This window comes from Lates calcarifer, linkage group LG23 (genome assembly GCF_001640805.2).
Source record: "Lates calcarifer isolate ASB-BC8 linkage group LG23, TLL_Latcal_v3, whole genome shotgun sequence".
NCBI classification, from domain to species: Eukaryota; Metazoa; Chordata; class Actinopteri; family Centropomidae; genus Lates; species Lates calcarifer.
The window spans coordinates 2,096,862-2,241,040 of NC_066855.1; the positions used below are offsets into that span (position 1 = coordinate 2,096,862).

At 40.3% G+C, this 144,179-nt stretch overlaps 7 protein-coding genes across 11 annotated transcripts in view; 4 read left to right on the top strand and 3 right to left on the bottom strand.

The window, feature by feature from the left end:
* The window catches only part of LOC108902060 (zinc transporter ZIP11), a 115,811-nt gene extending 85,557 nt beyond the window's left edge, over window positions 1-30,254 (bottom strand). For 2 of the 3 annotated variants that reach the window (XM_018703778.2, XM_018703772.2), the window contains exons 1-4: window positions 30,109-30,254; window positions 28,587-28,704; window positions 27,722-27,760; window positions 12,713-12,871 (exon numbers count right to left, since the gene is read on the bottom strand). In XM_018703778.2, coding sequence (XP_018559294.1) covers window positions 12,713-12,871; window positions 27,722-27,760; window positions 28,587-28,694 — 306 coding nt within the window. In that variant the 5' untranslated portion in view covers window positions 28,695-28,704; window positions 30,109-30,254. Of the gene's footprint in view, window positions 1-12,712; window positions 12,872-27,721; window positions 27,761-28,586; window positions 28,705-29,056; window positions 29,078-30,108 lie in introns of those variants that run through there. The other variant, XM_051066206.1, reaches the window with a different exon arrangement.
* A 5,201-nt stretch (window positions 30,255-35,455) lies between these two features.
* On the top strand, window positions 35,456-38,748 carry LOC108902078 (somatostatin receptor type 2). The gene is given in 2 exon segments (XM_018703799.2): window positions 35,456-36,545; window positions 36,547-38,748. Coding segments are annotated over 2 exon segments (1,020 nt in total). The 5' UTR covers window positions 35,456-36,101; the 3' UTR covers window positions 37,123-38,748.
* Window positions 38,749-51,769: 13,021 nt separating this feature from the next.
* On the top strand, window positions 51,770-63,850 carry sstr2a (somatostatin receptor 2a). Of its 2 annotated transcripts, none has more exons than XM_018703818.2 (5): window positions 51,770-52,325; window positions 55,697-55,806; window positions 55,961-56,392; window positions 57,138-57,463; window positions 58,110-63,850. In XM_018703818.2, the coding sequence occupies exons 3-5, from the start codon at window positions 56,005-56,007 to the stop codon at window positions 58,539-58,541; spliced, it is 1,146 nt and encodes a 381-aa protein (XP_018559334.1). In that variant the 5' UTR covers window positions 51,770-52,325; window positions 55,697-55,806; window positions 55,961-56,004; the 3' UTR covers window positions 58,542-63,850. The 2 variants fall into 2 exon arrangements, with proteins under 2 accessions (XP_018559334.1, XP_018559327.1); XM_018703811.2 differs by lacking the exon at window positions 51,770-52,325 and adding an exon at window positions 52,455-52,918.
* A 7,504-nt stretch (window positions 63,851-71,354) lies between these two features.
* On the top strand, window positions 71,355-76,146 carry LOC108902130 (tumor necrosis factor receptor superfamily member 13B). The gene is made up of 5 exons (XM_018703876.2): window positions 71,355-71,482; window positions 72,591-72,725; window positions 73,171-73,287; window positions 73,876-74,256; window positions 74,339-76,146. The coding sequence occupies exons 2-5, from the start codon at window positions 72,611-72,613 to the stop codon at window positions 74,599-74,601; spliced, it is 876 nt and encodes a 291-aa protein (XP_018559392.1). The 5' UTR covers window positions 71,355-71,482; window positions 72,591-72,610; the 3' UTR covers window positions 74,602-76,146.
* A 2-nt stretch (window positions 76,147-76,148) lies between these two features.
* usp22 (ubiquitin specific peptidase 22) lies at window positions 76,149-96,405 on the bottom strand. Its single transcript, XM_051066204.1, has 13 exons — window positions 95,697-96,405; window positions 91,640-91,772; window positions 87,578-87,691; window positions 85,365-85,466; window positions 84,000-84,166; window positions 83,755-83,902; window positions 82,589-82,691; window positions 80,179-80,337; window positions 79,267-79,393; window positions 79,052-79,143; window positions 78,667-78,729; window positions 78,175-78,324; window positions 76,149-78,063 (listed from the first exon to the last, which is right to left on the bottom strand). The coding sequence occupies exons 1-13, from the start codon at window positions 95,814-95,816 to the stop codon at window positions 78,021-78,023; spliced, it is 1,521 nt and encodes a 506-aa protein (XP_050922161.1). The 5' UTR covers window positions 95,817-96,405; the 3' UTR covers window positions 76,149-78,020.
* Window positions 96,406-96,490: 85 nt separating this feature from the next.
* On the bottom strand, window positions 96,491-106,885 carry cops3 (COP9 signalosome subunit 3). Its single transcript, XM_018703867.2, has 12 exons — window positions 106,695-106,885; window positions 105,590-105,719; window positions 104,496-104,608; window positions 103,825-103,874; window positions 101,749-101,841; window positions 101,270-101,449; window positions 100,931-101,071; window positions 99,810-99,983; window positions 98,583-98,669; window positions 97,952-98,065; window positions 97,777-97,857; window positions 96,491-97,340 (listed from the first exon to the last, which is right to left on the bottom strand). The coding sequence occupies exons 1-12, from the start codon at window positions 106,747-106,749 to the stop codon at window positions 97,287-97,289; spliced, it is 1,272 nt and encodes a 423-aa protein (XP_018559383.1). The 5' UTR covers window positions 106,750-106,885; the 3' UTR covers window positions 96,491-97,286.
* Window positions 106,799-113,755, top strand: LOC108902141 (5'(3')-deoxyribonucleotidase, mitochondrial). 2 transcript variants are annotated; one of them, XM_051066208.1, is made up of 6 exons: window positions 106,799-106,934; window positions 108,497-108,659; window positions 109,057-109,157; window positions 110,443-110,503; window positions 110,668-110,782; window positions 111,727-113,755. In XM_051066208.1, exons 2-6 carry the CDS (start codon window positions 108,516-108,518, stop codon window positions 111,864-111,866), a joined length of 561 nt encoding a protein of 186 aa, XP_050922165.1. In that variant the 5' UTR covers window positions 106,799-106,934; window positions 108,497-108,515; the 3' UTR covers window positions 111,867-113,755. The 2 variants fall into 2 exon arrangements, with proteins under 2 accessions (XP_050922165.1, XP_018559399.1); XM_018703883.2 differs by lacking the exon at window positions 106,799-106,934 and having other exon boundaries at window positions 107,524-108,659.
* The last annotated feature ends 30,424 nt before the right edge of the window (window positions 113,756-144,179 follow it).

The following is a 144,179-nucleotide window of genomic DNA, read 5'->3' on the forward strand; positions in this document are numbered from 1 at the left end:
GAAGAGTTGAATAAATCATAAAAATGATGACATCACATCACAGGCTGCAGTTTTCTTACTGGTTGGCTTGTTGATGAAATTACATTTGAGGTTACTAGGATAATTACAGAATGTTCTCTTATTTAAATGCTACATGCAGTGCAGTGCAGAAGGTGAAAGGAAAGAAATAAGAAGAGGTGGATGTAGGGATAGAATAAGACCAGAATAGAAACATCGGAGAGGAAGTGAAAGAGGTGACCTACCTGATCGATAGAGACATGGCAGGAAGGAATAACGCACACAGTCAAGAGACACACGTACACACACATAATGAATGGATTAGCGCTTCATGACTAGGCAGGTAGTCAATGCGTGACTGTACAATACCCTAGGTGATATTTTAATCAGACAGTCTCTTGTCAGTCGCAGGTTTTGCAGAGAGTTGCCAAATCCGAATTCCCCTGACAGTGGCAGCAGGGCATTACGACTTAAAAAGCCTATTTTTTCTTTTTCAACACAGACTCAACTCTTAAATCTTAATTTAAGCAGCTTTACACAAAAAAGGTTTTAGTGTTTTAGTGATTATGTAGCTGCTATTTCTTCCAATCTCCCTGTTGATCCAGTCTAATAGCGACCCCAACTGCCACAGTAGTTCACAGTAGTAGTGCATCTGTCTGCACTTGGATCTTGTCTGCCATCCCTGGTGGATTTTGAACAGATGTATGCGCTGTGTGCAGGAAGTTAGCGTAAAAACAAATTAGCTAACATTTTAACAGTATATGTAGCTAACATTGGTAGCATATTAGCTGTGTAACACACAGAGTGCATGCATAGTGGTTCATACATCTTTGAAGAAAATATTTCAATACAGGCACAACTGTCTTTCTCAAGGACACTTTAGAATGTACACAGAAGGAGGTGGGTATTAAACTGCTAACCCTGAACTGTACTGTACTGTAGCCTCGAGCAACAAAAAAAATCTCTGGTACCACCAGAGTGCAAAAGTGACGACACAAGGCATCTTCCTTTCCTCTAAACAGACTCTAAACAGCATATCAGAGGAGACATGTTGAGTCACAGCTCCTTGGGTTAGTCTGGAATGACTGAAAAACTGATGTCTACATTTTGTCCTTAGGAGCAAAAACACATTCTGTCCTTGGGACTGTGGAGGCAGGCAACAACATATTCCTGCTATTGAGAGATGATAACAACAATCAGTGGCAGTCAATGTTCCTGGTGGACAAGTATTCAAAATTATACTCCTTCAAATCTCTGTTTTCTGATGCTGTAAAATGCCTCTGAGGAACATTCAGCGTCCCTGCGTCTCCTTTTAACTCAAACTACTGATGAGATAGCATATCAGTGTTTCACCAGCATCATTCATTAAACATAGACACACAGAAAGGGGAGCACTACAGCCCAGCCAGACGCCTCAGATAAGGAAGACATGACTTATTCACAGGCCAACATAAATCACCATAGCCAACTAGACGGAGCAGAGAGAGACAACCTGTACTCATTAAATGGTCACTGTGCTCCGCGATGCACCACACGGGAAGCCGGGTGACCAGTGACGTATGAAAGGTGCTGCGGAGAGTAATGACGGTTCAGAGATGCAATTATGCTGGCTCCCTTTTTAAAAAGGCAGGTGGAAGAATGAGTCAAAGAGCATGAGGCAGAGAAACTTTGCTGAATGAAACTGGATGCACACAGAAAAGATGAAAGCCTCCACGGCCAATCAAAAGAATAAATATATGGCCTACAAAAGACTGAAAATAAAGGAATAAATAATTTAAAAAATGAGCAGAGAGTAAATAAAGGGCTTTAAAAGTGTTTTGATGCTGGTGTTTACATGTGTGCACATATGCTTCATTTGTAAAAGCCTTGCACATCGAGTGATTAATTGGATTATTAGTGGTAACAGGTTTGTGACAGGTGCACTCAGAGCTTTTCAATTGGAGCCATTCTTCTTGGTTAGAAAGTGTCCACATGAATTAATGTGACTAATGGAATAACACAAATGTGTACGTGTGTGAGCACCTGTGCACCTGTTTCTGTAAATAACAAAGACATTTAAAGTTCTATGAAAGCAGACAAATGCCAGGACAGAAGGAAGTCGTCCAGTTTAAATGACAAAACACACCGTTTGTAACTGCCCTCCAGAACGACATGTTTAAGTGTTTCTTAAGGTGATATCCCTATCAATAGGACAGTATTATTTGACAGTGTTATTTTGTAGTGAGAAGCATTACAAAATAAAATGGGGAATGTTGGTTCCTGGTTCATTAAAGGCGGTTATTTGAAAGTTGTTCATGCTGCCAAATGTGGTTTCTTGCTCCGTGTCAGCAAGCAAAACTTATTTCACGAACATGACAATGAGTTCAGGAAACTTCAGCGGCTTTCCCCAGTCACCAGATCTGATTACAACAGAACACCTTTGGGATGTGGTAGAACTGGAAATTGGCAGCATGAACATGCAGCCGACAAATCAGCAGAAATGATGTGATCGTGTCAAGATGGACCAGAATTTCAAAAGAATTTCTCCAACATCCTGTATAATCCATGCCAAAAGAAAGCCCTTCTCAGTATTAGTATGGTGTTCCAGATAAAGGTGTGTTTTTGTATATTTTATGAAATAAACTGATGCTGTCACTTTTCTGGGGAGGACAGTCGCAAATATCCCACAGGCAGAATCCACTGACATATTCAACCAAGTGCCACACAAAGAAAAAAGATGAAAGAAATAGGAAACAGGAAAGCCATTTGCTTCTGCATCAAGCAGAGTTTACTTTATTTGTTGTTGAAAGGACATCAATCAAACCTGTGCCAAGCCAACTGCGCCCAATTGTTTTTATTCTCTTTTTTTATCGGGTTATATAAACCTGCTGCATAGCTTTGACTGTCTGAATCTCCCCACAGGTGCTGGGATAGGTTATGTGAGGTTCAGTCTGTAGAGGGTGGCACTAATGGTGCATTATTTTAATTTCAATACAGTGAAAATACTATAAGACCGTATGGAGAACACATGCCACATTATCAAAGCATGATTTGGTCTAATAGTAAGTCAGACCATCCAGCCGTCTAGCTACCCGCAGTGTCTCTAAACACCCGTATCTATCATGGTGTAAGAGTCTGAGTATCAGGCTTTTGACTGTCTAATGGGAGACAGGAGAGCTCCCTGCAGTCTGTAAGGGAGAGAGCATGTATGTCAAAAATCCAGAAAGTGATTGTGGATCACTCCCTTCAGGCCTCAAGGTCATCAGACTTGTTGGGAATAACTTCTTCAGTGTCTTTATAAGTTTGTCTTGAAGTTAATCTGCTTCTGAGGTTTTTATGGTCCACCAGTTTTCTCTAAAGTCTAAATTCCAATTTCAAGCGTTGCTCCCACCCAGAATGACATTCGCCTTATTGGGAAGATCTGAATTTAGGCATTGGCGTGGTCATTCATCCAAGAACAGAGTGTCTCTAAAACAGTCAGGCAGAAAGAAGCAGTAAAGGACAGAAAGAGAGGGAACAAACAGGATTGCCTCTTAAATCTTGATGATTTAAATAACAAGTCAAGAAGCAATCGAATCAACTCACTGTTAACTGAGATATGACTCTTTATCTTTTCATGGCTCTGACTATGTGGAAATCTGATGTTTCATCACAGATGATGAACAAAGACATAAAATCTTGAGTGTTACAGGTAAAACAGGAGTAGGCTGTTAGAGGAGTAAAATGAAAAAAATACTTGCAAAAAAGACAAAACTTCAAAACTTAAGTTAGAAAGCCATTTACAAACTGGCAATGCAGAGTTGCAAAGACATAAGGCCTTAATGAGAATCCACTATTGTTGGAGCTGAACTTATCCTTGAGGCTAAAAGTCAGGCTATCTTGGCCCAAGTCTACAGTTGCTATGACTTTTCAGTGCAGGTTTTTTTTTTTTTTTTTTTTACAAAATCTGAATTCTTGAAGGTCCCAAGGACAATAAGAGCGGTGACTCATAAACCAAGTTCACAACTTCTGTTTTTTCCTTCCAAAAGACTGTTTGGTGCAGTATTTAATCATGCTCTGCGAGGTATTCTAACACCCAGCACAAACTGATATTTCCTCAAAGAAAGGAAACAGCCGTGAAATGAGCTGAGCAATAAACACATCTGAACAGGAAAAAAAAAACTATCAAGACTCAAATTTGTCAGCCAATCACTATCAATCAAAGCTCAGTGAATTGTTACCAGGTTGGAGCGTTAAAAAACAGCAGGCCTTGAATTTAAAATCTCCCAACAGCCATGTGCGTGCTTCATTATGCAGTGACACAATAAAGCATGGTAAACAAGCAGAAGGCTGATTTCCATTATATCTCATTATGTATGCAAAATAATGTAATGAAGTCAGCTAAGGTCTTTTGTGTGGAGGTGATCCGAAGGCGCACTGCTCTGTCACAAGACGAACAGGACCAGGACCCTGAGAAGGAACTTGTTTGACAGCAGACGTGGGAGGGAAGCAACATGGGAAGGTAACAAGGCCATGTCTATTCTACACAAACTAAGAGGAGTTTGTTTGTGTTCATTAAAGATGGCTTCCCAGCTGGCTATAATGTCTGTGACACTTCTTCCAGACAGACATGAGCCTCAATGAGAACATTTAAAACACTAACCAATTATGAAATAAGACGACATCACACAAAAGATACGTCTTATAGATTATCTCCGGGGAATTACAGACGTGTTCATGCTATAAGATAAGAAAATAATGGTCCATCACACACTACACAATACAGTATCATGACAGAGGAAACAGCACACACATCTCTCTCTCACTTGTTATGAACAGGGTAGGAACCTGGCAGGTAAACAAGACTCTCACTTTGAATTCTAACTCTGAAGTGAAGCATCATCATCAGAGGATCCCTCCGGGCCTGTTATTGGTCGAAAAAGGGCTAGACTACAAATATGACTCAAGAGTCGTGCTGACAGCTCCATCTGAGAGTGAAGAGAGGCAAGTATCCTGATGTTAGAGAGGCTGGAAACTGGAGATAATGGCCCAACAGGGTATTACCTGCATTCATAAGAAATCGAAAGGTTTTCATTTCTTTCGCAGATGATTCTTAAGTGAGGGGGTCTCGCAAGTATCAACAAGGCATTCGCACATCCACAGTCGTCACACTTGTCACATGTCACATGCAGGGTAGTCCCTGCATATTACAATGTTCTCTGCTGCATTTAAAGTTGACGCGAGTCAAGCAGACCCCAGAGTACTGTCTGCTGACATATATGGGGCAACATTATGGTTTTGAAGTGACAGTGAACATTTCTGTATCAAACCATACCACAATCTATCTCAAAATTTAATCAAGATATGTAAACGTGTGAGAATAATGGAAACTGTAATATTGCAAACCATTGTCTCTAGTGCTTTGTATTGCCACCATCTAACCCAACCACCTTCTTGCAACTCTGCTGTCATTGTAGCACCTCATTCATTCAACATACATTACATTGAAAAAATATGCTAAAGGGGACGCCAAGTGGTTCTGACCAAGTGTATGTGACAAGCTGGGAGTGAGTTGTCGAACAAGAATATTGACACTGATTAAACTCCTGGTCCACCCTGAATTCTGACATTCCTGTAGCGATGGAAATGAGCTACGATTAAAGTATAAAGGTTAGACAGTTTACCTCAGTTAGGGAAACATATTGTTGCCTTTATTTTGTGTCCTCTTATTATGAATTCAATCAGTCAACGCTAACTAACAGTAAAGGAGAAGAGTAAAGGTTGCAGAGTTTAAAGAGACTGCTCAAAACAAACTTTGTATTTTACAGTTTGAGTGTCCCAGTTACAGTGTCCCAACTGCCTTTCATCCTGGGTAACCATGACTAAACAGTCATTCACTCCAGTAAGACAGCTATATACCAGACACAGCAAACACTGAAGATGTCATGTGTTTGCTGTCATTGTTACTGCTGTCCACTTGGCTAACGGCCCCCTGTACACTGTGCACGGGAAAAGCCAGATCTGGTGATATACTGTATACCATGATGCAGAGCTCCTATCCCAGGCTGCCAACACTTCCTTTGCCCCTGGATCACTGTTGTTATGGTGATGGAGACTGTGGTGAGGCACAGAGGATAATAAGGTGAGAGAGTAGCAATGCATTTCATTCAAATGTGCAGATACATCAGAGTCTCCGCAAATATCTGCAAACATTGTATCTTCACACATATTATCTGAGAAGCATGAGTGAGAATTTGAAAAGAAAAAGTGAAGATGGAACAGGATTTCTCTGCCTCTCTGCAGTTACTCTACTTGCTCTTTCTACCATCTATTTCACTCAATCTATTCTGCCAAGGCACAGTACTCTTGCTTCTTGAAACCACTTAATCTTGCAACAGCTTGGCCCCTTATTATCCGACCTCTTTCTGACTTCAACCAAGGAACAAATGAAAGACAGAAACTGGGATGGAGAATTAAATGTAGGACTGACAAGCCTCTCTGATTTACATTCAGTCTTTTTCTGCACACTGCCCTGTATATGTTTACTATCATTTCTGACACTATAAATGCATTATTTATAGCAGAGAAAATGCACAAGGAGATTTGATGTTTCAGAGCAAAATGTCCAAAATCCATAAAAGCAGATATGCTGAGGACAGATTGTATGGTACACTGTTCCAACTCCATCTCATTTGATCCAATACTAAGACCAGTTATTCAGCAGTTACTACAATTGTTCCTGCTAAGCTACATCCTCAGATAACACCAAATGTTATATTCAAGACTTCTGTTTGTCTTTCACATTATTGTTTAGTTTTTATTCATTGACAGAAAATGTAATAAATATTGTCATAGTTCTCATTTTCAGTGGTTACTTTTTATTTAGTTTTAGTCTTGTTTTGGCTGTGAAAAATACGTTGTCAACAATGTTTTTTGTTATAGTTTTCTCGTTGACAAATCTAGCATTGCCTTAGTGGGAAGGGTAGAAGTCAGAGATGTGTGGGAAGACAGAGGGGACCAGCGTGGTGATAAAATGTCTTATTGGAACCACTCTACAATGTTTTGGCTACCTGGTTTTCATTACTGAGCTTGAAGGGTCTCTTTTCCCCATCCTGCTCTGTCTCCCTCTCTCTCTCATCCTCCCATGTTACACTCTGTTACCTTATCACCACCATCCCTCTCTCCCTGTCAACCCCATCCCACCCTTCCTCCATCGTTCTTTTCATTCAGCTGCTGTATTTGTTGAGGAGCCAGTAAAAGTGGCACCAGCAGCTGTCCAAACACTGATGGCCCCCCGCTGTGTGTGTGTGTGTGTGTGTGGAAGACCCCCCTGTGTTCCCAGTAGATTTCGTGCGAGCCATTGTCAGAGCCCAACGTTTCCACTGCTGTCACCATGGCAGCCAGGAAAAAAAAGAGCAGGCGAAGAAGGAGGAAGATGGAATAGAGGTGGAACATGTGGAGAAATTAAAAGATACAAGGTCTACAGGGAGCTGAGGAGGAACCACAACATGAGGGGATGCAGATGGAAGTGGAAAAGAGTGGTGATGCTGAAAAATGAAAAACAATATAAAACATATATTTCCACACTTTTTGGCAGAACCACAGAGACTCTGCAGATCTTTACTAATGCTGCTGGAAGGCAAGGTTGGCACTCAAGTTCTAAAACAAACCTTGTCATGGAAACTTAAGGTACAGTACGCTGAGATATTGGCATCTGAAGACCTGTTTGTTTGTTTTCTTTCTAGTAATGCTTGAACATATGAGGGAGCACAACTGCTCATAACTAATAGATATTTAGTCCTTGATACCTGGCCACATGCAAGAACCATTTGTGCCAATTAACTGATGTGCAAGTAATTAATTCCAATTAATTTCTTATGTACCAAGGGAATAGATGAGTGTTCTAGGCCTGTTGTACAAGGCACCTGCAAGAGGACTGGAGTGACTTCAGAATCAAAATTCATTTTAGATATGTTTGAATATGTTTATGAATCCAGCTGAAATAAAATGAAACCTAAATAAATGTATTAGAAAATTAATACTGTGGTCACCACACCAGGCATCATGCACTGCCAATTTACTGAAAATACTTTTTTTTTTTTTTAATTGGCACACTTCACTTCTCTCATCCATCTCCATGGCGGTCTTGTTCTGACTTCCTACCATCCATGCCAAACCATATTAATATTAAAAGCTAATTCTATAACTGATAGTGTTAAATATGTTGTGTTTTCATCTGCTGATTTCTGGGGGCAGAACTTTCTGAGTTGGGACCTGCCCACAAGCAGGCAGCCTTACATACTGATTTGGAGGGATTCAATTATGCAAATTATCAAATCTCTCTGACACGATACACGAATAAATGTTACTACACTGACAAAAGCAGGTAGCATCCAACACTGTATCTGACACTGGTTTTAACATCTTCATTTCCTGTCTATCTCCTCCATGGCTTTCAAAGAAAGGCATAAACAGTGCTTGCTATGTAATACTTTGTATGCATTTCTTCACTATATCATTTTTTTATTTTAGACGACTTGACCCCACTATTGAACAAATTGCAACAGATTGCTGTCCTGCTGTAAGTTCCTTTGACCAGCATGTGCCCCTATAGAGAAGGCTTTCAGCCTTGAGAAATCAAACCCATTTTAACAAATTGTCTGGAAAGTCTAAATACTTCAAGAAAGCCTTGTTTACCCATCGCTACTGATACAGATCTCGTTCTGAGCAAGTTCATGTTCATCCTCTGTGCCTCAGACTGCTAACAGAGTCTAGTTACTGAACTGCTGCATGGGTGGTTTTAGGCCAGGAGGGTCAGCCGCACAATTAGCCCCTGCTGAGTTGAGAGGAGAGGCGGGAAATGACTGCAGTAAGTCCTAGCGGCTACCAGTAAGGCTAAGCAGACTCTGAATGCAGCTGTGAGTGAGTGTGTAATCATTGTCTCAGAGCAGAAAGTGCCTCTTTATTGGTCTAACACCAGATAAATGTTTCATCATAATCTCTTTAGTGACAAATATTTCTTTGCAGCTGTGTCAGTGCTCTACAGTGGAGCAAGCTTAAAACGAATGAAGTGGCTTAAAAAACACCACAGCAACACATGGTGACAAGACTAAGTTCTGGCTTGTAACTGTAACACACGCCAACAGCAAGCTAATAACTGGGGAGTCAGAATGAAAAGCATCAACCATTTCAGGGCCACAAACAAGTCCCAGAGATCACAGAATATTTGCACGTGCACATGTAATGTAGTACACTGAGGGTGGGATCACAAAGCTACTATCATTATGTTTTTATCTCACAAAATATTCTGTATTCAGATTTACACCAGAGGATAGCAGGGCAGGGCTTACTTCCTAATAAAAACCGTATAGAGTGCTTCATTTTCTGTGTTAAATTGCTGTTTAATTTATTTTATGACACCCTGCAAACCAGTATTATTGTTCATCTACTGAGCAAAATCCTGGACTTTATACTCCTCAATCATCCAGTGGGATCCCACAACACAAAACTAAATCAGGTGAAATGTACTGATACCTGGATTGTGCTTTTACAATCATTTTTAAAGCCGCAGCTAATGACAGCTAGGTCTCCTGGGAAAGGGGGTATGAGTGTTGTAAGACCCGATTCACCCAACGACCCCAGCCACTTTGATGGATATGGAGACTCTGCCACCACTGTGACAATTTCTGATAATTGTAAATTGTAAAAAAAAAACCTGAGAACATATAGATATGACTTCTGAGTGTTATGTTTGTTGCTAAAAAAATATACATGCACACACAACATGCATGGCATAATTAGCTCTAACACAGTGTATTACTACAATGTTCACATCTCTCAATGTGAATTAGAGCAGAAAGGTAACTACACCAGCAATCTCTTCTTACGCTTTAAAAGTTGTGGTTGACTAACAGATTAGTCGACTGCAGATGTGTGTTTATACGAATATGTGTCATCTTGTATGAGTGTGCATGACGGTGATGTGTCAGCCACTCCTTCATATGTAATTCGTGTCATTGCTGCTGTCCTGACGTGACTGTGGGAGCTTAAGGCAACAGCTGTTCTCTGCTGCTGCGGCCGTCGTGGCTGCATCACATTTCTGTCTGCATCCATCCCGTCTCTCCCCATCCCTGTTCTGTTAAACTCGGGTCAGAGGATGGGCTAAGAGGTGTTTGGCTTTAATCATCTGACATTGTTGACGTGGAGGATGGAGAAGAAGAAATACTGAATCTCCCACTGTTGAGTTCAGTTTTTTGTTAATTCAAGGTTTGTGCATCTCTTTAAATACTCACATTTAACAAACCTCGGTTCTCTCTCATTTACCTGCCAAAGAGTCATCAAACACAATGCATTACACATCAAGCAGGGCTGCACAAATAACTGTGCTAAAACAATAGTGACCTTGCTTCATTTCTCAAAGTGAACTGAAGCATAAGCGACACTAATTGTAGATCACTTAAATCGAGGTAAAGTACAACACAGGGTCAAATGAAACACTCACGGTACTGATAGTATCAAACTGTAAATGATGGGTTTTGAAGACTCTAAAAAGTGTTTTCTTGACTCATCATTCACTCAACAGCTGGGACCACCTCCTCTCTGGTACTAGTGTGCTTCAGAAGTACTAACTGCTAATGCTTGTTTTACTCTTTACCATCCCATATTGATAAAAGAACACACACACACACACACACAGGATGATAGCGGGGGAAAGAGAGCCAACTGGTCATTTGTCGAGACTAGAGACTTAAGAGGCAAGACAGAGATAAGTCAGAGTCAAAACACCACATAGTCCAAGATAAGTCTGGTGAAAAAGAAAAAACACACACACTCAGGGACTGGACTTGAGACTGAGACCATACTCGAGCACAGCCCTGGCTGGTCTACACACTAAGCAGCCGTATAAAGCTGATAAGATACAAACTTTGTTTAAAAGCTGTTATCTCTTTGATAAATTGACTAATTCCTTTTTTTAGACTGTCAATCTGACAGTCAAAAGCAAGGAACCATAATTCACTAAGACAGCTTTTGTAATAGTTTTGGGTAATAATTTTGTTTCTTGATTCCCTAATATTTCCCTTGAAATGTAATTTCTGAGGAAGTCTCCTAAAAAGGAGCATGTAATTACACTAATCACAGCCAAAAAAAAAAAAAAAAACTGACAAAAAGAACAGACTTTGAAAGGAACCTCTAATTTGATTTTCTAAGGAAATGGAATGGAGGTCAGGATGATGGCTCAATTGATCCAAATTATTCAGCAGTTCTTTTACGTCTATTTAAAACAAATTATAAGCTTGATATTGATCTTTTCCATCTTCGTCCATATTAGTTAGAAATGCATGAACACACAGACTGTTACTGTAATAAACTGTTCGGTTACTAATGGACTGTGACACTAAAACGTTACTTTGTTTTATTAATGTCCAATTCAGTTTGCTTTAAGTAAAACCGACCACCTAATAGGGCAGCATTCTGCCCTATCTTAAATTAATTTGACTCTTAAGAATTAAAAATAGCTAACCTACCAACTGAGTGTGACTTCATTCATTTAGTGTCAACGCATTTTTATTTTTTAAATAATACAGACACCAAATACTGCTTTGTCTCCATCTGGTGGATTTAAAATCGCCACTGTCCCGGGTTTAGGATGACCCTTCACTCCACAGTCAAACTGAACATGAGTGCGTTCAGGGGATTTAGAATTGAAAAAGTGAGCATGCTCTTGCAGGTTCAAATCCTCCGTCACGCTCAGGATTCTGTACTCGCTCACAAACCTAATTTTGCTCTTGCGAATCCATGCTCGTTCGTTCTCAAATGTTGACTAGCAGACTGAGTACTGCTCAGATTTCTTCCAGCCAGAAAGAAACAGCAAAAAAGCCTAACATTAACAAAGGCTATACAGACTGGATGTATTCAGATGATTCTTACTGGCAAGTGCAGCAGCAAACTCCTTACCGATTAATCCTCCAAGACAACATTTGGCCCAGACTAATTTCCTGTCTCTTGTTTTCTATTCATCAACCACTAGTTGCTCTCAGCGGCAATTATGCCATTATCTAAGCCACACAAAAGACTGTTGCAAGCAAAGTTGAACAAAGGACAACCTTTTTCAGTAACGCAATAACACTCAATCACCTCGGGTAAGACTGTGCCCTCAACATGACTGCTGCAAAATCAGTTTGTTCCATTTTGTCAATTTTCTGCTATTGTGCCATAAATGTAAGCATGTACAAAATCTAATAAATATTCAAGACTCCAGTTACAAGAAGCATACACACACAGCCTTGACATTTTACCTCCTTCACATTGTTTTCCTTATAAGCTTATATTCCTGCAGAGAAATGAATGCAGGTTTGTCTTTTCACTCTGGGTCTTATTATTCCTGTCCACTACAGTGTCTCACAGGTAGAGGCTTCTGTCTTTGTCTATATGCCTTTCTAGAGCTTTGAGTACCAACACAATGGATCTACCTTGTCTGTGTTGCTGAGTGTTTCTCTACACAGACACACCATTAACACTGATTACTGTATGCGAGTCACAGAGTCCTCTTTTTCTCTGAACAATATCACTTGCATCTAATCATTCATCAGCTGATTTCTCTGGTGTGTGATCATGTGCTAACTTTTTGGAGAGCTGACCTGGAAACAGTAATAAGATGGTTGAGACAGGTCTTCAATATTCAAGGTGTTCAGACACTACCACTTGTCTTCACTTGTTATCTTCTGTACAGTATATACTGTGAGTGTGAGGTTCTTACCAGTAGGGGCATGGCCAGGTCAGCAAAATAAACAAAGGCTGCCCCAAGTGTGAATCCCACAGCCACAGGCACAAAAGCAAATGACCCGTATTTCCCAGAATCCTCTGCCATGGCAATCGCCGGCGCAAGTAACGACCAATAGGAAGCAGCCAACATTACCTGAAAGAGACAAGAGTAAGGAGAAGGAGGGAATGAAAAAAAAAAACTTGTGCTGAATTGTTGTGCAGTCCAAATAAGAAAGACCAGGCTGTTATGGTTAAAGGTATGACAATGTAATGTGTCATCATTCATTATCATTGTGGACAAGACAACGTTTATTGTAAACAAATCACTCTAAAAATAAAAATAAAAACTCATTTATTTTGTCTTTTCACTTCCTGTCTATACTGGAAGTGGGAATGTGTCATGTTGTGGAGACAGATACTTGCTGCTCGTGATAAATTTGCTCCGACATTTCAGCAAATTATCTGATGAGTTTTATAATTTAATGTACAGCATAAGCTGGAAATATGAGACTTTCTATTACAGCAGTCATGATTGGATTAGTCAAACTGATTGGACCTAAAAACCTCTGTGAATTAGCCTCATATTTAGTTTTTTATTGGCAATAATCATTAATGTTTGCTGCTCTTAAGAGGCTAAAGGCTTTTGAAGTTTCTCATGTTTGTGTGCCTGTGTCCATGTTTTATATGCAATGTCTGCGTCCAGCATATTCAACATCATAGATAAACTGCCCACCACTTCAAAGCGTAGTCTGTTGTTATGATGGGGTGGCTGGGTGGGTGGTGTGAATCTCAGCTACACGTATGCACACAGAGTATATGGAGCCTCTGATGTTTATCAGTGAAAAGTTTCAGCATGCTAATTTTTATTCTGTTTGTGTTCTCACAAATCCTCTCATGCTGCTTCCTGACAAAGTATCAGCACTGGAAATGTGTTCAGCTCTGCCAATCAAGAGTAATAGAGGCATATTGTTAGGCTGCAGTCAGCTCCAGCACTCAACTGTAATGTACCCCTAGCATCAAATCTAGTCAGCTTTGTCAATCACACAGAAGGAGTAAGTTGATTGGAACTCATTTAGTATGGCTCAAAATGAAACTGCGAGCTGAAAACTTGTGAAATATAGTAAACTCTGCAGTTTTACTCCTGACAGCAATAAATACTGATCATGATTGCAGAGGATGAATGATCCTACCCTTGCTTCCCAAAATAATCTCATCCTGTTTTCCAATTACCGCATAAACTGTCTTGATGCCCCCAAAAATCCCTTTTTTGCTTTTTGCCAGAGTGTGGACCACGTTCATGTTCACAGTCAAAACAATCCACACTTACTTTTACAGCTTACATGATGCGAATCTCACATATTCTGAGCATATCTGCTTTCAAACTTAATCCCCTGTTCCCTTGTTGAGAAGAGAAGTAGACGCAGAAAGATAGGTTCAAAAGACACACTGTGTGGAATACAGGTTTTATTCTTTTGTATTTATTTGGCATCTTTATGTTTCCACTGGCAACAAAAGTAGGGCAAATTGATCAAAGAGAAACCAGGACAAAACTCAACTAGAAACTGAATTTAGCTAAGAATCTAGGGATTGGCAATATGGCCTTTAAATAATATTACAAGGTATTCATAACAATATTTATGAGAACTACAGAACCACAGTCAGTGTTTGGTTTATCTGTACGAAAAGACATAAAAAGAGTAGCAACACTTTCCTTTACAATACTTCTCTGATCATAGTCATTGATGCACAGTCTGACTGATCAGACCACAACCACTGGACCTTCAGCCCAATGTTGACCATACTGGGTAAAACATCAAACTAACTTCACCCTGGTGTTTGACTTCTGCAGCTCTCCTCTGCACAAACCCCCAACATCTCTGCAGATCTACAGTATATAGAGAAGGTCTGTTATGGTTAAGCAGTCGTTTGCAGTGGTTTACAGTGAGGCCATTAAACACACCTCCAAATACATGCTGTTAATTAGGCTGATTGGATGCTCCAGCTGTCTGTCTTTTTTAGTATAAAAGCACTTGAATCTGTAACACCTGTGCCTCTTCATTGAGTGTGTGTACTGAACTGAGTAGTACAGAGTGAATATCCAGGCTTTAGCTCCACCCAATCATTATGTCAACTGCTTTTTCTAATTGGCAAGACTTTTACCAGAGAGGAGAGAAATTGGCAATGAAACGGATTACTGTGGCCTTCGATTTGAACCAACTCTTAACATATTCTTCAAAGCACAGAGCTGGGCTTAATGGAAGCACTGGTTAGGCATAATTATGCAACTTATAGTAGAAGAAGCAGCCTAATTATGGAGCTGGTTTCCACTTCATTCTGTTCCACTTCACTTATTTTCCAATTATAGCAGGTAGTTTCATCCAAGCGCTATGGTTGGTCAGTTACAGCAACTGGTTCCAACCATGCTGATGATGCCCACCAATACTAGTACGTTTTAGTTGCTATTAATGTTGGTTTGCTAAACTGGAAACATGTTAGAAATTTCTCACTCACTTTCTTAACTTGGCCTCAAACCTAACCACACCAGCTCTCTGTACCAGACAAGGGTGCAATTTTGTATCTCGAGAACATCATGCACTTCTGTGCCAACTGAGTCAAGATTAGCAGTTTTATATTACTGCTGTTACTGCTGTCAAGCCTCAACATGTACTGTATACAAAACAGACACATAATGTGCAAATGTGATTTTGAAGGTGTGGAATAGAAATGTAGGAATTCAATTTTAGGTCCAGTGGTCTCCTAAGGAAATAAATAACCAATTAAATTTTAGGATTACCACTACTATCATTAAGAAATGGGCCAAATAAAACTGGTGGTTTTGGATGACAATACAATATTTACAATATGGTATCTTGGACAACAGAATACAATGCAGCACAAACAACTACAAAACAGATTTTCACTTTTAAAGTAACAGTAGCACGCTTTCAGACCTACTGATTTGTAAACTACTGATCAGTCCTTCTGCTGCTCTTAGAGTAAAATGAATGGTTTGGGCTGATACAATATGTTTAAAAAAAAAGGACCATTATGTTTCATCAAACAAACATGTGAGGCTGCAATATATATTCAAAGCAGCAATAGGCAATTTCACATGTTGGCAGAGGCAGAACAGTTTGAAATACTATAATTCACTTAACTTCACACAGAACAAGCAAATCAATTTAGCTGACCTTTGATAACAGGGGGCATGGAAAGACGAGGACTTCAGTTTTACTGAGCCTAACTTTCTCTGAACATTACAGGCTGCCATTCAAAAGACAACTTTGTAGGTATGGATAAAGATGATGATATCATCTGGAGATAAGTAAAATATAATCTTCTTTTATCCATCTCCGTCCCTTTCCTATGACTTTATTACCAATATTCTCTCCTCATCTTTTCTTCCATTCCACTGTCGGCAAAGTGATTCTGATCTTTCTTCCTTTCTGGTTCCTATTTCTTATTTGCATTTCCAGCAGCCAAACCCCAGGTCCATTCCACAGTCTCCAGTCTCACTCATTAAGCCTGTCTCAAGGCTACTGAAACACCTGCCTCACACTGATGCCAGCACCCAATTACTACTCTGTTATCTCAATCAGGGCCACATTCTAAGCCTTTTACAACTAGTTTTAGATGGAGATATGGGGCAGTCTGTCCCAGAATTACTCCTGTTATCATATGAACATGTGAACAAAGCAGGGATTCATCTGCATATGCATGCATTAGCATAAGCATTTAGGAGATGGGTCAATTAATCCTCCACTTGGTTCAGGCTGAAATATCTCAACAACTATTGGACCCATTTCTGTTAAATTTGGTACATAGATTCTTGGTCCAAAGATGATGTATCCCACTTCGTTAATTTTTGTTTTTTAGTAAAAAATCAACAGATTGCCACGAGATATCGTAAAGATATCCATGGTCCCCAGTCCTGTTAACTGTGATGACTTTTATTCGAGTGCCACCAGAAGATTTACATTTTTACTTACCCAGTGAGACATTTCAATATTTATCAGATGGATTGGCACAAAATTTTGAGTAGACATTCATGTTTGTCACAGGATGAATTAGATTAGCAAACTCAAGTTAGCATTTAGAGGGTTGTTGACAGAGGTGCTAGTGTGGCTGCAGACTCTGTCTTGTTCATGAATGAATAACAACTCTGTCACGCAAATGGAAAAAACGAATGGAAAAGTCACTGAACTGAAACAGAGCACCAAACAAACTGAACTGAAATTGAATTGAATTAGCAAACTATTTATTTTGCAGTTAATTGAATATTCTACTGGTGTGCTTGATCAGATCTGCCTAGGTGTCCCAGAGGATTTTTGTGGTGAATTTGAACTGTGTAAGTGCGGCGATTCTATTAGGTCTGTGTGTGTAACTCCACTTTATGGCTAAGACTAAGAGATAAGATAAAGAGTAATTTTCAAAGATACCTTACCAACCTTACCAGTCATCTGATAATTTGCATTTCCAAAAAATGTCAAAATGCACTTTGAAATGTGGCTTGTTTTTTTGTTTTTTTTGTTGTTGTTTTTTTACTAGCAGTTCTTTATTAATTTCTATTGTTTAGAGATTCTGGTTAATAACAACATTACACTGGGACTGTATATAATAAAGCACACTTAGAATTCCTGCTGATAATTAAATAATCAGTTGGACTTTTTTCCAGTGTACAGTCTATCCTTAATTGCAACAGACATTAATCATTTTCCCATTTTTATCAACCTTGTTTAAGATAAACATGAAAATCAACATTACAAATATGTAGCTTGCTCAAACTAGTCTCTAGAGTATTATAAAATAGCCTCATCACTGAGAACTCTCCTCTAGACACCATGGGGTGCCCTGGTCTTAAAATGCTTGAGGGAAATCAGCCGGATGCCTGTTGCAGCATAATCAATCCTGCAATCAGTGATTACCCCACTGAGTTTGAAGGTTCCATGTGACCAATGAACATCAATGTTAGAAACAACATTGAGTCATTTAATGATTTCATAACATGCATTGTTTTCCATACAGTGGCTTGTGTTATATCCAAGTTCATGGTTCCGAGTTTATACACGGATATTACAAGAAGGCTAATATACTGTATATGACACCTTATGGGGAAATATAAACTGATGGTGAGGATCGTGCTGATGAGTTCTACCCCCCTGCTGTATAAAGCAGAAATAAAGAGCGAGCTGTAGTCTTTTCTGAGGGTGATTTGTGGTCTTTTGAATGCTTGAGTTCCTCTAGTTTCAAAAACAACTGCATGATTTTTTCACCAGCAGTGGTTAGCAGCTTTATCATCTAGTCACAGCCTGTGGGCACATCAAGAAATAAGCCAGATAGAGACAGTATGATTGATTACCATGATAAGACAGCCTTAAACAATGTGATTACTGCCCTACACAGAAAGCCTACTTAACAAACTGAGCATTAACTGGCTGGCAAAGTACTTGGCATGTGAGGGAAATATGCCCTTCATTATTAGAGCAAGACAGACAATATCACACATGTTTTCATTCCACTATCCATACGTTTCTGTCCTTACCCCACCAGCTTTCCAGACATAGATCACACTAAATTGAGCCTCAAGGGGGTTCAGCTAATATTTTTCTCTCACCATGTGTATGTTCCCAATTTTGCTAAACCTCTCTAACGGCCTGTATTCCCTTATCAGTGCAAAATCTCCCACTAAGGAGAAGATGCCTCCATTCTCCCTCGAGGATCAATTCATCTTCCCTCCTGACATCTCCTCTATTCCATCCATCCTGCTTCTGCCTATCCAGTAGCTAATAACATTCAAAGCCGTCCACTTACTCCCACTTCATCTCTCTCTTTCCAACTTAATCGATCTCATTCCTTGACTCCTGTGTCTATCTCTCCATCCCTCACAATCTCTCACCTAATCTTTCTCATTGAGCACTTCAACCATCATTGAATTTAACCAAAGTCCTCAATAGTCCACAATCTGTCATTTCTATGTAGGTCTCTCTCAGCTGTCAAAGGAAAATTGCACAGCACTGGTTAGTTTTATATTTGGCTGGAGGGAAGCAAATCCTGCAGATAGCAGATAAGTTGTAAAAAATACAGCCATAAGTCTGACTATTTCATTCCAGATAATGAAACAGTACAAGTATTCAGAGATTCCCTCAACTGTGTTTTCATAGAGCGGCAGGAAAGTAATCATAAAGAATTTTCAACATGACACCAAACTGAAATCCAGATCCAATAATGAATCAAATAAAATCACAAAAACAGCAGAGAGGATAACGGCAGAGAGTCTACAGCCATGCTAGCAGGCTTTTATATAGTTTTGTATAGACATGGTGCTCCAAGTGACTGCGATCACTGCTGAATACTCGGGTGCTGCCCGACACTGTGTGTTAATTAGCATTATATCCTGTCCTAACCAAACTAATAAAGTGAAAACACAACTGAGCAGTGTTGCCAGATGACAGTGACAGTTTCCTCTACTTTTATTCAGCATCAATATTAAGGAATTGTGTAAAAGTGAGGGGACATGAATACGTATAGCAAATTTCATGGCAATCCATCCAAACACTCCAAAATCAATCCATCCAAAGTCAGTAGGGTTCATCCTCTGAGGGCCATGAATGCAGATGAAATATCATACAATCCATCCGGCAGTTGAGATATTTTAGTCTGGACCAAAGCGGTGGACCAACAGACCAACCAGATATTACCTTCCCTAGAGCTTAACCACTGTCATGTCCAAACACACATTCATGCATATTTTTACAGAAGTCACTCCCAATGTCACATTAGAATCAATCAATCTTGATTAGACAATAAGTGCTGTATTGATCAGGTCAAAGGTTTCATCTGCTTTCAAACAACTACATAAATATTGAAAGTGAACTACACTGACATGATGATCAAATATTTAATGGTATGTTGTAGCTGTTAGAGCATTTGCAAAGCTGTATCCAACTATATGTAAAGCTTTGATAGCTCATTTTTATTTATGCATATATGCTGTGTGTGTGCATGTGTGTGTGGGTGGGTGTCCTGTCCCTTCTGATGAGGAGCCATTTAAAATGAAGCTTATATCACATTCACTTTGCCTACACCATAGAAGACATGCAACCTTGTTCTTCTGCATACTGTGCTTCTACATTGCCATGGATGCACCAGGGACAATGCACAGGGATGCAGAGAACAAAATTTTTCATTATCTTAAGTGGCTCTAAAGTGTAACCCTGTAAGACATTTATTAAGGAAATATGCCAAATATCACCAACTCCCTTTTTGTGCTGCAACAATGCAAACTACCCTGGACACAACACAGTCTTCACTATATTCAAAACATTTCCATAACATAAAACATCAGTCACACAAATCAAACAAGCAGAAAGACAATGTACTAAGCCATGAGCAGCCAATAAGACATCAATGGTAGACAGGAATGTTGCAGCCAATGTCAACTGCCAGCCCTGCGAGTATTCAAAATTAAATTCTCCTCAAAACCAATCAAACCATACAGGCATAAAAGCTTTGCCTGAATTTCCATTCCAAAACAGAGAAACCAGTGCTTTACACAGTCTGAAAAACATTAACCAATTGTTTTCAAATGTCACAACCCTAAGGGTAAGGCAGTTACTTGTGTGGTTTCTGAGGCGCAGATCAAATAAGCTGTACCTATAGAGAGTTAAGGGAAAACAGAAAGTGCTGTTCACCTTGCATTTTGAAAACTTGCACTAAGCTTGACATTGCAATTCCATAGTAATGTGAAGAAAATTAATCAAAACCACAATATAATATCTCTCACAGACTCACAATATTACTGAAGAAACCAACAATATTTCAGAGTGATAAAACTGTGTCTGGTAAGAAGTACTGATAAATACATGAGGGGCTGTGATGCCATATGCCATATGCCTATGAATGATAGTCTATAGTAAGAATATAAATGTCAGTAAATGGCTCAAGTTAAAGTCAAAGTCATGCATTACAAATCTGGTTTAGTAAAAACAACATTTACTGTGCTTAATTAACAGTAACACCAGGTGCTGCCAATACCAGAACTGCAGTTCCAAGAAGAATACTTAATCACATTAGTAAGGTAATTTCACGTTATTAATTGACACTAGCAGGAAAATATATGCTGGTACATGGTTTGTGCTTCTATAGTTAGTGTGCAATGAGCACATTAAATGTCTCTTCCTGAAAGGGTCACATAAAAGTACTTGAAGGTCAAATACATTTGCATTCTAAGCATTCAGTGGAAAACCTTCTCACAGTTGGGCTGAATACTGTGTGCACGGCAGTAGAAAAGAATTTAATTTAACTGAGAATTAGAAAGTCATGTGCTAGCAATAGATGTGAAAAACGCTTCCCAAAACCCTTGAAGCAAAATGTGTAATTTAGAAGTGCTAGTTATATAAACACAGAGTCAGCTTGCCAAACAAAATGGAAGAAATTTTAAGAGCAAAGTGTGATTCAGGTGGGAGAGAGAATTGTGAACAGTTTCTTGTCTGTGCTTTGAGCTAAATGTTAACGTCAGCGTGTTAATAAAATAATAGAGGAAAAGCCTGGGAATCACTAAGGTCATTAAGATTCATCCTATGGGGACAATGAATTACAAAATTTTATGGCAATCCATCCAGTAGTTGAGATATGTCAGATTGACATTCCCAAGACCATAGTGCTAGGCTGGCTACAATGTCAGTCATTGTCAGTTTAAGATTTATACAGTTTAATAATGGTGAGAAACATTTCCCATGCAACTAGGAATTATACACCTCACTCAAAGGGCACATCCAGGGGTGTATCAATGAAGGGAGATGGTCTCTCACAGATTTTCTCATTCAATCCCCAGTTTAGAATGGAAGCCCTCACTCACAAGCCCACCTTTAGCTTGTTGGCTGCCAGCTAATCTTTACACTTGGGTGTAAAAGTGTTAATTGTGAGAGAAATATAGTTATTCTGAAGACGGTTGAAGATGAACAAATGTCATGGGAAAGAGAAGTTAAAGACCAGCAGCCAAGCCTCTAGAGGCTACACCGTCATTCTCATAGCCCTGTGCTCTTGGTAGTGGGGATATAAATTAAAGCCAAGTTTCTATCACTGAATACTAATTTGATCAGTGACATTCAACCAATTTTCCAGTTGCAGACTGCTAGGCCACAGGGCTCATTGAGTATGCTATAACAAGCATAAAGCCTTGTTATAGCATACTCTCCATCATATGAGAAAAAAATGTCTCAATGAGGAAGAAAAATATGTGATTGTGATGACACAGATGTTTACATTACTTCTGTCACTTTTGTTGGTTAGTGGATCCTATAGGGCATTTCCATGATTCAATTAGTTCAAATTGCACTCAGCCAAGAAATTCAAATATACTGCTTATTCACGCAGGAATAATATGAATATTTTATGTACAAATGCTGAAATCTCACTGGTTGTAACTAATACCATACTCTACTGTTTATAGTTTGTGCACAATTATTACGCATCTGAATGTTTAACAAAGGAAAAGTATGTTTTCTCTTTCTTGGGGGAATATATATTAGCGTGCAGAATTATTAGGTTACTAAATTACAACATGAATTTTTCCCAACTCATCCCTTTATTCTCAGTTTTTAGAGTAAGCATAACAAATAACTTAAAACAAAATGTCACATAACATTCTTGAATGCTGTAGTATCTTCCAGAATGCAGCAGTAGGTTTGAGTATTGATTTTCAACCCAAAATGTTTCTACTAGCTCATTCTTAAGGACAGCAGCCCATACCAGTGTCCCTCCTCTACCTTGCAGATGTGTGACTTGAAGTGGTGCCCACAGGTCTATTGTCTGATCCATTAAGAATCACTCTCATTTTATCTGTCCATAAAACCTTTGAAAAATCTGTCTTCTGGTATTTCTTGGCCCAACTGTGACGCTTCACCTTGCCGATTGCCGAACACATTCCTCATTACACAAATGCATATAATCTGAAAATGATTAAATCCAATAGGCATTCAAGTTTAAAATGCTACTAACGGATTTTCCCTCAATAACCATGTGCATGTGATCACGTGCTGGTCTAGGCAATTGCACCATTAAAGCAGGGCCCCACTTCTGCCTCCTGCATCCCCTCTTCAACCTAGCATCTCATTCAATCACAGCTTCTCCACTTACATGTCCTTATAGCCACTCAACACTGTGATCTGACATTGACTGGTGAATTGGATCATTTCCTTGCAGTAAGAGAGGTGCTTGTGATGGAAAGGTAGAAGGACAGTTGAAATTCTATATGCAGCCAGAGAGGGTGAGCAGAATGTTGATAATTACATAATGGCCTTGTAAGACTTCTTTCCAATTCTTAATGAGTAACATAAACAGGCTTACTGTTCGACTTCCCTTGAAAACTGTGTTGTGTCCATATGTTAAGTAAATGTGCATGTGTAAGTGAAACATTGTAAATGTTACTGTAATTTGCTGCTTTTAAAAACATAAAAAGATACATATAATGCATTTAAAAGGAAGGACACATCCACTGAATACATTTGCAGTGCATCCAAGCACTTCTATCCTGCTTGTATCCATATCTTTGTACAGTGATAGACCACATGCTAAAAACCACGTCTCTCTTGTTAAGTATTCCTGATAGGTACAGTCTACCCCTCAGGATGCCAATGCTCATTCACCTCACGCACTACATGTATCTGGCAGCAGCATGGAAACAGAAGTAATGCCCATATGGACGAGTGCCTAGACCTCTGCTCCAGCTCCTTCAAGCTTGATTTCAACCTCTGTGCACCCAATGCCCCAAATCACTGTAGAGCCTTTTGGATGTGTTGTGGGCTGAATTCTGTGAAAAATGACACCCTTAAAAAAAAAAAAAAAAATCCCACATGGTATAATTACATAAAACACTGCTTATTGGCAAATCTCTCTCCTTCACACTGGCTTGCAAGGCTTCGTGCATAACAAACACCATTTGTTTTGTTTCAGCACATGAATTATATTTATAAAAATGTCAGCATCATCATATGGGTGGGCAGTTAACCAGGTGGGGTGCATTACCAATGCTCTCAGTAAGAGGTGAGAGAAAGTTTTTTGGAGTGAGAAACTTTAGTAAGTAAATGGTACTCTAATGGGCTGCCGAGCTCGGGCTTCTCGAGATTTATTCAGTACATCGATGGGCCCAACCAAAGTTAACTGCATTTTTACTGGCAGTCACAGGTAGCTCAGCCACATTCCATTTTCCTTCAGTCTCGACTATGAGAGTAATTGCTTTGTTTCTGGCTGATAAAGCTCTCTATCACCTGCTGTTTTATTCTGAGATAAGAGATTTTATATTGTTATGCTTTTGGCGCTGAGGTCAAAATGCATCTAGGGGATAACAGTGGTTAGAGTGTAACCTGATGCATGATTTAAATAGACAGCATTAGCTTTGTGCTTAAAAATTTGACTCCAAGTAAGAGTTCTCCTTCCTGAGAGCAAGACGTGTGAGATGTGTATAAAGTTTCCTCCAAATGTTGTGAGTGAATGTTCTCCATTGAGATTTAATACCACAGTTTTTTGAAACTGTCATGTTATAATACTGTTTTTCTAGATAATTATAGTGTAAACCCAACACATTCTGATAGACTGGTCTAGAATCTGGTTATTTGTTGTAGTAAAAATGAATAGAAAAGAAAATATCATCAGTCTGTCAGCTTTACTAAAACAAAGTGCTTTACAATTTTCCTGTCATTCACTCGTTCTCACACACATGCATACTGATATCAGCAAGCTTTTACTCTTCAGCTCAAAACTGAACTGTAGATTTAAAATAGAAGTTTTCATTAACATGCATTTATGTGATGCTTTAGTACTGCTGTCGTCATCATCTAGGCACATTTGTATATCATGTGCACTCAGGCCATACAGCTACATCAACAAGAATCATGCATGCATAACCAATTAGATGTGTGAGGGCTGTGGTATTAATTCATTGAAAATGTACTCATCTCTTCTTGGACCAATGATTCATGAGACTTTGTGACACTGACATGGTAACCACTAATTATTTTGTGCATGTTTCGTGGCACTGATTATGTGTGGTATTAGGCAATAAATGCTCAGTTTTCACGTCCCACTGTTATAAATAAACTCATGTTCTAGAGGTTTTACATGTGGAAAGACGGTGTGTTAAATCCTGGAGGAGACAGAACAAATTAGGAAGCCTATCTCACTCTGAGGACAGAACTTAGGAACACATTTTTCTGATTACGGAGGTGTGTTTCTGGCTACTGCCAATTTATTTTTTGTGTGTTCAGAAATAAAAATTGTACTTTGCTTTCTAACCATACAAAATATAGAGTGTAAGAAACATCTATAATATCCTGCCGCCTACAATGTCTGTTCATCATGTTTACATTGGCTAATACTGTGAAGGAAATGTAATACCATCCGGATTACGTTCATTGGCATCAGTTTGTTCCAATGCAGAAGGTAGTGTGACGTTCTTACACAGCAGTGAAAACTTATTAGCCAATGAAAATTGTTTGTGAAGGAAATAGTGTTGAGTTATATCTATGAAGCCTTGAATAGAAAAAAAGAATTTATTGAAAATGTTCTGGATAATAACTTAAAGAAACAGAGGACTGGGCTTAAATGTTGCCCATTAACGTCATTCGCTGTAACTGCTTTTTTTAACACTTCTGTCCAAGAATAAATAGCGTCATTACCTACAACCTGCCAAGAGAGGTTGGACTGAAAGGAGAGGACAAAGAGAGATATATAGAGATGCAGAATCAAAGAAATTCTGCAAACTGTTTCTATTCTTTGCCAGTGATCACACAGACGCTGAGCTCCAGGACAGCATGACGTGATTTTCTGCTGTGACAAAGACTGTATGGCGTGTCTGTATGTGTGTGTGTCCATCTGTATCTCAATCTCTATCTGTGCATGTTTGCATGTGTTGGATTCAGGGTGGGTGAGCTGGGGGGACAGCAGATGCAAAGCCTGTGAACAGAATGGCATCTGAATCACATGAGATGCAAAAAGCATGACACATGCAGGTCATGAAACACCCACTGAGCCTCACACATGCACATACAGACACACAGACGCTGGCACACACAGACACATGCACCATTGATTTTTTTTATCTTAGACTTAAAAGTATTGTGCTGGACCTGAGCATGGACGTCCTGCAGGGAAATATGTATTCTGTGGCAGAGGTTCAACGTCAGTGCACATTGTGTTGGTCTGTGAAGCAAAGTGTGCTAATCTGAGTTTCGAGAAAAAGTAAAGGAACCCTTTATCTGCACTAAAGTTGGTCATAGCTTCATCTAAGTTACAATTATGAATAACTATCTATTTTAACTAATAACACACAAATCATTGTTCTTCTCAATACTGACATCATTCAGACAATCATAGTATATGCAAACTTCTTGACTAATGACATCGATAAAGGTTAACTGGAGTCAGGAGCTGGCAAATCTGGAGTATAACCGATGAAACAAGATTGAAGGTGTGTTTTGACTTGTAACTTATGACTTATATGTAGTTTATTTACAGTAAGTTTCTGCTGATGTGAGGCCTCACAGAAAAGACGTCTCTTAGATATTCATCATTCCACGGACATGATGGAGATAGGAGAGGATGTGGTTACTCTCCCTGGTAGTAAGGTAAAAAAAACAGCTAAAAGCTTAAAGAAACAACTGGAGCTGGTCAATATCTCACATACACATCATGGTTCATGGTGTCCCTCTTTCACTATCTGCCTTTCTTTCCTTAAACTGGCTCCTATTGTCAGTTAGACCTTCTTTCACTCTCCATCTACAGCCCAAAAGCAATCCCAAGGCTGGTCAGGGCATTCCTCTTTGTAAATGGCCTAAAGGGATAACTGATCTACTTCTCTCCTCTTTCCAACTCCACTCAACCCCCTCAGGTATGTTTTTTCTCAGAAAGTGATATGGCTGGATGATTGAATTTGTCCAATATAAGAAGCCAAATGGAGCAGCAGTTCAGCCATTTGGCACAGCCAGATCTCAGAGGCACACTCTCACGTGACGTGAGGGACTACTGTTTAAAGTCTGCACTCAGCATTCAACAACCACAAAATTACATAAGTTGGCACCTTTCAGTGACAGCACTCAGTCGCTCTCTAACCACATATCCTGTATGAGCACAGCAGACCATTTGTTCCAAAAGGTTACATTTTAAAAACAAACACCTAAAAAGCTGTTAAAAACTGAGATAAGAACAGATGAGAGATTAGTTTTATCTTCCCCATCGTTCTCTTTCTCAAGGAAGCATGGACAGTTTCTCATCATTTCACATTAGTCTTCTGTTATCTGGGCCTATAATTGTCAACAACCTCAGAATCACCACTTAGAATCAGAGTATACCAAGTGTTAGAGAAATCAATTAATGCAAATTCAGAGAGGTTTCTAATTCAAAATCTAATTCATGTTTTATATTCTGTATTTCTTCACCTAATACAACGTGTGCATGTTTGTCATTTCTCTCCTCTAAATAGTTTAACAATGGCTCTGCAGGTCTGAACCCCAAAGGAGATACAGTACAACACAATGTTCCTAGTTTTATAAAGCTGAAAAAGTATTTTTCCTATTTTAATAGGCATCACTCTGTGACTTCACACTTCTGTGCCAGTTTAGATCAGCTACTGAATTCCTACTCTGAGACACATGATGAATATCAGCCATGTACAGCTTCCCCTGCAGGAAATCAAAAAATGTAATTGCAAGAGTCAGATAGTAGGATTTAGGGGATGCGTTTTCTGTTGTGGCATAATACCTCTTTAGACATGATAAGGCCAAGTTCTCCTCGAGGGGAACAGTTATCTCAAACTTTTATGAATAAATGTGGCATCTGAAAGTGTCAGGCTTTGACTCTCTGGAGGAAATTCAGGCCGCCACTCTGAAATGTCCAAACACTCATCACATCGCAGCATCCTCCTACCTGTACTGTGTGTGTGTGTGTGTGTGTGTGTGTGTGTGTGTGTGTGTGTGTGTGTGTGTGTGTGTGTGTGGTTCATCTAACTCACCCCAGCTGCAAAGCCTAAACTTCCATCCAAGATGCGCTTCTGAAAAGGGCAGACAAAGACACAGATTGTGTGCAATTCAGTAAAATCAATATCCTCAAACCCTGACAGTGCAACATTTAACCCCTCAGTAAACCACTTACTGTTGACTTAACTGGCAAAAATGTGACATGGCCTGACAGTCAGAGGTTCAAAGATAACACAAAAAGTACAATCTACGAACAAAGCCATTCTGTCAATAGAGGGGATTCATGGAATGTATTGCACTGTAACACTCCCTCTGGCAGTGATATTGTCCCCAGCTCATAGCACAGCAGCTGAATCACTAAGAGGATTCAAAAAATCAGAGCCAGGGTCCACTAAGACAGTTAGCTTAGGTTAGCTTAGCATAAATGGGGACCAGCTGGCCAAACCAACATGATATTGCATCATAATTCGGGGTTCAAATTACTATACAGATTTTTCACTGATTACTCAATTTTCTCTGGCAAAAAGTCTAATTAAGTGACTGTACATGTAATTTATAAAATCAAAAAGCAGATTTATTAATACTCACTAATCCATAGAATAAACAAAGTGTTGAAACAACAAGTAGTCTAGAAAGAGTCCAGCACTCAACCACTTATAAAACCACAACTTCTTGTTTTTAGCATGAGGTGCTGAAGGTCAGATTTAGTTACCTATGGACAGAGCCTGGCTAGCTGGTTCTCCTTGTTTCCAGCCGTTTATGCTGAGCTAAGATAACCAGCTGCTGGCTCCAGCACATAGTTTGGATGTTGGATGCATGGAAGTGGTTTCAAGAAAGAAAATGAATAGGCAAATTCCCCAAAATGTCAAACCACAACAAGCTCAGGCTGTCAGTCGGTACCTGTCGGCTGGAGAAGACGAACACGAGAGCGGCTCCAGCTGCGGTTAGACCCCAGGTGAACAGAGTCCCCAGCAGGGCCTGGGTCACAGGGCTGTAGCCTTCGAGCATGGTGCCAGAGCTGGACACACAACACACATACACTCACAGTTATCCCATTGCATTCATATTGTTTTAGAACTGGCTGCAGATGACATCTTGCTCTCATCTTTCTGGAGAGACTTTGAAAGCTAGAGGAAAACAAAATGGCATGGATTAAAATGTCCCCCCTGCTTTTAATTACTCTTAGAAGCCAAAAGTAAATATTGTTCCCATCTAGAAGACAGTATTCATGATAAATTTGACTTGTAAAAGCAGAATAACCGCAACACTTTTAGAAAGCTTATGTCTTTGATGCCCAAGTATAGACAAGAATGACAAGCGAACAAACAACAGATGAGAGCACAGGAGTAAATGTATTTTAGCTGACTCACCCTAAATCAACATGTGGGCCTTTAAACCCTCACATTACTAGTCTGACACACACACACACCCGCTGTGTTTGTTTCAGGACACAACCGAGCAAATGAGCGTCAAATCCTGTTTGCTCAGGATTTTCATATCCTGGACTTTTTCATTTGTATCTGTGTAGACAAATCTAATGGGGTTGGGCAATAAATGATGAGTCAGCTGATAATACAGGCAAAAGTTTCTCATGTAAGAAGTGCAGGACAGAAATGTATACTATGTTCTGTGAATAACCGATACCGCAAAACACATTTTACACACTTAACTTTTAATTTAAGAGGATGAAGAATGTGTTTTTTTGTGTTTTAAAGCAGATTTAAATGACAAACAGATGCAGAGAATACAGTATGTGTTGTGACTAGGAATTATTTACTAATGTAAGCAGAGGGAGCAGCTTTCATGTAACCATCAAATGACATTTTCATGTGCATATAAATAAAATAAACATGCAATGGGAATATTTACCAAGTAGCAGCAATGAATGCCTTTAAGATGTATTGACGACTGACAGCTTAATATGGTAAATATGACTTACTAACACTGATATTCATCTCATACATGCGTGTGTAGCGTATGTTCCAAGTGTTCAGAAATCACTTTCATGTATTATGCGAGTGTAAATTTAGTACCAGCGGCTCCATTACATTCACGCTGAGCTTCAACTGACATTTTACACAAAAAAGCTTAAGTGTAGCTATGTTGTCCTGAACACTTAAACTGCTTTCATGTGGCTTCATTAGCACTGCAGTGTGTAGTGCGACTGGTCTTCAGTATGACTAAAAACACAGACACACAGTATATAATGCAAATAGGTCACTGACGTGACTAACCTGTAAATGAGAGGCAACCGGCTAAATTTAAATGCCTGCTCGCCTTCTGTTATAAAATAACGCTGTTATATTTCACTCAAACACTGCTCATGATATCATGAAACAACATGCATCAATTCGGCAAAGTTTAATTTTACTCTAAGCTTTCGTTAAGTGTAATATTTGACATTAATCTCAGGTTTACTCACTTGTTTCCACTGGCACCTCGACTCCTCTGTATTTACTTCCTACTTCCCGGTACACGTGTCTATGACAGGCAAAGCCCCGCCTCTCCTTGGAGCCTATTGGTCAACCATTTTGACAGCAGCAGCAGCACTGGCAGTACACCACAAACAGTCTACGGGGCACACCCTCTTTATATACTGTCTATGCCTACACCATTCATTAAGGTGTGGGAACAAAATGGTCCATGCAATCTGAAGTCATTAAGCCTTCTCTTCTCAACATACTGTAATTACTGTGTGAAGATTTCACAATATTACAAAACATTACTTCTGTCAGGTAATTTAGGTTTTCATCATACTCTCCATCATAAGGAGGAAAGTTCTGGTCCTTACACTAAGAAAGGAATATTTCCCTAAGAGAAGGTAACCAAAAAAGAAAGAAAAAAGACTTAATCCGACTGGAATTATGTTTTACTGAAATGCTGAATTAGTTTCCAACAAGAGGTAGTTGCTGGCCTAATCTGTTGCAACACAGAGGAAATAAATATTAAAGCATTCTTTAACACTGATAGCAAGTAGTGTCTGGTTGGTTGGGGGGTGGAGAGGCTCCACTATTGTATTAGATACAATCAGAAAGTCTCTCAGATTAATTATTTGGCCAACAGTAATCGTTTACATTTAGCTTTATTAAGATTTTCAAAACTGGACTTTTTACTTGTAATGGAGTATTTTTGCACTGCAGTATTTCTGCTTTTATTTAAGTAAAGAATCTGAATACCTCTCCACCACTGGTTTTTGGGTGCACGTATGTGTGCGCACATGCAGATTTTTTGCTGTGTTTTAACAGGGAACAGATTCTGAGGATGTTGCTGAGGAATTTTTTCTCTTGAGTGGAAATTTCCAGGATTGCTGCTCTCATTCACCTCTCTGTGGTAATTTCCAGGCATGTTGAGCTTTGACCTATAGACCAATCATCAGCCATGTTTCCTGTGTTACCAGTGTTTCTTGTTTCCTAAACTTGGAATATTCTGAAAGCCCTAAAGCGATGTTGTAACACATCTGACACTGATTTAAATTTGTAGTGGTTTGATCATCAGCAGTCGCCAACCCAACTCAAACGTTTTTGTAGCTGTTCTGTATACAGTACCATACCAGCCACTCTAACAAATAAGAGCACATTATTTTTTGAGGCAAAAAAACAGTCAGTCTGGGGGTTCAAGTATTTTAATCATTAAGCATTTTGTTTCCACAAAAAGTTGACTAATCATGTTTTTCCAGCAATTCCCTTTTTTCAAAATTACACCACAGCGCTTCTCAGTAAAACCACAATTTTCATTTTCTGGTCACCAAGCTGCTGCAATTGACCTGCTGGGAGTTGCAGGAAAAACTCAGGAACTCTACAGTGTTGGACATAATCAGCTAGTGATGTTCAGTCCATTACAGGAGCATTTCTGCCACTGTCATCTATTTATACTATTACCTATGCATTACTGTGGGTGCTGGTTGCTTAAATTGTGTCCTCTTAAATTTTACTGTGTAAATAAATGCATGTTAATTAGTAGAAAATCTAGGTGTAATATCTGCAGTTTTGGATAAAGAATTGCATAATTATTTGGAGACTATTTGTCCTTAAATGTATTATATGTAAGTTTTTTTTATTTATTATGCTATTCATTCCTTTACTCGCCAAGAGCTGTCTCCAGCAGTGGAAAGCAAAGCCTCTTTTTTGATTGTTGAATGTTTTGATTCTATTTCTATCATTCCTTTCCTTCTACTGATGTTAGCATGCTAACCAGCTAACCCTGGTCTGCCCTGTCTTGTAAAACCACTTTGTCATAGTGAGTCACTGTAGCGTCCAGTCTGCCCTCAGTCCAACATGAGAGGGTGAAGAAGTAGTGCTGCCTCGAGGGCATATTCTAACCTCTTGTAAATGCAACAATTTATTAACAGCTATAAACGCTAATAAACTTGCATATTCGACCTTTAAATCCACAGCTACTGAACTTTATTAACATCTCTAAATGGAACACAGATTCAAATAATTGGTCATTTTGTCCAGTCAGCTGTGATCCACTATGAGGTTTTAGCGAGCGGAAAGGCAGAGTTACAAACACAATATCCAGGCCCATAACTATCATTAGCATATGATCCAGATTCTGCACTAATACAAGAAGGAATAACAAACAAAAGAGAAGAATTTATTAGAGGAAACACTCTCAGTCATGTCAACATCCAAATATTTTCATTCTGAAAAGGTTGTGTAAGAAGTTAGAGGGTTAATTCTTGACATTTGTAAAATCATGTTTATGACACAAACTGCAGCATCTCTTAGATCTCCATTGCATTCTTGTGTTTTAAAAGATAAACAGGTCTTCCGGCCTTTTCTCTATTGAATTTCTGTCTTTGCAGGATTATTGAACATCTGTGTAAAATGGCGGCTCAAGAGAGAAACCCTCGCGCTTTGATTCTGAGGAACTGACATCAAATACTGATGTTTACCTCTGATGTGATAGATCCCCGCTGTTTTATGCTAATACAACTTCAAAACACTTGTGTTGGAAATATCCCAAAGAGACATCACGCTGCATATTTCTGGGCAGTTTTGCATGATAATAACAGCAATACACCACCACAGAAATATCCAACAATGGCACAGTGCATCTAACATTTTGCACAGTGTCAGTAAGTTGTAGTGCGTGTCCACCCCACACCCTCCCATGCCGTGTTTGAGCACAAAACTTGATATGCCATCCATCCACTGATGCTTTTAGATTATATAACAGCAGCTTTATCCATCTTATTAATGAAACACAGATGTTACGGTGCAGTTAAGATTGTTCTATTCTACCAACATTTCCTTAAATATTTTACATTTCTGTGTTGCATTTACTGGAAGTGAGATTTGTATCACCCATGAGTTAGTCTGGGTTTATATTGAGTGTTGCTGGGAAACAAAAGAATGATGAGAAGATAATGAAAATAAGCTGACACTGAAACAATAAACAAGATGATAAGCCATGTGGATTTTCCAGATTTCTTCTGTGGCTTCTTCTAACTTCCAAGTATGCTGAAGGAATTTGGTGCAGCATGCCATTCCATATGTAACATCTTTTACCGAAAGTGCCCTCTTCTGAAACAATTTGTCAAAGTTACAATAACAATGTGTGATTCATTCTCACTGGGATAATTATATTATTTCACACATGCTGCAGATGGTCTCTGTGTTTCATTTGGGGCCTTACTAGCAATGTTAGCAGCGTGGCTCTGTAGTTGGCAATGTCAATCTGTTGGTCCATTACTTTGGTTCAAACTAAAATATCTCAAGATGTATTCAACAAATTGCCATGAAATTTTGTACGTTCATTCTGCCCAGATGGTAAGTCTTACAGACATTAGTGATCCCCTGAAATATACTGACAAATACTGGATAGACTGAAGTTAAATCCTCAACAGATATTCAAGGTCATGAGAGGAGGAATTCTTTCATTGTCTCTTGTCCCATGAGAATATAAGTTTTCATTTATTCAGTGAAATAGCCTGACACAAAAGTAAGACAAATCATCAAATGATCGTGGTCACTCAGTGCAATCGTCATTTCCAGTAAGTGCTTGAATTGAGACACAGTGTCGAAATTCACTCTGTAGGCCAGTGAATACACTGCCAACATATTGTGCCACATGTAAATGTACTGACTGAAATCTGAAAACCAATTTAAGACACAGTGTTGATTTTGAACAAAGACATTATAGACAAGGACAAGATGTGATCAGTGTTTGAATATGGGGGATAACAGTCTCACCTGGGAGACATTTATAGTGTTGTACTCAATTGTACACACAAAGTGACAGAGATGATAGTGTAACAAATAAAAGAGGAAGGAAGAAGCTGGAAACGTACAAGGTGGAACATTGTTGAAAGTTACTCAACAATCCAACAAGCACCTTCAGAGCTGTTTGATTTCCATTTCCATTTTGAGTTTCATCTCAGACATATCAACATAAATGAGCACTAAAAAGTGGCACAGAGTTCAAAGTCACAGCTGTCTCACAGTAGAACTAAAAACCTTTTCTTGTGATCCCACAATGATCCCGTAAGAGCTAAAGTAAAAGGAAAGTCTTTGGAACAAAATAAGACCAGAGACTAGAGGATTTCTTAAAAGCTTCTTTCCTGATAAATAGTGAAGTAGCCTTTAGCCTTGAGTTTGTCGACTGTGAAAGATGACATCTATTTGATTCCACATGTCTCCTTCTTTTTCTTTAGACAGCTCCACAGCATGTGGATATGGATGCCAGTGTGCCTGTCTGAATGCTGCAGTGAAATATTGCCTGTGAAATACGAAGCTGTCAAACATCTCCAAATTTAGCACCACAAAACAAAGCATCTTCACTGATGTTTTTACGGCTGAGGTTTCAGTGGAGAGGTGGGCTTCGTTGTGTGAAGTGCCCGTCTCTGGGGGGAAGTTAAGCCACAAGCTAATGAGGAGTTTAGGACTACAAAGGCATATTTTTCCACTTAATTGGAACCAGTTAAAAGCCAGAGTGATGGTATATCTTGAGAAATCTGTGGCATCTGATGAATGAGCTCCTAGATAAGGTGTTAAGTGTCTTTGAAACGAGATGAAATGACTGGATGGAGGTTAAAGTGACGGGAAGAACTGGCTAATTTTTGCTTGCTGTGTTGGACGGTGGGTGGCAGAACACACTGGAGGTTTCTCTGGGGGACGTTCCTGGGGTATTCCAGCTATGCGTGTCAGAGCGGCAACAGGACGGAGGTCATCGTTTATCCAGGGTCTTTAATCTTCACCAACCCCCACGCTCTCTCCTCTTTTCCATCCTTTTCCTCCCTTCCTCTCTCGTCGCTTTTTCACCTTTCTCGTTTTCCTCTTTCACCTCCTCCTTTTGTGATGGAGTAAGAAAAACAAGGTGGAAAGGCTGGAGGAGAATTGAAGGAGTCAAAGAAGCAAAAAACAGCATCCCATGTCAAATGTCAAAAAACAAAAGCCCTGAGAAAACAGACTGGGGACTTTTCTTTCCTTTTGGCAGATTTATCCAGTCTGGGTTGTAAAGGTGGGTGGCCAAGTGACGAGATAGTGTTATTATCTGTGTGTGTGTGTGTGTGTGTGTGTGTGTGTTTAGGTTTAGTTGAATGACCCCCCACTGAACTGTGAAGGAGCACAGGAGGCGAAGAAGGAGGGGAAACCCAGGGGTGGAGTGTGGTGAGACAAAATGGATGAGGGGGGTGGGAGGATGGATGGGAGGGGGAGTAAACAGAAAGAGAAGAAAGAGTGGAGAGAAAAAGTTATGAAAACAAAAGTATTGTAGCAGATGGGGCCAGGGTTTACCTTGGAAACAGCATTACAGCAGAGGAACTGGGGGAGCGCTCAGGAGGGGCGTGAGCCAAGCTGGAGTTTATCACAATCTCTGGAGACTGATGAACAGGGGGGACGAGGAGGAGGGCGTTAGAGGGGTCCCACACACACACACACACACACACACACACACATACACACGGGTAGCCGCACTCTTCACACACTGTGGGGGAAGAGATATAAAAGGGCTCCCAGGGAGAAAGAGCGCTCAGGCAAGCGTCTGAGCGCCCGTCCTGCTCATTTCCACACTGCTGTGCGTCACTGAATGTGTTTACACGAGTGTGTGCGTGCATGAGAAAGTGCACGAGTATCAGAGGGAAGCGTCCACTCTCTACCACAAAGGATTAAACTTTGACAGGTTTTTTTTTTTTTTTTACCCCTGAAGATAAAAGGAGTAATGTTTGACTGGATGGGGGGAGTTGAAGAGCTGCTGAAGCCTGGCTGTTCTTGAACCTGAGAACGTGTTTGATTTTGGGCTTTTTGGTTGAGTTGTTTACTCCTCTCCCTCTGAGTACTTTATACTTCCAAGTCAAGAGGTGACTGGGACTGCTTGCAGAGGAATTTCAACAGAAGCAGAAATTTTATCCCTCAGAGCTGCCACTCGTATTTTAATCTCTTTTTGATCACTCGATTGATGCACTGAGGCAGAATGGATGCCTCATTTCTATCAGATATAGACTATAATCATTCTTACGTGGATGAGCATTTTTACTTTGAGGACAATATTGATGGTTTTGGCATCACCATGGCCATTCTCTACCTCGTGGTTTGCATCCTGGGACTAGCTGGGAACTCCCTCGTCATCGTCGCCATTTTGAAATTAGACAAAATGTCATCTTCCACAACCGTGTACATCTTCAACCTGGCCCTGGCTGATGGACTCTTCATGGTTGGTCTGCCTTTCATAGCGAGTCAGAACTTCCAGAACCACTGGATGTTTGGCGACATGGCATGCAAAGTGGTAATGGTGCTGGACGGCATCAACCAGTTCACCAGTGTCTTCTGTCTGACGGTGATGAGCATCGACCGCTACATGGCTGTGGCCGACCCACTTCGATTTGCACGTTGGCGAACGCCACGCTGCGCCAAGATCAGTCTCGTCATTCCTGTGGGTGTTCTCCCTCCTCACCATTCTCCCCATGGCGCTTCACTTCTCAGCCAATCAAGGCCTATGTATACCAGATTTTGTCTCGAATGCCTGGTGGCTTGGCGTCCTCTCTTACACCTTTGTCATGGGGTTTGCTTTGCCATTCATGCTGATGACTGTATCCTACGCTGCGCTGCTGCTTACCCTGCGGTCCCAGCGACTCCAGACCCCAACACCGAGCCAAGAGAGCCACCGGCTGGAGCAGCAGGTCACCAAGATGGTCGTGGCGGTGGTGGTTGTGTTTGGCATGTGCTGGCTGCCGTTTTACACCTTCAACTTCTGCTCCTTGTATCAAAGTGGTCTGGTCCTCACTTTCGCCAGAGCTTTTGAGTTTGTGGTCCTGCTGTCGTACTCGTGGAGCTGCGCTAACCCCATCCTCTACGCCTGCCTCTCCGACACCTTCAGGAGGTACTTCCGCACCCTCCTCTGCCCCGCTGAGAAATCATCTCCCAGCATGCAATGCAACACTGAACGGTATGACGTAAATGACACAGGTGTGCGGGATGTCACTGTTCTGGCATAGAGACTGACTCACCATTTATTTCCATTTTGTGTCATGATGCACTGCAAGATATTTTCAACTTACTTACTCATTTGATTGTGATTAATCCTAATTTGTGTTTTCATTTTCTCTACTTAACTGAGAAACTGCTCAACATCCATCATTTCCCTCCAAGAATGAAATTGCGCATATTTCCTTTCCTTTGCTTTCTTCTTGACTGGACATTGAGTTGTGTATTTACAAGGCATGCATTTTGTTCATCGCTGTCTCAAATTGATCAGGTGTCTTTGGAGATTGGGGTTTTCAGCACACTTTTGTTGATCACACACTGCCCAGCAGAAAAGTTTACCCTGTCCTTCCTGTGGAAATCAAACTGTTGCTTTCATAATGTCTGATTCCTTTCTCAGGCAACATTTCTTAAAAAAGAAGGAAAATGCTCATCAAACTGTATGATCCAATTGGACTTTGATGATTTACACAACTCTCTTTTGTGGATTGATGTCTTGATTGAGTACAGGCCCTCCTCCTGCTCTCTCTGACTCATACCTGTTGATGAGGTGACCTTCTCTCCTGCATCTCCTCATACTGCTTTTCAGCAGAACTAATGAAAGGAGGCACAAGAGGCTTGGTGGAGTGTAAACAGAATAGCACTGGTCGCATACCTTTGACCGAAAACCAGCATGCAAAGACGCTCACTGACAAGCTCCTTGACTCCCACAGCTGGATTATGTTCTAGTGGCTCTAAGTGTAGGAGAGCATCAGATGTGTGTATTTGTGCCTGGGTGGCTATGCACCTGTACATACGCTTGTGAGGAGCCTTGTGTGACTTACTAAAGAAGATATTCAAAAGACACTTGTTCCTGTAATATGAAGGAGAAAAAAAAACAGCACTTGTCCTCTGCTACAGAGTGTATATATAGCTGCAAAATGGATACTAGCACTTCAGCTTAGAATTTTGTGCAGTCAGCCAAAAGCCTTGTATCTTCAAAATGTCAGCAGATGAGAAAATTTAAAAAGCTGTCTTGGGTTTAGTTTGATGGATTTCACTTCAAAGGCATCCATAAAGTCACACAGAGTGTATTATAACTGAAGAAGTGATTTCTATATAATAGCAGTTGCATGTATCTTTTGCTTAACTTTCATAAAGGCCCCTTTCTCAGTGGAATTAATATACATCCTGGTTGGCAGGACGTGAATAACAGACAGCAAAAACACAGAACTGTCAGAACAGATGTTTGCTATCAACTATCAGTTATGTAAATATGTATAAATGAGAAAATGATGTCTGTGACAATCTGAATTGTGTTGAGAGAAAGATAAATCTGATATTAGAATATGAGTGTCTCATTTTAAAACATTTTAATCGACTTACACCACATCCAAACACAAAAACATATGTTTTGGAAAGCAAATGATGTTACTGAGGCTGTGAATTAAGACGTGTTGTTGGGCCATGATATTACACATTATTTCATATTGATTATTACTATTTTACCATAGCTTCTCTGCTCTGTATCCTGTAAATGCATTTCTTAGATGTTATTGCTATATATTTTGTAAATGAATAATTTGTCTTACATTTTATGCTTAGTTCTGTTTTGTACCATATCTCAGTGCAAATAAATGAGTCGCAGCCCTGTTTTATCATTCTGTTTTCTGTTTTCTTGTGTGAACGCTGGAGAATTCTTCTTATTCGTAATATTGTCTTTAAGAGTAAAAGACCAGCAATAGTATTTTTTACAGTGGGGTTCTGCTACTGTTACTCAACTAACTGTTAAAGATTAAACCTTGTGTCTGTATTGGGATCCTGTGTCATTTTTTTAGCAGTTTAATTTCCCCTAAAAACTCATTAGATAGTTTCATTAAAATATCAAATCACACATTGATCAGGATCTCTCAGTGTACTCTGTGTGCCTTTGGGGGGAGCCAGCCCCTAGTTTAGTTATCCTGCACTGAACTATCTAACATCTGAAACAGCTCACCCATCTATAACAGTAAAATACTTACACATCAGTTCATCAACAGTATAAATGATCTAATAATGTAGTATATGATAATATAGTAGTAAAGGCTTTGAATGCATGACTGTTACTGTAAAGGAAAGAAAAGTATTGAAACTGTCTGGTGAATTTTTGGATTGCCAAAACACCATGGTCTTCTTTTGTAAGATAAACAAGCAAACTGAGTGTCTTCTTGACCATCTGCTCCCCAAAGGGCATTCTGTGAACTGGAAAGACTTTGTAAATGTCAAGCCTGCTAGCTGAGACCCACTTGTGTCTGCCGGCTTGTTTTTAAAAGAGCTAATAAACCCTTGCCACATCTCCTGAAAGTTTTAAAGATGCTCGAGTGCCAACAGCAAAGAAGAAATTTGATGGACAGTAAAATGCAAGAGGAGGCCAAGACCAGCCTCAAAAGCAGAAAAACCTTCACCAAATGATCTCACATCCTAATTAGTGTAGAATCATGGTGTCCTCACAAGTTTTAACATGTTTAGATGAGTTTCCAACATCTATTTAGCTTCCAAGTATAAATGTATATGAAATAACTATATATATATATATATATATATATATATTAGTTTTCTACAGTTTTCTGCAGTTAGTGCCTTAGAATGGGATGTTGCAGTGTTTAGAAATCCTGAATAACAAGGTGTACAGGTCTGAGAGGGTCACTGAGTCCTTGGTCATGTTATCAGTCTCTAGTGGAGACTGATAGTGGGGGGGTCGTGTCATAGCCCTGCTGACACCACTACTGCTGAATATTGAACCCAAACCAGAGGTGCCTTTAGGTGCAATTCTTTTAACTGGTGCTAGCTCTCTGGGTGCTAGCTCTCTGAGTAGTGTGTCTTGGTTGTACTTATCAAGTTTTTAGTTAGTTGAGGAAGATGTTAATAGTTTTTACAATTATACTAAATTACCAAACAATATTTAAAAAATGCAGTTTCAACAATTTGCACAATATGTCCCTATTAAAATTAAATAAAGATGTTCTTAATTATGTATCAACAAAATTAATTTTAATTATGCATTCCAACATTTTACATAATATTGACATAAAACATCATTAAGATGAATAAATAAAATAAACGGTCAAAAATAAATAAGAATGAGTTGCCGATGAGAAGATCTCTATAACACATCATTTCCCACAAAGCTGCTGTTCCTGCAAATGTCTCTAACATACATGGGTTACAAGATACAGAGCTGGTGATGATGCTGCACTGCTGCTGCTGCTGCTGCTGGTGATGATGATGATAATGTTGTGCTTGATGATGCCTGGCTGTAGCTGGTCATAGCTAAATGCAGATAGTTGTTGTCTGTCAGGGTGCTTCAGTATTTGGATTTGATCATTTTCATGACTGTGAGGGCTGATTCTCACTGGAAAAAGAGCCAAATTGTGTTTAGTTGTATTGAACATTTTCACTTGCTCTCTGTTGTCCAGCAGAGTCCAGAACTACTCATCTCCAGCCCTGGCTTTGAGATCAATGTCACGCTGCTGGTTTTATGGTCTCATTTTCCAAAACTGGTGATGTGTTCATTTGCAGGACTGTGGCCATTTAACAAGCAGCATTGCTCCAAGTCTCTGCTCATGTGTGCAACCACAGTGAATCAAAATCTGTGAAAATGTGTGCAAGTCAGACACTCGCACTTTGCTCAATGTGGCAGACAGGTTCCCACTCTGTCACCTACATTTCAAAGCACCAGAGGTTGTCATGGTAGGAATTCATGAAAGAAAGCACATTCCCAAGTACTAATTGAATAAGAGGTATCTGGAGAATGTGTCTTACACTTCCATTCTTCATTTATTCTGGCATTCAAACCTATTAACCGTGACATTCCTAAGTCATAAACTGTGTTTTTGTGCTGCATTTATTATCTCTGAGTCTCTATTAGCTTCCAGTATAAGATGTATTGTGCAGGCTACTTGAAAATAATTTGATTCGTTCCATTTAAACCTGGATGATGATGGATCATGTAGATGCAGGTAAAGTATAAAACTACTCAGTGAAACCTGCAAGGTTTTTGGTGATAACAATAAACCAATAAATAAAACAACCTTCACTTCCTTTGCTTCATGTCAGACCCCCTTCCACCCCACCCCCATACTCTTTTCTTTGTTTCCTGTCCGCCACCATCAAAACTTAATCATCTTAAGTAATATGGAATATAGAATAAAACCAAACATAATAATTTTGCTCTTCAGGAAGAGAGTCCCATTAATATGAGTGATAGGAAACTGATTCATGAGCAAGCCTCATTTGAGGGAATAGTTCAATTCTTGTTTTTTGGGAAATAGACTTATTCTTTTTCTGGCAGAGAGCTAGATGAGAGGACTGATACTGCTCTCATGTCTGTGTGTCAAATATGAAGTTACAGCCAGCAGCCTGCTACTCACTTTTAGCTTAGACTGGAGAAAGGGGAGAAACAGCTCACTAATTAACACGTTATATCTTTGTTGTTTAATTCCTACAAAGATTTCAGCGAGATTCTGCTCCCAGCCAACAAATCATCTGGCACATAACCCACCTACGATGGGGATTTGTCATTTTCAAACTTGGTTTTTTGTATGAATTAAGCAAACTAGATATATAGTGTTAATTGATGGGGTTTTTTTTAGCCAAGCTAGCTGCTCTCTCTCGTTTTTGCTATCATTACATAGTCAACATTAGCATCAATGGCTGTTAAATTAGTGTGTCTAGAGGAAATGTTGCGAGTTCAGCATCAAACTTCATCTCTTAGCCCACCAAGAGCTGTCTCCAGCAGTAGAAAGCAACACCACTGTTTTGCTTCTGGTGCTATCACTTCTTTTCATCTACTGAAGTTATTAAGCTAACCAGCTAGCCCTAGTCTGTCTCGTCACTTTACGATAGGAACTCACTGAAGTGTCCAGACTTCCCAGAAGAAGCAAAGCTGCTCAGAGGACATAAAGTCTAACCTCCACTGTAAACACAATGATGTCTGAAAGTCTTAGCAAGGACCACCACCCACTTCTGGTAAGAACCCACATTCAGCAGTGGAGAAAACTTACAAATAGCCCTGTTAAACTAAAGCAATAGGTTGCTTTAAACAGTAGTTGAAGTAATAGGGCTGATAAGGATGAAACACTGGCATTTGTCCTGACTAATTAAGAGTGTATTTTCCCCAGCAGCACAATTTGTGAAACACAAAACAAATCAGGTTTTTAATATCATAAAAACAACCAGCTGTGGTGATAAAACTAGCTACTAGCCAAAAACCACAACACTGCACCGCTTAAATGATTCAACAAAACACACGGTGAATCATTCAGTTAACCTCTATTCAATTAAATGTACTGAATGATACAAGATTTACAATGTATTGTAACACCACAATCCAAAAGGTCAGACTAATTAAACAGCCTGAAGTGTGTGTGTGTGTGTGTGTGTGTTTGTGTGTGTACTGTATGTGTGTGTTGGTCCTAATTAAAGAACTGGCAGACAGTAGTTATTTTCATTGGTCCGTTTTACGTGGACCGATCCAACCTTCACCCTCTACGTGTAATTAAGACCAGATGCAAACTGCCAGAGAGGTTTCTCAGTAAAGAATATTGATGGGACCCCTGAGAGAGAGTGAGTGTGTGTGTGTGTTTGTGAGTGTGTGTGTACGTCCATGACGTGATTAGAGGAACAGATCAATAAAGGTCAATTAGGTAATCTACATAGCCCACTTGCTGTCAGGCATTTCTTCATTTCCATCGGATGTATTGGGTTTGATTTCCTCCTTCTTCTTTTTCTCCATTCCTGTCATTCCCTCGCCTCATTTCCCAATAATGGATTTATATTTTTAAATCTTTAAATCCTATTTCTCTCTGATTGTGCAACAGGGCTGACAATTGGCCCAAATTTACATGTTTATGACAAAAACAAGACACTGCTGAGCCTTGGCTGCAGTATGGCAGCAAACAGAAACAGCAGGAATTATTATCACTCTGCTGTGCTCTTGGACAGCACATATGTGAAGTATTACTGTTTGGCAACAATTCAGATTACTTTGACATCTGCCTAATGGAAAGGATTTTGCTTCTGTTTGATATATACTTGTGTTATTGTGGAAAACAGCTCGTGCTTTTCGAATGTTGTAGGTTACAAGAATTTTGTAATCAGCTTTATAAGAGATATCATAATCCATCCTGTCTCATACTTTTGTCTGGTGATGATGCACTAATTTGGATCATTCAGTGGTAATTGTATTATTAGTTAATGCAATAGAAGGCAACTAAGTGCATGATGATGATCATCACAGTGGCTGCCTTTAAGGCTAATAAGGGCCAAATCCAGAGAGGGTTGACATCCAAAGAGTACACACAGGTGATGGAAAGAAATTTACTGAAGTACTTTACTAGAATATTTCCAGTTTCTGGAAATATGCTTCTCATCTGACTGCTATTGTCATTAGTTTTGCAGGTATTTGATCGTAAATCAAAGTATGGGACAGACTGAAATCTTGACCTAATGGTGATGAATCGAGGGGTGAAAGGTTGTGTTTTAGGCATTCGCAATAAAAATTAATTTTAAAAATCATGGTGGTGAATTGATAAAATTGTGCAGGTTTAGATATTCAGAACAGCTGCACCCTTATTTTCATGTCTACAATTTAATGGTTCCCCCAAAGAATGACTTATCCTTAACTTCTCTGGTTCATTAATCATTTCGATGCAAAGATAAAATATCAGTATTTCAGTAAAAAAAAAAATACAAATATAGAACTTTTTTTTTTTTTATATACTTCAGATTTATTCATATTTTCAGACATCAGTTCATCTTGATATTAAACTATCTTGTCGTACTGTAAATTACTTATAGATGATCAGTAATAAGTATTATTAATTATAGTTAGACATTTTTTGCAAACACTAATTTTTGATGAACTATTTTTTTATTTTGTATTTATTAATTCATATTTTACGCAGATTTTATTGTTTTTTATTTTACTCATAAGCATCTGACATCTCACCACTGGCACACAGAAGAAAAAAACTGTTGTTGTTGATTGTGAAACAAGAGTGAAGCAAGAGCTATTCAGTGCATCTCATGGCCATGCCTATATTAAATACATTTTCCATATCAATAATTTATAGGTAAGGTTATGGCAGTAATGACCTTGTGCTTTACATGGACTGAAAAATGAACATGAAAGAGAATGGAGAATATTGTACATCATCTAAAGAGAAAAGATCAGAGAAGATAATACTGAAGGATCTACCTTAAAGATGAGGCACATCATTTGTATGAATTGAGAACAATGAAGGGGTTATTTGATTGCACATGTACCCTTTCAAAGTTATGTTTGTGCCTCAAGTCAGATTTCTCAGTGAGTGATAATGATATTCTTAATGAATAAGACCAATGTCCCACTCATCTTAAGTAATGGATTACCATTACAAACAGTCCTGGGCTTTGATTCCTGTGGGTACTTCCAAACCAATCCTCATGTGTACATAACAAAACTTCTGATGTTAGTCTCTCTTATAAAATAGACATAATGCTATGACTCAGTCTGGACGTTCAGCCAGATCCAGAGTGAGGTATTAGTTGGTGCAGTCAAATGAAACTGTAAATGTGAATTCACACAAAAGCTGCACTAACACATACCTGATTCTTTTCAGACATGTTTTCACTCCTCAATGTGAAAACCGGTGCAATTTTTGACCTTCCGGTGCTTTTTACATGTTTGTAATAAATCAATTTTTGCCACATCTTTGCTAAAAATGATAACTGTAACACTTCTACAAAGACCTCTTAAATCTGGACCTGAGTGTCTGCACACAGACACTGCTACTGCTGCCGTACAGAACTATTTATCACAAAGACTGAATCAATGTTTCAACAAGGTAATTCAGGTTGGGACGCCTTGCCTTTCTAATTTCATTCCCTTTGTTGTGTCTCTGTGTCAGAGTGTATTCTATACAGATTCTGTAATCTTGCTCGAGGACACAAAAGCAACATAATCTACCCTGTCCATGCTCTCTGTGCATGGTTTTGTTTTCTTTTAACGTAATCTAAAACGTGTCTTTTCCACTTCATTCTGTGTCTGAAACCAACCAAACCATCCGTCTTCATTAACATGTTCCCCCAGGGAAACAACATAATCTAGATTCCCACTGGAAATTGTCCCAGGATCCCGCAGAGGGCAGCGTACAGGACCAAGTTAAGTTTATCAATGAGCTGTTTTTAGGTGCTGGGGATCCGATGACAGGCTGACTCTCACAGTGATAAGGTAATTACTTGTGTCTAATTTGGCCACAGAACACTCCACAGACTCTTCAGTCTATACTAAGTACAGAAATAGCTGCAGAAAATGTGCATATTTACTGGAGATGATCTGCTGCTGCACCCGGAAATATAAGTTCTCTCTTTTTTCAGCCATTAGAGGGTACAGAGGATGTTCAGATAATAAGCTAAATATACTGGTCTATATTTGTGAGATCCTTCTCTCCCTTGTTGTCATTCCTGCGTTGTTTTTGCAATACATCTCCCAGAGATCACACACATAATGTCTCTCTGGTGATGATATATTTTAGGCTGATACTGCTAATGGCCCAGTTCTTTTTAAAGGAGCTATTTGCAAGATTTGCTATTACAACATTAGCCTTCAGCAACAGCTGTTTACCAGAAATATTGTGAGTTCAGCATCAAACTTCATTCCTTTACTCACTAAGAGCTGTCTACAATGGTGGAAAGCTTGTTAGCGTGCGCAAAGTAACGATGGCTGAAGCTCGGGGCAGGCAACCGTCACCACCACCTGATCCCAGCAAGAAAAGCTGAAAATGTGTAGGTGTAACACGCAGAACGTCTCTGTTTATGGTTTAGATTTTGTCAGCTGAGAAGATGATTGGAGTAGTAACTGATAGCTAGTGCAAAACTTTATTAGCTGGTTCAAAATGCTTTCATCAACTGGCTTTTCACTGTTTCTTGGTTCATTATTTAATCAAGTTTCATAATTAAATCAAGTGCAAAATAATCAAGTTGAATCAGTCAATCAATGTAATATCAAACAAAATTGTATGATTGTAATCTGAAGCCCTTAATTGTGTAACATCTCATTAAAGATTTGATTAGAGATAAGTTATTAGAGTCCACTGGGATTGCAGTTTGTCATATTGAACATTTTCACATCTGTAACGTAAGAAGGCAGCATTTTGTTTGTTTGCATCAGTTCATAATAATGACTATTTCCTACAGCCATAAAGATAGAACTGTTTGTCTTGCCTCTGTGCCCTTAGTCTACAATGCCACAGTGATGTACTGCTCTGCTGAGAATGAATTGAAATAAAAAACAAAAACGAAATAAGAAGTGATTACAAGAACATCCACAGGCAGAATATGACTGTAGTTCTCACACAGATTGTCGCTGTTAAAATGAAGCTTAACTAGGCTTCAGAGGCTCCAGCAATCCTTCTGTCAATCTTCTATTCACAGTTAGTAAAGCAGATTTTGGTGGTGCTTCTTGACAGCCTGCATGGATTCCAGTTTTGGATCGTAAAGGTGCTCCATCAGAGCAAATTATTCCAAATTATACTAAGTGGAACTTAGCAGCCATACAAGCCCCCAAAACATGTGTCCGCTGACAGCTCACAGTCCGATCACAGCAACACCACAGTGGCATGTAATACACTTGTCATCTCATGATGATTCACAGCCTTGAGAAATGTTTCTGCACAGCCTCAGAGACATATTGCAGCGGTCATGATACCGTCACATGTTGTCTGGGTGAGAGAAGATTTCTTATGTAAGTTCACAACTTGCTCGTGGAGTATAGAGACTGAGTGTTTAAAGTTTAATAAAGGCAGCAGGCCTGCTGGCTGTGTACATGTAGCAACGTGAGTTTGAATCCTACACTGCAATGACTTTGTTGACTCACCTGCTCTGCACTGCACCACATTATGTTTTAGTGATATCTGCACAGAATAGGGCTTTTGTTGTGAATAATTTGAGCTCATCATCAGTATCTTAATGTTCTCTCACCACATGCTGCCACTATTACACAGACACAAGTCTGGTGTTTTAGGCAGACAACGCTGTAGCATGTTCCCCTGATCCTCTAAATGTCAAGCATTTAACTCTCTTCCTGCGTGCTTCAGTGAACAACTGGATGTCTCAAAACCTAATGCAACTGAAATCACATGCAGAGAATAGATCTGAACATGCCTCGGATCACTGGTAAAAACCCTATACAAAACAATAAGCAATGAACTGAGGGAAGTTATTGTTCTGTACTAATAAGCTTGCTAACAGGACAGTTAGCACTGTCTGTTTCAGTTGGTTGGTCATGTAAACAGCATATTCAGTTTAGGAAACTATTAGTGGAATATTAATTTTCATTAGCCAGGAAAAACAATTTCAATTCTAGATTTGTCTTTTTTACAGTGAAGAAAACTGCTCCTGCCTCCAAACCATAGACAGATCCCAAAATGTGGCGTGACCATCGCACTCCTCTATCTCTAGGTGGTTTGCTGCCTCAACTGCAAATATTTAAAAGAGCAGACAGTGTGACATAGTTATGACATTCACATTTCCATTTCCATCTCCATCGTGACTCGTACACTTCTTCAACAGGTGAGAGACACAGAGCCTCAGTGTCAGAAGTGCGCTAACACACAGAATAAGTGCAAGGACAGTGCGCAACAAAAAAGAAGCACATAGAGCTACTGATCTGACAGAGTTTATATGAAAATAGGCTTTTAGAAGTTGTGTACAGGCTCTTTTCTGTGCTACGTGAGCTCTATCAAAGTGGGTTTTCAGAAGCATTTTCAAAGAGGATACCAATTTTCCAGTCTGATTTTGACTGGCTGGTCATTCAGTGCACTAAAAGCTAAAGCACTGTCTCCTTAAATCTGAAATGTAGTTTTTGGTGAGTCAGCCTGAGAATCTCAGACTGTGTGCTGGTTGATAAGGAAAGAGGTGATAAGGAGAGAGATACAGTCTGGGGTCCAACTGTGGTAATGGGTAGGATCTTAAAATCAATTCTAGTGTCTGTTAAAGGGAAGTAAGATGTTCTTTTTCCTTAGGTTTGGTTAAAAGCGTCACTGCAGCATCCTATTTAGAGTCTGTGATTTGTTTTCTGATTTATGTCAGTTGAAAGATGTTTTTGCCAATCATAAGGACATGTAGGATTGGATTCAGTATCTTTCAAACCCAAAATTGAACAGGTTCTAGTAATATTCCTGAAATGGCAGGGGCAGGAGTGGATGACCTTGCCGATACGAAATTCAAAACTGAGACTGTAATCAAACATCGCACTTGGTTTCTGACATAATGCTTAATGTACAGGGCACTGAGTGAGGACCAGTAATGAGAATTTCAGTTTGTCAGTTTCAATTTGAATATGTGCAAAAAAGTGAAATGGATACTGTGAATGCTGGGGCCAAGCAGAAGCATACAAAACAAGAACAAACCTGGTCCCAGAGCGGGTCTCTGGGGAACTCTACAGCTTACCAGGGAGGGAGGTTAAACATGGTCACTGATAGAAAACAAAGCATCTTTTATTCAGCATGTGAGAATCAAACCTCTTAAGAGCTGTCTCAGACTGCCTCACAAGTCCAGTTAATACTAAATATATCAAGTATCTTTAAGTCAGAACATTATTCAATTCCAGTCCTCTCAATCAATGCAGTGACAAATTGCTACTAAGAGATCTGCTTTAGGAAAACAGTGGCAGGCAAAATAGTCATGGACGGATTAGTGAACTCATCTACCAGGCACACGCTCAGGGGCCCAGGGACCCAAGAGGTCATATTAACGTTTGACAGAAGAGCTCTGAACAGCCTTGATGGTTTCCTATAATATTCTGTTTCTTATATTCAACAGTATTTGATGTAATATATGTGCAGACAGGGTGTCTGTGTGGCCCTGCTGTAGCAGGGATTTTCAGGAGGGAGTCAGACAGCCTTGCTTCATCTCCAGTGTGAACTAAATGCTAACATTCAGATGCAACAGCAGCAGCTGACAGTTCTGCTTCACCTGCAAAATTTCACTTCAGAGACAAAGCAATTACCAAGAGCCATGAAACGACTACAATGAGATGCAAAACGACTTCAAGGAGACACAAAGTGACTATAAGGAGATGCTGTTTTTGTGTCTGTGGGATCCAGTGTCCCATTTTTCCATCCAGCCTTGTCCTGGCCTAGTGCGACACCGACAAGCAGTGTCACTCAGTGCACCGCACTAAAATGTTGAAATGAATTAAACTTTTATGTGAGGCAAAAAATGGCCACAAAATCGGTTTGTCCACCATCAACACCCATCGAGAGAGAGTTTTTGTTTCTGTTTTAAAGCCAGGCGACAGGGAACTTCTCCTGTCTTGTTTTCTTTTGAAGCTGTGCATGGAAGAGACACTCAGGAAGAAAAATAAAGAAATATTCAAAGCTCTATGACCTTGAGGACCAGTCATTATCTTTCTGTGTGTTGGTGTGTGATCCTGTTGATATGCAGCACCTTGGCACTTGCTCTGGGTGCTATGGGCATCACATGGTGTGTGGTATAATGTGCTGCAGCACTGCACTGTCACCAGGAGTCAAAGTGATAAACAACAGATAAATCACGTCATAATGAATGCTTACTCTCTCCCTTGAAAAGTTTCACAACGAGCGCCGTGTCAAGGTTCTGCATTTTGCAGCAGCATTGAATCAGTCACACTCTGTAAATGTGTTTGTGTGCTTATATGCCGGGGGCCATGAAATGTATGTGAAGCTGGCTGAGAAGATGGCAAAAGAATAACACATGACGGGGCAACAGGCAAGAGCCGTTGGGCTGCAGAGGGAAAAAGAGGTGTATTTGGCGTGACATTTTTCTTTCGCTGCTTCACTCTTTCCAGCAACACCTTGTCTAAACAGCAAAAACAGAACGTCAGTGGCGCAGGCTGCAGTCCCCCCTCAGTGTCTGTCCTGGATCTGTTCAAACAGACTCGACAGAGTTCACAGCTCAAAGTACACAATCACGGACGTAAATGCCTAAATGAGAAATAAAGCTACTCCTCTGTAACAGCGTGGAGAGCACAGCTAGCATTCTACTGTCTACAATGGCAGAGACAGCTGCATTGGTTAAAATGGGAGTGTTTCTGTTACGTTCAGCTGACATGTTATTTTTCTGCATAAATGGGGACAAACGCAGAGTGTGAGAAACTGTCTGGTCTCAGTTTTTGATCTAAAGGCCTTATCATGAATGGACCTTTACCCTTCAAACTAGGCTTCATGTTGACTTAGACGTGTGTCACAGTTGAAGGCCAAGTGGAGCTGTTGGGCAATGACAGTCAGGGCTACATGTGTGTTTGTGTTGAGAGGACAGCACAGAGAAAGTCTGAGAGTCATTACACTGTGTATCAGCAATGTACTGCATTTTAAACATCAGTATATCCAGATGAGATCGTGGCCCAGCCAACAGCACTTGATTCATTAATGTCAGTCCTTGACTGTTTTCATTCCCTTTGATCATTTTCTTTCAGCAGGATACTTTGTGGGTGATGGTATCGAGGAGTAGAGTCAATTTTAAAAATGGATTTTTTATTGAAATGAGTAGCCTACTGCTTTACTGATCACACATACAGCAAACTGACTAATTAACTCCAGAGTTGTGATGTAAGGTAGCTTTAAGTGGAAATTTGTACTTTTTCTCTGCCACCAAATGTTTTTCTTAGCTGGGAGCGGGTAGGGGTGATGGTTGCTTGGCAAGACCTTCAGCCATCATTACATTTCCAATACATGCAAGTACGCCCTCAGAGCAGGACAGACTGGATGCTACAGAAAGAGACAAGACGGGTCAGCCTAGCCGAAACTAGCTGGTTAGCATCCTAACTTCAATAAAAGAAAAGAAGTGATAGAACTGGTAGCAAAATATTGCTGTTGCTTTTCGATGCTGTGGACAGCTAGCCTGCCTCTTTTGAAAGGTAGCAAAATCCACCTGCCAGCACCTCTAAAGCTAAAGAAATGAACACATTATATCTTTGTTTAAATGAAAATTAGAATTTGCAGTGTCACAAGGGGTTACATGTCGGACTGTTTCTTTGCAGTAACTCCCTGACGTCTCCGCTGGTTGCCTGACAACCTCACCTGACCTTTACTGTGTGTTTAGACAGAGCCTGAGGTGGATTTCAGAGGCGCTGCAATTACATAGAAAGTCGAAGGAAAGATGAGACACAAATTCCCCAGGAGGTGGTGCAAAATTGAAGCAAAGATGGGTCTGTGTGAGTTGAAAATGTTTCTATTTAAAGAAAAACAGAATGTGGGTATCCTGAGCCTCAATGAGCACAAAGTGGAAGGACTGGAGGGAAATGACCGAAAGCACAGGTGTAACTCAGTAGAGTACGTGGTGCCTAATGCTGGGCCAAAAGAATCTTATTTTAGTTGATAACACTAATATAAAAACACACAACAACCCATTGGTAGTGGGTGAACTTAACACAGTATTGCATCTGTGCTATATTGATCCAAAGTTTAACCCAGTATTTTTTAGTGTGTGGGCTACACTTGGCTGTACTATTCTTGAATGATGGTACAAGGTTCTAATGTTACTTTCTTCAAACATTTCAGACTTGCTGATCATTTAAAAATAAACTTGGGAGCTTTTGCTTGTTGGTGAGAACCTACTGACCTCAAACCACAGCAAACACAAACCTGAACCAATGACCCTCCTGACTGGACACTGGTTTACATGGATGGGGATTTCTGCTCTGAATAACTGAAGATCTCATCCTTCTTTTATCTTGCTTTCTCCTCTGAGTATAGCTTCAGTTCCTCCTATCATTTTCTACTTAAGTAGAAATATTAATCTTTGATAGCTGGTATTAATAATAGCAGCACTTTTGTGTTGCTATGTTGAGAGAAGTGGCAGGACATTTTCTCATGGAGCTCTCCTCTGAGAGAGGTCGCGGAAGACACCCGTCATCTGCACTTGCTTGAAAACTCCTCCTTTATAACGACGGAAAAGGGGGACAGCTGGATTGGCTTCATCCATCAGATCCGGGTGTCATCACCGTCGGCTGACAGGAACGTAGCACCGACTGACTGTGATCTGCACTTGCAAGGCCTGGACACTTGAAATAATTGCATGGGGAGCTGGTGGATTAGGCGACAGACCGTCTGCAACATTCTGTTTAGCATCTTGAGGTCGTTTTTTTCCGGCACTTTCTCTGCAGGGATCAACAAAAAAAGAAATGTTTTTGATGCCACTGGAGGAGAAACATTTTGCCATAGCTGCTGTCAAAGTTCAGGTATGTGCTCTTCGTTTGGTTTATCTTGACACTGGTGTGGAGCTCTGTTTGATGTTGCAGAGCTGTCGTCTTTAATGATAGAAGGCACCAGAAAAAGAGACAAGTCATATGCATGACTCAAAATCAGCAAACTGCCGGACACCGACGCACACAGGGTGACGCGTTCAGCGTTTCTGCTCTCTCTCTCTCTCTCTCTCTCTCTCCCTGCGGCGCAGTCCGTGCGTCCTGCCGCTCTGTCCTCGCGAGGGGTTTCGGTGCCAAAAGACTTTCTTCTTGGACGCAGCGCACTCTGAGCGCACGCTGACCTTTCCTTTTTCTTTTCATTCAAACGCGTTCTGCCAAAGTTAACAAACTCGGAATACATTCTTTGAGGTAAAACAATGACCTGAGAGGTGTAATAGTGAGGGCGGTGAGTTAGTGGGCGGCTGAGCGCCAGCGCCCGTGCGTAACACGAGCAGGTGGATGGAGAGGCTGGCGGGATGCGGCTTTCCGAGCAGGTCAGCGCCGCTTCGGAGCGGCTGGACTCCACGTTCTCTGCTGAGGGACATCTTCCACTATGGACTTGATATGAGGATGAAGTTCGCTGTTTAAAAGTAAGTGAAGCTGTTGAAGAATAAGAGGGAGAAGGGGAATTTTGTGCTGATTCTTATGGTGCTCATTGTCTTCATCTGTTGGTATTTCTGTGAGATCTCTGGTTTCGCTTGTGCGCACCGTGACACGATTCTTAAATCGGCGTTTCTGTTTTGTCTGAGTAAGAGTGTAAAAGTTACGTTTTTATCAAACCTATTGTGAAATAGCTGCACACGTGCGCTAAATCATGGCGCTTCTGGCTTCCAAATGCAGTTAAATGACAACTGAATTAAATCCCCAACTCAAACCCACAACATGTGCTTTGTGCACATTCTAAGATCTGTTTCTGTGTGTTGGTGTAAGAGGAGGTAGACCTGTGTTTAATCTCAGCACATTAAAAATAACTGAAACAGGTGCAATTCCACTGGAGAGACGCGCGTAATTATCTCACCTCCCGCACAGCCAGGGGAGTAGCAGACTCAGGGCGAATAAGGGGATTGTTTTTCAATTAAGAGGTCAAAGGTTTGAAGCCTGCAGTCATTTCACGTCAAAGTCCTTGAGAGGAAAGATAAACCAACCTGCGCCCTGCTGGATGAGAGTTTCCACTTTCTCGTGAATGAAGGAAATGTCCCATTGAGCTGGACATTTATCACAGGCAGCCCGCAGGTTATAGTGCGAGGCTGCATCAAGCCAAGCTGCTGCTGCTTCCCTGGCATCACTTCATCTGTTCACACAGTCCGTGTTGAGATGAAGGACTGCTCCTGACACCTGTCCAGCAATTTATCATTTCTTCTGAAGCTCAAGAAGCCTATCAGACTTTCTATTGGCAAGAATTTCAACTGAGTATTAAATCCTCATTTACACGTAATAAAGGCTACAATTAATCTGCTTTATAATTAAACTACAACATGTTGCCAAATTATCCTGACTCACATACACTAGGTTCATGCTAGCAAATAACACTGACAATGCTTTTTCAGTTGTCAGATGTCAGTTGTCACACACACACACATACACTTCACAGATACCTGTTTGAATTTTTGAATTTTGCACTTTAAGGTAATAAACCACAAGATTTTCATCACTATTTTTCCATTGAACTAGCAGTTAGTCCACTCAGTAGTTTTCACTGTAAGTGGTAGGGTCCGCCACTCCTGCACCTGCTGTTACTGCTTGTGAACACAGGTGTCGCAAAATCAGACGGCACTGCAATATAAGGGATCGTAACTTTAAACATTTGTGCCTCATACATGTTCTCAAATTGTGAGAATGCAGTGTGTCCACTCTAATATGACTTACAAGGGCAAGAAAAATACTAAAACAGCTTTTAGAGCAACATCTCAGACTGATCGGCTTAGCTCACTTAGTGGCTCATCAGATCAGGTTGAGACAGGTTCTATTGCAGATATTTCTAGTTGCAAATGTCTGAGTCAAATACACCATGTGAAAATGGATTAAACTCCATTGTTTCAGAGGCCAAGGCCAGTGAATGAATATGTTTATCTCTCCTAACAGTGATGAAATTAGCTGACAAATGTAATCAGTGATAATTCTGATAATCTGATGGTTGTGCAGTTTAAAACTGAACTGAACACCTTGGGGGTTTTCACTTATGTGCATATAAAATAGGAGATTTGAAGGTGTAGAACTTGGCTCTGGTGATCACTGATGGGCATTTCTGGCTAATCTGTATATTGATAAAAGAATACAACAATCCCTAAAGCCACCCTGTCAGGATAACCTTTGCACGCATGCACACACTGACACAGGTGTGATGGTCCTAGTCCTCTGTGTTAACAGCTACTCATATCCAACTTTTTATCACCATGAGTATCATTAACACAAAGTGGGCTGTCCAGGTGGTCCCGCATGTACCAATCACATGAAATTCAGGCAAATTATGAAAGCAAGGACAAGACTGTTGTTGCTGTTGAGCGAGCTGTTGCTGTCACCGCAGGGAAAGAGTGAGTGATCCTGCCCCAGTGTCAGAGCTGTTTGTCCCCAAGATCAATTGAATAAACATTTGTCTTCGCGCAGCGGCGGTGCCCCTGTCGTTCTCTCGCTCAGGCGTACCTTTTTGCATGTATGCATAAATGGGGGAGGCATGCATACACAAATTATGCGGACGCCTGACCTGGACTGCTTGGGCTAAGGGGGTGGGGGTTGGTTATGGTTTGGACAGATTTACAAAGCAAGAACAGAGCGAAAGACCTGATGAGATTCAAGAGAAATTTTGACACTGAATACAGACACAAATATGGCTCTAAAGAAGACGTCGTGATGAGTTTTGTGTCACCTACACTTGCATGTTTATGTAAAATTTTAAACTAGATATAATCTTTAGTTTGAAATCAGTGTACATCAGTGACACGACTTAAAGGTTTTGTGTGTTTGGGGTGATGTTGAGTAATGTGTGTCATGATGGCTGCTGGCTCAGGTACAAACCAAAAATCTGCAGTATGTGACTCTCTCAGGTTTTTTTCTGTCTCTACTGTGTTTCTCAAATGAAGGAGAAAATGGCCAAAAGTTATTTTTAGAAAACTGCACATCATGTAACAAAAAATGGACCTGGCTGGATTTAGCTGTTTCTTCAACGTCTTTGCCTCTGTCTGCCAAATGCTTGCTGTGTTGAGGATAATCAAGGAGAGGAAGAACTAAACATGGAGCATTCTCTAGAAAGAGTGTTTTACATCTTACTCTAAAGATGTGAACGTAGATATGTAAAGTAACTTGCGACCGTTGCCATGGATTTTCTCAGCCAAACTTATTGTTTTTTCACTCCATTGTCTTTCTTTCCACAGATCTATCTTGCTCTTTTCTCGTCTCTCTACAGCTGGGATGTGATACTGGTGGTTCCGCACGCTGGAAAATCAGTCACCCCAATACCCAGAGCTCCAAGCCCCTAGACCCCCAGGTTTGTCTTAGAACTCAACACCTGAAGTCCCCTGACTCTTATTTCCACCACTCTGTGTGTTCAAACTAATGTGGCAAAGCATGTAACTCTAATCCAAAACCATTAATATCCACCATTTCTGAACCTTTGTCCCCCACTCCCTTCCATTTTTAGATGCTTAGAACCCTTTGATTCCCTTGAACCATTTCAGCCACCATGGCCTTGGATCAGTGGCCCTTCCTCTCGACTCCCCCTAACACCTCCATTCCTGAGCCCCTCCTGTACGACAGCTACATCCAAGGGAACGAGTCCGACCTGGACCTGAACATCTCAGAGACCAGAGAGCCTCACCAGGACAAGACCAGCTCCGTGGTCATCACCTTTATCTACTTCGTGGTGTGTGCCGTGGGGCTCTGCGGCAACACCCTGGTCATCTATGTCATCCTGCGTTATGCCAAAATGAAGACGGTGACCAACATCTACATCCTCAACCTGGCAGTGGCAGATGTTCTGTGCATGATGAGCCTGCCGTTCATCGCCCTGCAGCTGGCTCTGGTGCACTGGCCCTTCGGAGAGGCTCTGTGCAGGGTGATCATGACTGTAGGTGGGTGTAGTGCAGAAGGCTAATGGTGCACTTCAGAAAACAGCAGCAGTACTACTGGGCAAAGAGGCACTTCTAGGTTCCTCAAGAGGAAAATTATCCTGAAATCATAGTCTACCCTGGCTGTAATTTGAAGAAAACTGAGAATAACATCTTTACTATTTAAATGTTCAGCTGCAGCTTGAAGAGTGTTTGTTTAAAATATTGGTGTCTTAAACGAGTTGTACTTTTTTTTGCTGTTAGATGTCTTTCATATCTGTCCTTTAAATGCGAAGCTACAGCCAGGAGACTGTTAATAGACTGGAAGCAGGGGGAAACAGTCTGTCTTTGTGGTTCAAAAATCTTCTCTAATTAACACACTGTATCTCATTTGTTTTATCTGTACAAAAACCACAAGTGTTAAAATGTCAAGTTGTGGTTTTATTGGAGGTTAGTGAAGGTTATGTGTGCCAGGCACTGTGACTTGTTCTTACACTTCGATTTTTGATTAAACAAATTAAACAAACTAGACACAGCACAACATGTTTATGAGTAAGCTTTAGAGGTGCTGGAAGGAAGGATCTGTTTTCATTTCAACAGAGCTGTATCCTCATGCTTCCAGTCTTCATGCTAATTTAAGCTTCATACTTAACAGTCAAGCTATTCGAAGCAGCTTCTATCTCACTGTAGCACTTTGGCATTGGTGATTACTGATGTATTTAACCCACCTTGTGCCTCTCTCCTCTCCTCTGCCCCCCCCCCCCCCCAGATTCTCTCAATCAGTTCACCAGCATCTTCTGTCTGATGGTAATGAGCATCGATCGATACCTGGCTGTGGTTCACCCTATTAAGTCCACAAAATGGCGGAAGCCCCGTGTAGCCAAGCTAATTAACCTGACAGTCTGGGGTGTGTCGCTGTTAGTCATCCTACCCACTATGATCTTCAGTGGCCTGGACAAGGTGCCAGTGTGTGGCATCGTGTGGCCGGAGCCCCAGGACGTCTATTACACAGCCTTCATATTCTACACCTTTTTCATTGGATTCTTCCTGCCCCTGGCAGTCATATGCATGTGCTACCTGCTTATTATTGTCAAGGTTAGAGCCCAATGCTGCATGTGTTACATTATATTGCAACTTTTCTGTTTTGCTTTTACATCTTGACTGTCTTGTGAAAACTTAAAAAAAACAAGGTTTATTTGTCAATTCAGATAATTTAAGTGAGTAGTTAAGTGTAGAACAAATGTTTTAACAAAATTTTGCAACAGAATTTTTGCTCAGTCTCATTTAGCTAAGCTGAAATATGTAACATGAAAAATTATATCACAATAACTTTATTATCATTCTGTAGAATAACAGGACACCAGGGTTTTTGTGTGTTTGCATAGGAGCTGGCTAGACGCGGAAGGCTATCCACCCTATCCAGGGAAACTGAACATTTTTGTTTAACAGTCCTCTGAATTTGTAGAGAAATCATGTTGAAAATGTCAGGAAATCTACTTAAAGAGAAACTTAATTTGGAAAAAAGTCTATGTCAGGTAAATTTACAGGAACAAAAACCAAGATTTACTCTGAAGTAAAGAGCTAGCTTAGCTGCTTCCAGTTTTTACGCTACACTAAGCTAAGATAAGATAAATGTCTCCTAGTTGCAGATATTTAACAGACAGATCATTTTTGGCACAGTGTGAACATTGTGCTAGCATGCTTGAAATTTTCAGCCACTGACAGCCTTTCCTTTTGCTAGGTGAAGTCATCCGGCATGAGAGTGGGTTCCACCAAACGCAAGCGTTCAGAACGTAAGGTGACACGGATGGTGTCTATCGTGGTGGCGGTGTTTGTCCTCTGCTGGCTGCCTTTCTACATTTTCAATGTCACCTCCGTCACTAGCTCCATCAACCCCACGTCTGCTGTGAAGAGCACCTTTGATTTCGTCGTGGTCCTCGGGTACGCCAACAGCTGCGCCAACCCCATCCTGTATGCCTTTCTGTCGGACAACTTCAAGAAGAGCTTTCAGAACGTTCTGTGCCTGAAAAAGGTGGCAGGCCTGGACGAGATAGAGCGCAGCGACAGCAGGGCGGACAGGAGCAGGATGGTGAACGATGCGGTGATCATCAACGCCAACTTGGAGACTCACAATGCTGCCCTGCTCAACAGCGAGTTGCAGACCAGCATCTGAAGGGTAAAGGAGTGGTAGTCACATCCAGGGAGGACAGAGAAAATGAGCAGTGGTGCTCGGGGCCTCTAGACTGATGGGCTGCCACTGCACTGCTAGTGACCCTTGCTCAAAGATGCGGGGGCAGGAGGATGATGTAATAGCTGCTGCTCATGGACACTGACACATGAACAAAGTCTAAGTGAAAAATAAACAATTTCTTAAGGGTTGCCATCTCAAAATGCTTGATATTTGGATTAATGAAATAACTTCAGCTGGTTAACCCTGAGGTGACACAACAGCATATCTGACTGAAATGATATTCAACACTATGGAGACAACCAATGTTGAAATCAATCATTAATTAGACTGCCGTTCATGCTCGCCAACTTTAGGCTTCTATTGAGTTGTGGAAACAAGACGTGGGATCGGATAGTGGACTGCTGTGGAGCCACTGGAAAGATACTGGAGCTAGTTCACCCAGGTCCCTGGGGATTGAACTCCATCAATGGCTTTGCCTTGACAGAGCAAAGACTGTTTGACATTGATTTCTCTGAATGTGGAAATACTGCTGAAGACGTAACTCTCTAGAAACAGAAAGAAAAAAAAAAACCACAACCCAAAGATGAATAGTTTCATGGTCATGTATTATTCGTACCAGCTGATTAGTCTGGTCTTACATGATCAACAGGACAAGAAAATGCCAACCCCTTCCAAACATATCTTATCTACCAACAAATGAAGGATGCTCTTTTCCCTCTCCAGCTGGCAACTCAGCGGAAGGAGGTTGCATTGATCCGATAAATGCCTGAATTCAACATCCTGGATTATTGATTACGTGGAAGGATGACCTTGTTCAGTTCAAAACAGCATGACTTTGTATATAGGAAATGGTTTTCTGTCAACCTTATGGGGAAAGTTCTGCACCAAAACAAATTTCAAAGGCAGTCCCTACTGTAAAATTCTGTATTGTTGTGAAATGCGTCAAGGACAGCTTTGAAACTATGTTTGTGAAACCAGTCATGTGTACTTTATACCTCACTGTGTCCTGGTCTCTACAATAGTTGCCCCCCTGTGCCAGTGATGCAGTTATGCGGAGCCCATTTCTACTTGTTAAGTGCTGTGTTTTGACAATGTAAGATTTCCGCTTGATTTCATGTTGAAATGTGGTCACCACCCCCAGCTTTATATTCGGTTCTGTCAGCATGAGCTTGCAAAAAATCCTTAATTTCACAGAAGGCAGAAAAAGAGGTTGGAGTAGGGGGTAAGGAATTATATAGAAAGAAAGAAAAGCACAGCTTGTGCAAAGTGGGCTGCGAAGAGATCAGGGTGTGCTTGAGAGATATATTGAACCACATATATCATATTTTCTTAACAATTTATTTCCAGTACAACACTTTCAGATGTTGTTACAAGCCTCCTGTATTGGAGGTGGCCTGCTCTTAGGCAATAATGGGTGAGAGCAGCTGGTTGCTTTCTGAAGTTATGAACTGAATTCTCGTGTATCTACACATCAAACTGCATTTCTCTGCTGTTTTGACATTGAACTTCATTTTACTATTGATGCGTTAGCGTGTTTGGATGATTTCAGCTCGTTAAAATACAAAATTCATAATTATAGAGTCTTGTGCTTTTGGGATGTGAAGTACAAAGTCCAAGGGCCCCTTACTTACCCCACACCTACCACCAATAATACATTTCTTAAAACTGGATTTTGATATGGGGCCCTTATAAAAGACTGGACCACAAAATTAGCTAATGATGCAGGACATGCATCTGTCCATCCTGTATTACAGTGGTGTAATTTTTTTCTCTCAGTGCCCAGTTGATCCATCCCTAGCTTCTCCACAGATTATTAATTCAGAATAACTATAACTATCAGATTGTACATATACTGCAATTTACTAACTCATGGTTTTAATGTTCAGATTCAGATTCTTACACAGACTGCTCATAAAGTACACCAAGAACAAACACTGCTTAAATAAGGTTACTCATACATGTAATGTCACAAGCAATATACACTACTGTGTGTGTTCAGTCACACTACTGGCAGTCCCAGTAATGCTTGTTTCTATGGATACCATTCAACGCTATAACCAACATATCTTATAATAGACAGTATCACTAATAAAATTACACAAAAAGCATACAATTAGTGTGACCTTGACTCACTTCATCTCACAGCATTCAATACAATGGTTTGATAGTGAAAGCAATATGCAGGCAACTATACTTAAATGTGCACATTACTGCAGTATATCCCTGTACTCTGTATATATAGTGGCTTGTGGTGAGACACAAGGACTTCAGGAGGTAAGACTGATTAATGGAATAACCAGTCAATCAGTGGAACATGACAAATGTTCTCATGAGTTTTTTCTTTTCATTTAGCCATGTTTGCAGTATGGCTCAAAGGAACGGCAGTGACAGTCTGTAGATTCATGACTTTGGTCCATATTGAAATATCTCAACAATTACTGGATAGATTCCCATGCAATTTGGTACAGACATCCACTGTCCCCTCAGGATGAATTATAATAACTTTGGTGATTTCCTTAACGTCCCACAATCATCAGTCTTTTTTTTTTTTTAATTTGTTGAATACTTTATGATCAACTACCTGTAAAACTAACTATATTCTGGGGCGCATTGGTGGCTCACCTGGTAAAGTGTGTACAGTGTCAAAGCTTACCACAGAATTACATTCCCATCAGCCCCAGCTGTACTTTGTATTTAGTGTTAATAGAGTTGTGAGGAGGAAAGACGGTTGGTTATAGTGGTGTTTCTCCTGATTCTGTATCAATGTGAGCACGTTAGCATGCTAATATTAGCAGTGAGCTTTAGCTTTGAATTTGAATGTCTATTTACATATTGTCCATACTGTCCACACTGGTTTTCAACTGCTAACCTGAACACCATTTGAGATCACTATTAGCTTTTAGAAATAAACGTACTGCCAGTTAGTTTAGTTGACTGGGCTGACTCCCACATGTCACAGGTTCCCAGTGGAGCAAAGGAGCAACAACAAAAGACAATATGACAATAACCTGAATTTGGAAACCTTATCATTCCATTAATGCTGACTGAACGAGCCAACATGAACAGCAGACATACATTTCAGTTTTAGCTATCAGCCTGTGCACTGAGACTTCTCTGACAGACATCCATGATGGAACCAGACCTGGTTGCTGGGAGATTTGTCAACACCTGCAAAGCCGCTATGGTGGTAATAAGGCCATCCGCCATATGCTGCAGACTCAGATTTGTTTCATCACGGTATATCGGTCAAGTCAGAAGCCATCAATCAGTGCAATCAAAAGGCATGAGCACGCAGACAGGGCTTGTCCTGTGAGGTTACTGCAGAAAATAATTAAGTGAGGCCACACACACATAAGATATTTGTTGGTGGTGGGACACACAGGATACAATTAATCATGACATCCTCTCTGTGCTGCCACTGCTGGTAGTATTTGTAGCAGAGCCAGCCCCACCTTCAGCCCCTGGTCAAAGTAGGAACACACACACACAATCACAGGTATTTGTGTGGGAACAGTTCCATGTGATGTATATAAAGACAAAAACACACACTCTTCAGCCTTGTTGCTCTCAATGTGTCACACGGACGTAAGCTCCTTGCACCCTTGTCTGAATAATGCAGAAGGCGATAAGGGTGACCAATTCTGCATCAGGGAGTCATGGTGACCTAACTGACTGTGTTTGTATGTAAAGCAGTCCAAGACCAAAGGCGTTACTTGAGTGATACCGACAACCAGAAACATGTTTGGATTATAATTTATCATGCATAGAAATCCTGTGACTGATCCTGAAACATGTGGTATCTCTCTGTATGTTTTTGTTTATGCATTTGTGAATACTCAAATGCCAAATGTGTGTACGTGTCACAGACAAACTCATTTCACAATCTCACCCATTGCAGCTAAGGTATTTAGCGCCTTCAAGACTGAAGTGCAAGAGCTATTCTCTCATCATCCACAGTTAATTACTTGTGCTCTCGTTGTCTTTCTATCTGTTCCTCTCCCTCTCTCTTTGATTCACATGCACAGCTGGTGAAGAATAATATGAGCTGACACACATTTCACACCCACCCAAACTGAGCTGAGCTGAAATGAACTGAACCACACTGAGGGAAACACACTATGCCTGTCATTGCCACTGGCTATTTGGACGTGCTTAATGGACCCTATGTACTTAAAGGACCATTCTGATGTTTAATAGATGTTGTTAAGATGGTTTGTGCCAAATCCAGTGTAAATGTAGCGCTAAGGCGACAGCTGAGGCAATGAGATGCTTTAGCTGCTTTCTTTGTCATTTTGTGAAATCAAGACCTAAATCTGTCTCTGAAATTAGATTGTGGTGTATTCTGGAAAAAGTTGTGATTATTCGCATTGACGTGGACCTGCTCTCTGGGTAAAGCTCAGGCTCAGAGCCAAATGTGAAAAGGGCATTTGTCTGGATTTCTGGCTGGTTCCCGCCACTGTATAGTGTACAGATGAGAGGCAGAAGCGGGGGAATGGGAAACCTCTGCCTTCTTGCGCTCGGTTTCTTTTTTTGAAACAAGTTCATTTGCGAAGGGCTAGAACGTGCACCCCTGTGGCTGCACCGTTCAATATAAACTCTACGTATCTGTGGTATCCTTGGCTTGTTTTTGCATGGGCCGGGCTGTATAGCCCACCCTCTGTGTCACCTCACCAACCAAAACCAGCGTTATTACGCATACAGGGTGCCACATTTTTTGCTAAATACACTTTCAGAATAAAGATACAGAGTTGTACTTTTTAGCAACAATGGGTACAACTATGTAGCTTTTTAAGTGATGGTCACAAGCAAGTGTGATGCATTCTTGGTAAAGAAATAAAATGAAACATACAGATAATCCTGACTAAGCCAAATTTTATGCGAGCTGGTCATAACTTACATGCTTGTTTCTGTCATGGATGTGTACTTTTCTGTGCAGTTACTTTTATCTATGTGCCTTGAAACTTAAATTGAATATGAAATCATGTGATGACATTTGTGTACAGCAAAACAACATTGTAATCTGTTTGTCCCAGAAGCCAAGCAACCAAAGGCCTTTGTACTGTACAGACATGTTAACCAAAACATTACAGAGACCTGCTGTAAATCATTTTTAGTACTATTTCCCTGGCTTACGTAGCTTATGTTTGTGTGATATGATGTCAGAGGCAGATGTTTATTTGTGACTCTTTATTGTTGCATAGATTATAATGTGATCATTGATTGTAATAGACAGGCTGTTGTCCTTGTCTCTGCAATTAAAATGCAGACTAGTTTCTGCTCCCATGGTCAAACCTGTGTATTTGTGTTTCAGTGAATGTGCATATGTAGCCTATATGTGTATATGTGTTTTGCTGTATGAACTCACTTGGCTGGAAGCAGTGTGTATGATGACCACTATCTCTTAGAAAGTTCCAAGAATTTGAAGGGCCATTCCTCAGTGCATTTCCTCCTGGAATAAATTCTTTGGAAGAACTCCAAGTTTCTGGATCTCAGTGATCCCTGGAAAACATCACTACAGAAAACTGTATATTCTATATAGATGATGCTCAGTGTGAGATACAGTGAACACCAGTATTTCCTAAGGGGTTGTCAAAGATCTCCCCACATAGAGTATCTAAATCTAGCTCCCAATTCACAACTTACAACTTTGCAGAAAATTAAAGTCTGGCTTTGTCATTATTTTTACTGCACTCAAGTGTTGTTAGCTCACCTTGTAGGCACTGAATTGGTCATTTGTAAATAAAAATCTGTCTAGACATCCAGGTAATAACCAGGCTAAATTTGGTTGGAAAGTGAAGGCACTTTAGACTCTACGGCAAGATAACAGTATTTCAACTGTAGTTAAGAACTGCTTCACATTTAAATGCTGCAAAACTAAATGTAACCTAGTCTGAAAAGTCATTACCTTTTAAACCAAATATTCCAAAACAAACCCAACAAACACTCAAGGCTCCCACAGAATGAAAAGTGTTTGTGTTTAGTGCTCAATGGCAAATATTAATCGCTAATGCTAATCGCTAAATCACTACTTTACCTAACCCTCACAGAACAAATTCTGTGTAAAGTTGTAGCCGACAATCGAAGTCATCTCAAAGGCAATGTGGATTTATTTAGATATCCCCCAACACTACAAGTAGGTAAGGCTCAATTTAATACCTTCCACACACAAGTTAGCCTACATGCGACAACGTTCCCTCATATCACCTCTAATTTTCTCTCCTGCCTGAGTTGCCTCCAAATGACTCACAACTCTGCACGCCGTGCCAATCTGCACTGCTGAGGATTCAATTCCTCTGTGAGAGCAAATAATGTATTCTGTAATGAAAGTCGTGCTTGGGGGTGTTTCATTGTGGTGGCGGCAGGTGAGAGGATGGAAATGAGGATTAAATGCACACAGAAGGTGAATTTTCACATCCAGCTCTAGCCAGCTAAATATTAGTTTTTTAGGAGAGCGAAGTTTGAATGTCAAGGTAAAAAATGTCAGCGAATGCAGCACTTGTTCCCCCAGTGTGGTCAACAATAGATTTATTATAATGGGTCAGTGCTGTGCCAAAGCCCTGGTACAGTAGTGTATGATCAAGCCTCTGTATGTATGACCTTTTCCATAACCAGATAGAAATACGACCAGTCAAACTACTCTTGAAAATTCTTTTGAAAAGTTCTGTTGCATAATATGGACTCAAACTAGAATAAAGTGAAGGCAAGTAGGCCAAACTAAAATCAGTGTATGAAAAACTTGTTGCAGCACAGCTCACATGAAGCCTATGGAACTGAGGTATTGTTAATGAACAGGATGAAAAGCACAAAAGATCAGAGATGAGGCTAAATTAAAGTTTTAAACGAAGAGCCGAGCCAAGGAAAAAAATCTGGTTTTCAGCTCAACTATCAAATTATTTAAATAGCTCTGTAAGGTTTTCATATACAGACGAAAATGTGTATGCTGTTGCCAAAGGTGTTATAAAGCTTCCTTTTTATGACTACAATGGATATTTGTCATGCAGCACAACATTAGCTTTCAGCTGGAGTCATGTTTCTGTCTACCTAATGAATAAGTCCTGTATTTGCTCTCTTTTTATTTCCAGTTTAAGTCTCCGATCACTATGGAGGGAAATATCTGACTCTTCAGTAGGAAAATGCTCCACTATGTTCACTAGCTAGCTGCTAATTTTAGCTACATTTGTCTGTCTGGCTCCACACGCCAGACAGGCAGTGTACAGATGATTTGTAGATTTAGATTTAGATTTTTAGAAGAGAATAGATGTGGGTCCAGAAACCAAAACAGTGAATTGAAAGACACTAAAATGCTCTCTAAAGATGAAGAGAGCTGCAGAGCTGCGTGATAATTCTCTCTGGGTTTGTCACTATGAGTCACCATGTTCACATTCAAGTAGTTCTGTGATCCACTGTAAATGAAGATTTTAGCAGCTTTAAAAAAAAACACTGTAACTTTTGCTGAGCAACAGCGGCCTCTACAGCCACAAGTGGTAATTAAGGCTACTGGAGAGCAGCGTACCCCAAGAGTAACAGTTCTGACTTCATAGCCCCACAAACAGAATATACACAGGCCAAACTCTACATATTCCTCATGATCGCTGGCTTGTCATTGCAACAGACACAACAAACCCAAGTCAGTATACTATCAAATTGATTTTGAGGCTGTTAGTAAAATAGTTGCATGATATTTCTTAAATCACTAACAAAGTAAAAAAAATCGAACTTCTTTTCAAACACTGTTTTCAAACACTAATCAGAGAGAGAGTTTGATTTGGTGTCATTGTTGAATGAATACATTAAATATCACTGGTAGATATGTATGAATGGGTTGTTACCACTGTTGAGTTTTGTGTTATTATCTATTGATTTGGTTTTATTGCTCTATTCATGAGAACAAAGTCTCTAATGCGGGAAAAGTGGCAGGTAAGTGTACAAAAGAGAACAAATAGTTGCCTCTTGACCAAATGGTTCACATGAAAGTAGTCAGATCATTTATGTGGATCAAGATGAGAGCGTCAATGTCAGTACATCAGATATTGCACTACTTGCACCTGCGCAGATGAAATACAGCATGGGTTTTCCACAGTTCTCTAATGAGCCAATTTTTCCCCAACACAAATGAAGTGAAAGGAGATTTCCTGTTGGTGTTGTTACAGTGACGTCAAAGAAAGAAAATGAGGAAATGCAACATGCTCTTTTTGATCTAACAAACATACTCTAGTGGGTGAAAGTGTTCAGTGGTCTAGTGGAAGTTTCAGCAGGGCACTGCACGCTGCACAGCATGTGGGCTTTCATCCTTTCATCATACATTTTCATACTCTTGCAGTACTCCCTATGTCTCATGAGAACGGTCCTTTCATCCCCTGCCAAATCCTTTACCTTTCAACACTCTTTTCTTTTGCCAAAGTTCTAGAAAAGAGTAGGTTTCTGGGACTGGTCTAGCTCCCTGCCTGGTCAAGTGAAGGATTAGTAGTGATGAACTAGTGTTCCTACACAATAAAGAGAGTATCAGAGGTGAAATGGTGAAAGGGCTCGTAAGTTTCTCTCAATTGATGACAACAGCACAGAGATTAGTTTGGAAATTGGTATTGATCCTACCCCTAACAGGCTGTCTTTTCATACACTGCAGGCTGTCTCCATCTACTGGTGTAACTTTTGTATTGTTGGAGTCAATGTACAGCTGCATAGAATTTACAGCGACAGCTGTACTCCAGTACTCCGATTGACACTTTTGAGACTTTGTATTTAAGAAGTGTTACACACTCCCATATGGGGCTGAGAACTCTTTGACCACTCAAGTCTCTATAACCTTTTAAAAAGTAACAGAAATAAATGATTGTTTATTATTTGTTTTATTTGGTGTAAAAAGTGTGAATAATTCTCTCTCTGTGTTGATGTTGCACATGGAACTATTTCAATAAACCAAGACCTTTGGCAAATGCAAGTCTTGGACTCACTACACACTTTGCATAGGTTGCCAAATGACTGATTTAGTCATTATTTGGTCTTTTTTTGTTCTGTTCTTTTCTTCTACTCATGTGAACTGGCTTCCTTTTTCCCTTTTCAAAATTTGACTACCCATCTGCAGAGAGTCTATTCTGAGTGAACTCAAGTTTCTGGGGGTGGTTGTTTCGTTAGAGGTGTGATCCAGGCTACACAAAACACTGCCTTTACCTTCTTTACCCTCTTCTGGATTCACACCAATACAAGCAAGCAAGATTCTGACTTTGTCATTTTATTGTTGTTTTGACCTCTGCTCTCACCTGCATCTTGACTTTACACTTTTGTCTGTGCATCTTTGAATGTTTTGTTATGCATGTTTGCATACTTAAACATGTTCAAACAGTAATCAAAGCAGACATACTCTGTGTTCCTTCCTCTTTATAATTTTGGTCACTGGTGATTCTGGCGTTTACTGTAGTTCCTGCATCTGGAGTTTTTGATGAGGTAAGCAGTAATGCATATCATATATGCCTGTTTGCAGGGTGCTTTTTGGCCCCCATCAAATCTACAGGCCTTGATACTGTCGACTGCACACTGTGGCCTTGTAATTATTGGTAAACTATACTCACATTTTTGCCAATTTACCTACATAAAAATATATTTTTCTGCATCATCTCATATATTTACAATTTTCCTACATTTCAGGTAAAAACCTTATAGCAAAGTGAATGATATTTTGGAATTAAGGAAAACAGACGGACTGCCAGGCATTATGGTCAAAAAGTCCCGCAGAGCTTGTTGGAGATATTTGTTTGCCTTGATGATGGCGCTAAATGGAGCTAAGTCATCATTTTATCAGTGCTTCCTCAAAATCAACTTTGTTTTCTGCTTGATTTTTTTCTCTAACACTTGGTTTCATTCAGCTGATTTACATATAGAAAGTGGAAATCCCACTAACTGCATACTTGCTTAGGTATACTCAAATGCAGTTTTAACCCCAAAGATTACCGGTAATCATTTGCAGCATAATCTGCAAAAGTGCAGTAGGAATCTATTTGTACCATGATTGTTTTTTCCAAAGCCCTTACCAATTTATCTTCACATTTTTCCTTGACTTTTTCCATCAAGTCAAAGAAAACTGGTTGGAAAAGGACTATTCACTTTTAGCCTTAGCTGTATCTAGCTTGTTTGTGGGTGGGAAGCCAGTGAGGGATCCTATCCTTGTAATTGCACTAGAGACTCCTACTGGTTGACCATAAAAGTCCACACCTTTTACAGCCAGTAAATTATAATTTAGGACATGGCTTATCGTGAATGGCCATAATTTGGTGACCATCTATCTTGTTCTAAAAACTCACACATATTCAATAGCACAACTGCACCTGTTGTTCTTTGTGGGCAGTGGACTCATCCTGCTGCTTCCAGCTATTTGTTTTCAATGCCACGAAGCAGAACTAAATTAGTATGTTGTAAAACAAAACTAACACCTTTTAATGACTTGTCACCACATAATTTCCGTTAGCATTTAACAGGTGCACTGCAGATTGAAACCTAAAGCTTTCTATTCAAGTGCTTATTATTTATTTATTTAAAACAAGTTTTAATTGCTTTTTTCCTCTCTCCAGCACCGCTTTTCAGGCTTGATCTTTCCCTGATTTATTGTGATCTACCATCACAGTCTCTGTTATTAATCTTTTAGTCATACTTTTACTTTTACTATTTTCTTTTTCTAATTGCATTAGATATTAGTTGAGCAAACAGCCACTGTGTGACACTTATTAAATGGCTTTAGAAGTTGCTGCCTTTTTGTTCTGATGCCAAATCTCACTTAGCGATTTAAACTGACACATTGTGCAGGGCTTAAAAGTCAAAAGATTCAAATACTTCTTTGTTCCTGTTGTAGGACAAAAAATAAATCTCTTGTGCACATTTTAATCTAATAATACCAGGTGTTCATGCTGTGTTTAAAAATAACACACTACATTCACTCTTGGTCCAAAACTAAGCTGCATGTGGCTAGAAAGACCCTGGTTCACAGAAACAAAGCAGAGCTTAAACACTGAAATCACATCTTGTGATCAGTGGAGAGTAAAACACATGGTGTGGAATGGTGTGATAAGTTTCACTCTGATGCCGAGAAAGTGGGTTTAGTCACATCTGCATTAATGCCAGAAACACTGAGTCACAGAGATGATCTGTGTAAATTAGGGCTCTGGCAGTATGACTTTTGGGGGGGTTTATACAAAGTTACGCAATTGACACATTTTCAGGTCAAACAGGTAAAATCTTCTCAGGCCTGTTTTTGTTGTACAGTAGAAGATGGGGGTCACTAAAATCCTCCTTCAAAAACCAAATCATGTAAATCGTTTTAGATGTAGCATCTCATCAAGGCACACTGATACAGTACACTGTAAGCTAGACTTGTTAATGGTTTTTTTCTTGCAGTTATAAACAGGATATGTGAAATAATATTAATATGAATGGATATTACAAATCAGGTTAATTTGTAGACATACATAAGTATGTACAGTCATATAAAACACTTTCAGAGGTTAAATAATAAGTAGACTGGAGATCACCCACCTGTGTGTAATCATGGGGTTACAGTGATTTTGAGTCAGAATACATCTGTATATGAAAAGTTGGTTATTAAATACAACAGCAGACATTTTGACCAGTCATAGCAGGAAGGGCAAAGATGAAACTAGTATCAGCTTCTAGCTAAGTTTCTATCCACCTGTTCTTATGGACATTTTCAATTTGCACCTATAAGAAAGGATCTGCTTGACCAAATACATCACTGCACCAGTAAGTTTACCTTTGCTGGAATACCATTGTCTCAATCGGTTAGCTTGTTTGTTTTGGTGTGTGTGGTACTTTTACTTATGTAAAGTATCTGGATACTTCTTCCACCACTGAAAGTCACATAAACAAACTAACAGACTGAGGCAGGGGTACTACAGCAACTCCTGTGTTCTGCAAGATAAAAATGAAGCGATTTTACTTTTTAATTAAAAAAAAATCTATCTCTGTAGAAATCCTGTCCATAATGTTGTCCGTCACAGACAATAACAATCTGAGAATCAGTGGCAAAAACAAGCACTTAGATGGACCTACTTTGAAGCAAAAGAAAAAAGCCCAGTTACATTGCAGCAGCTGTCAGGTACAGAAACCTAGCTGCTGTCTCAGGTCCATTAACAACTCTTCTCCACTAAATTAGCTCAGGTTCTTCAACAAATTCTGTGCAGGATTCTTGGAGACATGGAAAGTTTTGAGTGGAACCACTCCAATCACTGATTTGTCATCAACCACACACGTGAGCCATAGAAGCAAGACAGTGGGTCACGTCAGTTGCCTGTGAGCTTTTGTTCTGTTATTAGATATTTGTTTTCATCAAAAAAACAAGCATGGACCAACTATGCATGATATGAAGACTGTGAACCTCAGCATGCATGATATATCAGAAGGCTTATATTCCAAGATGACAACCCCAAACACAAAGCCCAAGCTACACCGCATTGGCGTCAAAACAATGTTCACATTTCAATTTCATTTCACGTTTCAATCACTATTAATGTCCATCGTAATACACAAACCAAGAAAGTCGGACCTCAAGATGGAGGTCCTTTTTTTTGGTTGCCGTTTCCAAAGTCAAGAATGAACCTACATGCTCTACAATGTTCTGAGAGGTGAATAATCCAGACCTTAGTCCATATTTGTGGCGGACCTGTTTACTTGAAACTGTGCAGTTTTTGGTTTTTTAAAAATCCAATTGTGTGGTATATTTTCTGTTGATCTCAGTCAAATCATCCTATTTACTGTTAGCCATGATTCAGTGTGTGGGGAGATCCTCCTTACACACAGGGGGGAAGTCCCAGCTCAGACAGTGAGTTCATACACAAATTAGCTTCCATGCTGAAATAAAGCCCTCTCATCACTCTCATCTTCAAACCCAGGATTCTCCCACCGCTTCTTCATCTCGCCAGGTGAGTGATCCCTTCAAACATCGTTTTCAACCCATAGTGGGTCATCAACCCTTGAATGCAGTGTTTTCAAGATTTGTGGTCAATATTTGTGGTCCGGGTAGGGCACGGACCCTTAACTTCAGCCAGCGTTTTCAGTTTCCAACCAGTGTGACAGTGGTGAGCACAAGAATTTGAGTTAGCGTTGGCTCCGCGGCTCACACGAAGCCCTTTGCTCGGAACGCAGTTCTGTTTCCAGTCACATTTACGGGCACACCACACAAATGAGAAAATAAAATAAATTACAAAAAATTAGAAGCTTAAAAAATATCTCAAAATGAAAAAAGATAAATGGTGAAAAAGCAACAACAATTTACACAAAAATAGCTGAATATATGACAAAGACAACAGGTCATTATAAGTAAGGATTTTGGTTTGTATTGAAATAAGCACTTTTGTTTTGGATAATAGTCACTCACAAAACATAATGTGTTTATGAGAATTGCACATTGTACAAATTGTACGTGAAATCTGAAGGGGGGGTACTGAGTAAGACACTAAGTTCTGATTATCAGGGTGTGACAGATAAACTCAAGAATAAATCAGGCTTACCATTCTGTGTGTGAAAGCAGTGGAGGGCGGAGGAGTTTTGGATCTGTGTGCCTTTCACAGTCCACTGACTCAGTGCTCGCCAGAGCGAAGAGGACTGCATTTGAGAACAAAGATATGGTTTCTGAAAGGATGGAAGTTTACCAGTTGCCGCAAGGATGGCACGTTGCTGATGGCCCCTTATCTTTGAATTATTAGGTGTGTACTTGAAGAATTGTGGTATAGTAGGAACAGCAGTCCTTGTTTTGCAACTCTACAAGTTTTAAAACACCAAAGGAACTGGGTCAGTTCAGCTTTTGAAGCAAAAGGAAAAGGTCTGTCTGAGGTAAACAGTCTGAGGTAAACAGTATATTTCCACCTATCTTCTCTACTGGTACAGGTTTTTCAGGAACATACACGCTACATTTGCATAAAGTGGACAGTTTCATTCATATATTTATAGTTGCTCTAGTGCTACAGCTGTTTCCTCCACACTTATCTCACTAAGTGTCCATTTGTTGTCTTTTGTGTGCATGATTGTCAGCGTGAGGGTTATCAGGGCTGATGGGTGGACGCTGCCATGAGGGATGGTACTGGGATGCCTTGGTCAAACGATGCATAACCTGTCAGCAGCAATGCGAAAGCCCTCCTATCCACGCCAGATGCACCAGTTACTGTGGTGAGAATTACATACACACAGACATGAGGACACATATAGCTTGAATGTGAAGTTGTGATGAACTATGACATTCAAAGGTCACAGGAACATTAAACTCTGAAGCTGTCAGCTTTAGCTGATTGTATTGTTGATCTTCATCTACTCTTAAGATTTTCTGCATCCTTCTCATGCAGTATATAAGATGCTAAATAGAATGCTAAATTGATTTTGATAAAACCTTGGCTAAATTATGCACAAAACAATTCACTCCAGCAGCCATAATTTGAGGGACGCAAATGCAATTCAGGTAGATTTTTTCATTGTTTTTTACCAAATTTCTTTCAAATAAAAACATAAGTCTAGAATTATTCTTAAAACTATGAATATAGTGCTAAATGAACAGGACAGGTTGAATTTTAGCATATCCTCCACTTCTCCTGATTACTTTCATATGTCTTTTTATTAGAGTCTGCACAATGTAAGAAACTGCCTGGTCGCCACTATGATGGGCTGCTGAAGACATGTATTATTTGCGCTGAGGTTTGTGGCAGACATCCAGCAGAATGCTCCCAGCACTGCCAGAGTGAGTACTGACCCCGCTAGCCTGGATTAGAGTCTTAATTATTTAGTGACTCCTTTTTCTGTTACTGCTCTGTCTTTGGGAGGCATAAGTGCTGTGTTTTGTTGCCAAAGTCAGACTTCAGTGAACAAAGTTCACAGCTGACTAACTCAAAAAGTTTAATGGCAAAGAGGGAACTCTTGTCAAATAGAAATAAATAGTGATTTTGTGAAGGGTCAGCAGTAAGACAAGACAACTGGCCACTAAATGGTGTCTCTCAACTCTTAGCCATGTTTGAGCTATTTTGTGTATGAACTAACATTGAAGACCCACAGCTGCCCACATGATATTAGAAACCAAGCATCCAGCTGCTTTGAACTCTTGCAATTTGTGCACTGGCTGAGACTTGGAACTTTAAGGTAGTACCATTATTTTCTTGTCCAAATACTTATGGCCTGGGTGATATATCTGTAGCATAAACAGAGCCAGGCCTTTAAGAGATCTTCGCCTGCAGCACAAGGAGGAAGAAGTAGTAACTATAAGTAGTTAGTCAAGAAGGTCTTTCCTCTTCAGATGCCAAAGAGCCATCATTTTTCCCATCTATTCCCCCAGATACACCACTTCCTGTGACCACTAAAAAGCTCTTGACTACGCCACCTCATGTGACCACTAAAAAGTTCCTGTGTACACCACCTCCTGTGACCACTAAAAAGCTCCTGACTGAAGTAATCTCACAAATGCCGAATCCCAGAGGGCTCCCAGTGCCAACGCTGGCCCTGGAAGACCCAACCGTCTTGCTCTACTCCCTGCTGGCACTGTGCATGGTGCTGCTGTTTTCTAGTCTGTCTCTAACCCTGGCAGTCTTCCTGAGGGGATCCAGGGCCAAAACCTCCAAACCAGGACCCAAGGAGGCTAGCCAGAACCAGGAGCGTCTAGTCCAGCCAGGCAAAGAAGTTCGCCTGCCAGTTGGCCATCTGGGGCAGACCTCCAAAGGTTAGTGTAGTATGGATACAATCAAAGGCCTCAATCAGTGTCTTTTGCTCCAATGTGTGCATACTACCCTCTCTGTCTACAGATTTTGTAACAAGTCCAAGCTGTCCCACTGACCGTGAACCATCAGAGGACACCAGCCCTACAGAGACCTGCGTGTGTGTACACTGTTTCCCAGACCTGAAAGCACTAGGCCAGGGCAATGACAGGCCACCAAGAGCACCTTTCTCTTTCTACCAGCAAGCTGTCCTCCCTACAGCCCAGATCCAGAAGGGAGGGCCTCTCTGGACCGAAGAGAGCCATCACATCTCTGCACTGGGGGTCCAGGAGGAGGCAGCAGTGAGATGAGGTTCATTTGCTTCCTCTCAAATCAAGGTGTCTCACAAGGAAAACTGGAATGGATCAACATATCCCCAAACACACCAGAGAAGTTAATCAATATACTGTTTTTTTCTTTTGTTAAAATTGATCGCAAAATTGTGAAAACATGGCGTTTAAAGAGTTGCGTACTCATTTACAATCCCTATCAACCTCTCATCAAGCAGCAACAGCATCAGCAACAATTAGTATTAAAAAGGTTTTTTTCATCAAATGAAACACAAAAGCAAACAAGCAAAGGGCATTTTCCATTCAAAAAAATTCTAAATCTGCCATATGATTGATTCATATTAATTACGAAAAAGTCTGCCATGTTTTACTGCCTTATGAAGGCACGATAATGATGCGTATGCTTGTGCCATAAGGCAGTTAAGTTTTACTGCTCCATATCCATAAGTATCTAAGTATCACTGCAAATGTGTTCACCAATAGGCCTCTGTTATGGTCCAGACACAACAAGGAGACTGCAAAGCACTTTTAAAGATGGACTAATGCTTTTCTTCACATTACTCATGTCTCCTGTTTAAAGTCTCACTTGAACAAATCATAAAGACTACAACTGACCGCTAGCTGACCACTGACATGCATGTACAGTACACTCTGTTCCTGTGAAAGGAAATAACCAAACTAGTAGTCTAGACTCACAGTAATCATAATCTAAAAAATATCATGGAAACAAACAGAAACATCACGGAACATTACAAACTGGCCACAACAATGTTTATATATCTTAACTATCAAGCCATATGCAAATAGAGAACATAATGTAATATTTATGACGTATTATCTGATAAAAACTTGCATGGTCAAGTTGCTTGCTTCAGCCCTCAGCCTTTTCAGCATGGAAACATGCAGGATCTGGATGAAGTCATTACTTCACTACACACAGTTCTCTCTCACCAACTGCCCCTGACTGAAAAGGTTACTGTCACAGACACAAATTCAGCCATAATCCAGCAGCATTCAGTTGCTTGCCATCTGTCAGATCACATAATTTCAGGAAGCTACAGTCAGAAGAAGACACTCTGTGTCTAGGCTTGACTCCCACTTAATTGTTTCCACTAAAACAAGTGTCACTCACCATACGTAAATGTATATTTCAATTGCAAAAAATTGAGTAAAACTGTAGATCAGTAAGCAATACTGGAAACACAGCCAGAAGACATACAATGTTACTCAGGATGGTAGTGAAAGTCTCAGTGGTGGAGAACTTCACATCTGCCACTTGCAGTGATGCGCACCAGTTCTCCTGAAAATAATTAGTCAAGCGTGTTTCCTGATTCCACCACTAGGTGTCACCAAAGTCGGAAGATGTTCAAGTTCTATTGAATATTGGGGCTTCAAGTTTATAACCACCAAATCTGAATGGGCAGGCAGAGACTGTCTGCAGCAATGTGTAGGTACAGGCACAAACATGTATATATAATGAATACGGTGTGTACATGTGTAATATGAAAAGAACAATATGTCTCATGCTACACTTTCAATGATAAATAAACAAGCAACACAAAGGTGTATACAGATATAGATTTTTTCTTTATTTGAGTGTCTTTCCATCACTGTGTCCAGTTCTTGCAGCAGGTACATACTGTATGTGTGTGAGGAATGACTGATCGGGTCAAGACAAGTTTCTTCTGATTAACGACCCCGTGGCTGGATCCAGCAATATAGAAGAACAAATCGACTTTGAGGTTTCACCATTTGTCTCTTACATACAAACTGTACATATATACTTTTACATACATCATCAACATGTGGAAAAAAATCCTATCAAACTGTGATACCCAGCTCAGACGGCATGCTGAATGCAAGTACTGATTCAGTACACGAACATACGCTACATACGCACGCGCACGACACACGTGCATACAAACAGGAACACATACGCACTTTTTTTTCTCTTTACACGCAATAACACATTTTATACAAACACACGTACACTGAGCTTTTTTTCCCGCCTCAACTTTCTCAGGCACATACACGTGCACACACACACACAAACACACCGAATTAGAGCGACATGCGGCCGACGGTTAACACTGGAGGATCGAGCTTCTGACCCTTTATACACAACACCCCCCTCTTCTGTTTCATTTCTTTTTTGCCATTTACCTGAAACAGCATCACGACAACATATCTCGAACATGGAGAATATGCCTCTGTAATGTCCAAAAAAAAAAAAAAAACTGCCAAATTAAACAAACACACAAACAAAAGCCACCTTAGCAGCACTTTCATGAAATTTCTCAGCACTATTTTTGCTCCTGTGTACGAAAAACATGACTGACGGCACAATGTCACACAGACGAACAATGTGGGAGTTTTGGGAGAATGCAAAACCGTAAACAAAAGTATGTATAAAAATATAATATTTACTGTGTAATCTATGTCCCGTCTGTGACTGTTGGAAGCAGCATGGCAGAAATTAACAGATCCTTCGCGTGCGTGTTGTTACAGAAAATGTTTCCTAGAAGTATCTGATGACTGACCACTACAAACTCACGAGTAATGAATGGAATAAACTGTCTCTCTATACAATATTCATAACACCATTTGTCTTGTGACCCCACCCCCACCCCCCACCTTTGCATCTGGAACGAAAAATGCATAATAGGACAACTTCCAGCCTTGAAATATTTGGTCATTTGGAGGAGTATGGGTGTGTTAGACAAGTGTGCTTGTGTCCAGGAAGTTGCCCGTTTGAATCCTTTTGGGTAAAGTGGAAAAAAAAGAAAAGAAAGAAAAATCACTTCCTTCGCTAAAGCTGAGCCCCGGAACCCCAGCGGAAGGTTGCAGCTCTGTTTCTAAGCACCCTCAGGTGTTAATGTATGCAGCTGTGCGGGGCATGAAGCAGGACACTGATGAAGAACAGCATTTGTGATCACGTAAACCTTCCCGAGATAAACTGAGGTTTAAGAAAAACCTTCTGCCCTTCTGTCCATCATTATTATTATTATTATTATTATTATTATCTGAAAGCAAGCACAGACTGTTCTTGCATTTTATAGCAGTTTATCACAGCTGTTTTCTTCTTTAACCCCTGAATTCCAGTGAAAAACTTTTGCAAGTATGCAATATTCCTTCAGCACCCAAACAAATCTCCCTTCCTCATTTCTCGCCTTTTGTTTGGTTCTTGCATTTTTTTTTTTTTTTTTTGCTCTATCCCGCACAGCAGACAGTTCATTCTTGAATGTCGTACAGAGGAACTAGATTAGTATGTAGTAAAGGTGGTTCCATGTTTGAGTGAGAGTTGCGACTTAGAATGATTCAGGTAGGCTTGTGTTTCCATTTCCTTGCCTCTCTCTGATCACTCTGTTACCTGTTCCCATGCAACTACTCCTTGCATCAATCCTCGTCTCCTCCTGCAGGCTGTGCTGATCTGGAGGGGACTATTCGTACTCCAGGAACTGTTTGTGGTAAAACAAAAGGTACCTGGGAGATAAAAAGCAGCATCACTAATGATGGAGCAGTCACTGGTCAACACACACACAGGCACAGTATACATTGAGGTTCAGTGCACACTCAGTGCAATGACTTGCTCACCCTTCACTGTCCAGTACATCCTTGATGCTGGCCTTAGTGATGATGGCGTCATCACATTTGAACCACTGGTCCTTGTGCTGACGGATGAAGGTGGTGTAATGGCCGCTCTCTAGCGTCCCCTGGTGGTTCACCACAGCAAATAGACTATACCTGAAACAGGCAGGAGAGAGAGAAAACAAGAGGCTCAACACACTTGGAAAAAAAACTTGCTAAAATGAAAATTATTTAAAAAATAACTAATTGAAAAATAAATCTTAAAAACACTGCTTGCATTAGGTTGACTGGTGAAAGAGTGTATCAAGATGGCTATCACAGAAAACATCAGAGACACATTTAAGCCTCAGTCAGGCTCAGATTCAGATGAGGAATTGGTTTCAGAATCAGAATGGTAAGTCTGGTTCTGGTGCACTGAAGGCACAAGTGGGATCAATGGGAGAGGGAAGCAGTAAGGGAAACCACAGGAGACAGGGTTTGTTGAGATGTTTGCCTTACTTGTTGTCGTTGTTGAAGGGGTCCACGGTTTGCTGGTACTGCCCGTTCATCCTGCTCTCTTTACTGAATCACACAACAGAACAAATGCAGATACAACACACAAGAGAGTCACAGAGGTAGAAGTCTTTAAAAGCCTGTCTGTACCTGGAATTCTCAAAAATCCTTTCAGTTTCTTTGTTTGTATTGGTAATCCAGTTTGTAAAAGTGCACGCCTGTTTCCTGAGGCTATAGAATAGGCAGTCCATTACTTGTATTTCTTCCAGAACACAAGCCTCTCTTTCATTCATCCAAGTGTTTTTTTTAGTTTTTGTGCAACTTACTTGGTCTCCTTTTCTTTTTCTGTTTTTAGTTGAGTACTTCCAATCTTCATTTGGATTGTGCTCACCTGGAGGCCATGAAGGGGGTCATATCCAGCTCCAGTGGGAAGGAGACGTAAGTTGTGATCTTCCGCCGAAGTTTGGCTGAATGCTCAAACCTCTGGAAACAAACACACTCAAACGTTAGAGCCCTGCTCTGAAGACAGACATGCCCTAAATTAGCAGTCAAACCATCATACACACACACACACACACACACACACACACACACACACACTCTTACTTTGAGGTGAAAGCAGGCCACGATGGGCAGCTTCTTCATGGTCAGCTGCTTGGTGGACTCCTGGTAACTATGGCAACCGCTGCACTTGATCTTAGCGCTGCTGCCGAGGTGCTCTGGTCTGGTGAACCTAGATGGGAGAGGATGAGATTTAGTGCATGTGTTTGTGTGTGTGTGTGTGTGTGTGTGTGTGTGTTTTAAGCAATGCTGCTGCCACATGAGGTCTCTGCTCCAGTGAATTTAGGAGGAACAGGAATTAGTTTCAGGGAAGCGTGTCTCTGTGTGTTACTCGCTGCTCTCTGAGGAGTCTGCAGTGATGATTCTGGGAAGTGTTTTTAGATTGGTTTTGTGTCTGAGTTTGTCAGTGCATGGATGTGTTTATGTCTGTTTTGAAAAGGAAAAAAAAACTGTCATGGTTACTTCCATCTCAGGGCTGCATGGGAGGGGAAAGTAGATTTGATATGCACAAGAGGTAAACAATCTAATATCATAAATATAGCAAATAGTTTAGTAAATATAGTGTAACTTTTTACATATTACGTGGTAAGACCAGAGCAGCACATGCCATGAAGGGGTGGTGTCTCTGAAGGATAATTCCAGAGGAAATATTACATGAGACTGACTGTAAATCCTTGTCTGATGTTTATGACGGCGGAGTGGAGGAGCCCCTATTGGCCAGGTGGGGCACTTACTGTTTTGGGTAGGTAGTGTGGGCAAAATAAACTGACTATGACTTGTATTTCCAGTCTTGTGTGTCAGATTAAGCACTTTCCTGCAACCCTTCCCCAGCTGAGGCAGGATATTTCTGTGTTGTTTACCTCCCAGACTGAAAGTGAAACCCACTAAGCTCCCCTGTATGTGACTATGGGCTGGACGCCAGTACTCCTGATAATGTTTGATTGCTCTGTCAGTTACCTGCGCAGACAATCTGTGAGCGTTGTGGCTCCAGTGGTGTGACTCTCTCCGTTAAGTGCTGATCCGTCTCCTCCGGGGCTGAGGGGCCAGAATGGTGTGGAGGATCCAGGCAGGTCCAGGCTGATGTCCCAGAACGGGTCTATGGTTGTTGAAACACCACTAGGTGACAGACAAGATGAGATGCATGTTAGTGAAAATTAAAATGCTGTACTGCAGACCTTTGATATGGACTCAAGGAGTTGTGTGTTGATTTGCTCATCTTCCAGTCAGTTATCCATACACAGACACTGTGCTTTGTAGATTTCCTTTATTGAGACAGGAATATAAGTGAGAAGGAGACAAATGAGACAGAGTCTGGCATCAACTTAGTTGCTGGCTTAGATCTTTGCACTGCCAATGTTGGCAGCTAAGCTTGTTCATCTGGGCTGTGAAGATTACTCTACTGCTGAACACCACGCAGGGGTGCACATTGCAGCTTAGCGTTGGCAGTTAACGAAATAAAACAAAATTATATCAGCTGATAGCATTCATGACCTGAGAAATTTGGGTGGGGACCTTCTTCTCTAAGGAGCTCCCCCTTGCAAGGGGGTTGGAGCCTGTCCCAACCAGGCAGGTCTCCACACTCACATCACAAAAAATGCCTAAACTAACTGGAAGATTAAAACCCAGCTCCTTGTTCCTGTGAGGTAACTGCAGTAACTACTGAGCCGCTGTATTCCCAGAGAAGATTAAAATAGTCCAGTTAAGGGCACATTGCCAAACAACGCTCCTTGTCTTTCCAACAGCTTGATCAAATCATCCTTTGTTTTGTCTACCGCATCTTCATTTTTGACAAGCACTACATTGTTGTTAAGCCAAGATGTAGTAGCACAGTTACAAGTTCAAAAATCTGCTGCATTACTAATTAAAAGTCTGCAGTCCTGCCATAAGTTCTGATTACTTACGAAAATACGATTTTGCAGTACCAGACAGAGTCTTTGATCTTATACAAATCTACAAGGCCCATAATCTACAAGGGAACGGGATCAAAATTTGAATGCACCTATTAGTTTTTAAAATAATTTTTTAAAATAAGTGTTTGTCAACAATTATTTTGCCCCAAAAATGGTGACTTGTGTGGTATGAGCAGCGCTGTTATTTTTAGTCAGAGTCTTCAGAAGTAGAGGATGAACAGGAATGTTTATAAATCACTTTAATAATATTTAAGGGTAAAATGTAAAGTGAGTAAGTCCTTTAACTGGTTTGAATCACAATCTTCATTTTCTATAGACGTGAGGACAGACCAAGCAAATCTATATCTGTTTCATCGAACAAATGGCCTGTTTAATCATTTTGGCAGAATCTACTACAAGAGAATAAAGTGATGCCAAGGTGCTGACTGTTGTCTTGGCACCGTAACTCTGATCGCTCAATACGATTACCTACAAAATTTATGAGAAGTGAATTATATTGGTGATAGCGATGGTGGTAATAGTTCACTGTCACACTGGGTAAGAGTGTAAACTTCTGTGAAATCTTCAGGACACTTCTGTGCCTTATAAATCGTTTTCTCAACGTGTGTTTTCCAGGTGAGCCTCTCTTTTCATTGCATATGCATTTAGGGGAGGGTTGTGCAAATAATAGGAAGAGACATGTTAATAGAGGTCGATTATGAATTCTACTGGATTTACAACAGGTCATACAATTTGCAAAGGTCAGTTTGGCTGGAAAAATTCTCAGCCCCTGAGGACTGGGCATAAACACAGCACAAATGAAATTTACATCTGCCACAAGGAAGAGAGACATGACATCGAGTAATGGCACAAGAAAAATAAGCCGAGAGCTGCCCTATTAATAAATTCTTAGAAACAGAAATAGATTCGATTCCACCTCCACCTGTACATATTGAGGGGCTGTCTAGGAAATGACATAATCAGCTTTTCTTTAATGATCCCTGTGTTATCTAATTAAATGTGGCCCCCAAAGTCTTACGTGGAAAATGTATCTCAAAGTATAAAGCTCCAACAGAGTCTCTGGCCACCAGGTGGAACTAGTGAACAACTTTACAGACTGTATGCCATGAAAGGGTTTTCCTGTTGCTGCAGTGAGGCAGTTTGGTGTGTATGCTTGTGAGTGCGATTGATGGTGCAATGTGTGAATGATGGAGGAGAGGCAGAAGGGTCACCTCATAGCAGGGGATTAAGAAAGTTCTTATCCAGGATGGGGAGTGATAGGTGAAGTGTGTCTTTTTTTTTGAACTGCCTGTTTGGTCAATCAGTTGCAAGTCAAAAATGTGCTGTAAGACAATGAGGTAGTCTACAAGGCATGATTTGGCTCCATTAGAATTTCTTTATACAGTTTCTAGTGAGGCTTAAATGATTTTTCTGTGCTGTGTTTTTCCTTGCGAAGGACAGAGCGCACACACACTTACTGGCAGACTTGACAGGTGACGTCAGACTGCAGGCCCCCTGTGAAGATTTGGTCGATGATGCAGTTACAGTGGTTTGGGTTGTTGGCTTTCTTCCCGTTGTCATCTGTGTAGATATGAACACACACACACACACACAGACAAAACACACACTGTCACTAAACTCAGTGCTGTGTAACTTCACAGCCTCCCTCTCTGCTTATAAACTGCAGAGAGGCACAGAGATCAGTGCTGTCTCTGCATCTCTCTGTCAGTCAGAGCATCCCTCACTTCTCTCTTCATCCTCTCAACTTCACCCATCCTATCATCATCCCTCATTCCAACCAGCTCTCCCCCTCTCTTACTGACACTCAGATAAAAGCATCCTCTCTGTCAGTCTTCATGCTTTTCTCCTAACCTCGTTCACATCTGTTCTTCTGATTTTTGGTCTTTTCTAGCTGTGTTTGTACCATTAGACCTACCATCGCAGAAGAAAGTAGAGCACCACCTTATACCACCTCATGTTATTTTTATTCTGGGGATACACCTTAGTATATAGATAATATTGGTCCCACACTTGTCAATTTGATGAATGGTGTTGCTAACTTTCTAGGAATTTCTATGGCACTTGTCAGTTTTTGTCAGTAGGGGGTGCTGTGATCTGCTCCTCTTGTGATGCAATAAACTTCAATAAACTGTTTTATAAATACTATGAAAAGTCCCATTTAACCACCTGCACCACATGGCCAATATAACTTATTTCACCAACTTAAATGATTGGCAAGCAAGCAAGCTAGCTTGCAAATACATACAAATTATTAGGCTAACGTAATTTAACTCACAACTTTCCACACCCTCCCACCACCCATCAAAGGAGTTCAAAGAACGGGATCGAGATAAAATCAAGGAAAAAGTATTACTGTTAATTTACTGATCCTAGTTACTCTTAAAATGTCTCTTGGAATAACATTACACATTTTTGTTATTCCCACTTGCAACTATTTTTTGTCATAGGTGGGTGTGAATCTGGTGCTGTGATTGGTTGAACTCCTCTTTTTATTCTTTTGTTTTTCGGCAGGCTAGACACTTGTTGGCTTTTGGCATTGATGTCAAAGTGTGTACAAGTTGGCTGGTCTGTACTACATACATCATCCTATCTGTGTGCGTCTCTGTGTAAATGTGCATTAGACCTTTGCAGTGTCTGTGGAGGACGTCCAGCGCCGCAATGAGGAACTCGTGGGCATCTTGCTGCTCGTACCCAGCCAGGTGACGGGCGTGAGTCCACACCAGGTGGAGGAGTCGGAACGGGATGTGAGGCGAGCGATGGCCTGAGTAGAACTGAAGAAGGAATGTGTGAGTTTGTGAGACAAAACCTTCCAATCTACATCTCCCATGTCTTTTATTTGAACAAATTCTCCAAAAGAAAAAAAAGTACCTCCTGGAAGAGTTGCGACATCTCACACACCAAGCAGGAGTTGCTCTGCATCTCGCATTTGTGTCGGTCAGACAGGAAGAAGTCACGCAACAGTGGAGTGTGTGTCAGTGCCTGGACAATGCAGTTCATGAAGCATGTGTTGCCCAGGTTTATCAGACCTCGCAGGCCTGAGAAAAGAGGAAAAAAGTAATAAGAGGTGGGCAACAAATAATAGACAAAGAGGAAGAATGGGTAGAGGAGATGAGAGGAATAAAGAAAAAGGGAGGATGACAGAGAGAAAGAAGTGAAGAGAGCCAGATCATTTTTCTTGGCTGCTGCAGTGGGGCAACTAAGCTGCAATGCTGTTAACGATAGACACACACACACACACACACACACTGTAATACAATGACGTCCCTAAGGCAGCATTGGACTACACACAGGGAAACCCTCTTCAGATTAGACCAACCACACACAGACAGAAAAGCAAGCAGGAGAGAAGGTGGAAGAGGAGAAGGACAGAGGAAGAGGAGGGAGAGGAAGGAAGGAAGGGTGGAGACAGTGTTCTCACAGATGAGCAGCCAGGCCTGTAATTTCCCCTCACCTAAGACAGTGCCAGCAATGTTAATGGTGCTAGAGCAGATCCCTGCAGGCTGCTACAAGGTGCTAAACGTATGTCAACTCTCCTCTCTCCCACACGCTGCTTCATTCTAATCTTCCCTGCTGCTACAAATACACTCTGTTGTTTTTCTCTGAAGACAATTATTAACACCTCTTATATACAATCTATCACCTAATGCTATAACTGTATGTAAATGAGGTGGACAAAATATTAGAAACACCCTTCAACATGATGCAGTCCAGTACTACACCACCACCCACAACCACCTCAATAATAAAATGAGAAAATATGGAAACATATACCAAAAAAAGTGGCCAATTAGGGTATGTTAGCTCTGTAAACTAGCTAATGCAGCTAACGTCATGCTACTCAGGCTGCAGCTCAGGACAGATCTCTGTTGGAAATCATATATTATGTCACCAAGTGAGAGCACAGAGGTGGTGGTGATGAGCTCCGGACACACGGCATGCAGTGGGAATTTTCTGTTAGATATTCAAATGTCCTCATTGCTGCAGTAAAGTGATACGGTTAAAGCTGTGGTTTGTGGTTTATCACTTTGTGCATTTGCAGATGTTGCTGGTAGTGTTGCTTCATCTTTCTGCATTTTAATTTTTCCTCCCTCCTTGATCCCGAGCCTGCCCCTTCTCTCTGAAACTCTGAGTGATCTGATTGCCACTTGAAGCTAGATTGCCATTAGCCTTGTGTGTGTGTGTGTGTGTGTGTGTGGTAGACACAGAAAGGGAGAGAGACAGAGAGACACTAACCGATAGTACAGTTGGAGGTGATTCTCCTCCTCTTGGGGTTGTGGCGGAGCAGCTCCAGCTCCCTCTTGGTGGGCTCCCACGTTGAGTACTTCTCGCCTATGCCTATAACGCATATGAAGGCAAACACACACACACACACATTCAAAGGTCTGCATCATGCACAGATTTGAAAAGTAAAATAAAATAGAAAATAAAAATAACCTACAATTGAATGAAACAGATTAAACAGATGATTAAGATCATCACAAGTGTCAAACCCTCTGTCAGATTTGAGACTGCTAGATTTAAGGGTGGTGTAGTTTTAGAGTCCACTAGCTTAGTCAATATCTCCAGCCAGGGAGAGACTATCAAACTATCAGACTGATCTCCCAGGTCTATAACACTGAGACTGCCCCCCCCCCCCATATTACTCACAAACTCCCTAAAAATGTGAGTCACTAAAATCTAATTATCATCTCTACCACTGGCTGTGGTGTACCATCAAACAACTGACAAAAGCCCTCAAAGCAAAATTCCTAAGGTAATCCCAATTGTGTCTCCATGCTGCAGCATATACAGGCCACCAAAATTTTCTACTAGAAATACAAGATGTTTTATTCCAATAAATAAATCATCTACTAGTAGCTCTACATATTGGTCACTTACTTACACTCAAGCCTCAACAAGACCCTCAAATTTGGCTTTTATAAATATCAGATTATCTGCATAATAATAAATGATGATCTGGATCTCACTGGTTTATACGAAACATGGCTTTAACCAAGCATCCCCACCTGAGTATACCAATACCCATGTCACTTGGCCTTCTAAACAAGGTGGCTGTTTGTGTGTGAACCTACTCACTGTAGTGGTAACACGCTTGACCTGATTCTGTCTTGTGGGATAGTGGTTTCTGATCTGACTGTCTCCTTTATCGCATCTGTTATGTCAGATCACCACTTTCTCAAATGTGAGGAGATACTAGCCTGTACTTGTAACTTTGGCAGTCATGCATTTACTACTTGACACATTGGTCCATCAACTTTAACTGCTCCTGGTGAGCAGTTTGCCAGTGGTCCTGGCTCTGTTTACTGCAGCAAAAGGGCTTGTTGGAAATTGTATTAAAAACTGATTTACACATTTACACAGTTCTCTCTGGTCTCATTTATTCAGTTACACCTTTCACCACCAAAACTACACGGCCAAAGAGGTCTACACCCTGATATCCTAAAGAAACACATGCCCTTAAGCAGGCCTGCAGCAGAATGGAGAGCAAACAGCGAAAATAATAATCTAAACTGGAAGTCTTCTGCCGCCAGTGGTGTGTGTGTGCTGAATTATAAGCAGTCCACTACTGGAGCAGCATATTTCTCTCACTCAGCAACAATAAATAGAATCCTAGATTTACTTTTTGACGCTGTAGTCAAACGTACTCGAAAGCAGCCATCTCTTAGCTGCTTGCCCTTTACAGCTTATGGCTTTTTAGACTTTTTTTCTGCAGAACCAGTCAACCACTGTGCTGAATCCCTGAATCTCTCTTAACTCTGGAATCATTGTCTCAGTTGGTACAGCCAGCTTAACTCTCAAAAGAACTCAGGCCAGTTTTGGGACCTATAGTCCTATATATTATTAATTTACCACTTACACCAGGCATCGTCCTAACTAGCTCTAAAACTGCTATGGTTAAACCTCTACTTAAGAAACCACACCTTAATAAAATATTGACCAGTCTCTATCCTTCCATTCTTTTCAAAAGTACAAGAGTAGTGCCTCAGCAGTTTTCTGTTCACATATCTAACTGTAATCTTTTTGAAACTTTTCAGTCTGCTTTCACAGCCTGTCACTCTGGTCCTCTGCTTACTGTGGATTCAAATTCCACCTCTTTGTTTCTCTTACTCGATCTCAGTGCAGCTTTTGATACCATAGATCACTGCATACTCCCAGACTACTGGGAAGACCAAATTTGGCATCTCAGTCTTGGCTTTCACATGGTTAAAGTCTTACTTATCTGAAAGAACACAACATGTTTCCTACATTAATACAATATTAATATATTCTAATGTGAAATATGGAGAGCCCCAGGGCTCCATTCTTGGCCCTCTGTTTTTCTCTCTTTATATTTGAGAGAAAATTCCATGTTTGGGTGTAATTTCTCTTTAACACTAGGGACATAACTTGGCATGACGTGCGTGCCACAGTATGAACATGGCTGTGTGTGTTTGATGCTGCCATACCTTGCATTTTCCAGGCTTTCCTTTGTTCCTCTTTGGCAATCTGTTCCATGTCTTTGTCATAAATGTAGTCTTGGCACATAAAGCAGTAAATTCCCCCATACAGCAGGTCAATGGCTGAAAGGACAGAAACAGAATGATAAAGAAAGAAAAAGAGCGATTTCATTCAAATGCAGGGACATTCAGGTTATCTGACTGTCACAGGGAAATAAAGGGCTGTGCATTGCTACAAGCTGCGTGAGCCGCTAAATGCTTCATCTCTCAGTCTTTTTCTATTCAGGCCACGTTGCCATGGCACTGGGATGCTAGGTAGCAGGGGCTTATCTGCTGACATATCAGCTATCTGTTAACACCATCCAGGAACAACGGAGAGACATCCTGAGACGGAGGGAGCGCTGACAAGTCAAAAGGTGAGGAGGAGAGGGAGGAGGACGGAGGGAGCCGCCCATCTGACTGCGCAATCTCTCACTGTCAAACACTCACTTAAATGTTCACTCAAAGAGACCAAAACGGTCCCTCCTTTCCTTCTCTCTCTCCTCACCTGCTCTGTGCCCTGCAGCTACCTGTTTGTTGTTGCCATGACAGCCTGCCTGGCGGCTTCTCCTGGCTGTCATCCTCTGCAGGTATGAAAAAAAAAAAGGTAGCAGAGGGATGACAGAAAGGAGGAAGGAAAGGAGGTAGGGAAAGGAAGTAGGGAAGCAAACCAAAGTACCGAATTTCACTGAACTGATGAACAGAAATCAAAAAATAAAGAAGCAAACTAATGGTAAAAGTACAAGTAGATGAAATCCTGTTACAATTCTGAATATCGAAAGGGTCATCAGGTAACCATGGGAACAAGAGGAGGGTAAAAAAGAAGAGAAAGGGAGGACAGAGGCAGAGAGATAAGCCCAACATGAGGTTGCAAAAAGAATACACCAAATACTGAGTTAAAATACATAAAATGATTAGATGAAAGAGATGGAAAGACAAAAAAAGGAGGAGGGGGAGGGGCCGGGGGTTTAATGGAGGCTAATTCCACAGGGGTTTGTTAAAGACGACTTAATTACCTCCTCATCAGTCTGCTGAGATCTGTCCCTTTTTTTATTTCATCTTTTCTCTTCCTCTGTATGAGACCATTTGCTCTGTTGTTTTTTTTTTGCAACATTTAATTCAACAGCTAACCTAATTAAACTCACAATTACACTCTGTGGGAAATACACACACGCACACACACACACACCAGAGGGGGTCTTCCTGAGCTGAGCGATAACACAGAGTAAAACAGGCTTCATAAAAATACCAAACCTGCAGATTCTCAACATCTGCCAAACCCAGCCTTTGTCATGGACACCCCCAGTGTCTTTGCTGCAGCACTGCTCTCCTCCAAACACTGCAGTGTAATGTGCTTCACTCGCAGCTCAAAACAGCCTAATTCTATTATGTGGAGAATATAAAAGAAAGATACTGGGTGTAGAGCTGGTGTCGCAGCATTTAGACTAACAGGATGATGATGCCTTGTGTTAAAGATAAGCTGTCTACAGTTTCTTTTGAACATTGCCTCTGTACTTTTCATTTTGTTCAGTTTACAATAAAAGGTCGTGCACATGTCAGCACAAGCACGGGTACGTTCCACCTCTATGCAGTTTTAACCTCAAAAACAATGCCTACGTTCCACAGCTGTGAAGTGTACTGTGCATTTTCACCCAGCCTAGTGTTCAATGTCTTAGCACGTCCCTTTAGAGCAATGCACATGGCTGCCACCTCCTGCATGTTCTGCTTCATGAATGCACACTGTCATCCCTTAGAGAATCTTTGAAGGCAACACTTTAATCTGAGGCCCTGTATGACACACAATTGCCACTGTGTGTAAAAATGAGTATGACTGTGTGCCAGTACTGTGATTTCAACACAATAGATGATAAAATGAAAGCCAATATCCATGGTTGAAAAAGCTCAACAGATTATGTACTGCTAACTATATGATTGTCCAGTTCTATGCCATCATCAAGTCTCATTCAGGTCAATGACCAAGTCAATCAATGCTGGAGAGTTTTGAAATTCCTATAGTGACATACTGGTGGATATATGGATATAACATGAACAAACATTATCCCTTAATTTTTGTTATTGAAGAACAGACACCACAACACATACTGAGCCGGCCATTTTCCAGTTGAAAAAGAATACGAATTTTGTTCTGCAATTTCTTGTTATGTAAAGGCAGACACTGATAGCAATATACAGTATCAGCTGATTTATTGGTCTGGCTGTGCGTAGAAGTAGCAGGGCAACCAAACAGGGGGTGTTGTAGTCAAACAACCTTTGACTACAACACCCCCTCCTCCTCTATCCCTGAGAAACTTCAAAAGCTGTTCACCAACCAACAAGAAGGAGTGCCTCCACTGCTGCTGTCAGCAGTGTGCATTAATGTGCTTTATCTTTTGCTGTACAATAACACCTGCTTGTTGTGCTATAATATGTATAATGCAGTTATACATTGAACACTAAATACTGCCTAGAGGTGACTGACACCTCTACTTTGATATTATTTTAACTTAATTTTGTGTGGTGACTTTCTTTAATACAAGCCTAATGCTTGAACTGTTACCTAGGTGGATATGTGCCCATGCTGTGTACCTACTAAGAGCACCATGCAAGACTAAATTCCTTATATGGAAACCATAAAATTAACTCACAAAATTCAGGGAGGTAATCATTCAGTATCATCCCTTACTGAGTTTAGATAGATCATCTCTTGATATTCTGAGAATTTTTTTAAACAATTCTGCTGTCAGAATGAATGTTTCTAAGCAAATTTTTAAAAAATCATAATGATGAGGATCATATGCCATGGCCCTCACAATCAGCAGTTGCTTTTACTGAGTGAGTTCAGGTGAGATTCAGCAGTTTTCTCTGCAATAACTCAGTGATTTTGGAGCAGTGTTTTGATTATTACAGGCTGTGTGCCCCTGTGGGAGTAACAGGAATCGGGGAAAACAGCCAACTGTTCTTCGTGTTCGGCAAACACCCACGTCTTTACTCAAATCTGGAGCCACCCAGATTGTGTCTCTGTGATGCAAATATTTAATTCAGAGAACTGAAAGACAACTTTCCCCGTTTCTCACTGTGAACGTTCACCAACAAAGAGAAACACAGTGTAGCTGGTGCATTTCTGAAAATAGAAGTCATTTTTAAGGAAGAACATTTTAACTCTGACGCAGATTATCACTGAAATCACTGTTGTGCACTGTTTTCTATTACCTTCTCTGACCTGGAATAATAATCCTGTCAAAACGAGGCAGGGACAAATCGTATTTTTTTGTGCTGCACGCTACTGAATGTTTGTACGAATGAGGTGTACACAATAAAGCAGACTCTCATCATGCATGAAAGTGCTTAATTTTAATTAACCATCAAGACAGACCTCAGTCCCTAATCATAAATAAGTTCACTAATGCATATATTCCCTCTAATGGGCTACATGAGGCCAAATACACAGGTGACACTCAAATCTCCCTCAAGGCCAAGCCTTTCAGACTGTGTTGCAATTATGTTGCACTAGGTTGCGTAACAGCTCTCTCTGTCACCCTCGATTGTTTTGCTTGATTAAATTCATCAGAATACCATGAACGTGTCACAGTCAGTTCTGTGAAAAAGTCCAATGCATAACTAAGTCCCAACCCATCTTAAATATAGACACATGATGACAAACACACACACACACACTGTTGTTTATGAACTGTCTGTGTGTTACGCAGTGGCACCAGGCTACATCTTAATTAGCTACTCAGCTGTATAATTAGCCCTTTTAGCAGCCTTTGTTTTGAGAGAAGAAGCATTACTGACGGCGGTGTGCGGGTGTGTGTGTTTGCGTGGATGATATATATACTGTCAGTGTGTCTGTTTAAGGGGCAAGCACCAACTCATTTAAGCAAAGAGGGATAATTGCAGGTATGGGTGCCTGGTGTTAATACCATGTGCATGACAGAGCCCTCAAAACACACCTGCTCCAACTGCACCTACAGATACTGTGAATGCCTTTGAGTGTGACTTTGTATATCAACGTGATTGTGTGCATCATACCTAGGTTATGCCTTTTGCTCTTGGCATGTTCGTGGATGTGTTTTTTGGCAAAGCAGGCGAAGAAGACGCAGTAGAGGCAGGAGTGGAGTCTGTTCAGGTGGGCACCGCACATGTGGCAGATACATGACTTGGCCTGGAAGAGAGGAAGGAAGACAGATATACATCACATATACATTCTGTTTGATAGTGTTGCTGGAAAGATGAGGGCGAGGGACATGACCATGGATGGAGGGCAGAGCGTAACAGTTCAAAAGCATGCAGATAAGAAGCTGGCATGCCAATGAGCAAGCATGTAGATGAAGAGGTGAAAATAAATGAAGCAATGCCTGGGAGAAAAGAGCAGGAGAAGAAGACAGGAGGGAGAAGAGAGAGGATGGAAGAAAGTATGAGGAGAGAGAAAGAGGAGAGTCAGCATCTCTAAAGTTCACGTGCATGTTTTACAATATTTTACTCATCTTGGTTTCAGCAAGGAAGTGGATATGTGTATTTTGAAAAACATAGGATGAGGTCTTCAACCAGGTTCATGTAATGATGTTGGAGACACCCACTTACTAAAAAACACCTGGCTAACAGCCACCTTAAAACCCCTTTGGGCGAAAACCTTCTATCTTGGCTCATGTCACGTTCACTGACAACCAACCAACCTTTGTCATTGACCATTTCAAAACACACTTCTCATGCCAGCCTTAACATGGACAAGTATACAAAATCGAAAAAAAGAAAACCAAGAAACAGTGATTCTTATTCCAGTCACACACACACACACACACACACACACACACACACAGCCCTCCTCAGCATAAGTGCTTATACAGCACATGAATTATGAAAAGGCATCAATATGCAACAACCTCTCCTCACTCATTCTTCGAACTGTCAGAGTTACAGTCCACACATGTACTTTCTAGTCCCTGAGGACGTTGTATTCATGTAGGAAATTGTGTGTGCCCGTCTATCAACACATCTTTACATCTTTTACTGTCATGCCAGCAAGTGGGTAAACATATGGAGCAGTTATGGGCATAGAGTTGATCTGTTGTAGCACATTAGTCATGTACTAACTAATAAGCCACTCACTCAGTGAGGTTTTGTGGTTTTCCTAACACCAAGAGAATGCTCCCAGATCTGTCCATGTCATATTTGTCTAAGTGCTGCAATGTCAGTGATGAGCCATCTGCCGGCAGGATGTAATATGAGAAGAGCAGGAGGGTAATGGGCTGGAAAGATCCTGGTTATCACACTGTAAGCCAAATGCAGCAACATCTGTCTCATCTATTGAAGGGAAAGACCTGAATTCCAGAGTAGGTTTCTAGACAGGTGAACTGAACGGCTATTCCCTCTAAAACAAAGCTGATGAACCAAATACTGTGGACCTGAAATTACTGCGGTGGTATGCCTCAACCCGACTACCCTATACCAGTCAAGTTGTAGTAAATAAAATTGATTTGACTTGACTTTATTGAGCTTGGTTTTTCTTGTTCTGCTGTATGTTCTTGAGATATTGTGTTTGTGAGAATGAGATAGATAGTATTTTTAAACCAAGGCTGCAGCTGACTAGAATTTTCATTTTTGATTAAATTGAAGATTTTCTTGATTAATTGGTCAATAAAATATTACAACAAAGAAAATCCAAAATGACATCTTGATATTGTCATTTATATAATCAGCAATAGGTTAATATCAGCCTAACTACAAACACACACACACACACACACACACCAACCCTGTAACTTCAAAGTCCAGACTCTTAAATTTTTCAGGTTGATGATGTGAGAAATTAAAAGCTGAGCAACTTCAGATGTCTCAAAACATTCAACATTTCAACATTCAAAAATGAAATAATATTTAAGGTATGTGAATATTTAAGGAAAATCACAATACATGAATCCAGGTAATAAACTACAAAGCTGCTGCAGCTGAAGTCATGTTAACAGATAGCAGTGTGGGATGGGCATTGATCTGACAGGAAATATTTCATTAACCCTGAGTCTTTTTTGCCACCTAACTCTGGGTTTGTAACGCATTTGACCTCTTCCACAGTGATTCCATTTTGTGTTGTTGTGCTGAGACGGAGGCAGCAGCAGCAGCAGTGGCACAAGCTGACTGAGGAAAGCCTTAACTGGACTTCGAAGACAAGTACTGCTGATTCTGTTACCAAGCTCTGAGACCGAATAAGATTGACTCACTGATTTTATGGTTATACACATGTGCAGCCCCTACCGGCTGATCAAGTATCATTTGTTTGTATGTGAAACACCATGCTGCTCTCCATAGCAGTATCTTGGGAAAATGACGTTTGCTTTGTGGTGAACTGACAACTTCCAGCGCACCTGTCATCCAGATGGGATATAACACTTCCTGTGATTGACACTGTAGCTGACCAAAAAGTGAAGCCTTTGAATTCTCAAGGTGAACGGATGCTTAAAATTCAGTGTTTGAGAGTTGATCGTGTTTGAGGGCTGACACTAAAGGTCAGCATGGAGTGGAGAGCAAATGATGGTGGAACTGCCTAATATGTATTCTGACCAGCTACATTTTATATATATAGCTGTTTAAATATGATGGGAACAGTCCAAATTTTACAAAAGGTGCAATCCTTTTTTTTTTTTTTTGGTATAGTGTGAGAGATGCTGCAATTGTCTACTCTGTAGCCCACTGAAGCGTGGATATATAATGGGACCAGCTAACCTGGAATATGTGGTTAAACTCCTGGCACTGCCAATTCCTCCAGAGCCTAATCATGCATGATGAGTCGAGAGACTGCCTCCATACAAACACAGCCAAACTGAAGAATGTGCTAGCGTGAAGGTTAAACTGGAAAATGAACATATGACTTGTAAATCTGATGGAAATCATCAATCACCCTCCTCTTCATTCTGAAAGGATATTGAGAAACATTATGTCCCATATTTAAAAAAAAAAAGACAGATGTGTGGGTTTTAAAAAAAGCTGGCTGGTGTGAGGGTTTCTGTTAGAGAAATGCTTATATCTGAATGGAAAACTGAGGCATGATCAATAAACAAGTAACATGTAGCTACATGGAAGTAAAAACGCAGCAGGGATGTGAGCCCTCCTGCCAGACTTGTCTGCTCTTCGGGGCAGGGCAGGGGGATAGGACCGGGCAATTATGGCAGAAGCAGACCCTGCAAATATTTGCACCATTTACTTCACTGTGCAAACCCTGAGGACGACCAGCTCCCACTGATCCAATGCACATGGCAAGAGACAGGGGAATCCCACCTCACACAGGAGAGTGCAGGATGCATATGGACCGAGCATGCAGCCAAGTGCACGCTCACACACTGCAGCTGCAAGCACAACATGCTAATACTTTACGATTAACACGACTCAACAAAAGATGGTTCCTTCTATTAAGAGCACATGAACAGACACACTGCACCCGCGTGAAGGAGAGGCTGACTGGTGACACACACACACACCACGCACACACACACATCCTATCGCTTTAATAGTTTCTGATCTTGTCATGCAGTGCAGACCATTATAGCTTGGGGTCAGCAGGATAACAGGTAAAGAACCCCGCCACCACCTTCTAAGCGAGGAAATACCACCGTGTGAAACTGGCCTGCGGTCTGCTGGTGGAAGGAAGTGGATTCACTGCAGGCGCAGAGCCAACGCAAACAGATGCACATCAGCTTTCTAATCTATGATGCGGTCTCTGGCTTTGAAGTATGCTAACGTTCGGCTGTGCTGGGTTAAACTGGTGATGTGCCAGTACCAGCTTGCTTCGCTTTCGGCTGTTTTGCCGCTGCGGTTTGTGTGTCAGGTGTTGAGGTTGGCATTCAGACAAGTTAGAGCCCAATAACACGGCGAAACTACAGCGAGCGTGGGAAGTATTTGACAGAGGGAAAACAGTAGTTTTGCATTCACTGTCTTGTCTGTCGGATGTTTGTGTTGTTTAGGAAGGGCGGGGAACTGTCCACGCACGCGACGCCAGCCCCCCCACACACCCCCAACACACACACACACACACACACAGAGTCTGTCTTACATTTGGGTCTCTTCTAAGCACTCGTTTCCGCTTGTCACTTGTTACCTTGCGTTTTCTGGTCTCGGCTGAGCCGCTCCACACGAAACACTGATAAATCACCCTCAGGTTCTGCTTCCAGTTGTCCACTTTGAAGCTGTTGACATGGGGGCAGCCTGCGGGACTCATGGTAGTCACAGCATCCGGCTTTACTGTCCTCTGGGCGATGAAACCTGTTCAAATCCCTCAACGACAGACCCAGTCCAAACGGGCTGGCTGGCTAGCTTGCCAGGTTCGTTATCCACCGATTGCTGCGTTCTGGCTAACTGGACATGTCCTGGCTGCAATAACGGAGACACGCGCAGTAGCAAACATTAAGACGAATTTTCAAATATCCTCAAACTGGAAATTAAATATTATTTATGCATTTAAATCCAGAATAGCGTCGTATATGCAGCTCTTCACATTCGCTGAATTACATGTTAGCAAGCTGGCTAAAGTTGGTTAGCATTGGAATTTCAACAGTAGCTTACACGGTGAGTGTCGTCAAGACCCACCTCATTCATAACGGTGGACCAATGAGCGGCGAGAGCTGCGCATGATTGGCGTGTGCCAACTTTGTTTTAGCGGTTAAGTCCGCCTCTATAAAACGGCTGCTGCGTCGTGATTGGTGCCATTTCCCTGCGAACCACATCCGCCAGCATTAGGACGTTCATTGGTTGAAGCCTAAATCAGCCTCAGTGTATCAATCAAGAATGTTACAATGTGACAATCAAAGAGTGGATGGAAATTCGAATCCACATCAGAGTACACGAAGAACCAAATGGATGAGAATCTTTTCACAAAGGCATGAAACCCAGAGCTATATTCTTAAACAATTTATTATTAACAGATCCACAATCGCAAAGCTCAAGCTCCCAAATGACATGACAGTTTGGTTTTTCTGTTGACTTCATCTCTTGTAATAACAAGCTGTCAAAACGGTTTTCTGTACAGTGCTCTAGCGACCTCTAGTGGATCCGACCTAAAAAACAAAAAAAGAAAAGGGAAAAAAACAAAAACAAAAACAAAAAACAAAACAGTGCACCAGATTGTGAACGACTCCTCCGCTGTGCCGAGTTTGGTCAAGGGCATGTACATGTGTACAGATTTGCTATTGATGATATCTACATTCTAACCAAAAGGAGTGAGAGGGAAACGATCATTGCAGTCTTTACAAATGTAGAATATATCAGATTTATTCCTCGTCAGCCATAGTTGTTTTACCTCATATGTAATGCCCTCGAGTTACGGCCATCATGCAGCAGAACCAAAACAAACAGTGAGATTATTCACACATATGTTTGGAACAAATAAGTCCAGTTTTTATTATTGTGGTTTCTGTTAATGTAGCAGTGGCGCTCCAACCTGAACATTGATAAATAAAACACTGACAAAATTGTAATCTTTTTTCCTTTTCTGTAAGGATCTTTTGTTATCCTTAAGACACTGTGAAGAAAGAATAACCAAATTTATCATCATTCCACACAATTAGATTTTCCTTGACCAATGTCCTTACGCAATTGAATGTTTGTTTGTTTTCCTCTTTTAAAAAAATCCAACTCATCCTGGGAAGAACGTGTTGGGTGGCTGCAGCGTTCTCTCCCTGTCCAAGGCCCCTCAGGAGTAACTTGATGTTTTGCTACCAACATCGTCCTCCTGCGATCCCATACTCTGGAAAAAAATGTTGAAAATGTTACCTGTTAGACAGCATATATATATATGAATTATCTGGATACCTGAGCTGAGGAGTGGTCTTTTTACATCAGTCCATGTTCATGATTTCATTAATTTTTTTCACAGTTTTGGATTGTTACTTACGCAGTGACAATGATTTTTGAGCACCTTAATATCAAAAGGGCATGTTTCAGGCAAATGTGACTATGTTTTGTTTTTTCATTCTTTTCAGTCTGCTAATTTTCATTCATCATTCTACAAAATAAAGATGAATCTTTAGCACAACTGTGAACCTTCCACAGTGACATGAAACACAAGTCATGGATTTCACAAGGAGAAGTGAAAACCCTGCCCTTACTTCTGTGGGAAAGCCCAAATATCAGAAAAAAAACATTCATATTTTCACATTTGGTGCTGTTAAACTTTGTCTCACCTTCTGCACAAATTGTGGGTTTACTGTGATTTCTTGATCCATAGACTTTAGTTTCTCATCCAGCTCTATACATTTCAACATCTGTTAAGGAGAAAAATAACATAGCTTCACTTAAAAAGTGGTTGCTGATAAAAAAAATACCAAGGGACTGCATTAGATTATGATGAGAGTTCACCTCTTGGTCAATTTTGTGGAGCATTGCTGGGTTGTTGTATTTTTCGGGGTTATCGTGGAAGCAAACCATACCATCCTTTTGGTTAATGCTAGCGTAGATCTCACCGTCTTCAATCTGCAGAGAAGTATACAGAGGGACATGAGGAAAATCCAACATGAATCAAAACACAAGCTGCACTGATCTACATTGAACTGATCAATAGGTACATTTAAAACCTTGAAATCTATCTGGAATTAGTTTGAAGATAATCAAAAATAAGACGATACGGCACAGAAGTTGAAAGATTATTTTCCAGCGGAAATAATGAGAAATTAACAGTGCTGGGCCTCCCTGGTGGCCTAGGGGTTTAAAACCATATACACTTATCTCTGTCTGTGGGTCTGAATGGGGAGCTTTGTTGCAAAGCCTCCCCTCCCTCTCTCCCCTCACATACTGTCACATCCCTCACTGTTTACTATCTGTGAACGGCAAACTGTGACCCCAAAACTATGTAAAACATTACATAAAATATAATAAATTATATATAATAAGTGTACTGTGTAGATATGAATTGATTACATTTTATTAAGCGTATATACTTATGACATGTGGGCTGGCTTTTCATGTTTTAGTGCCTTCTGGACCAACTCACCATGTGTAAGACATATTTCTCTGCTTCCTGGGGGCCTGACAGCTGCACTCGACTCGCCATGTCTTGCAAAGACAGCGTCAGGAAGGTCTGCAGGAGACACGAAAGAGATACAGATATTTAAATGAAATCTGAACCCTTGATCCATAGTAAAGCAATTTGTTGGATCCTCGTATTTGGCTGACTCATAAGTACCTTCTTATTGAACGTATCATCATATGACTGTATTTCAGGGATGACTATTAGGTGCTTTCAGAAGATAATACACACAGCAATATTTTGAAGAAAATAATAAGCAATATAAAAATAATGTTTCTCAGTGTTTGTCAGTACTTCCTTGAAGTATATATCAATAACTCCTAATTAATCATTTAACATAAACTGGTCCTGAATAGGCACTGAAAATGGATGGATAAATGGACAGAGGGATTAACCAATTTCAAACATTTATTTCATTATATCTATTTAAGATCCAGAGGTCTGGAAGAATAATATTGGATTTTGCAGCCAGTTTTTGCTAAAATCACACACAAAGATTTTTTAGATATTTCATACTGCCTGAGACAGGCTAGAGAACATATTTAAGACCTGTGTAAATGTAATTTAAGACATTTTCATACTCATAATGGCCTGAAATCAATGCTTTTAAGACTTCAAGACCTGCAGATAACCTGAAAAAGCTAAAATTAGCTCAGCGGCTCATTGTAGTGAAGCGTTTATGGGCTTGAAAACACAAATCAAAGAAAGATCATGATATCAAGATAACCAAAGTACTAACATATGTCTACTCTCTTTTCATGATGTACACATTACACTGATAGCTGAAGACGGCAGGCTCTTGTTTGCTCGTTTCTGTTTTGCGCAGTTCTCCAAATATGGAGAAACAACTAGTTATCAGATGTCTACATCTGCTCTCACACACCCATGTTTGGAGGATGTTTCCTGTCATTCTGACTGTCACCTCTAATGAAGCAGAGCACAGTTGACTTGGAGGACTGAGACACTTTTAGATGCGCTCTCTTGTTTAACGGATGAATTCATGCCATATGCCCAGCCTGATGTGAAGTCTAAACTTAGCCCAAGTCTGATCACCAGCATATAGTCTGGCTCAAACCCCTGCCTCATGTGAAGAAGTGATGACTGAAAGATTTTCACTCATTCTTTCTTGTGAAGACATGCGGCGTGTGTTAGTATAGTAGTCAAAGAACACAAGCTCAGGCACACACCCACCTTTGTTAGCCTCTGGATGTTCTTCTTGTAGAGGGAAGAGAGGCACTGTTTGACCAGGCCTGTGTTGTTGTCTCTTGTGAAGGTCTCGCTGTGTTTGTTGACCAGGCTGCGCAGCTCGGCTGGGTTGTTGGTGGTGTAAACCTGAGCCAACTCGTGGTATGCGTTGCTCAGGGGCTGGAGATAAATACGTAGAGAAGAAAAGAAAGATAGAAAACACATAAACAGCAAAATAAAACATAGAACCTCAGTGGCTTTCATTATGTATTCACATTGCAAGCAACATGATTATTGAATCACTGAAGTCCATTCATTTCCCTCAAAGCTGGATGGAAATTAGGAATGTGTGGAAACACAACAAGCCTTAGAGCTAAAAAGTTTCCCACAGAACAACTTTTCATTATTATCAGCTATCAACAGCTAGTTATAGTTCTGCAGTGTTTTGTGACTTTATTTCATTTTATGAACAACAGCCGTCTAAGTACTAACGAGAGAAACAGAGATTCTTAGTCTTAGAATTTAGAGCTGATCCGAATATGCACTTTGGACTCTGTAATTATATAATATTATATTATATTATATATATGTATTACTGATTAACTACGACATAATCAACAGATTAACACTACTGAAACTAAAGGTGCCCATTTAACCATTTACATGAAATCTAGATAAAGAGCAAAGGGCTATGCAAAAGTCACATAAAACAGTCAATACAGAGAGGCTTGCACAGCAAGCAGCCACAATTTAGCAAGTACCACTAATCCTGTGTGTATGTCCTAAATACCAATGTTAAACTCTGTATAACTGTTCTGCTACATACTATGAGTGATTCCTTTCAACAAATTCTACCTGTATAAATAAAGATTTCATCATGAAAACTGACACAGCTAGCTGCAAAGGAGCCATATTTCACTCCTGATGACCAAATACTCAAATAGCTTTTGAGTTTATGCAGATTCTATAAACCACAAGTGCATGGCATGCTGATGCTTTGTGATTAAATGTTCAACATCAGCAACAAAAATCAGGTTATTTAAATGTCTCTCTGTGTTGATGTGACAGGAATACTGAAAAAGCAAATGTGAAATATTATTCATTTCACCCGTGCCTTGCATCCTTACCTTGATGAACCTCCCTACTATTTGTGAGGTGTATTTGGGCAGCTGCTGCACTTTGCCGTGAAGAATGAGTGACACCAGGATGTATTTCTTATAGGCTTCCAACATGATGTGGCTCACTGCCATGGCTGGAGTGGTTATTGCCTGACAAGGGGAAATTATAAAATGTCAACATTTACAGAAATGCCAGAGAGAAACTGACAGTTCAATGTCTACACATGGGTAGTGAGAAATTCATCAGTACTACTGGTCACAGTAGAAATCAATTTTCCAAAACATTTGCTACTACATAACATCACAAGCATGGAGATCTGCAAGTGCCAGTAAAACATAAGAAAGTACCTGTTCATAAAAATACAGTGCTCTTTCGAAGTTTTTGAGGCCCGTGTAGATCATGCCACCATAGTAGTAGTAACATAAAAAGTGCTTTGCGTCGTAGGCTCCATTCTCCTTACAGATGTCCATCATGTCCAGCTCCAAGAAGGGTAGGGCAGGCTTGAAGCACTTTGCTAACAAGCACAGCTGCAGGAAGACAGGTATACAGTGAGGGTGACTGACAGGTTACACTGGGAAGGATGAAGTCAACTGGAAGTATTGTGTCTGAGCTTGTCTTTGAATAATTTAATGCAGCCCTTTAATGGCATCTTCAACAACTGTGTACTTGGGAGGAAGAAGGGATCGAAAACAAAAAGAGAACTCAGACGTTAATTATAGGAAATAAAGCCTAACAGATCACATGTCAGAGTTAAACATGCAACATTAACGTAAAGCCTTTTTGGGATTACAGCCATGGAGATGATGCAGCAGGGGCGGTGACTCACCTGACACAGGTCTGCATGAACTGAGGTAAGTTGGTTTGTGTTCATCTGCATTTTGTCTATTGCCTGTTTTAGGACGACGACACCCCTCAATGGCTGTAAGAGAAGGAGAAAGCAAGAGTTACCGAGACATCCAAACACACTGAAAACAGCCCAGGCCTGTACCACACTCTAAAATCCATTGAAATATTTAGATCAAGAAGAAGAAGAAACACACGCTACTCCTGGATGCTGTGCTGGTGATGGATGACTCATTGGCCTTGTCTTGTTGGACAGCTTTTGCAAAATAGCTTTTAAACTTCATCATTTCACTATCGCCAAGGGCTAAACTGCTTTTGCATCAAGGTGCACAGAACATTTCATTACACACATTCACAAACGACATTCTCAAGACACTGCATAGTGTCCTTTAAAAAAAAATCATATATACTGTGAATATAGCCAAGGCAAAGACACTTCACAGTAATGAGAACATAATGGAAAACACACAAACATGAACACCAACACACTTATTCAGGTGGGAGGAAGTGGTGATTCTTTGTTTTCTATACTTAACAACACAGACGACGGTCACATGACTCTACTGCTGAACTACAGTAGAGCTGATACAGCATGAGCTTGTCAAGAGCTATTCAGAATTTGAAGGTGTGTGTGAGTATACACTCACCAGGTGCTTTATTAGGAGCACCATACTAATACTGGGCAAGGCATCCATTTGCTCTGAACTCATTGTCATTTTTATGGAACCAGTTTAGGACAACTTTTGCTTTATGAAGCAATATCATGCTGGAAGCAGCCATTAGACGATGGCAACCTGTGGTCATAATGAGATGCACATGATCAGTAACAACACTCAGATAGGCTGTGGCATTCAAACAAGCATTGATTGGTGTTAAGGGGCTCCATGTGTGCCAAGAGAACATTGCCCACACACCTCCACCAGAAGCTTAGGACTGTTCATACAAGGCAGGTTGGGTCCATGGATTCATTTTGTTAACGCTAAATTCTGACCCTACCAACTGCATGCCTCAGCAGAAATCCAGACTCATCAGACCAGGCTCACTCAATGTTTTTTTCTTTTTTGCACCATTCTGAGTAAACTCCAGAGACTGTTGTGTGTGAAAATCCCAGAGGATCAGCAGTTTCTGAAATACTCAAACCAGTCTGTCTGACAGCAACAATCATGCCAAGGTCAAAGTCAATGACATTTTTCCCCATTCTGATGTTTGATGTGAACATTATCTAAAGCTCCTGACCTGTATCTGTACAATTTTATGTTTCACTCCTTCCATGTGATTGGCTGACTGGAGAATTACATGAACAAGCAGGTGTTCAGGTGTTCCTAATAACGTGCTTGTGAGTGTCAACAGAGGGATATGACTGAAAATTATAGAGATAAACTGCTGATTGAATAAAAGAGACCATGGTCAAGTAGCTTTTGGAACTGGAGTTGGAGTCTGCACCACCAAAACAGTTCTCTGTCAGTGAATACATATTATTCACACTAAGTTCAACAATGCAGGTAGGCTTTGATGGAAGCTGGAGAAGTATGACTCACAAACCAATGACAGAGTGAGTGACAGGCAAAGGGCTAAATAAAGAAAAATCTAGAGACAGAAACCAGTCTAAAATAAATAAATAAATAAATAAACGTTATTTGTATTCTGTATTTCCCACTAATACTCAAACTATTCAGTCTTCATTAGTAACCACAGCACTGCAGTCGACTGCAAAGGCTGCTGTGAGTCATGAGTGAAAGCCAACTGTTTTGCACATGCATGAGAAACTGCATCATCTATAAAGGAGTAGCCACAGAAGGAAATACATTTTCCTCTAAGGATGTAGAGAATCTTGCAAAGAAAAACCTTTACTGCTGACTACTCAAGATAATTAACAAGTGTATGCAGCTTTGCTCTATACCTTAAATTAGTAATGAAATTATAAAAAACTAAATAACTCCACTTGATAATCAAACGTCTACAATGGGCTCTGATTCATTTGATGTTTAAGAAGATATTTTAAGCTCTCTTATTATATCTAGTCACACATTTCAATTGAAGTCATAACCAACAGTCTTACCTGTTTCCGCTCTACAAGGGCGTTTGTCAACTGGTGGCAGAGACCAGCAACTATGAGAGGAAAACAGAGGGGAAGGCAAGTGTTAAAAATTACAATTGATGCATTGCTCACATGTACAAGACCAACTATAACTACACTTTGCTACACTTTATGTAATACAAACATATTTCTGGACCAATGAGTTCACACGTACAATGATGGAATTTTACTCAAGCTCAAAGTGCAAGTGTCTTTAACTGAGTAAAATTTGAAGAACTAGAAGGTTGTTTACAACAGCAGATGCTACTGAATCATTGCACTGCTAATACAATACAAAGACACAATCCACATTACAGACGCCATAACACTGTAACACAATACAATGTGTTCTTACTTTTAATTGATGCTAAAAAATAATTTTACAGAACCCAGACACTGAAAACAGTCTGTACATGATATTTGCATATTAAAAAATTAGCATAATTTAGATAAAATGTGGCATAGCTAAGCTGACAACAGTGCATATTTTAGCAGAGTACATGCTCACAGCACAATAAACAACAGGACACTAATCCGTGTAGAAAAATGCTAAATGCTAATGCCTAAACTGAAAACCTGTACAAACAACCATCAGGGGACAAACATGCTTCCTAAACATCTAGGGGTGAGACGTTTGGTTAGTCAGGACTTACAAGTGTCTGTTGCATATCTAATGTGCTCCCCATTGCAAGTACTGATGAAGAGCTGAACTTGGGAGAAGAGCGTCTCAAAGTCAGGGATGTTTGGCATGGAGAACTTCACAAATCTGGAACAAAAGAGTAGGAGGTCAGTAAAAAACATTCAGTGAAACACGGAAGCCTTGATACAGGCCTTAAAACTTATCTGGTAACAATAACACTTTGGCGTGTGGGATGGAAAAGAAAATAGATAATTGGATGGTTTATTTTTCTTACGTCATTTCCATATGCAGAGTCATATTCAGTTTTTCCATGTGGGAAAAAAGTGCAAGTCTTTGGTAAATAATAAGCATGGGACATGGTCAAAAACTTGAGGTATTGAGGTTTGAGGTTTGGAGAACTAATAACAGGAACTAATAATGTCTAATGTGGTCACAGTTACTGTGTTATCCTGTGTTTTCCTAGTTGTGGGCTTTATGTGTGTGTAACTAAACTCAACGTTTGATTCATAATAACTTTCACAACTGTTATATATTCAATGCAGTATTTCTTGACCTTCAAAATAACAAGATATAATGACTTTCATTGCTATAATGTTTGGCTGTTGCGTGCCTACACTATTAGATATACATGCAACAGGTAGCCTTTTGCTATTTCATGACTACAATATATTTTCTGTGCTACATGCAACAGGCAGCCTCTAATAAAAAGCACAGTAATACTGAGAAGAAGGAGAAAAGGAAATGGCACCTATTATATAACAGGCAAATACTGGATTATTTATGTCATTTATTTTTAGCAACTTGGTAACTGTTATTTTTTACATAACAAATGAGCTAGCAACAAATTTGTATGTCTGCCTTTATTTACAATCTTTCTCCCTAGCTCTGCTACCTCTCCCCTATTCATCACATAAAGTACAACCTTCAACAGATGCAACAATAACACAATCTCTTGGCCCAGTTAAGGAAAAAAAATGGAGCACAGGCGCATAGTGAAAGTGGGGGCATGTGGATAAGAACAGAATTGAATACATTGCCAAAAGAACTTCACCAGAGACTGAGGGGAGACAAACATGGAGAAAGTTAGTGTAGAAGGAGGGTACTTACAGCACAGCCAGCACGCCCAGGGAATGCTCCTGGATGTCCAAGGCCCCCAGCACCGTGTCCAGGTGGGACAGATTTTTGGCCAGCAGCTCCCCACTCTTGTTGATCAACTCACACAGCTGAGTCATCTGGCCTGGGGGGGAGGAGAAGGTTGAGGGCAGAAGAAAAGAGAGAAATTACACCACTTTGAACCTTCTTGCATACAACTTTTGATTTTTGGAGAGACCTGTATCTTAAAATATCTTAGACAGTCTACATCACAGTGCTGGATATACACTATTAATTAGAAGTCACCGTTTCTGGACAGGCCCTCTTAATCTATATGTACTAGGAGTTAATGTCATGAAGTTTTTACAGCACAGGCTTATTACACACTGTGTCACAGAAGAGAGGCACATACACAAAGACTAGAGTAGAAATATTATCATAATACTGATTCTGTAATTGTAAATAATGGCAATAAAATAATAAAATCTATCAACAGGAGAAAAGAGTAATACTTTCTTTCATGTAAGCTGAGGCATTTTCCTTATCATTAAAGTGGTCATATCAATGATAAAATTTCGATTTTCTGGTCTAAGACTGTGGAGGGGCTATTCTTTCCAAATGTAAAGATCAAACTGACTCACAAAATTGCGTATAACCATCGTGCTGCGGTTGAGTATTTCAATATAAATCGGCCGGTCAAGTGTCCTGTCAAGGCCTTGCAACAGAGGTAATGCGAGCGGGATTGACAGACGACTTTAAACCAATAATATTCGCTATATCAGTTCAGCAGCCAATCATGTGGGGGTAGGGCGGGACTACCGGTAGGCAGTCCCCAGAAATTATTTTCTAGATCAAAAACAAAAAGTATGATTTAAAGATTGTGTTTGATAAGCTACCTAGTTCGCGGCTATCCTTGGCGTCCCTGTGTACTAACGCATCTTCTGATGATACTTTGCAGAACTCTCACAGCCAGAGAAAGTCATTTTTAGGGTGTGTTTACATGATAAAGCAAAAAGAGGGCTCTGACCAGTTTGTCTGCCTAGCTATCGACAAGGCATTGGATAGCATATGCTAGCTAACTAGCTAATACTTCCCACTCGAATGAGTTTAGCAATCGTACCTTGAGCGGAGAGCTGCCGCACATTGTTCACAAACTGCTCCAAGGCTGAAGCCATTATTTCCTGGGTCCAAAGTGGAGGTAATTTGCACTGTTTTTCATTCAAACGTCAGAAACAACTCCGTCCGGACTGAGACAGGGGGCCACACAGCCGCCACTGAGGTGAAGCTGTCGCGAGATCATAAGAACAGAACAGACTGCAACGAGATTTACAGACCGACCATTGGATTCTTAAAGGGACAGGTACATGATTTGCTGACAGCATTTGTAAAACTGTTGCCACGATTTCTATTTTTAGTATTTTTATCCTGAAATTGTAACTTACTGTGCTTGCTTCATGGGCTAAGAGACTAAATTAGTCTATTTCTGGGTGTAGTGTCACTTCTCTTTTTTGGGAAAAGGAAATACAGGAACTGACGTACAATTTAAATGGTTTCAACAAAGATATTATATGATGTAAGAGCTCCTGCCCTACTGACTTTAAAGCCTCCTCTAATTGTAAACTGGACACTAACGTTTCTCGTAAAAACGAAATACAACAATATATATATATAATATTTCCCTGACTTTTGTACTTAAAAATGAGGAAAATGAGAATGAGGAAAATTTGTTTTGACATCCATCCAGACATTTTCTACATCGTTTACAGTTAATGGATTAACAATTAATATTTTTGTTTCATTGCAGTTACAACATATGTATAGCTTCCAACAGTTTGTACAGTAATTGTGAATGGCCTCGAATGCAATTGTGTTAAACTGATTTGCAATAATTGAAGATAAGCAGGAAAAAAATTCAAATGTAGAAAATATAACATTTATTTTGCCACATTTTCAAATATCTTACAGTTTATATACACTGTTCTGTCTTCAGTCATTCCATCAAACCAATCAGTCATTTTAAGAAATAACTTTATTCATTCAAAATTGACTATTACTTATATATTTGTACTTAACAAACAAATCATCCACCTTTGCCATAACAGTAATAATATCCATAGCTTTAGTAATAATGACAATAATGATATTGGTAAAACATTTTCTTTCTTTTAAATTAAATATATTAACTGCAGATTATGACTGTACGTAGCTCTCGCTCATTGATAGTGGAGAGGAGTGAGCTATCTCGTTGATGTTAAATATCTTTGCTGTGAGCAGGATTGTAGTACAGTTTGTTCTCGCTGCTGAGCTTTTCTTCCCTGGGTGCTGCAGTACCAGCCCAGTTGTTTACTTCTCGTTTCAGTATCAGTTGCGGTTGCTCAAACAGTCACTGTCACAGATGCTGTGGGCTTTAAGTAAAGCTGTGGGGAGCTGCCGGGCTGTTAAACCACACTGACAAACGATGCAAAAAGCGCCCAGTGCACTGCGGCCAGAGGCATGTCACATTTGACCTGCCCGCTGCCGTGCTGCTAGCCTGTCGGCTAAAGTTAGCGACCGATAGCTAAGCTGCAGCTGACTGGCAGTGAGCCGCCCAGAATGATAAAGTTAAGCCAGCAGTTAAACAAAACTTCACGAAAAGACGAAAAACAACACAACCAGTGTTAAGGGCTGGAATCGTCACGGTTCAAAAACCTCAGTATTTGGAAAACTTCTCGACTCTCATGCGGACTTTATCCACAGTTTGCTCTCGCCGTTTGGACAGGGTTAACGGTAGCAACCGTTCCTACTGCTGCAGCCGCACAATCAACAGTCAACAATGTTAGTGTCCCGTACAACACGCCTACTCGGAAGAGGGAAAACTCTGCTCCGTGATCCGGCTAAGAGGATTTGCGTGAACATGTCGTCCTCCTCTCTCTCGGGTAACAGACTGCGGGTTCTGGTTGACATGGACGGGGTCCTGGCGGACTTCGAGGGGGGGTTCTTGAAGAAGTACCGAGCCAGGTACCCGGACGAGCCCTACATCACCCTGGACGACAGGAGAGGGTTTTGGGTGTCAACGCAGTACGGGCAGCTGAGGAGCGACCTCTGTGTAAGTGGCAAGTTTGTACTGTGAGTATGCAGAAGTAGTTAGTGAAACTGTAACCAGCCACTGAGCTGGGACCTCAGGTAAAATTAAAACTTTAGTTTTTATTCATGCATTTTAACCCTGACACTGAGCTGTCACCGTGTGTCTTTCAGGTATTGATGTTTATATGTATATTATATGTATGTCAAGAGAGAGAGGCCAAGGGTGAAAGGTCTGTGTGAGATAAACCAGAGGGTGTCCTGCTTTGTCACAGTTACAATACAGTATTTATCTGAGTGACCTTGACGAAGCTGACTTTTGGACATTCCACCTCTGGCACGCACATACACTCACGTGGATACACATTCATACACCTGTGATAAGCTGCATGCATGTGTCTGTGTGTGTGCTTTGACTCCAGGAAAAAGCCATCAGTATCTGGGAGTCCAAAGACTTCTTCATAGAGCTGGAGCCCCTGCCAGGAGGAGTGGAGGCGGTCAAGGAGATGGCCAAGATGGATAAGTATGTATTGAGGATGCAGTTTGAATGATTGCATTTTTGTCTTTATTCACTACAAACGTCTTCCATGGGATTCTCCATAATGTAGCACATTTGGCACACTAGCATTACCTAACCTAATGTAATTACTCTTTATATAAATAAATCAATAAATAAAATTACCAGGTGTGGCCTTAACTCTTAACCAGCAAGCTGCAGCTGACTGTTTATCAACCTATGAAGTTATCAGTTGTGGAAGTGCACATGCAAATTTACCTCTAGAAAGTAATGTTATTACTTTTCAGAAAATGTTTGTTTCTGTATTGTAGTGATGGGCAGATGAAGCCATGTGAAGCTTTTAAGCAACAGCACAGTGACATCTGGTGGTTAGCAAAGCATTCAGTATATTATAGCAGACACTAAAGCTCAAACTCCAACACCTCACTAATTTTTATAGTTTTGGTCTCATGTGCAATGAAAGTCTGTGTGTTACTATTGAATCTTTAGCACTTTTGTTCCTACACAACGTGTGCCTCACAGGAGTGAAACAAGCTTTGAAGCTTCAGTATCATCCGTCCATCTTTACTGGATTATGAAAATGTCCATAAGCTATTATGATGTTGTGCAACATGCTTTCTACCTCCCTAATGCCCATGCATCTTTAATTATTTGTGAATGCAAAACCTACCTATACTGTATTTTTCAATAGATAAGACCATACACCATGTTTTCTACTCATATCTATGGTTTGACTGTCACTCTGAGCTTTTATTAAATATTAAGATTATTAAATTAAGATGGTAAATGCTGGATATTGATTCCAGAGCTCTCACTATCAGTGTTATCAGTTTTCAAAAGCTGACTGTGATTCCCTGGAATAACAACCACACGTGCTGATGAAAGCATCGTATAACTGGTATCTATAGTGACAACAACTCTCATTCACATAAAATCTCAGTCAACATGAATGAGGCTGTGATTGTCATATCCAGTAGCATTGTCGAAAGCACACAGCTGAGTGGAATAACATCTAAAAATAGCCATCTGTATGTTTACATTTCCTCCCTGTGGAAATGAATGGTCTTCTTCAGCCACAGTGCCTGAATGAACCTGTTTATCAGGGAAATATACCATATGGTGTAATCTCATATTTTGCACTTTTGTTTTCTCTCCTATTGTGCCCGTTATAGTTATTCATTTTGGTTGTAAATATCCAGGGTGTCAGGTATCAGTGAGCTGGAATATAAAAATGTTTGTATTTTTTTAAATTTTTCCTCTCTGTTTGTGTTGTTTCTCTTTCTTTCTGCAGCACAGATGTCTTTATTTGCACCAGCCCTATAAAGCATTACAAACACTGCCCATATGAGAAGGTAATGTAGACCTTCAACAACCATCAACAACATCTATTCTGTTCCCTTTGAAAACGATTACTGTGTTTTTCGTTTTCCAAATGAGTTCTCATCTGCTGTGTGTTGTGTGTGTGTGTATGTGTGTGTATGTGTGTGTATGTGTGTGTGTGTGTGTGTTTGTCCAGTATGCTTGGGTAGAGAAGCATTTGGGCCATGACTTTCTGGAGCAGGTCATCCTGACCAGGGACAAGACATTAATCACCGGTGACATCCTCATAGACGACAAGCCTGACATTTTAGGTGAGGACAGTCTGCATGTTAATGCATGTGAACATGCAGTGTTGATGCTTGTGAATCAACATCTCAATAGAGTCATTTCCAGCACATGTGGGTCCATTATTTCAGACACACATGGACAAAAACTGCTTCTTATTTTTAGCCAGTAATTGTTGATTTCCCTGGCTCCCTAGCTAATTAAGCTAACTTTAGCTCCATGAGGTTTTAATGTTTCCAGCTGTTTCCTTTTAAAAAGAGTCCTGTATACACGCATGATATTGTGCTAGAAGAGTGACTGACTGTTAAGGTTCATGTCTAGTTTTTCCTGATTTAAGTATGATAACATAAAATCGGACACTATCTTGGGTAACGTTAGCTGGGGTTAGCCAGACATGCTAACATTTATAGCTCATGTTAGAGCTGATAAACGCACTTCTTACACTTTTTCTGATATGTGTTTTGGTTTTGTAAAGGCTAAGAAATGGTAATTATCTCTCTTACCAAACTCTTACTGCAGCCCCATTCACACTGCTTTCAACATGCGGAGGAATCCAAATCTCTCTCTTGCCTAAATGCTTATCAAACTATGATTGAACAATCACTGTTCCAGGGAAGGAACAGGAAGGTGGTGACATAACATGATCAACATGTAAATATGTGTCTAAGAATAACATGAAAATGAACAGCATGAGAAATTCATGAATAGAAAAATGGAAATGAAGAAATAAAGCAGAAAAATCTTAAAGGATGAGGATTACATAATCCTGTTGGTTGAATGTGTTTGTGGGTGTTTATAATTATTTGCCTTTATCTCCTTCAGTCCTTGATTTGCACTGTATGAGACAGCTGCCACAGTGTTTATACTCTTAGTCAGGTTCTGCTGGGTTGTGTGAAGCAGTGGTGCACACAGTTAAATGTGTGTAGTTGTCAGTTTCGTAATGTGTGTGTCTAACGTATGTCTTGATTAGGCGTGGAGCCCAAACCAACGTGGGAGCACATCCTATTCACCGCCTGCCACAACAAGCATCTATCTGTCAGCCCCTCCCAGAGACGACTCGTCTCTTGGTCGGACGACTGGAGGGCCATCCTGGACAGCAAGAGGTGGTGAGGAACTCCTCCGCACAAGAGCCCCAGCGGCCTGGATTTCTGGTTAGTGGAAGTCTCTGGGGGTCGCCACCACAACACCAACATCATCACCTCACCCGTGGGTGTCACGGGGTAAAGGAAAGTTGAAATAGAGATCAGACATTTAGCACAAAGCAGACACTTGTTGCACTCATTTGGGAGATGACATTCATTTGTTTGACCACAAGGGGGCACTATGAGACTAAGCGTGAAGTCGTGTCGGCAGCCACATTGACAACAAAACAAATGAATGTGAGGAAAAAATGATTCAAAATGGGTACATGGTAAGTTCAAAGGAGCAGACTGAGTGTGTTGTCAGCTGCTCTGTATATCCATCCTGTGTGTGTTGGGGGTTCTTATTGTGGACATTTCTGTTTCTGAACAAACATTTTAATTTTGAGCCACTGGAGCGTTTTATCTGTGGTCTTCTTCACAAAAGGCTTATCAGTGGTTCTTAGTACTGTGCTGCATTAATGAGTCAGTGGAGTGTGATTCACTCACAACAACACACAAAAATTCACAAAAATAGTTTCCACTAGTCATACGCACTGGCACATATGTGCAATACATAAACACCATACCACTGTCAGCAATGTAAATGCAAATATACACATACAGAAATACCTCTTAATGTTTTTAAAGAGTTCGTATTGGTGCTTTTTTTAAAAAGGAAAAAAGTCTGTTTCCTCTATGTTTCACAATAATCTATGCATCTTCATTAATAGACTGATGGGGAAAAAATACAGTTAAAGCCTGAGAATTGCACACCTACATATGCATGTTGCCAAATCTATCACTAGTATAAAGTATATCAGATTAAGGAGTGACTGAAAAATGTGTGCTGAATATATTAACAAAATATTAAAGGATGAAAAGATGTTTATTGACAAAATGAATATATGACTAAAACTGTAAAAAGAGATACGATTTATATTGTTAGATACTTTTTTTTAAATGCTCTACACACAGCTGGTCAAACAATGTAGAGCACATCATATTTTATTAGCTTTTGGTTAAATTTCAAGCAGTTTACCTGTTGTATATACACTAAAATTAGAAAATAATCCAGTATTTGTCAAAAACCACCATCCAGCTTTAGCATCTGTTAGAAGACATACACCTCACCTCACTTGAATAAGTGGAGGTCTTGTTCTATGCCATTTTCAATTAGACCTGTTTTTTCTTACTTATAGTTCCTCTTTTTAGCTTGTTTACACACACACATTGCATCGGATATAAACTAAGTTATATGATTAAAACAAACTTGTGACTGGCAGAGTACCTCCACCACATAATAAAATCTGTATTTATTTTAGCATGTCTTTTCTTAATTGAAAATGAAAAAAAAAGAGAGAAAAGAAAACAATTAAGTCATGTGAGCCAAAAAATTACATTCGCCTGTTTCAGCCAAGTACTGCAAAAGTCTTCATCACTAGCTGCTGCCCGAGGTTTGAAAAATGACTTTTCTCTCGGTCAGGATTTGCATTGTTCTGCTTCATGTCTGTTTACACGTAAGTGTGCAGAAGCTGAATTAGAATTTCTGGCAGGCCAGTTCTGATTTTGCCTGTTGCTGCTAATGTGCTTTTTAGGAACAAAGCAGCAGGTCCTGGACATGTTTAATGGAAGATGTACTTAGTGCTGAGTGTTGTGTTATTGTGCCTAGTTTGATGTACAGTTTCAGACATGCTTATTGCTGTCTATGGGATGTTTTAATGCTGTGTTTTGTTCCACCTCACTTAAAACACGCACCAAGAAAAAATCAACAGGAGGACTAAGGCACTTCTTTTTATTTTTACAATTAAAGGTGCATTTCATTGTCCCTGTTTGTTTTTATACTTGTGTGGGAGACTTGAACTAAACATGGTAAACATGCTTCTTTGTGATGTTTGTTGTGATTCCCTCACTGACTGTATCACTTAAGTAGACATGGACAAGGAAACAGCTAAACATGACTTGGCCCTCAAACCACTTTCTGACACCAGAACTTTGATACACACGAGAACCTGCTAGTTATCAGACACCAACATCTGCCTGCTTACACCAATGAAACCTCACATTTTGGTATTGATTCCTGCAGCTTGTTCTAAATACATTCTCATTTGAATGAAAAGAATGAAAAACCTGAAGGCATATCTATCAGACTTCTAAGAATTACACCAAGAAATGACATTAACGGCCATAACGAGTGAATGGAAAATATTTCTCATGCGACTTCCTCTAAAGTCATTGTATAATTGATCACATGTATGCTTAGAGAGAAACAGCCAGTTGGAGACAAGAAATTAAATTACATCCACCCAATTGTTCATTCTTCGAAAACATACTTACACAAAGCTGCACAAGCATATGTTCTTTTTTCCAAGTTCATATTATTTGTATCAAACCAGTAATATCTCTAATATTTCTCATAGAAATAAACAACAATCTAATACTTTTAGAATGTATACATACAGTGTATAAATAATAATGAAAAAAAAGAGATTGTCTGAAATGAAAACAGGAGGAAAGGGGAGTCAGAGAAACTTATTCTAATGTGAAATGTAGTAATTCAGTGTCAGTTGCCAGCAGTGAATCAATCAAATGTGGAGACAACAACAACAACAGCTGCTGCAATTATTAAGCAACCCCCCCCCCCCCCAATTCTGAATTATACACATTGCTTCACTGCTTTATTTATTTCCATGTGGTCGCTCTTTTGATGGCTGTGTTGTTGCTGAAGCTACTTGACAGCAAAAAGCAAGTCAACCGTTGCGCAAACATTGCATGTGTGTCAGGTGTATCCCAGCTAGTTTTGTCAATGAATGTCTCATGTTTGTGGTGCTGATAATTTTTCCAAAAGTTTAAATTAGCATAACATGATATTTTCTTTGTTTTATTTGTGTTCCAGTTTAAATTTTCACCACAGAAAAGTGTGGAACATGTAAAAATGTGAGTCCTCCTGTGAATCCAACATAACCCTCTGCCTGCTACATGTCAGTGTGGTGGACAGCAGTGTGTTACCACACAACCAATTGTGTGCAATTATTCTCCACAGCAGTCTGAAAACAGGACAGGATGTAGACGGAGCAACGTTGGATAATTTTCTGTCTGACTCACACACCATTCTCTCTTGGGTTCTTTCAGGTCTTCCATCTACTTCTTTAGCCTTTAGAAGCTAACCTCTGCATGCACCTGAGGTCTGTTGTGCTGCTCAGTTGAGCTCAGGGACATTGTGTGCCATATATGAAGCAAGGCTGAATGCAAAGGCCAATTCATGGTTTCCACGTCTGTGTGGTAATGTGGGTCAGCTTGATGTAAATTTTGTCGTCTGCCCAAGTCCCTCAAGGTCAGAAATTTTGACCACACGATGCTGTGCACACTATAAGCACACCGACAGCACAAGCACTTTAAAATGTACACATGCCCCTCGATGTAGTATGTATAGGAGTGCATGTGCATCTGCTGTCCATGAGTCTGCAGCTGTGGACACTCCCCAAGCACAAGAGCATGCTCCTTGTTTTCTTTGACATTTGCGAGGTTGTACACCGTGAGTCCCACTCCCCAGGGTTAGACTGTCACCGCTGAGTCCTGCACCATTCAAAGGTATCAGAGTGAGGACATTTGGCGCAAATAACCAAAACTACAACTGTGACTCCCCACCTGCCTTACTTAATTTGGCTCACTGCGACTTCTTCTTCACCCAAAATGAAAGTCCGGTTGAACGGTTGCTGTTTGGAGGCAGTGGAGGAGGTCCAGCATGACTCGCAGATGGTGCTGGATGCACCCACAGATTGGGACCAGAGACTGTTAAAAGAGGTACATTTTTTTCTTGAAATCAGTGCAGTCTCAGAACCTGTTGATTGCACCTTGTAAATCTCACACTGATTCGTATGAGGTAGAGTTTAGGCAGTCTTTAACAACAAGACTGAAAAATGTATTTTTAATCATTATTTCTCAGATGGGCTGGAGCTGTTTCAGCATCAACTAAGATTACTTTAAAATTTTCCCAGCTGTAAGCACTAACTCCCATTTCCTTTGTGCATTGCATTTCAGCAAAATTGTGTGTAAATGGCAGGAAATTTAAGATGATGTGGGCTGCTGTCAGTGTAGGCACAGTGTCAGTAAAGTGGAGGTGTTTAGAGTGTTTGTGTAAGGAGTTGGAATTCAACCTGAGAGTCTTAAGGGAGCTATTGCCGACCTGTTTCATGGCTCAGCACAGTGTGGGGTAAAAGCATCACAAAATAAGTGTGTGCTTCCTCTGCCATCATCACACCAAAAATATACCAAGTCTCATGTGTAACTTCTGGTAGATCTTTATAAGCAGCAGGACATTCCTGAAAAGGGACCGGAGATGGGAATGGTCAGGATTCCATTTTCCTGAGGAGTTGTGTTTTTTTATATGGGACATTTTCCAAGAATGTTCAGCAGATTTGAATGGAACTAAAATAACAGACATGCTAATGTAATGACATTACCTCACTGTGGAACAAATCATAGCCTGGTAGCATGTAAAGCTAAAACATAATAGAGCTGAGTGTGTGTCTGGTCATGTGTCTTTTTCTGTTTGCATGTCAGTTAAAAAGTTGTCTGTCATCATCCAGACACTCGTACACACACTGACTCATTTCCAGCCCTAATACCAGCTCGGTATAGAATAATGATTTGTTTTTGGTCCCTTGCTCCCTGGGTCTGCTGTTAGACTCAGTGACAACCATATTTCATCTGTAAGTGTCATCTTACCTGGCGGCAAAACAGTGTGTTGTGCTGACAGGGTGGTGTTTGGTTTTTCTGCATCAAACGAACAGAAACAAAAAATCCCTCTGTCACTTCCCTCCACCCTTATTTCTTTCAAGTTACAGAAATATTATGTTACACTACGGCTTGTTGAGATGGCTTCTTATCAAAACATCTCTATATATCCCTTCCAGAAATCATCGACAAAAACAGTGCCAATCAAGGTCGCAGTATACCAGCAGCTCCCATGTTTGGCTTGGTAAAATTATTGTTTTTATCTATGGAGTCTGGTGTCAACCTATAGCGATGTTTATGGTTGAACACAAGCCTGTTTTGCCCATGGCAGAGACAAGCACTTAAGTGGACTTACTAAAATGTGGACGATTTCCCATTGATATAAATGTAAAAAATGCAATTGAAGTAAATCAATAATTAGTGACTATGAGTAATCAGACCCACTGAAAAAATTCTTCAAACTGAACACAGTGTTCCATTTAATAAAAACAGAACACAATAAAGCACACATGTATGAGGAGTAGCCGTAATCAGAACTCTGTATACATCCTTGGAATAGAGTGTACAGCCTTGTGTAGACTGCGCTGCATTGGCAAATGCGTCAGAGTCCTGAGGAAATCCCAACAGAGCAATAAAACTGGGACTGAGCAGGAATTTCTCTTTAAGATTAACAGAGAGGCTATGGAGTCATATTGAACATACAAAGGAAATAGCCAGCACAGGACAGTTTGTGTTGTTTGTGCTGTGGAGATTTAACGTACAAGACGTCCTCTGTAAGACAGAGCGGGGCTTAGAGTCAGTGCTTATGGTCAGTTATGGTTAACCACATGTTGCTGATAGTGACCGTTCATAATCACAGTGACATATTCCATGGAATCCTCCATGCTTCTGCTCAGTGGAACATAAAGCAGTGTCTCTGTTTGTGCATGTGCCAATGATTGACTTCTATAGAGAGTTCATTCTGTGGAGGCAAACAGTAATAAATGCATGACCAGAAAAAACTCCCAGTACAGAAAATGCAATCGAGTGTATGATACAGGGGCGACAGGTCAGGTGGAGCATTTCCTGTGTGCTGAGTTGTTTTTGTTCCTTCTGTCGCAGGCCCTCGACCACCCCACCCCCACCTCCACCCCTGTCTCTGACACTCCATTATCCTATCTGTGTTTTTGGGCTGTTGGACGTGTTAAAATAACTCATAACAAATCCTCATGTGACATTTTGAACCAGTTGGCAAACTGTGGGTAATATTTTGATGAAGATGTAGCTGACCTCTTTAAAGCTGCTCCAAAGAAAATGTAATGTAATAACAAAGTCAAAATGACAGTGGGAAAACAAAATAACACAGTACAGGTGTCGTTCGACATTTGCAGTATGCTGTGTAGGCAGAGGTACTCTCCAGTCACAGCACAGTTTGATATGTCTTAAAAGAAAAGCTGTATGTGGTTGAACTGCTCTACGTATGCATGTGACTGTGTGCACGTGCCCCTGATTCTCCCTGTGTTTGTGTGTGCCAGATATCCCAGATGCTGGTATGTAATATCTGAGTCAGTGAGCAGCATGATTTTTGTTTTTTTTAAATTATTTTTGGGGCTTTTTTAGCCTCTATCGACAGGACAGTGAGAGAGAGAGACAGGAGACGAGGAGAGAGAGACGGGGAGTGACAGGCAGTAAATGTCCGGCCGGATCAGGGGTCGAGCCGGGGACCAGCTGCTCAGGGCACGAGCTATGGGCCCCCACGTAGCATGTTTTTGCTATAGTGCCAAATTGAGTGAATCATCCACAGTCAGTCTGTTGGTGTGGCGTGTTGTCTGTCTGTCTGTCTGTGTATCAGTCTTCCATCCATCCCTCTGTGTGGCTTACGGAAAAGGACGCTGTGTTTTGCTGAGCTGGTGTTATGGGTGGAAGTCAAACACTGCAAGCAATTACTAAGAAAACACACACCCGCACTCACCTACAGTACAGTAACACTGATAAGCTTATTTTATGGCATCTGCTGTTGATGCCCTTAAGTCTGTCTCCTTTCCATTGTATTTGCTACATGTACTGGTTGTGATTTAGTCGGAATCAGAGGTGTTTATGTTTCCATTTCGTTGCCATTACGTGTCATGTTCAGTACTGGTTTTTGTTCTATTTTGATGCTTTTGTTTAATTTACGCAGCTGGCATCTTGCATCAGTGTCCAGCAGAAGAACAGAGGCCTCAGGAGATGTGAATTGAAGGAATCTGTAGGTCACGTTGTGTTAGGTGAACAATTCGCTTTCTTAGTGGTAAAACACAACATGTGACCTCTCAGTGTTAGTTAGTCAAGGAATTCTGAGAGACGGTGGACACCACAAACTAGATATAGACAAGGCAGGTCAAAGAAAAGTGTGTCATCATCTGAAGGCAGATGGAACTAACAATGGAGTTTCAGAGTTTTTTATTTAATTGAGCTGAGTTAGAGTACGGATGAAATAACAACATATTTCTCCTCGGTGTCTCTCTCTCTCTCTGTGGTGGTTCGTAGGTGGGAGCAGTAATTCTGTGAAAAACTGCTGTTAAGAATCCATTAACACAATTCAAGATTACAAAAGATGGGACTTCATTTTCTTTTCAGAGGAAGACTGAAATTGAAAATATGTGAACTGAACAAGGTCTTAATTAAATGTAGATTTACATTTGAAGCACTTCATTCCAGGTTTTTTTTTTCTACTGCAGACTCTCACACATTTATTCACATAATTGCTAAGTGTGAGCAAGTCCTGTTCTGCTCAAAATCCTTGGAAATATAATTCACTTCCAAGCACGGCTTAATGATTTCTGCAGAAAGAGAAAAAAATGAAGGGCGCGGGGAAAATAGATAAGTATCTGAGCCATAGATTTATTATTATGGTTTAACAGAAGAAGTTCAGCACAGTTCCATTGTAATTTTGCCTTACGCACAATGTCACTGAAAAAAAAAAACAAATTACCTGCATGTCAGCTGAGGTTGATAAGCTGTGTGTAGCATACTGTTGATTATGATTAATTTCCTATGTGTCTCATCAGCATGGGAAGGACAGCACAGCCTGTGTGTGTTTGTTTCATGTACCATTTATGTGTGTGTGTGTGTGTGTGTCTGAGGAAATGGAAAGGAAAAGCGGGCAAATTTCCACAGCGGTGGACCAGACCACCACATCACTCTGCCATCCATCTTCACAGAAGAGCAGATATTGCTGTTGACGCTGTTGATGGCTGTAGAGGTAACATCTCTTTATAGCACAGCTTCATTTCCAGGCACAGGACTGAGCTGGAAAATTTTCACATTAGGCTGCTCACGTCACACAAAAACCCACTCATGTTCATTTCATCCCATCCTATTGTTTATTAGGTTTTGGTATCTGAAGGTGCTCTCTGTGGTAACATGTTAACCTTATTACATCTGACATATAATTACCAAACACATGCCCTTGTGTCTAAACACTCATAGGCTTGCATGCAGAACTAGAAACCAGTTCCTGAACTGAGTTTCTCTTAAATGCTGCGGGATAGGTAATAGCTTTTATAAATAACATACAAGCTGCTCACTGGGAAAAAATATTGAGCAGCTCCTATTTGTAATGATGTACAGGGAATCATTGCTTTTTTTCTTCTTTGAGCACTGGAGCAAACTGTAAACACAGTATGAAAATGTCATGTTATTATTATGATGATGTTGTTACGGCTGTCGTGTTAGCTTATTAACATTCAGCAGGCAGATATAGTGTAGGACAGTCCATTTGTTGATGATCAGTAATAACACTGCATGTCACAGAATTACTCTGACATAAAGATTTCTTCATTTTAAAATGTATAAATGTTTCTGTTAATTCACTACACTTATGATGGCTGAATAAATTATTCAAATTAAACTACATCTGCTTGACTAATGGACAGATCGTCCATTTTCTCAGTTTAGCGTTTTTACAAAATACAATGGAGTTTAGCATATGACATTTTTGAGAGCCAGTCATATTTTCTCTTTGTTTGAACCACTTACTAATCCCCATATTTAGGCTTAGGATGAATCAGTGTGCTGCTGTAAATATTTCATTCTGGGTGTATGACTTGATTATTGAGCTGCTGAGTGGTAGTATTCCTCTCTTGCGTCGTATGCTGTTTTACTTAATATGTTATTGTGGGTTCAGTCTGTTTCCATTATGTAGTCATTTTCCAAGAGCAGTGAAGTTTTCCACTGAGTACAAGAAGATAAATAATGCAGAACACTCAGGAGGCTAAAGAGACTCAGACCGCTCCGGTGCAGGAGCTGTGGAAATAGAAGATGACGCAAACAACACAGTGCACATTTATATCTGTGTCTGTGTGTGTGTGTGTGTGTGTGTGTGTGTGTGTGTGTGTGTGTAGTCTGAGAGGAGAAAGGATAGAGAAAGAAAGAAAGTGTTTTGCAACACTACACTGCACAGATTGGCTCACATAGTCCCTCTCCAGTGTGCGATGAGTGTACAGTGTGTGTGTCTGTTGATGAAAGCAAGTGAGGGAGGAAGAGCTGCCACCTCAAATCCTGAATCACTCAGCTCTGAAGTGAGAAAGTGCTAAAATTAGAGGGAAAATAATTAAAAAGCAGAGAAAAGATGACAAAAATATCTGATTTTTCCTTTCCGGGAGTATGAATCATGTTTGGTGTGAAAATATGAAAGCATGTCTTTCAAGCTGGTGCCAAGCAGGTGGAATTTCACAGGAATGTCCTGTGGATTTTAAACCTTGCGAGGGGTAGTGTGAGACTGAAATAGCAGCTTGCTGTAATAATTGGCTCAGAAGGTTTGTGTTGCTCCAGTCTGATAGTTGTGTCCTGTTCCTGTCTGTTGCTCCAACACTGCACCATTAAAAGTGGTAAATATAACACGTTTTTCAAATTTTAGTCTCTCACCATATTTGGAGCTTTGTGTTAGCTGGCCTGTAACTGCTCACCTGTTTTAACCCACCCACTCCCCTTTGTATAAGCCTGTGTTTCGTGTATATATTTTTATGTGTATGCGTATTTTGAGTGTGTGTGTGTGTGTATGAGAGAGTGATGAGCATCCTCCACTCTGACTACACATCTCAGTGCCAGGAAACTTCACACATTGACGTCTTTGCTTAACAGATTGAGGCTGCTACACAGAGGAAGCAGCTCACAGTGTGATGCTGTGCATCGATGCCAAGTTGTCACTCCTCAGAGTCAGTATGTTAATCCCTACATGGCAATCCATCCATTCCCCTGGTGTTTTGTTGTTTTTAGACACAGTCTGACGCTGTGTGTCGTCATCAGGCAGTGGGAAACCTGGTCTGCCCCACAGCCACAACACACACTTAGTGTATGTATTGACTATTAATGCAAAAAAGAATCTGCGTAGTGTTCCAACTGTGCCGTTATATTTCCACTCAGGTTTATATGTCCACTGGATCTTCAAACCTCTGGGACCATATTTTCAACTAACAGTTGTTTTGCCAACATTACGCATACACAGCATTTGTTTGTTGCTTTCTTTACCTGTATTTTCTGCACACTGCACTGTATATTGACAACCATTATTGGTTTGAAGTGGGCTAACAGCTAATAGGCTGATTGTCATGCCATAATTGTTCTTCTAGCACAATCAGCTGGTTAAAGATTTTCCCCCATGGCCACACCACAGGGTGGTACTGCAAAATAAATGCATGGATCTTCGGTGTAATATTGGTGCAGAATATTGTTGCTAGCTGGTGACCTGCTGTACCCAGCGAGGTAACTGCTAACTGTTTAGGTTAACGCCACCCAGCCCTTGCTCCTGGTGATTCTTTACATTCTTTAGGCTTTCGTCCACGGTTGTTAAAGGGACAGTTCACATAGTTCACACACTTTATTCAAAAGGTATTTTTGTACCATTGACTCCAAGCTACGTCTACAGTAGCTTCCTCCATTTTTGACTCATGGGTGCGTACGCTTGTTCTTACAATATAAGTATATATGTATATATATAAATTGATTTGAATTATCATTTTGCTCAACTCCTAGAGGAACTGTAAATTCCCTCACTTTGGTGCTGCCAACCCTCCCACCCACATGCTGTCCCTAGATGAGATAATACTGTGTATCATCATTCTTTCATCATATTCCTTTATGTTATTCCACTGGCTAAATATAGGCTGTAACGACTGCTACTGTGTAAGATTACATATGTTCATTCTGTCATCTACCCTCAGCTAAGTCATGTTGGGTGTGCAGGGCTGTCTAGAAACAAAGATGAGAGGGGCCATTAAGTGATCACTTGTGGGCTAAAACAAATCATACGCTCTCACACACGCTTACATCTCTTAGATATCGACCCACGCTCTGATTGGGAACGTCAGTCCATTTACTCCCACCTAGGGACTGTTGAGACATGCATACACATAAGCCCCAGACAGAAAAAAAAAAATCTTGATTCATTCATTATTGCTAATGCTGGCACATACATCTCCCACCGTCTCTCCTAAGTGTCCAAGAAGTATTCATTCGAGGACAACTGGACTTAGATACTTAAGATATTGCCAGGTCCATATTATCCATATTATATTTACAATCAGTTAAATGACTGTGTGTAATGTTGAAGACATCATAAAGACAAATCCACAGAGAACTATCACTCGACTCTTTCAGTTCCTCTAAGCTCCTTGGATCATTTTAGTGTCTTTCGGCTCATTGTTTTGGTTTTAAGACCCACAACTTCACTGTTTTGGTTTAGCCTCTCCACTCTCATTCACCATGTTTCGAGCAGTCTCAGGTAGCTCAAACAAACAAACTGTCCTCAGTAGCCACATAAAGTTAGAAGCCAGATGGTGGAGTGTTCAGCAGATAAATTACCACATATTTCCCTTATTATGTTTATAAGTTGTTTTTCTGGAGAAAGAATTAAGTTGTTGCTTTAATCTTGCTCGACTGAGGAAGAGACAGAGAGGAGGGAAGAGAATACAGTCGACGTTATATAAAATATAAAGTAAACAAGCCGTGGTATTTAAGAGATTATCATTATCTTGCCCATTAGGTTGAAGTGAGGACGGCATAAAGAGACAAGGGAGCTGTTTTGAGGGAGAAAGCAGAGAAAAACAAACTTTATGTACTAATACTAAGAAGATGCGTGTCTGTTTACCTCTGATAAACTGTGACCCAACATATCCAGAAAGTCATCATCCAAAGAATAAAATTAAATCAAACATGCTTTGAATCAAGAGTGCAAAAATAAGATGCATGTGATTTTCCACTTGAGTCCGTAAGTATTTATGAAACATTTAGTGGTTATTTAACAAAAGCCCAGTAGCTTTAGGAACAGGTTATAAAAACCAGTGTTTGTCTCTTCAGCTGATGGATAATGTGTAAAAATTGCCATGATGTCACTGTGATGTGCGATTGTGCTGCCTCACGTCGCAGTCTGTGCTGACGTTAAGTCCCACTTCCCCAAGCAAAACAGAGTCAACAGGAGCGACAGTGAAGTGGATGGTTGAGCTGAGGAAAGTGTAGCGTTCAGTCTGGCACCTCAGTCACTCACCTCACTGCTCTGCTAACAGAGACTGTTTCCTCAAGTACCGGCTGTTTTTCCATCTTGTGTGGACGACAGTTTAATCTGACGCAGTTTGAAGGTGTTTCTGTGATGTGGTACACTTACAAACTTCATCTTCATCTTTCACTTCTCAGAATTTGTAAATCATAGGTCTTGTGTGTGTGGGCCTTGTTTTGGAGAGTATGTTCAACGATCACATGAAAACAAATCCATCATAGATAATAGAATTCTACATGAGCAGTCATGGGAAACACATCACAATGCAACGCAGTTAAAGATCATTCACTGGCAGTCTGTCATCAGGAAGGATCTTATCCCCAACTTTATGTTAATCCTTGGATTAATAGACGGGCTACTACTGTGCAGACAATTGGAAATGATCTGATCATATGCAGAGTGATGATAGCTGATCAAATGTCCAGAATCACAGAGTTCACGTAAAGCCTTCATGCAGCACTGTAGCAGCTGGGAGCTGTTTAATATCAGTGTATTTCATAATTCTCCCTCTGAACTGATTTGGATGAGTAACCCACTTATCTGTTATTTACTAAAAGAGAATTAAGCCTGCAGACTATAATTACAGTAACTGTCAGAGCCGTAAAGCCAGAAAGGTCACTGCAGTGAGTGTTGGTGTATGTTGCTGATCACAGTTTATCAGTGTCTTACACTCAATGTAGATCAAACAAAATGGAGTAGAATAGAGCAAAGATACGAGGATCTGTGAAAGAGGCATCGATTTCTAGGAAAATATAATTGATTGCAGTTTTCAGGTCTTGCAGAACATTTCTAATAAACCGCTATAGGTCCTGACATTTAGGATTTTAATTTCTGTTGTCCCCTGTTTTTCCTCTATAAAAAGTGGCAGATGTGGTAAAAAGTATTTCATTTTCTACGTGTAGAGAAGCAATATTTGCCTGATACAACCCCACCCTGGTGTTCAGTGCTGACAGTCTCAATTTGATAGCATCACTATCAGCCTCAGCGTGTAATGCAACAGTAGGTTCAAGCATCAAAGTAAAGCAGTGGGATGGAGCCATGACACATTAGTGTGACAGTCAGGCTGAGCGTGTGGTGTATGGCAGGACTGGAGGATCAAAGAGGGGGGAAGAAATTGATCTGATGCACATTATGGTGACATCACACAATAATCACACACAGCCAGTGTGATAATTATGTGTGGCGCTCGTTGTTCTGTTTATTCTTTCTTGTCAGTTTGGTGATACAATAAATCTATGTTGAATATGGAAAATCTGGTGAAAACTGCATCAACAAAGATTTGAATTAGGCCACAGACTTAAAACAAAGTGTTAAAACACAGTCAAAGTGTAGATGTGTAGCATGAGCTCACTAGAAACTCCAGGTTTTTTTTAAAGCCCTTGCCAACCAAACACTAAAAGTTAAATGCAATTACAGCCAGTTCCTGGACATTCTAACACATGACCAGGTTACTGGGACAGGTCTAACTCTCAGTCTGTCCCCAAAAACTCTGGGCCTGCTTTTCACTCACTGTACCCATGAAATGAGCGTGGTCAGTTTGAAAAAAAAATAAAAATAAAATCAATCAGTGTTCTGATGTAATTCAGATACTTATCCACGCAGCCTCAGGGCTGTTTGTGCTGCCAAATTTTCCTCTTCTAAATAGTGACTTGAGGAGACTTATGCAATGAGTTATTCTGAAATTAGATGAATAAGTTTTCTAGAAATTTGATCTCTCCTCACTACATAAAAACCCAGTGATTCTTTGATTCTTGGAAAACAAGAAAACATTGTTAAAATGTTATTATATCAGCCTGATACAAAGTTTCCTGCCATGACCTCCATGTTCTTGCTGCAGAAGCCTCTTCCTGCCCAGTTGTTGACATTTAAGGGAAGTTGTCTCTGCTGGTCAGATGTTATGTATTAATGTCCTGGTTCACAGGATGGTTTGCCTGCAAAAACAAATGAGTTATGCTCTAGTAAGCAGGGCGACATGCAGGAGATGGTTCAGCTCACATTACATAAACATACAATATTTCCTACAGGAGTGGTAAATACTGTGTCAGTCTTAGTTTCTAACGTAACTCTTGTTTACTTGCTACTATATTCTTAACATGTTATAAACATTTCAAGGGTTTATAAGTAAAGTAACCGACTTAAGAGAATCTTGGAAAATGCAGGGAAATTTAGTTTAGTCTAATGTTTTCAGCTCATGGTAGCTAATGTTAATGTTGACAAATACAAGCTAACGTCGGCTAGCATTAATCATCATAATCCTGGCTAATGCTAGCAAATGTAAATGACATATTGATGTGTTTGGATGTAAATTAGTTTGAGAATTAATTAACAGAATGTAGAGAGATCTCAGTTATGAAAAATATCATCACTGTGCTTTGCACTCCACTTTTATTTCTCAGCACGTTTTCTCATCTCATTGCTGTTTCTCTGTTTCTTTCATTTTTTCCTTCTTTCCTTGACACACTCTCTCTCTCTGTTGTCTTTACACAGCAGCTCCTCACACAGAATACAAATTGCCTCTTTTTTATAAAACACACAACAGGTTCTGCATGACACACAAGAGTCCCTGATCCAGTAGAGTGACTGTTCTCTGTTCAGACCAGCATCGCTGCAGTCCTGTCCCAGCTGTTCTCTCACACATGGCTGCTTATCAGTGTGCAGGCAGGTGTGGCAAAGAGAAAGAAATGATTATGCCTTGGATCTATCCAAACCAATCTTTTATGTGCCAACCTTGCAACAAAAGATAATAGCACCTGTCATGTTTGCTTTTGTTGCCACCTATGCACCCACTTCCAAAATCTAGACATAAATGCAACAGTGTAATCACTTTGTTCACTGACTGCATCCAGATCACATTTTACAATTAAACAGGGAACAAATGGCCGGACAGACACTGCTTTATAAGCTGGGAGGGTAAAAGGAGACTCATTACATCTCATATCAGTTCATGAGTTTACATAGTGGCAATGAATACAAATACTGTGTGCGTTTAATGTGATGTGAGTGGTAGTATAATTGATTATTGCCATATGGTATACGGCTCACACACTCACATACAAAAAACGCTTGCAAGTGTGTGTGTAAGCAGTGCAGCTGTGGGAAGTTGAGGAGTTGAACACTGTGGGAAGGTCACAGCAGAGAGAGAGAGAGAGAGAGAGAGAGGATGTCGGGAGGGAGCATTCTGTGCCTGGATGAGCTGGGTTACACAGATAAAGACTGTGACCTTTAATCACCATTGTACAGCCATACACACACACACACACACACACACACACACGCACACGACGACCAACAATATTTCAATATTTATCAAATGGTATCTTTCAAACATGATTTCCTTCTTTCCACTAATGCACTGAACACGTGCAACAGTCAGGGACTGTATGGAAATTATTTGGTGGGGACAGACTCTCATATTTCAACTTATCCCCAAACATAGGCTTAATATATTAATGGAACAATATTTTTTACATAAGACATATCACACATTAATAGTGGAATTAGCAATTACCAAAATGATAGAAAACATATCAAAACTAAAGCTGTTTTGTGGACATTACTATCTAGATGTAACTATTCAATCTTATTTTTTTCAGTGAATATCAGAAGAAAAGATTGAATAAAACATCACTGTCCGTCCTCTCAAAACAATATGACTACATTCCCTTCTGTAAAGAGAAAAAAATACATAACCCTCCCTCATACCCCTCTAATCATTTTCATACAGTCCTTTACCAGGAACAGGTCTCAGTTAGAGCAGCGTGCAGATACGTAAATAACCGAAAATGATAAAGAAAAGTAAAAGTTCCAGCCTAGAAACATTTTAAAATCCCAGTGTGAACTGGTTCAGTACAATGACACAGCACATTCTGGTGCTTTCTCCAGACAGGTATGATGTAATTCATGACCACAGTGATGTGATGCACATAAACATGCCCACATGCAAATGCTGTATCATACCCAAGTTTACTGTGTCATTGATAAGGAATCGTGACGGGATGCAGACACACTTTCCCCTCCTCTGACACTCTCACCTTGTAACCTCTGTTTGCTCTTATACTTACACAGACTAATGGGGAATGGGGATAAAGTGGGAAAAGTAAACCCTCCCTGTGTGTGAGTTTAAAGTGGAGGTGTGACAAACTCTGCAGAGAAAAGGGGATTTTTGTAGTGAACATAACAATGATGCTGATTTTCTTTCACAGTCAAATGACTGGTCATGTACAGCACATACAAAACAAACAAAACATTGTTAAATCAACAACTTGTACCATGAATAATGAGGCGTGACACCAGCTCTTGTTATAGAGAGATGTAATGACACATGATGTTCCAACGCCATATTTATTAGAGCTACTCTTCAAGGAAAATCATGGATTTTCATCATAAGCACATGATGAACTTCCTGCACGTGGCTTCCTTCTGCAGAGTGAAATGTTTCACATTCTTGTTTATGTGGACCAGCATCTGCAGAATTTGACAGTCACCAGATAGTAAAGTGTGAAACCTCGTGGTTCACGCTGCTGATGATCCATGTGTGAACACAGTGAACATGCTGTGAAACATGTCGTTCCCAGTGTGATGGTTATGTGTTTTAAAATGGCGTCGTTAACACGACAGCTGTGACTGGAGAAGCTTGTCTACATTTTCTTAGAAGCAGACAAACGTCTCAAAATGTCTACATTCTTTTAGAGAAGAAAATATTGATTCTACATGAATATAGACAGCTCTTTGAATTCCTGCTTTTAATGTCTTGACTTCCATATGAGAGCAGCATGGAGCTGGTACTCTGCTGTCAATGCTTTATACTTTCATAGTCAGCATGCAATACAACTCAAACTTCAAACTTTAAATGTAAAGACTGTCCTGAGTTTTTCTTTTAAAGGTTCCACCATGATTAAAACAGTTTCATGTTTAATATCAGTGCGTCTCTGATGCTGTTGACACTGATGTTTGCTCAGCTTGTTTCTCTGGTGACTTCAGATTCAGACATTTGATGACTAAAATGCTTCACCTGGTTAAAATATATGGCTAAAAAATGTATTGTAAAAATGTGGACTCAAAACTGGATAAAAAGTCAACGTTGACGCTTCTGGCAACCACAACGCTGATGCATGTGCAAAGAAGATATGATGCCATTGACAGGCAACATTACCACAGGCAGATTATAAATAAGTGACCAGTTGGACGCCAGGCACACCCACCAACCCCTGAAACGCAACATGTAGCTCATGCTGCAAATGATGACTTTCATAACATCATGCTGAAGCAGATCAATATCAAACTGATGTAGGTACAAGCCTCAAAAATCCAATATACAGTCCCTTGAGAATGTGTTCTGCTATAAAAGCGTACCTATGTAATTCCTCTGTGTTTCCACAGCATGAGATGACATCAGTTTGGATTGGAAACCACTCAAATAACGCAGTTTATGACTCATCTCCAGATACTGTTTGCTGCAACACAGTGAGGCCAGCGTTAGAGAAATTACATCAGATATCTTTTCGTCATACTGAATACAGTGGTATAAAATAAAACCCAATGCTTTGAACACTGTATATATTCATGATAAATATGAATATGTTGCGTTAACTACAGCCAGAGTAACGATAAAGGAAGAAATGTTTCTCTGAATTATTCATTCCTCTCTGTGACATCAGTCTGTTTTGATAATAACACAACATGGTGGCGGATGTCATCATGTGCAGGTCTGCCGGTCAGTGAGTGGAGCTGAATGGCAGCATACGCTTAAGTAACCTGACTGTCAGCTGTTTGTAGTAAGCGGCTTTCTCAAATGTCACATAAACAAAAAGCTGATTCTGGTGAAAAAAAAATGTTGTGTCCAAAACAAATGTAAAGTCTCACCAAAACTGAAACTGATATTAATGAGTGTAAATAAGGTCGTTTCCTTATTTGAACAGTGGAGCCTGTGTTTTGCACACCAGCCAGGAAGCACTGTATCACCAAAGTGGCCAAATCCAGTATCTGCTGTTATTTTTACTTATTTTATTTTTGTCATGTTTATGGAAGTAATATTTAAATCTTAGTGTTTGACTTAATTCGCTTAATTCAAATATGACCAACAAACCAGACCAGACCAGAGCCAAAACCCTCCTCAGGATGTAGCACTGAGCTCCTTGGTTGATCAGTCTGCAGCACATTGTAATGGACTTCTTCCAGCCTGAACTCTGTTGCATGTATTTTCTTTGGTTCTGAGAAAATTCTTTTGTAGCTGAAGACAGGGAACTTACTCGTACACTCGCGATAACAATGGATTCTGGCGTCACAGTGGAAGAGGAGTTAGATAAAATCATTCACCGCATGGCGCTTATTTGTCATGTTCGCAACAAGCCAAAAGATGATTATCTCTACTGTGAACCTAAGCTATCTAAGACCAAACAAAAACACACCCACATGCTCGACTGGCCTCGTGCCTGCAGCAGAACATACCCATACAGCTCATTACTGTTGTAAAGCAGAGGTGATGTACAGCTGCTTTATGACCGCAGTAGGTGGGGTTCCCTCCACCTGTTTGTGTGCCCCTTTAGAGGGGAGTTGCCAGAAATTCATGATGAGTGTGTAGCACGTCTGACTACAGTATAAACTCATGTGGACTCAAACTGTGAAAGTAGATATTAGCCAAAAGGATTTGGATTTCATTTTTGCGTCATATCCTAGTCAGTGCATCCTGTCCATACACGGGAGGAGATTTGTTTGCCAGTCAGCTGTTACAGGTGGTGATGCACTAGTCAAACTTGAAAGTATTCATGACAAGATAACACACCTGCATCTACAAACACCACAGCTACAGCAGGGGATGGTGCTTCACTGGACATTTCATCAGCACCTGAGTGAAAAGCAGAGAATACTCTGAGCTAGTTCGTATGAGAAATCAAACTGCTTTAAACTTTTATTAGCCAACAAGAAAGAAACAAAACAGCATTCTATCTTGAAACATCGATTTCCCCAGCACATTACTTCCTGCTGTTTTACTTCACAGAATCCGGCACGCTTACGTTTCTCTGCAGCCCGTCTCATTTAAAAGGTCACCGCACCGAAGAGCTCCTCATGTGTAGTGACGCAAAATCTCCTTCTCCACGCGGAGCGATTAGGCCCTTACTAACTATATTTGTTTGTTCTGCACTAGAGAAAAGAGAGGGTGAAAATGTTGACCAGGCTGGTGTGTGTCAGTGGTGTACGTAGGGACAGAGTTGCTTGTAAAAAACACAAACAGTGCTGTGATTTACAGTTTACACAGATGCGTTAGTGTGAGATACTGGCACATTTTGCCATGTCATGCTCTGTCTTCCCCTCACACACTCTCAGCTGTGTAAAAAACACATTTGAAGTCATCTACTACATGAGGCCACTTAAAGTGTTTTGCATTATAAATAATGAAGTGAACCCTGATTACAAGCTGCTGCTTCTTGTCTTCACATTCTGTGTGTAATGCAGCATTAATAGTGAAAATATTAACGCAACAATAGTGTTTTAAAAACCACCTTCTGGAAGAGCTTCTTCAAACTGACCTCAGTACTCCAGTAATTCAACCACCACCCTTTAATACCAAGTAGGCAGGATTATTTCACTGGCATCTGGTGCCTCGCATCAGCTAAAAGATCATGTGATGGGCAGTAGTTACGCAAATATGACCTGGGATCTGACAGGATGGGTCAAATTCCAGGCCTTGTGGTTTAGCTTGGGTTGGTTCTGGGAAAAGTGAACAGTTGCTTAGCAAGCACAGTTAGTGCCCTTGTTAGCGGTGTCTTCTGTTAGCTGTTATTATTTAGTATGGATCATAAACTCTTACATGATAAAACAGAGCTGACAGGGATAAATAATAAAGCAGAACAATGAATAAAACAGTGTGCTCTTGTTCAAATGAAACAAATCAATGAGAAAAACAGGAGTTAGCCAAGTTCACAGTAACTTTGTAAAGTAAGAATAATAGGATGTGCATGCTGCTATCTCTGCCTCAGGAAAAAGCTTGTCATTTCCAGAGATTGCTGCCATATTTTTCCAGTTCAGAATCACAGAGAAGAAAAGGATGGATAGGAAACTATAAATCATCTATTGTTCTATTCAAAAAGACATCTGTAATTACCTGTTGAGCCTTAGCAAAGCACAATGACAGAAGTGAAAAGTGTGGTTTGGCATTGACAAGCTATACGAATTATAGTCGAACATAAAAACAGCTTTTACTTTCTGTGGTGGTTGCCCCTAGCAGCAGCAGCAGCAGCAGCAGCAGAGTAGGTAGAGGAGTTTCTAGCATATATATGACGTTGCCCTCCATTTCAAGGAGAATGGCTTTTATACTTAATGACAGTCAAGAAGTTCTGCTCGCTGACAGCCGTCAAGGAGCGGATGTTTGAAGGAGGTGAGAGAATGAAGCAAGATAAAGGTGTGACAGATGGAGGGAGGGGTGAGGAGGAAACATAACACTCAGCTGAAGCTGTGTAGGCGCCAGCTGATCTGCGGTGAACTATTACGGCTGTTCACAGTTACGTTTTTCTCACTGTTGCTGTAAGGATATATATGACAGATAACAGCTGTGGTTTTACCATACAAATTACTTGATTTAACCCAGAATGTGTAACGCTACAACACTTTGTTGTCAACACCATTCTTTCTTTGCAGATGTAAACATTAGCATGTGGGTAGTAGGATATCCTGTCTCTGTCTGTAAAACCATCCACCTGCAGCTGTTTACTGAGGGAGGAATACCAAACTGAGAGTTACTGATTAATCACAAATCATCATTTAGTTATTGACAACTGTACCGGAACATTAAAGGGTAACTGAAAAATGCACAGACCCACAGTCATGTGAAAAAGAAAGTACACGCTCTTTGAATTCTATGGTTTTACATATCAGGACATAATTTAAAAAATCAATCTTTACCAGGTTGTAAAATTATTTAAATCTAACCTCAGGTGTAAAAAAAACACACAACAGATTCCACTGTGTTGTTATTTAACAAAAATGAAGCCAAAATTGAGATGTTCCAAGTACACCCCATGATTCAGTAGCTTGTAGAATCACATTTAGTAGCAATAACTTGAAGTAATTGACTCAATCAGTCTCTCAAATCGTTGTGGAGGAATTTTAGCCCACTCCTCATTACAGCGTTGCTTCAGTTCATTGAGGTTTGCAGGCATTTGTTTGTGCACAGCTCTCTTAAGATCCACACAAATTCCTTTATTTATTAATTCTAACTACAAATTACAGCATTAGTTCAAGACTGCTTTGAACTTTAGTCACTAAGTCAGTTAAGGTCAGGACTAAATCTCACTGGTCCATGGAGATCACGTGCTGCAATTTTTCTCACACATGGTAAATGACGCAAATGAGAGTCAATAAGGTTCCTCCTAAAATGAAGTCAGTCACACTGGATGACAGTGTCACTGCTGTGGCCAAATATTAGCTTGAAGAATGATTAGCCTAGCTTCAAGCTTCAAGGCTCCATGTCAAAGAAACCGAACCCCGTGGAACAGGACTGCCTCTGGTCAAACTGGGGGCCTAAGCAAAAATTTGTTACCAGTTTCCAGACTAACAAAGATGCTGATGTATTGCTGCTGCTTGTTTATGGAGTTGCTCAATCAAACGCTGTCCATAAAATTTGTGTGGTGGATGATTTTATATTAAGACTGTCTGTTCATGGAAGCTAACACTGCTAATGCTAATGACTCAAGTGCTTTGCTCTGTTTTATACAACTTTACCTTGAATGTTGTTTTTAACTTTTTAAACCACATGAATTTAGCAGTTGAGTTTGCTAGCACGTGGTGTGCAGCTTATCTAAGCCACCTTTAAGGTTACTTAACTGTGTTGTAGCAGCAGTTAATGAGATAGCAGGCAAACACACAGCAGATCCCTGTTATTGTCATTGCCGATTGATGAAATCCTGCCTTGACCCACATAATAGGGGCGTACGAAAACCTAAACACAGAAGTGACTTTAGATGTGTGCACCTGGTGACCTAAGCTACTATTTTAGACAAAGCTAATCCATCGTGGAGTTGATTGTTTTCAGCACACTAGCAAACAGGTGCTAGCTGCAGCAGTCTGTATTATCACAACTGCTTTAAAGGTGTGGGGAGGTTGTTAGTCACCTGCTGTTTATCATGAGAGTCCATTGACTTCTACCAATCTCTTTCCTACCCAACATGGTCTGAAATAGACCATGATTAGGTGTTCTGAACCCGTCAATATGACCTCATATCCATAGGAGCAGGTTAAAAAGAATTATGATTTGTGGGAAGTGACTGTGTGACACACAATTACCAAGATTACTTCTAAAAGGTCACCAGCTCTGTTATACTAGGCATACAATTTAACATATTGCATAAATTAAACTGCTCTAAATAATATAATTAACAAAATAAAGGGTTCTGCTGTAAATTTCTACAAACACCTTGTCCTGTTTCTTCTCAGCTGATGGGTAATGAGAGACTGTGCAGCAGATAAATGTGAGAATATACAATTAAAAAAAACAAATTCCAAGATATTAAAAAAACCCAACCGTACTGAGTCCAGTCCAGATTTTAAAACAGTTCAGATTTGTACTGGACAAGAGTTTTTCTTGCTGCAATAAGAAAACATTCCTTAAATCAAAAATAAAAAGTTGGGTTTCAGTTGATTTACAAAGTTGTCAGTGTGAGTATGGAAAGATAATTTGTCATCCAGTCATATTCCAAAACAGTCATACTAATTAATAATTCCCTCTAGAGTTTTAAGATTGATATTTTCTACATTTTGAATGATGTTTACTGAAGAAAGTCTTTTTCTTAAACATCTCAGGTAAATTAACTGGTAGAGTGGAGTGTGTGAAATGTTATTTTGTGATATTTCTGTTTCAGGTGTTTAAAATTTCAGCACTGTCTGAGAAAGTGGTCCAGGCAGCGACGACGTCTTCACCTCTGTCAAAATGGCGACAGCTGAGCTCCCTCTTCATCTTGGGAAAGAGGTAGGAGTCCACAGAGGCTGTGACCTTTTCTGAAACTATCGCTCGCTCTCCACCAGAACGAGCGATAGTTTAATTCTTTACTCATCCAGCTGTTAATGCTAACGTTGGCTATTTAGTGATAGTATTTGCACTTCTGTTGCTGCAGAGTTTCAACACAGAGGAGGACATTAAAAACAGTACCAGAGAAGGTCGTAGAATCTAAGTTCAATAGGCCAGTTTCCCTAACGCCTAGTGAGGATGTTTATTATCCTGCTCTTAATAAAACCTACAGCAGGGACCCAGTAGGACTGTTGTGTGTTACACTACAGCTCTCAGCACTGATTTAACAGAGCAGAGCAGCGGGGAGGACAAACACTTCAACTCTTTACCTGGAAAAAAAAAGCAGCCCAGATTGGAAAACAAGCAGTTGAAGAGTACAATTTTGAATGTTTTCCAAAAAATGATTAGCTTAGAGAAGTTAAACGAGGACTGCATTTATTTATTGACCATTCACGCAAGCTGCTCTCATTTTATCATCATCATCTTGTCAAAGCGGTAAGAGATGGAGAACATTGTGGAGTAAAGAGTTGATATTGACCCAAACATCTACAGAAACAGGCAGCATTAGCAGAGCAGCAGCATGACTAACTACAGCAGCATGTGGGATAGTCGGCACATGCACCACAACAAGGCAATTAAGTCCTTCAAACCCTTGAGTCATCACCCACCCGCAGTGCATCAAATCCATTGCTGGACCTGGCTTACATGGCTCTAAGACGCCTGTGATATTGTTTCTGTTTGAGTGATGTTGTGCGTCAGTGGATCAGCCTCCACCTCTCCACACACACTAACGCAAACACTCCCAAACTTACATCAGACGGGCCTTTGATGAAAGCGCCTTATGTCATCAGTAATTGAATCTCCACTCCTGTGTCTTGTCTGCTTCGATCTAAAGCCTTTGGAGCAGCAGATTATCCTCATATGCAAGGCGCTCAAATCATCTGTGGCCTCATAAAAAAATTCCTCGTCATACCGGCCCCGTGTTTCACATCCCTGCTGCTCTGTTGTTACTGGTCCAAGAACAACCTGCCATGAAAACCCAGCAGGAGCAGAGAGACTCCAAACTCCACTCACTCATGAAGACCATGATGTGAGGTTAACGCTCTTTAAGACACCACGTGAGGATGTTACACTCCAAACACAGCGTCCTGAACTCATTCTGAAATACCCAGTCTGCTTGAATCAAATCAGCCAGCGTGCCACCTACATATCTGCATCAGCAAAATGTTAAATTTAGGATGACAGGCATTGTCTCAAGACTGTACTAAGACAGCAGACATCTGGGCACACAGACACGTACAGACTGCACAGACACAGATGGCACCAAAATATTGATTTGTGAGCAATTTTCATGTGCTTGTCGTGAGAACAGGAACAGGAGAGCAAACAGTGGGACAAACAGTGTCATTTGGGGCTTTAAGGCTTAATATACACCTCTGCTTTTCTATTTTTATTTCTATTTTTTACTTACATGACTTACATTTACAGTTTACCTCGCTTGAAATTTCAAACATTTGCCAAAAAATACATCTTCAATCCTTTTAAAACAACAAACTCACTGCATTATCTTGAGATAACAAAATAATTGATGTGTTACTATGAGGAAACATCTTAATACTGCAATTATTGCAACAATGGCAGTTTCTGGCTTCTGTATAAATGTGACAGTCAAGCTGGTTCTAAATGTTTAAGTGCTATTTCCTTGAGGTATTTCCATTTCTTTCTGTGTGAATCAGATAGATGACAGGAGGATGTTTCTTTAGCAGATGGTCTTGCTCTGTGGACGTATTTCACTCTGAACAAAAGTGAAAAATAGGAAATAGTTTTGTCTGAATGAGATGGATGCTTCAAGCTCTACACACTGTGGTTACTGTTTAACCATAGATTACTTCCTGTGGCTCAGTTACATCCTAACCAGGGTCAGCGACATCATGTGCTGCTGTAAGCGGTGGTGGATGTGGGAGGCTGCTGTTGGCAGGTGACCAACCAGCCAATCAATCAGAGGCTGTGTTCGGTATGCACAAATCAACACACTCGCACGTCCACAATCCGAGCTCATGTGCATCAAAGTGTAGACTGACCTGGGTTTGGCTGTAACTACACCTACACATGCAGGACATGATAGGACTGCATGTGTGCAGTCTCCTGCGTATGCTCATGACACAACAGGATGGCACTAACGTCTGCAGGACACTCTTCCTGTTCAGTGTTTAACCAGAGTGTGAGATTAACGGCGACCACTGACGAAGTCACTGCTTTGGAAGGTGCAAGGTTTAATCTGTGACTGCAGAGCGTGTCTGAGATATTAAGCATCAGAGAAATTTGATGCAAGGTCACGAAAACCGAGGAGTTAAATCAACCTAAAGACAAAAAGCAGTCACACACCTGAAAACTCATCCCAAATTCATGAGTTTCCTGTCTAGATTTGTGTCCACGTTTTCAGAAAAATAACTGCTTCTGCAGTGTCATTCATCGCAGAATGTTACTCACTGTGTCAGGAAACATGGAGCGATGGTAGACTAAACATTATAAACATATTCTAACACAGTATGACTGAACAGCAGCACAAACCACTGCTGCAACCCCAGAGAGCCTAGGTTACTCTGCTCCAGTGTACTAGCTCACTGTCACATTGTCATGGCTTGCTGGGACACTTAAAGGAATAGAGCCTTTGTTAATGTTATTTGTGCTTTTCCTGCTTTGACAAGTCTGCTGTGAAAAGGGTTTAAACCTTGACCAAAGCACTGTCACATCTGATTTCAGAAGGCACAGAGTGTCAGGTCAGAAAAAGCTTCTATGCGCTGTAGTAGAAGGCATGGACAAAGAATGCATTTTGTCTTTAATTTGGAGAAGGTTTGGTTAGGGAGGAGATGGGTCAGGATTATTAGTTAGGAAGTTGGATGTTTTTGCAAGTCTTTGATGGGACACAAACTTTGCTTTCCTGCCTGAATGTCAGCAGCTACTCACCCACTCTCTGCTCTGAGCCCCACAGCTTTACTTTGTCTCTCTGCACTGCATCACTGTGTACAGTCTGTTGTTATGTCACTAGGTAAGAGAGGCCTGTCCTATCAGTTTGATCTCGGCGCATCTGGGCCATGTCTGATTTTACAGCGGTGCTCTGCTGAAACATAAATACATTACGGATTAAGACAGATCCTGCCAGAAACTGAGCTACTCATCATCCCTGTATCAGTCATTTTGTTTAAGGTTTGATACTGCAGGAACAATCTGTCCACTCAGGCCTGTGTTGTGTAATACGTATCTATTTGCTTGACCTTGAAAATAAAGGTCTCTTCTTCCTCTGCTACAAAGCTAAAGCTAATGTTTTATCAGGTCAAGATTATTCAGTTGTATCATCTAAACACTGTGGTTCAAAACTCAATCAAAATTCAATCAAAATCTGGATCCAATTTAGAAAACATTTTAGTTTCATACAAACAACTGGCTTCTCTCTATTGACCTTTAAGCATCTCTTTCCACCCTTACGGCTGTATCCACTGCAGACAGAGTTCACTGTCAGGGATGCAGGAGAAGATGTATCAAAGATGTTCGGTAGGAGTCAATCAGGTATCAATGAAGACACTTTATTATCGGCACAGGGTCAAATACAATCTGCTCACACTACCAGAAAGACAAAGAAACAAAGAGAAAATAGTACTTGTAGGTTGGTTGTAGGTGACTTAGGAGTAACTTTAAGTACACATGAGATGATCATCATGAGGCACATAGTGACATAAGAGCTGCATCCTGTCCAAAACACATGTGGAAGACATAAATATGTGCTAACATCAGACAACTTAGGCATTAAACATTCATTCGTTCTCTTTCTCTTTATTTATGTGACCCTGAGAAGAGGATGTGCGAGTGAGCGTAGGGGTCCAATAATAACATGTAACCACATGTCAAGATGACTACGTTTTGCATAATGGTAAATGCCTATAAAAGAACTGAAGGAACAAGCAAACAATAACGACAACAACAAAACAAAATAAAAAAGATGATTCAATCTAAGACATGTCCATGCTATCTGCAGAGCAGTAGTTACATAAGATGGGTCATAAAAATCAAGGCTCAGAGGTTACTTAGCATTCATATTTTTTTTATTAGGACTCACTGAAAATCCAGGATTGTATTGTTTTCCAGCTGATCTGTTATTAGACCTGCAATCCTCCAATTTGAAAGTTTCTTGGAAAAATAAATGTGTTTTTTTATTGTTTTATCCACTAACAGTTGGAACTGTATCCAGTGCAGGGAAACATTTCCAGGAAACCCCACTAAAACTAATTACTGTTTAACAAAAAGCTGCTGTGATATGTCTTGAGTTTCTAGACTCTTTTAATTGCTGGGTAAACCTTTCTCATTTCTGTGGATAATTGGCCAAATAAGATGCCATGTCCAGTTTGTTGCAGCTGCCTCAATAGAGTTAGATAGCTATAACAGTTAAAAAAAAAAACAAGTGGTAAACATTACATTTTGAATGAGCTACCCTGTTTTGCTGTCATTCAACGATCATACTGAATGAAATCTGTTCATTACTGGATAACTCTGCAAAGCCCTCGATTATGTTGATGACACTGTCAACATTCTTAAAACTGAAAATCACTTCCTCCAGTATCTCCGTAAGTACAATATGGTTTAAGGTGTAATATTTGCTTTTGCTACGTAGCCAACGTTAGCATTAACAGCTGTTTACTTACTGCTCCAGAGGAAATGTTGTGAGCTGGCATCCAAAGCTGTCTTCAGTGGTGGGAAGCAACGCCAATGTTAACTCTTGTTTTGCTTCTATTTCTGTCCCTTCTTTTCCTCTACTGGGGTTAGCGTGCTGACCAGCTAGTCCCAGTCTGTAGCGTCTCGTAATGCCACTCTGCGATACTGAGTCACTGTAGTCTGGTCAGTCCACGTAGACGATGGAGAAGTGGCACTGCCCACAGGGCGTATTCTAACAAATATCTTCTAAGAAGCGCTTGGTAAATAAACACCTGTACATGCTAATGCTCACTATGTAGCAATAGCAAAAAAACTTACACATAGCACCTTTATGGTTAAGGAAGTATTTTGGTTATCTGTGGTTAAGGTACAGTTAAGATTAAGCAACTAAGAACACACTATAGCCTGCATTGGCACAGAATACAAACTGGGAAGTGCAGAATCGTTCAATGAGGACATAATTACCCTAAAAAATAAGCACATACTAATAAATAATGTTTATAATAATACTAATAATAGTGATTCAAGCTGATTATTCATGGTTATTAGGATGAGTTGGCTGAGTCATCACCACAGCAGGTAACGTAGTAAACCTGCCTCTTAGAAAAGACTGCAGTTTTAAATCCACAGGACTCTACTACTTAAAGAAGATGCACTCTGATGTTGTTGTAGAAATGATCAATGCCCAACAGCCCATTCTTGGAAAGTGATTCATAGTTGCAGGCTGTGGACAAATAAGAAGAGTAGTTTGCTTTTGCTAAAAACAAGAAAGGATGGATAGATACACTCGCTTGATTAGGGTTTGAGGTTTAAAACAGCTGTATGACAATGTATGATTACGCATATGTAGTATACAGTCTCATCAAGCATTTGTTAACTATTTTATATACCAGTTAAGGATGTTTCATGTGGAGGAATTATGGTTATTAACAAAGGCATTACGTTACACTATCTTTTGCCCCTACACTATAGTGTGTTATACTGTGTGTAAATAGTTTATTCCTAATTTATGCAGTATTTACAATACAGTCATTCATTCATTTCATAGTTTAAGTTCATTCCCCATTGTTTTGATTTCGCAGCTTTAATGATTTCATTCTCTCCTGTTTCTTGAAGCAAAAGACAACAATCAGTGGGAAAAAAGCTCAAAACAGCACCAGATATGTAGCAGTCAGATATTTCCCACAGGAGCTGGTTGAGACTAAAATGGAGCTAAAGAAATGGACAAAGAAACAATTATTGCAATTATATTCTGATAAATTAAGTAAAATTGTAATATAGCAGTTCATGACTGATTTTGTAAACAAATCCCATAAAAAAGCCAGTCATCTTATCTCTCCACGTGTCAGCTGCATGCATCCACTTCAAAACCAGACTAAAGTAAAAATACAGGGCAAATAATAAGATGTCAGTGAAAACAGATCATGCATGAAGTTCTGGGATGATAATTCTCGGATATTTCTCTCCTCAGACTGGTTCTGCATGTGTCTCTCACTGTGACAACATCCCTGCATGCAGAAGGCCAGTTCAGCTCTCTGGCTAACTTCCTGATGTTCCCAACCTTGCTGTAACACACTTAAGGTCAGTTACGACATTGCGTTGCATAAGCAGGATCCTACAGACCTTCACTGTGTCATTAGTCACCAATATAGCAATTACATCTCTCCCACCATGTGTGTCTTTAATGACGTATGTCAGGCTCATTACTGTCATTTGATTTAACAGCAAGTAGACTGGAATATTTCATGATAGCTCCTGCTATCACAGTGACGTAATATTTCTAAGAAGTGCACGTCACCCAAGTTTAAGCAGCGAAAACGTTCACTTCCTGGTACACACACTTGGCTCAGGCCTTGTATGTGAACATTTTATCTCTGTATTTTCTCTTTTTAAAGCAGGAGGTGTGTGTGACTGTGTGTAAAGGACCTGTTTCATCCTGTGGATCTCTTTGTGTTATTCAATACATTTACATTTCATGGGCTCATTCAGTTAGCTTTCAAGCATTATTTTGACCAGTGGCATCTACTTACTCTACTTTGTTCATCTGTTTAGCCTGATATTAGGTTTTGGAAAATAATGCACTTATCGTCCATGTGTTTTTTTCCTGTCTTTTTGTCTTAATTTTACTCATTTGTGCAAAGTACACAAAAACCTCTGTGCTGATTTCTCTGTTGCGCATGACCTATTTTGTATTACATAATTTGTTTTCCTCATCTGTTATCAAAATAATTTCATCTTTTTAAATTTCTTAGAGTGCAGATCGTCAACAAATCCGAGCCTCACTCACTGCACTGTGGCCTTGGAATAAACAACAGGGTAACATACAGATGCAAATGGAAAATATGCTGAATTCAGTATCACTTCCCGTATCTTTGCAAGAGTGGGCATTTTTCTACATTTTTGTCCGTTTGTCAGGAAATAATGTTTGGATCTTGATGTTAAATCAGACGTGTTTAGTGTTGAGATCTATGTGTTTGTACAGTTTGGTGCAGATCCAGGAAATAACTCAGATCTTTTCTTTTTCTATCAGAAGAGCTGGACAGAGCTGTGTAAGATTGTTTGGCCTTGGCTGATGTATGACTTCATTCTGAAAACCTGCTAAGAATTCATTTGCTGTATGGAACAGGGACACAGTTGTTTGACCTTTGGGGAAAATAGAGGCTGCTAGGAGGAAGCATGGGCGCCTCAGCTACACTTCACTTTTACTGTATGCAAAAACACACTTGTCAGCCTTAATTACTGGTCCCACTTAGATGGCAGTTTTAACTCAAACAGTCAAGTAGAATTATAATTGAATAAGGAGCCATTACTGGTTAAATAGAGCATGTGTGGTTAAGTCTGACTCTCTGGCCTCCACATGATGAAAACAATGAATTTAACTAAAACTGTGCTCCTGTCACAGGTTTCTGTGATGTGTGTGTCAGCTGAGAGTTTATCGCATTGTCAAATCCACATCGATGGAAATACAGATAGCAATATTTGACATTCCAGAGAAAAATTCCTGCTCTAACCGATAGTCGCCCTCGTATTGTTCTGCTGTTCTGCACTGTTTGGTACATTCTGTGCTTATTTACACTGTGACACTGGCCTTCCTCTCCCCCGCTGACGCTGGTACAAATGTTGACACTTTCGCCATATGGGATGGTGATGATGGAAAATGGATGCTCTGACTGGTCCATAGTTGGTCGGCATGATCCGATTAGAAATATCTGTGTTCTGATAAATATGCATTTTCATAATGAATGCAGGCAGGAGTAGAGAGAGCACATAGTGTTGCTGATTAGTAGGAGGGCAGTGTTGCAGTATACTGCTGTGTCCCTGACTCCTTACACAGTGTCTATCTCACCAACACGCAGGATAGCGTCCTCTCTCTCCCTCTCTGTCTGTGTGTGAATTGACAGTATACAGAATTATTGCTGATAGCGAGGAGCCGGCTCGTCACAGAGGGAGAGAAAGTACTGTACATTGTGTTTGGTTCATCTCAGGGGGGTGGGGTTGAACTCCTAAAAGCAAGTGCAAAGAATGTTGAATTAAAACCACGATGAGAACAAACTGAGTGTTTTAGAGCTGCAGGGTGAAATGATTCTGCAGCCTGTGTGGGGTTGCTTTGCTGTGCAGCCTGTTATTAAAATGCATGAGTGGACTTGTGAATAGAAATGATCATTTCGGCTGATGTAACAGCTCATCATATGTTTTATTGTTGCTGTCAAGTGTTTGTGCATATGTGCTTATGAATATTCACAAATATTCACAGTTTGTGGTAGATTTTTGGTGCTCAAGGGCACTTAGGAAGATGAAGGTGATTTTACATCAGTGGATTATTTTACTCCTCTTGAAGTCACTGTGGTGCAAACACATCTGATTCTTAATCCCTGGTGATACCAGTATGATGGTTTCATATCTGTTCAAGCAGTGATTTGATTCTGTTTTAGACAGCCACAGAAGTCTGTTTTCCTGGTTTTGTCAGTTTCTTTGTGCCATGATCACCTCCACTAAGGACGGTGTGTTTTCAGCTGTGTCTGTTTGTTTGTTTATCATCAGGATTACATAAAAAGTACTGAGCTGATTTCCATCAAACTTGGTGGAAGGGTGGGGCAGGGGCCAGAGAGGAGCCCATGACATTTCCTAAACATTGTGAGGTAGGACTTTTTCTTTCCTTTAGTTTTCATCACTTTCTCAGGAGGTAATGTTTGTATGTTGATGTATAAAATCAGATGGAGTTTAGATCTTGACTTTTGGTACAGATCAAAGACAATAATCTAGATCTGGTGGAAGAAAGTGCTGAATCCACATTACACACAGTGTTGTGCTTATATTCATGTCACCGTTCAGATCTACTGTTTACAGTTTAC

Bases quoted from the DNA above. Each gene is read 5' to 3' on its own strand.
- usp22 (XM_051066204.1), bottom strand. From the start codon at position 95,816: ATGAGTCCCGCAGGCTGCCCCCATGTCAACAGCTTCAAAGTGGACAAC. The intron at 85,467-87,577 runs GTATGGCAGCAT...TATGCGTTATAG, and splicing joins GAAAGCCTGGAAAATGCAAG to GCATAGGCGAGAAGTACTCA. The intron at 84,167-85,364 runs GTTAGTGTCTCT...CTCTTTTCTCAG, and splicing joins CACCTCCAACTGTACTATCG to GCCTGCGAGGTCTGATAAAC.
- LOC108902130 (XM_018703876.2), top strand. From the start codon at position 72,611: ATGGGTGGACGCTGCCATGAGGGATGGTACTGGGATGCCTTGGTCAAA. The intron at 73,288-73,875 runs GTGAGTACTGAC...CTATTCCCCCAG, and splicing joins ATGCTCCCAGCACTGCCAGA to ATACACCACTTCCTGTGACC. The intron at 74,257-74,338 runs GTTAGTGTAGTA...CTCTGTCTACAG, and splicing joins TCTGGGGCAGACCTCCAAAG to ATTTTGTAACAAGTCCAAGC.
- cops3 (XM_018703867.2), bottom strand. From the start codon at position 106,749: ATGGCTTCAGCCTTGGAGCAGTTTGTGAACAATGTGCGGCAGCTCTCC. The intron at 104,609-105,589 runs GTAAGTACCCTC...CTTTTGTTCCAG, and splicing joins CTGGGCGTGCTGGCTGTGCT to ATTTGTGAAGTTCTCCATGC. The intron at 101,842-103,824 runs GTAAGACTGTTG...CTTCTCTTACAG, and splicing joins CCCTTGTAGAGCGGAAACAG to CCATTGAGGGGTGTCGTCGT.
- LOC108902141 (XM_018703883.2), top strand. From the start codon at position 108,387: ATGTTAGTGTCCCGTACAACACGCCTACTCGGAAGAGGGAAAACTCTG. The intron at 109,158-110,442 runs GTATGTATTGAG...TTCTTTCTGCAG, and splicing joins GAGATGGCCAAGATGGATAA to CACAGATGTCTTTATTTGCA. The intron at 110,783-111,726 runs GTGAGGACAGTC...TGTCTTGATTAG, and splicing joins CGACAAGCCTGACATTTTAG to GCGTGGAGCCCAAACCAACG.
- sstr2a (XM_018703818.2), top strand. From the start codon at position 56,005: ATGGCCTTGGATCAGTGGCCCTTCCTCTCGACTCCCCCTAACACCTCC. The intron at 56,393-57,137 runs GTGGGTGTAGTG...CCCCCCCCCCAG, and splicing joins CAGGGTGATCATGACTGTAG to ATTCTCTCAATCAGTTCACC. The intron at 57,464-58,109 runs GTTAGAGCCCAA...TCCTTTTGCTAG, and splicing joins ACCTGCTTATTATTGTCAAG to GTGAAGTCATCCGGCATGAG.